Below are 144179 nucleotides of genomic sequence, written 5' to 3'. Positions count from 1 at the left end.
TTTTTTTTTTTTTTTGAGACGGAGTCTTGCTCTGTTGCCCAGGCTGGAGTGCAGTGGCTGGATCTCAGCTCACTGCAAGCTCCGCCTCCCGGGTTTAGGCCATTCTCTCGCCTCAGCCTCCCGAGGAGCTGGGACTACAGGCGCCCGCCATCTCGCCCGGCTAATTTTTTGTATTTTTTTTTTTAGTAGAGACGGGGTTTCACCGTGTTAGCCAGGATGGTCTCGATATCCTGACCTCGTGATCCGCCCGTCTCGGCCTCCCAAAGTGCTGGGATTACAGGCTTGAGCCACCGCGCCCGGCCAACAGTCGTTTTAAAACAATTAATTCTCTCACTTGTTCTTAGTACTGAAGAGAAAGATGTTATGGTATTTTTCTTCCTTTAATGTGAGAACCTTTTCATAAAATTAAGAAATATTGTTGGTTCTAGTAATTGAACTTTTCAAAAGAACACATATAAATATATTTAATGTAGAAATAGAAAAGTATAACCATCATTAGATATGCAGCTAAGCTATATATACATATATAAAGCACATGTATATAATGTAAGCATTTATAATAATGTTCAAAATCATGTATCATAAATTTGCTTTATTATTTAAAGTCCTATGAAGTACATGGCTCAATATACCCTCACAACTCAGTTATTTATGTGAAGACACCGCAACTAAATGACTTACCCAAGGTCACACAGCTAAGTTATTTACTAAACCGGGCTATATTAAGACAATGTTTAGACCATGTTGTAGGTCATTTTTATATATGCAGATTTACTCCTTATGCACAATCTTTTGTTTTGTGATTAAATTTCCAAAGGGCATTTTTGACTTTTATGTTGGCTTAGTTCAAGTGGAAATTCATTTCCTCTTGACAAGTATTACGAGTTTTAAAATATTCCCTGTATACACATTTGCCATAAAGATTATTTGGATTACATATGTTCATGGCAGAGATATCTAAGCTATTTTTTTTTTTAAATTGAGATGGAGTCTCGCTCTGTTGCCAGGCTGGAATGCTCACTGCAACCTCTGACTCCATGGTTCAAGGGATTCTTCTGCCTCAGCCTCCCGAGTAGCTGGGATTACAAACACGTGCCACCACACCCAGCTAATTTGTATTTTTAGTAGAGATGGGGTTTCACCATGTTGGCCAGGATGGTCTCCATCTCTTGACCTTGTGATCTGCCCACCTAAGCCTTCCAGCATGCTGGGATTACAGGTGTGAGCCACCGTGCCCGACCCTAAGCTTTGATCATGCATGCATATCTTTATATAACTAGCACCATTTGAACTTAATGAGATCAGTATTCTATCATGACTTTTGGAAACGAGTTTACAACTTTGTGGTTTTGCTATGTTTTACGTCTTACTTAAATATTATTTTGGTCTTATATTTTTAATCCTATGCATTTGATAACTGTGTGAGACAATTTTATATAAATAGCCATATCAAAAAAAATCTCAAAACACAACCAAATGGTACTAATTCGTGCAACTAAAAGTAGCTATTTTAATCTTTGTTATCGTGATCAGTATTTTAAAACCCAAGCCCAAGTGTGTGATGGACAGAGCTCCCCTGGACATGTCGCATGTGAGGCCACAGCTGTCGAAAGCCGTCAGAACGTGGCAATAGCACTTCTGGGGAGTAAGTTTCTTCATTCCTCAACTGTGGAGCAGACCAAAATGCTGAAGCGTCTGGCAGGATATGTGGCAGCTGGAAAATCCTCTAACCACACATTATAAAGCCCTTAAGAAGCTTGTGGTTTAACACACATATATCATTATTCTAACATCTACTAAAATAAAATTCAATTATACGTTACTGAATATTGACTTCATTCCATATCGGGATGATTTTGTTTGTCAAAATGTCCTCAAATAATGTCCTAGAACTTCTTGGTAGGCTCAGCAGAAAACCTGGAGAATAATTTACCTTGTTTTCTAGTTCAGTAAAGATTTAAATAAACTCAAAAACTTAAAAAGGGAAAATTCCCCAAAACTGATGATTCTTCTCATTTTAGCCTGAATTCTTCTTTTGTTAAAAACAATTTACTATTCAAAGAGTGCTTTATCTTTGCTTATAAAATGTAGTCTTCCTTTCCAGGGCAGCTTTGCTTTTAGAAAGAGAAAAGATTTCAACGAAATAAGTTAAATATGCAAATATATGTACATGTGTGAGCATACGCATTCAGTATTTTGTTGCTCATTTTTTTGATGAGGAAGAGAAAGTAGATGAGTGTGTTTTAATCTTTTCGGCAGCTCCACAGAAACACTTGTTTTTCACCTAAGAAATCATATCCATCCTTCACCCACCCAGATAAGGATATTTCCATTAAAAAAAATAGAGGAAGACTTGGCATGTCCAGCGTCATGCCTTGCTTCACACGAGTGTTAAAGAAATCTGCACGGATGTGTGCAGCTGTTTTCCTTCAGTGCGTGTGGTTCTCAGCAGGGGCCTCCTGCAGTCTCCTTGCTGTTGACTTCAGAGGCCATAAATCACTCAGAGAGATGACAGTGCCGTGAGGGAGCACTGCACACTGGGATGTCATTGCAAAGCTGAGGTGGCCGAGACGACGGCTTTGGAGATGAACTCTTAAGACTCAAGGCAGCCCTAACGAATCTGACCCTTACATCTTGTTACTCAGCTTTGGTGGCATGTTTATGCTGGTTGAGTCATCTAACTTTGTTTTACATTGAGTGCTTTTAGTATAACATGAAACTGTAGTTAAGCACTGTTAATTCTACGAAATAGTTCCTTATTCCATTTCCCTTCTAGTGGTTATATAATGGTTGTTATAGTCTGCTTCTAAGATGCCTTGCTTTCTTCTTCATTTCTATTGGAATAACTAGGAAGATAAACCCAGATTTTTTCAATGAAAGAAATTCTTAAAACTTTAGGTAGCTTTATAAAGTTCAAAATAAGTAACTAAATAAAGGATAGCATAAGAAAATGGAAAAGTAAAGAGATAGTCATTGATAGAAAAATGTGTGCATACATACACACACACATAAATATACAGCCACAGTGTTACTAAAAGTCACCTTCTAGCTTAGGGTAGCTTTCCAAAAGAAAATAGAAACATATGCTACTAATTCTATATATATAACAGTTTTCCTTTTTTTAATACTAAAATTGTAGAGTTTTCTCAAAAGAATTACTGAAAACCAGTATCAAGACACCTTCCTTTATAAGCACAACTGAAATCTTCATACTTGAATTGTCTGTAGCCAAATCATTCTACTTTCTATTTGCGTATTGTATCAATACAACAGTTAACCCAGTGCTATTTTATCTCACATGAAGCATGGGAAAGAGAGGTTTTCTTTCCCTTAGACAAAATTAGTCTGGTTGAGAGTAAGAAGACTTTGTTTTAGTTTCATTATTAAGCAATTGAGAGAATTCCCTGTTATCTCTGTATCTCAGGAATAAAACAGATCTTCTCAGAAGACGACTATTCCCCAAAAGCGATACCTGGCTACACAGTTGTTCTAAAGCGCAGGAACCATATTTTTGTTCTTTGTAACTCCTAGATGCCCAGTTCAGCTTCTAATAGATAAAAAGAGTGCAATTCAAAGTATTCCGATGATACTACACTTGCTGAACTTTCCATGCTAGTTCAATAACAACTGAGCTCTTTATGTCCTCGGGAAGCTCTGTTAAGAAGTCTTTTGGCCGGGTGCGGTGGCTCAAGCCTGTAATCCCAGCACTTTGGGAGGCCGAGACGGGCGGATCACGAGGTCAGGAGATCGAGACCATCCTGGCTAATACGATGAAACCCCGTCTCTACTAAAAAATACAAAAAACTAGCTGGGCGACGAGGCGGGCGCCTGTAGTCCCAGCTACTCGGGAGGCTGAGACAGGAGAATGGCGTAAACCCGGGGGAGGCAGAGCTTGCAGTGAGCTGAGATCCGGCCACTGCACTCCAGCCTGGGCGACAGAGCGAGACTCCGTCTCAAAAAAAAAAAAAAGAAGTCTTTTGCCATTACAGATGGACCTTCCAAGGTGGAGCTCCCCAGCCACCCTGGAAAATAATCATGACCACCCTTCTGTTACTGTCAATGACTATCCCATTTGTCTCTCTTCTGCAACATCATTTCGTTCATTTTGTTTACGGATTATCTAACATTTCACAACCGATTCTCAGCTCTGAAAATAACAAAGATGAAAGAGATACATTCTCTGAGTTTAAGGCATTGCTGGACCAAGGGACAATCAGACCAAAACACATGACCAAAATCCAGTGTTGTAAGTAAGGTGGCAAGCGTCAATCAAAAGACGTGAGGCAAACAAAGACACAGAATACAAACCAAGATCTGAACTAGTGAGATGACTAGTTCTGTGTTAAAGGATGAAGAGCGATTATCCAATTAAGGCAGGAGAATGAGATAAGACATTCGAAATTAAGGAGAGAGCATTAGAATAAACGACACAAACAGGACCCTGTGAATCTGAAGTACAGGCACAGTACTGACTATAGAAAATCACAAATGTAACTGGCATCTCGAAGCAGCCACCCTTGGGGTGAAAGTGTCACACAGCCTCTTCACTGCTCATGAGTCCTTACATTGACCTGGTGGGCCTAGCTCTTCCTCTGCTAACTGAAACTCAAATGGACCTCCTGATTTTCCCAGTCAGTTCTTTCAGTTAGTTATTCAAATGACATAACGTAATCAAAATTTCCTGCTTGTTGATTGACAGTTAAAACTTCTTCCTGTCCCCACCTTTGCTTGCAGATAAAGAGAGGGGGGTGCCAGCTTCTTCTCACACGTGGTAAGGGAGATTGGAGTTACTTTTGAAGAAAATGTAGAGCCGTTGAAAAAAACACTTCAGAGTCATATCATGAGTTTGAATTGATACACACGACTTGTTTGGAAAATGGATTTGGAGAAAATAAGACTAGAGGCAGAAAGAGAACTGAGGAAACTTTCCCCCCTATTATCCATGCTAGATTTAGTGAGGGCCTGTCTCAGCAAGGCAGCAGTCATGATGGAAAGAAAGAAAAGTTAAGAAAAACGAAGGAAGTAAAATCTATGGATGCTGGGTGAGTGTTTGGATGAGGGGAAACAAGTATAATTTGAGATCGAAGGTAAATCTCAGGTTCCCAGTTTGGATGAACGGGTGGAATCTGTTGCCATCCACTTCTGGGGAAGCATAGTCAGAGGCAGCGCGAGCTCAATTTTAAACATGTTGAATTTGAGGACACGTGGATCAGAAGTAATGAAAGCCACTGGACACTTGTATGTACTCGAATAAACCACATGGTGGAAAATGCAGGCTGAGGGTACTCTTATCAGTAAAACTGTAGATACAGACATATGTTTAAGGAGTAGCAAGAGATCGAATGGTCCAAAAAAAAAAAGAAAAATGAGAATAATTAGAGGTTATGTTATCATACAAACCACACAATTATCTCCAACTTAGAAATTTATTGATTTTTAAAAAATCTTTAGCATCACAATTCTATCAAGATTATTTATTCATTTTCATTTCACTGTAAATATCCTACATGTGTGATAAAACATTTTTTGTGAACAGATTCATCATTCCATAACTTTAAAAAATATATTGCAGTGTAAATAACGCAAGGAAAAATAACCTTGCTTTTTAAGAAACTTCCATGACTGCCTGATAAATATAAACTACCACCTTTTTTGGAGGGTGAGGGGAGTGTTAGTGACTGTTTTGTGATCAGCACCTTTCCATCCTCTACTCTTTACCAGACGTGAATTAAGCCATTTGAGAAGCTGGGTTTTTTGTTTTTGCTTTCGTTCGCTTTCAGTTATAGGAAATCTGATTTTCTTTCCGGTGTTCTCTTGCACATCCTCATTCCATGGTTATATGTGAAGACTTTGGATTTATTTCCTTTTCTGGAACTCTATGTCGTTAGGAACATAGGCTGCCTTGAAATCCTCACTGTAAAGTATTATATTGGTGGTGCTTGTTTGTTTTGTTTTGTTTTTTGAGACAGAGTCTTGCTCTGTCACCCAGGCTGGAGTCAGTGGCACAATTTCAGCTCACTGCAACCTCCGACTCCTGGGTTCAAGCGATTCTCCTGCCTCAGTCTCCCAAGTAGCTGGGACTATGGGTGCGTGCCCGGCTAATTTTTGTATTTTTAGTAGAGATGGGGTTCCATCATACTGGCCAGGCTGGTCTCGAACTCCTGACCTAGTGAGCCGCCCAACTCATCCTCCCAAAGGGCTAGGATTACAGGCATGAGCACTGCGCCCGGCCACTTGTTTGTTTTAAATAGTCTTTAGTGTTTTCTTTTATAAAAGAAAATTGAAAGCCTCTTTATCTGAGTAATTAAATGAGGTACAAGTTGCTGGTTATGAGAAGAGACATTTAAACTCTACAATTAAAAGCCTTTCTGGGATGAGTCAATTATTTTTCGGGTTGAATAAGTGTTGTAGGCTTTATTGCTATTAATGAGAATGTTACCAGCTTAGCACTTGAATTTTGATTCTAACTGTGTTTGTAAAAGAAATTCTTATCTTTTTCTTTATAATTTATTTGAATGAATTAATCATTGTGAATAGAAACCGAAGCATTTATTTTATAATAGAACCTAAAAGGTTTATTTATCCAATGAGCTATAATAATGAGCCTCTACTATTTACATAAAACCTACTATTATTTTGTTCAGAGTATTCAAGGAATAACATACCAAATTTAACCATACATCCAGAAATGTTGAAGTACATTTATATGTATATTATGATATATTATGGTAATTTCTATCTATATTATGGTATGGTATTATGGTACATAGTATATGGTATCTACATTATGGTATGGAATGCCTGGAGTGGATGAATGGATAGATAGACCAATAGACAGATAGATACAGATTAACCAGTATCAATCATCAGGTGGGAGGACAAGTCCGCTTCTGAAGCTGGTGAATAACCTGTCCAGAGTTTCACATGGTCATAGCTGCCTGACTACTGGTTTTATAAACAGAGTAAACCTTTATCACTGTCCTTAGGGATATTTCACCCAATAGAGAGACAAAGCTAACACATAAAATGAAAAACAATTTCTAAGAAGAAAAAAACATCACTCTTCTCTTTTCCAACAGTAACATCATTCTCTTAACCCAAAACTAGTGGACCAGGAAAGCCTCTCATGATTACAGAACTATCTGGCTTTACCAACTTGGACATTTTTACGAAAGTAGGTCAAGATATAGATCCGAAGTACGTAATCCTGCTCTGCGGTTTCAGAGTCAGATTTCTAATACATTTTTAACCAAGTGTGAATATCTCTCATTTTTCCTTGCAGAAAACAAAATTGTGATCCCCATAAAATCAGACTACTTTATGCACCTTATACCGCTCATACAATCTCATATTGTTCCAAGACAGTAGAAGGCATGGTATTTATTAAATATGTCGGGAGTAAGAGTGTCATTACTGTCTAACGAAATCATTCTGCTGACCACATTATTATGAATTAAGGGACTTCAAACCAAGCAGGAATTGGAGACAATCATGAAATACTACTGGAGAGAAACATAGGCCTATTTCTAAACTTGGGATTATCTTGGTCTCCCAAACATAGATATGTAATATATTGTTTTTCATCTTCTTATTTTCAAATTGTCGTCTTCACCAACATAATGAAAATATACAGATCCTGGTAGTTTAACAAACATTACGAAGTGTAAATAACTTTCAGAGCAAAGTAGATCTGAAGACATCTCAGATCATACCACATGGCGAGCTCCTGAAAATACTGATAGTCAACCTCAGCGAACACTCAAGATTCACGTTATTTTAGATTCAACACTGACTATATGTATGTTAATAGCAAATAAAGGAGACCAGTGTTTACACACCTCTAATACAGGTCTCTCCAAACCAGATTTTAATGCTGATTACTATAATCCTCACACTTCAGATGTTATAAAATCCTTTTCTGGAACTTGTTAGAAATGTTAGAAAAAAGTTCATTTACTTAATATGTATGTTTGAACATTAACTATGAGATAAGCCTTAATCTGAATGCTGGAGATACCACAGAAAACAAGGCAGACCAAATCCATTATTTCCTTAAGGCTTGTATTTCTGTGTAATATCCACATGTGTCATATGTTCCCTGCGAGACAAACGAATGTTCATTTTTATTGAGTTATATTATAAATATTCATCATTGTCTCTTTAAGAAAACATTTACCAAATAAACTATAATGAAAGAAAATGACTTGTCACCGTAAATATTTGGCCAATTAATTAATAAATCAATTATTTTCCCAAATACAGATATTATTAAAAATAGTTCTCCTTACATTTTAGGATTTGGGTGTGAGCGAAAATTATTTTTTATGCTGGATTTTACTGAAACCAAATAATAGCATAATTTTTTGTATGTACAATGTCATTTAAATATTCATAACTTTGACCACAAGTCTTATTACATTTCTTACATCAAATATGTCCTTGTGCTGGCGTTAAATTCTGCTATAAGAGCCAAAACCATTCATAATATATGGTCAGAAAGCATCATATGCTCTATATTATATAATTACCATTGAAAATGTAGGGGAGAAGATTTTAGGCAGCCTTACCTAATATCATGTTTATATATCTGTGGCAGCTAATGCAAACATGAAATGGTAACTTTCTACTAAAGGGTATTTTCTAAAATATTATGGCAAATTAAGTGACAGTGAAGTATGACCTGTTTTGTCAGCTAATAATCGGATTTCAGTTGGACTACTAACTTTACCCAAAATTGGGTGTCAACTTACTTGTCTTATCAGCTATATTCTAGTTTTTCTCTCCATAATTGTGGCTAAGCTTATTGTAATATAATTTTATTCATCTTTTATTTTCTTCTCACTTTAAACTTTTCCTTCTTTTCAGTAGTTTTCTTGTATCTTGGCAGTCAAGTGAGTGATTGTATAAATAACAACAGTTTTTCTCAGCTGCAATCCAAAAGACTTACAGTAAGACTGATAGCTGAATTCTTCACAGAAATGGAAGAAATGGCAATGACTTCTTTAAACAACATAATTACCCATAGAAAATTCTGTGTTCAGTGAAATCTTTTCAAAGGTTAAATAAATATACTCCTTAAAAAATTAAAATAAAGAGTACTCGCCACCACTAGATCTGCATTAAAATAAATACTAAACAAGGGAGTTCTTTAAGTAGAAGTAAAATAATCCTAGAAATAAACATAGAAAAGAGTTAAAGTGCTAAAAATTAAAGATGAGAAAAATTTTGTTTAAGCCCTATCCAAAAGAATTTTTGTGTGTTTATGACAAGACTGAACAAGACAGACTTTAAAGCAAGAAGCATCATCTGAAATAGAAAGAGGCATTTCCTACTGAAAGAGTCAATTCACCAGAAAGAAAAATTCTAAGCTTGTATAGACCCGACAACAAAACTTTCAAATATAGTGGTGTTTTGCTTAACAGTGGGAATATATTCTGTGAGATGCATCATCAGGCATATTTATTGTTGTGCAAACATCACAGAGTGTACTAGCATTTTTTTACACACACAAAAATATGCAAAAATCACAAGAGTGCATTTATGATGGCATAACCTACTACACACCTGGGTTATATGGTACAGCCTATTGTTCCCAGGTAACAAACCTAGAAAGCATGCTGCTCTGTTGAGTACCTAGGCCAAGTTTGTCCAACCCATTACCCACCCTCAGATGACTTTGAATGCGGCCCAACACAAATTCATAAACTTTCTTATAACATTATTAGAATTTTTTGCAATTGTTTTTTCGTTCATCAACTGTTGTTAGTGCCGGTGTATCTTATGTGTGGCCCAAGACAATTCTTCTTCCAATGTGGCCCAGGGAAGCCAAAAGAGTGTACACCCCTGCTTAGGCAATTGTAACGCGACAGTAAGTATTTGTGTATCTAATCATAGCTAAATATGGAAAAGGTAAAACACACTGCACTGTGACATTGTGAAGGCTCAGACATCACTAGGCTACAGGAGTTGTTCAGCTCCACTGGAACCTTAGGAGGCCACTGCTGTGTATGCAGTCTGTTGTTGAAAGAAATGTTACTTGGAGCATGGCTGTATACACAAAAGAGAGTGACAAAAGTAAAAGGAGACACGAATATATGATAGTAATAGATTTTAAAACACATTTTTCATAATTAATAGACCAAATAGAAAAAATTCGGTAATCATATAGATCAGTAAGCATACAGCAGATCTGTTAGGTTGAGGAGAAACCTGGCCTGAAGGATGCATGGGAAGCTCTGTAGTACAGCACAGAAGCACACTCAGATTCTACCGAAATGTACACAGAGTATTTTCCAAAATGTATTTTAAACTTAGCTATAAAGCAAGTCTCGAGAGGTTAGAAATACTACAATAATTTGGAATCTGTTATCTATGGTGTAGTGACACTGCAAAGCAATAATGAAAAGTGATTGGAATATGTCAATATGTTTGAAAATTAAGCAATGTATTTTAAAATAACCCACTAGTAAAGAAAGAAAATTCAATGGAAAATCAGAAAATATTTTGAACTGGATTTAATAAAAATACATCTCAGAATTTTGGAGAAGCAGATAAAACTGCTTAGAGAAATATATATCTACATATCAGCAAAGAATAAAAGCTAAAGAACCCCCTAAAGTAGTTGGAAAAAGAGGAACAAACTAATCCTAATAAAAGTGGGAAGAAGGAAATGTAGGTTAATCCAAAAAATTAAATTTAAATTTGATGAAGTAATAAACATGTAATAGAAAAATTAAACAGCAAAAATTTATTTCTCTAAAAAGACTAATAACTTTTATAAACTCCCTATAACAATTGCTAGGATAAGGACAGAAAAGAGAAATGAATAATATATGGAATTTTTTAAAAGGTACATCACAACAGACATTACAGATACTAGAAAGACAAAGACATACAATTTTTTGACATGTATATCAATAGATTTCAAAATTTAGAAGAAAGTGTCAAATTCATAGAAAAACATAGCTTACCAAAACTAATTGAAAAAAATCTATTTGGAAAAACAGATTGTATCTATTAAAGGGTTTAAATCTGTCATTAGGAAATTTGCCACAAAGAAAACTCTAAGTCCATATGGCTTCACCAAGGTGTGAATTTTTCAAATGATTCCTAAAAAGAATGGTAAAGTAAGAACTATAACTGTCAATATTCACAGACAATATAAACCGTCAAGGAGGGAACTACAGAGCGACTGAACCGAGTAGGAAGTTGAAAACCAACTCAATACTCAGTCACTTGGGTCACGGCATAGGTATCACCTGAGAGTGGCTGGAAAGAGCAGTCTTTGCATGAAGTGGTGCTGGATCAATTATACATTTATATGTAAAAAGAGAAAAATAAACTTTGACCTTCACATCACACACACAAAGTTCTAGCTGGAATATAGATCTAAATTTGAAAGATAAAATAATGTAAAATTCAGGCCCGGCGCGGTGGCTCAAGCCTGTAATCCCAGCACTTTGGGAGGCCGAGACGGGCGGATCACGAGGTCAGGAGATCGAGACCATCCTGGCTAACACGGTGAAACCCCGTCTCTACTAAAAAATACAAAAAACTAGCCGGGCGAGGTGGCGGCGCCTGTAGTCCCAGCTACTCGGGAGGCTGAGGCAGGAGAATGGCGTGAACCCGGGAGGCGGAGCTTGCAGTGAGCTGAGATCCGGCCACTGCACTCCAGCCTGGGCGACAGAGCGAGACTCCGTCTCAAAAAAAAAAAAAAAAGTAAAATTCAGAAGTAAAACATAGGAAAATATCTTCATGGTAACAGGCTTGAAATTATACTCTGTGTGATTCATATCAATGAATAAACATTTTCTTTAAATAAAATTTTATTCAAGTTAAAAGCCATCAGGGCTCAGCTACAGAATTTTTTTAAAAAGAAGAAAAGAAATAAAAAAAGAAAAAAAAGAAAATATTTTGCCTGGGGGCAGTGGCTCACGCCTGTAATCCCAGCACTTTGGGAGGCCGAGGCAGATGGATCACGAGATCAGGTGTTCCAGACCAGGCTGGCCAACATAGTGAAACCCTGTCTCTACTAAAAATACAAAAAGTTAGCTGGGCGTGATGGTGGGCGCCTGAATCCCAGTTACTCAAGAGGCTGAGGCAGGAGAATAGCTTCAACCTGGGAGGTGGAGCTTGCAGTGAGCCAAGATTGAGCCATTGCACTCCAGCCTGAGCAACAGTGTGAGACTCGGCAAAAAAAAAAAAAAAAAATTCAAATTAAGGTCTACTTCAAGAAAACCACAAAGGGGAGAGATTTATTCAGAATTCAGAAGTCCAAGATTGGGAAGGAAGCAGTGATAGCATTTAAGAAAAAGTAAATGCACAAGAAATTGATTTCCAACATTTTCCATTTTTTAATATACTCACAGATAGGCAGAATACTTCCCTGCAGATGGAAGAGCTCTCCATGCCTATCAAAGAAAAATAATGAGCCAGAAAAGATGAATAGAAATAGGGGTATCTTTTGGGAGGAAAAAAACCCTTTCTTGAATAATAATATAGAGTATAAATCCAGCAATGCAGTCATCTCTACTGCTGTCTATGAACTTACTTGATTTTGGAGAATAGAGGAAGAAGCAGGCTGCCAGTGGCTAAGCATGAGTATTTGCTGAGGCTCAGCCCTCAAGAGGGTATATTTTAAACCATAAAACACCAATATACAGATACCAATATGGTTGTAGGCACGGGTTTCAGAAGGCATGCGTGTGTCAGTATGGATAGAGATACAGTCGTGCATGGACTGCATATACACTGCTGGTCCCATAAGATTGTGATGGAATGCGCTTATGCAGTTCTTCCATTTTTAATCTTTTATATCCAATTTGTACTGTACCTTTTCTATGTTTAAATACACAAATACTTACTATTGTATTATAATTCCCTGAGGTATTCAGTGCAGTAACCTTTTGTATATGTTTGCAACCTAGAAGCAATAGTCTATACCATATTGCCAAGGTGACTGTGACTAGTGGGCTACACCACCTAGATTTGGGTAAGTACACTCTATGATGTTCATTAACAAAATTGCCTAATAATGCATTTCACAGAACATATCCCCATCATTAACAAAGGCATGACTGTATGGATATGTAATGTGCTATCTCTGATAGCCTAGAGTGGTGAGGTTGGATGAGGTTCCTGAAAGGGGCTGAATAATAGAATGAAGATGTTTCTCTCCTTTCACATTACTTATAATTTAAAAATCTTACATTATAAAAGTTCAATATTATTTTTAAGTCAAAACATTCCCTATGCAAAATAATCTATATCAAAACCGGGTTCCTAGAAAAATACAAAGGTCCTAAGGTAGTCACAACAACTTTGCAAAAGAACAAAGTTGAAGATCTTGCACCTGTAGCAATCAATAATCATTATAAAGCTACAATAATCAAGACAATGTGATATTTGCCTCAAGACCAACAAATACATCAATAAAATCGAAGAGAAAGTTTAGAACCAGACCTACACATACATGATCAATTCATCTTTTATAAATGTACAAAGACAGCTTAATAAAACAATAATATTTTGAACTGGTACTAGAACAACTGGATACCAATGTACAAAAGCCACAGGTGCTTCGTGGCGTGTGGCAGCATCATTTCACCCCCTGCCTCCTTGTCGCGTGGCCTTCTTCCCTCAGTGTGCGAATGTCCTTCTTATGATGACACCCCTCATTTAGGGTTAAGGGGATTAAGGACCCACTCCACTCCACTACAACCTCATCTTGGCTAATGACATCTGCAGTGACCCTAATTCCAAATAAAGGCTCTATTCGCAAATGAGAAACAGGGTTTAACATATCTGGTGAGGGACGTAATTCAACCCATTATACGTGCATTTATTGAAGCTCATCAAACTGTGGACTTTACCGTGTGTGGTTTACTGTAGGTCAGCTTGACCTAAATAAGTGTGATAGGAATTTTTGAAAAAACACAAAGTTTTTATAAGCAAAATATGTAATAGTAGGACAAACTCTAAATCAGATTTTTTAAAAGCCCTACCCTGCAGTGTAAGAGCATCACGTACATCACACAGAAGAAACTGAAAAAACAAAAAAACATACAGGGCACAAAAAAAGAGTGACGCTATTAGAGATTTCCCCAGGAAAGAAAGGAAATCTGTCAGGAAGACAGAGTCTCATGATTTTGTCCATGGGTGTCCCAGTACGTGTCTGATATAGGACAGGCTTGCTGCTTGAAAAATATTCAGCTAAAACACAACACAAAGTTTTGAAAGCACATAACAATACTCTATGTGTTCAAATTTCAAAGGGTCCTCTCAGGGCATAGGAATGGATTTCAAACTTCTACATAAAGGAAAGAAATAGGCGTACTTAAGTATCTTTAAACATTAGCACCAGTAAAATAAGAAAGTAAATGTATATAGATAACTTGGGCCCACAGTGACCATTAAAATAGTTGTATATAACTTTCTGAATACATTTTAGAATTTGGAAGAATAAACTTTAAAATAATTGAGAGTATTTATTTGATCCAAAAATTTTAAATTTTTTCAGATACAGTATATTTAGAGAATGACTCATACCACTGAATGTGCCTTAATCAGACACCACCTAGAAGGATTAAGATTATGTTACACCAAACAATACAGAAATCACAAGAAAAATTAAATATAGGTAGTTTAAAGCATATTCCAAGCATTATCTAGATTCTATTTCTAAGAAATATTTCACATCGTAAATGATCGCTCACTTCCAAACTGGATTTGTTTTTCCTTCTTGATCATTATTAGCGATATCTTTCCAGGTATAATTCCCAAGCCTTTTTTCTCCCCAAGACCAACTCTGTTCTAGTTTTATGACATGTCTGCATGTCTGCTGACTTAGTTCCTGACTGGTAGTTAATTTCTTATCTTCCTACAGTCAGTCTGGCTTGGCTCAGTCATTACCGAGTCTGCAACTGTACTCTGAGTCGGAAGGAAAGCCTGGTTATCTCGGTGTCCTTACATTCAGCGCAGAGTGAGGCCTGGAGACACACTTTCTTCTGCATGAGGTGGCGCCGGGCTGAGGAGCGTTGACTCTCACCTGATTGCAGGCCTAGGGTAGAGCCAGTCAGGCTGGTCTAGGGTAGCCTGTGTGAGGAGCCAGTGGAGTGGGACTTCAGCACTAATCTCTGATTTATCTTTATGAAACATCATTCCATGTTCCACGTGCCACTTTCACTGGGCAAAAATCTTGTAAGTGTTGTCTAAGAGTAAATGAAAAAAATATATATATGTTATCTTCATCAGTCTTAGGAGACTACTTTTTAATTTATCATTCTTTTTTCTGTTCCTACTTCTCCCAACGAAGCTTCAGTGATCATGAAAGCCAATTTGTTCCAATTCTTATGTGTTTACCAATGGCAAATAGTCCTGGAGGCTCTTTTAAGATTACGTTAACTGTAATTATCTGGTTTCAAGTGAGTAAGACCTTAATTACTTTTGAAATAAGGTTCCTGCATCCATACAGCCAACAGACACATGAAAAAATGCTCATCATCACTCGCCATCAGAGAAATGCAAATCAAAACCACAATGAGATACCATCTCACACCAGTTAGAATGGCAATCATTAAGAAGTCAGGAAACAACAGGTGTTGGAGAGGATGTGGAGAAATAGGAACACTTTTACACTGTTGGTGGGATTGTAAACTAGTTCAACCATTATGGAAAACAGTATGGCGATTCCTCAAGGATCTAGAACTAGATGTACCATATGACCCAGCCATCCCACTACTGGTATATACCCAAAGGATTATAAATTACTCTACTACAAAGACACATGCACACGTATGTTTATTGCGGCACTATTCACAATAGCAAAGACTTGGAATCAACCCAAATGTCCATCTGTGACAGACTGGATGAAGAAAATGTGGCACATATACACCATGGAATACTATGCAGCCATCAAAAAGGTTGAGTTTGTGTCCTTTGTAGGGACATGGATGCAGCTGGAAACCATCATTCTTAGCAAACTATCACAAGAAGAGAAAACCAAACACCGCATGTTCTCACTCATAGGTGGGAACTGAACAATGAGATCACTTGGACTCGGGAAGGGGAACATCACACACTGGGGCCTATCATGGGGAGGGGGAGGAGGGAGGGATTGCATTGGGGAGTTATACATGATATAAACGTCATGCACATGTACCCTAGAACTTAAAGTATAATAAAAAAAAAAAAAAGAAAGAAATAAGGTTCCTGAATTGTACACATTGAACATACATCCAATTTATTTTACACACAAAACAACTAAGGAAAACATTCAGTGACAGAAACACAATGTATAGTCGCATTTGGTATGCAATGAATATTTTCAGCCAAGCTGATCCAGTCTCCCAGAGAAGATTCATCTTCTTTTGTCACCAGCACAATAGGTCAATGACCATATTTACATTTCTCCTAAGGCCCCTGCTATGCTCTCCAAGAATAAAATCACCAGTAGATATTAAATACTTATGCATAATGAGGTTTAAAAATATAATATTCTATTTATCTATTTCTTAACTCAAGCTCGTAAGCTATTTCTGTGTTTTTTCACTAATTAAAAAAAAAAAAGGTACAGAGAGCTTAGGAATTTATCTAAGCACAACATAAATTACAGCCGGTATTAAAACTAAGAGTTGTGGTAAGTCCTTGTATGAAGCCTGCAGTTTAATGTAGAACTAGAATTACACCTGAGCTTGCTATAGGATACATGGGAAAGCAATGTTGTCTTTTTTTTTTTTTTCTTGCCATCTTCATTGGGTTTCTAGTCCTTGTCTGATAAAAAGTTTGAAATTGAAAGATTAAATTTTATATTTTTCTGTTCTATGTTTGCCTGCTTCTTTTGTTTTTGTTTTCTCTTTCTGACTGCCTGATTTAGTCTGGTAGCTGGCTATCATACATGTGTATGTCTGTGTGACAGCAAGTGAGTGACTTTTCCTTCTTCAGGGTAGCAAGCGTTTTCCCATTTGTTTTGTAGAAATGGGTCTCATGATGGTGCCCAGATTGGTCTCCATCACCTGTCCTTAAGCGATCCTCCTGACTCAGTCCCCCGCAGTGCTGGGATTACAGGCATGAGCCACTGCGCCCGGCCAGTATTAACCTTCACGGGTTTCATTTTAGATTTCCTTTCTCCCTTGGGCCACGTTTTCTGTACATGCTCTGACTCAGTCACTTTGAAGTCTGCAAATTGTCTTACAGAACTGCATGTGGCTCCTTTCAGACTGAATCTTTCTTCCCCACATCTCCCAGGGATAATTTCAAAACATTGATCAGAAGTCATAAGCTGGTGGCCCATGAGCCAACCCCATTCATCAGATGTATTTCTATTACATGGTCACTGTAAATTGTATAGTTTTTTTTTCATGGTATGTTTGGTTGAATAATTTCACATTTAAAAATTAGGAAATTTCCCGTAGTAACCTGGCTTTTTCTGGAAATTTGTGAGATTCAGCAATACAGATTTTACTTCCCATAAGGCAGGAATCTTCTGCGGGTGAGTAGTGACTGACTCACAGCAAGTACGCATCACCTTATCACATTTATCACATACTCCAACAATTGCTATTTTTCTGACCTTGGCCCACTTCATTCACACATGACGTGCCTGTTCAAGCAGCCAGTGGAAAGTGCACCGTGTCATTAATATGCATCAGAGAGCAGGTGTGTGGCAAACTCGAAAAGTTCTCTCTCCTCACTCTGAGTTTCACACTGGGAACTTATTTCCTAGTAAACGTGCCTGTACTCAGCCTCTCTTCTTTCTACTGAGATGGGTTATTGTTAAGCTCGGGGCTGGTTTCTGGCAAAATTCTGAACCTGTTTAAGTTTACTTTATATTATCCCCCTTCCAATTCTATACTCATTTGCAAACTATTTTAGTGTATGTGTATATATATATTACATAGACGTATGTATTTCATGTGTATACAAACTCACATTTTTTGTTTCTGTGTCCTAATATTTGAACTATAAAATAATGTTGGACCAGGAAAATACTTAATGAAAAGAGATAAATCACTAATAAACCTGAAGAAATATGGCAAGAGACAAAATGGTGGAGGGAGGACAACAGGTCTTCTGGAGTCCGTAAATGGTACATAAGACATGAGTGCAGTTGACTACCTTGCTCTGAGTTTAAATCTATTATTGAAACATGTGGTTAAATCGGGTTAAATTAACCCAAAGGAAGCATCATAGCAACGTTGATGACCCATGTGTTGACATAAATGGTGCCCAAGTTGTGTCCTGAGGTCAAGGTCCCTGATACCCATTCGAAAATTGTGTTTAATGAAATGGAGTCTGGGGCCCTCTGAGGCCTTGAGTTTGCCATCGTTCCCCAGAAATGCCAACATGGGAGGAGCTTTAGAATGAAATGATCTTCGATTTGATTCTGAGAGTCATCCTCCTGCCCTGGTGCAGTCTGGAAATTCAGAAATGTCACAGAAATGATTGAAAGGTTCTGAAGTCGATGGAGGTTGAGATGTGCCGGGGTGGGACTCAGGCTCAACCATGCTCTGGAGAGTCCAGATAGTAAAGAACTCTGCCTCGGATGACTGTCCACTGCTGTCCACAGCAAAAGAGCTCAGAAATCACAAAGAGGACTGGGCGCTGAGTGTGCAGGTCCCCTGGGTTGGGTTTAGAGGATGGGGATGGGGTCATGAGGCCATGCACGGTAAGTCACAGGGAACAAGGAGGACAATCAGTAGTGAGTAGAGGAAATGCCTCCTACGTCACGGGATCATGGGATGGGGTTTGTGTAGATGAGCCACTTAACCAGAAGCTTAAGGGACTTAAAGTCGTATGCAAATTTCCTCCTCTTCCTAATCCTTCTCCTATTCCCTGTTCCTATTCCTCCTAATTCTTCTCCTCCTAATTCTCCTCTTCCTCCTAATCCTTCTTCTCCTCCTCCTATTCCTTTTCCTCCCCACCCCTTCTTTCTTCCTTTCCTGTTTCTTCTTCCATATTGAGAGCTCAGCGTTTATACAAATACTACACGAAAAGCCTAGGTTCCTTAATGAATTAGAATCCCAAACCTGAAGAGTAATGGGATTTGGATAAAGGAACTACAGGGTGTCTGTGGCATCCTAGCACCCAGAAGAGCAGGTACTGGACTAATTCTGCGAGATCGAGGAACTGTATATCCTAGAGGGAATTGCATTAATGTTAAATTTAAGTCTTTAGATGAATCCTAGGAAACACTGGAGGACTGTGCTTGGACTCATAGATACAATTTCGCTTGGTTTCCACTAAATGATGTACCTGCCTGATGAACAACGAAAATCGGCTCTCTGAGAAAACCTCCTTTGAATTAAAATGTGAAGGCTTTTATCTGGGTAAAACTAGCAGTTTATTAACTAGAAAGGTAAATACGGATTAAACATATCTACATTTAGATTACAAGACAAAATGACATCAAAGTAAGATAGGGGAAAGGAAAGTTCATAAAGCTCAGTTTGATTTTCCTTACATGACTGAAATTTGTTTTTCTTACAGAATGATGAGGCCTCTTTTACTTTCCCATACACCGTGGCTGTGACTAGCAGAAGCCAGAGTCAGCCCTCTCCTATCTGCAGTTCTGCTCTTGGCTGTGAGTCACACCGCATCATGGCAGGGTGCAGCAGCACCAGTTTCACCTGCCAACCTCAGAGCCAGAGACCAAACCATTCCAGAATCTGGAGGCACTGAGTGTGTCTCTCCTTTTCCCAAGTCTGCCTTACATCTGCCTGCCAGGGTGAAGGCTGACCTGCTGACGGTGGCCTGCCATCCCGGCCGGCCGGCCTCCTGCTGGCTCCCTCAGGCTGGCTTCTTTTAGCTTTTCCCAATGCTCACTTCTCTTTACTCTGAATGTTCAGGTGCACACCTAACCTCTCCCAACTTCACATCTCCCTTGGCCCTGCATTCTAAGTAGCAAAGCGTCAGCACTCAGCTGCTCTCAAGAGAGTTTTTAATGGGATCCTCTTTGATGCTTTTGATGAGATTTAAACAGTGTATAACAGTTTTTTAATTTTCTATTCAATTTGCGTACAGCATTTATCTCCTCTTCTTTCCCTTGCCCTAAGGAACATGCAGTCCCGGCTGCAGTCTACACTGGCTCTAAATCTACCTTCTTGTTTCCCAAGGCGCTTCCTCCTGTCTACAATGGCTCTTATTACTACTTCTTTGGGATTTGACTGTAGATGATTTTGTAGAGCACTCGTGTAAGCAACTTGAGAAGAAACGAATGGAAGGAGACGATGTCTGAGGTGCAGGAAAAGGAGACGGCACAGAAGTTAGTCACAAGTGATGGCTATTGAAACTTTCTTTAATTAACTGTTGAAAAAAAGCACCATCAGCTAAGAAAAGCAAAGAAGAGGAGAATATTGATTATAATCCTTTATTAAAATTATAAAATACTAGGTACAAATAAAATTTTATTTTCATCAGGACAAAGTATATATAGAAATCACACAGAATCTCTGACATCTTGCAGGCTAGGGAAGCAAAATGTACCTGCGTTCAAAGCATTTCCCGTCTATGTGTCTTTTTTCATGCATTTCATCTAGAATGCACATGTCCGGAAATAGAGATTTCAGGAAGTGACCAAGAAGAATGATGAATTAGCTCAGATTATTAAGGGGTGGACTTCAGGCAACTTGGTTAATATTTTTGGAAGATTACTTTTATTTAAATGTAGATTTACAATAGCAACGTGAACTGGAAGAAGAGGAGAACTTAATTTAGCATATTTTAAAAATCTAACATACCTATTCTTTACATGAATGACTTTTTCCAGTATTGCAAATTAAATTTTTATTTGTGGGGTACAGTGAAACAGACTAGAGCACAGAAGTTAAGACTTCAGAGGCTTTGCCAAGTCAAATTCCCTGGATTTTATTTTCTTCTTTTTATAGTTTTTATTTTAGGTTTGGGGGTCCATGTAAAGGTTTGTTACACAGATACACATGTGAATGGGGCTTTGCTGTATATATGATGACATCACCCAGGTATTAAGCCCAGTACCCAGCAGCTACCTTTCCTGCTGCTCTCCCTCCTCCCACTCCTGCTGCTCTCCCTCCTCCCACCCTCCCCACCAAGTGGACCCGTGCTTATTGTTTCCTTCTTTGTGCTCTTAAGTTCTCATCACATAGCTCCCGCTTATAAGTGAGAACATGTGGTATTTCATTTTCTTTTCTTTTCTTTTTTTTTTTTTTTTTTTGAGACAGAGTCTCACTGTATCGCCCAGGCTGGAGTGCAGGGGTGCAGTCTCAGCCCACTGCAATCTCTGCCTCCTGGGTTCAAGCGATTCTCCTGCCTCAGCCTCCCGAGTAGCCGGGACCACAGGCGTGCACCACCACACGTGGCTAATTTTTTTTTGTATTTTAGCAGAGATGGGGTTTCACCGTGTTCATCAGGCTGGTCTTGAACTCCTGACCTCAGGTGTTCCTTGGGCTCCTAAAGTGCTGGCATTACAGGTGTGAGCCACTGCACCCAGCCTACTTTTATGTTTTTTTGTTTGTTCGTTTCTTGCAAGCTACCATTTCTCTTAATTATCTCCCTATTTTCTAGTTGATATATATATACGTATATATACACATACATACGTGAGCCACTGTGTCCAGCCTCTAGTTGATATTTTTACTGATTTCCAATAGCTTACTTACTTAATCTCAACGGTCAGATCTAACTGAAAGTCAAATAGAGCCCGTGAACTTGCTTGGCAGCAAGCAGGGGCTACTAGCCACACCTTTGGAGAAAGGTCAGAGGCCTTGTGCTTACAGAAGCATGTGACCAGGAAGCAAGAAAAGATGCTTCATATCATGGCTAAGAAGATCCTGCTTAGTAGGCCGGGCGTGGTGGCTCATGCCTGTAATCCCAGCACTGTTTGGGAGGCGGTGGCCGGCGGATCACGAGGTCAGGAATTCGAGACCAGCCTGGCCAACATGGTGAAATCCCGTCTCTACTGAAAATACAAACATTACCTAGACATGGTGGTACACGCTGGTAATTCCAGCTACGAGGGAGTCTGAGGCAGGAGAATCACCTGAACCTGGGAGGCAGAGGTTGCAGTGAGCCGAGATTGCACCACGGCACTCCAGCCTGGGTGCCCAGAGTGAAACTTCATCTCAAAAAAAGAAAAAAAAGGGAAAAGGAAAATCCTACCTAGTAAAGTTCCTTGGTATTAGTAGCTAACCATCTTGACATGGATCTGAGACAGAGAACTTTAAATCAGTGTTTCTCTACAGCATATGAGGTTAGAGAGAAGCTGCCCTGTGCCCGCTTCTCCTGCTCTCTCCACCTCACATTGAAAGCCCTAGGGAAGAATTCTCATTAATAAGCCATGCCATTGGCAGTTACTCTTCAGTACTCTATATTTTTCTAAATTTTTAAATTTTACCCCTTTTGTTGTTTTAAGTCTTACCTCTATTCATAATACATAAAAATAGAAACAGAAATAAACATTATCTTGAATATCCATTTATATATCTCTGATATTTGGAACTTGCTTCTCTGAAAGCAATTAATGACATAAAAGGGCATTTGAAATCTTACTTGGTTTTTCCTATATTGCTCCATGTGGACTAAATGTTCTAGTTTCCCTTTTATTTTCCACATCATTTCAAGGGCATCAAGTGAAATTGAAATATTGATTAAAAGTACATCATTTAAGTCCATTATAGAGACTAGCTACCTTTGTGGGTAGAATCACTCATTTTAAATAGCTGAAGACAATCAGTACAGGAGACCATTTAGATGACTAAATTAAAATTTTAAAAATCTGAATCCTATATTCACATACAAATCTTACTCCTTTTATAAGTCAAGACGTACTTATATGCTTCAACTTGCCCTAAAGGTCTACATTTAGTTCATAGATTTTAAATAATTATTTCATTTTACCAATATCTCCCAAGAGGTCTAGCGCTGCAAGAATATTTGGGGGTCTGTCCTATAAAAGTCCTCCAAACTTTACTGCATATTCTTTTTCTGATCTAACAGCACAGATAGAGTTTTCTTTCTTTGAAACGGAGTAGAGTTCTTTCTTTCCCGTAGCCAGGCTGGAGTACAGTGGCGCGATCTCAGCTCACTGCAATGTCTGCCTCCCAGGTTCAAGTGATTCTCCTGCTTCAGCCTCCCAGCGAGCTGGGACTACCGGTGCCCGCCACCACGCCTGGCTAATTCTTGTATTTTTAGTAGAAGTGGTATTTCACCATGTTGGCCAGCATAGTCTCGATCTCTGGACCTTATGATCCACCCACTTCGGCCTCCCAAAGTGCTGGAATTACAGGTGTGAGCCACCACACCCGGCATATAGAGTTCTTTCAGAGAGAAATGTGAGTATAGGTTTTTTATTTTAAAAGGGGAAAACCTACTGTCACAGAATAACCAAGTCATGAGTCTATAGAATATTCCCTCAAAATATCACTATTGGTTAACTCTCATAATAATGTTTAAATTAAATCTCTATATTAATGATATCTTATAAAGGAACACACAGATCTCTGTGCAGATAAATCACTTACATAGATTTTTCATGTCACCAGGAAAATAAGAAAAATCCTTCCTAACATATATAATTTAATTATGAGGCTTTGAGTCCACGAATAGAAATCAACTACCAAAAAACTATAGTATCCCAGTAAAGTTACAATACCACAAAACTTTTACACAGTCAGCTTCATAATATGGCAGCCAGAATAAGCATATGTAAAATATTTTAACAAATTAAATTCCAATTCTCAATCACATTCAAAAGAATGTACCTACATTTTTTATGTCTTAATTTTAGTTGAATGCTTTAGGATAACTACTGGGGAACTGGGATGCATGCCACCTTCTACTGAAAATGAGAACAAAGTATCCTTCATGCCGGAGATGGCTTTATCACTTAAAACCAGAAAAAGCCTTAGACACAATAGACCTTTTATCTAACACCTGTGCATTGAATATCAACCACAAAAAAGCTGAATTTTTACAAAATTTAAATAGGAAATACTAAGTTTTCCAATAGGACACTTTATTTACCTGCATGATAATATGTTTTGTTTGTTATCGTATCACTAACTGACTTAAGAAGACAAAACCCAACTGATAATGAAATGCTTCAGAAAAGCCGTATCGGCCAGTGAAAGAAAGCTATTGGCAAACTTTTCAGAAACAGTTATCAGACAAAATTTTTTTCTTTCGTATTCTGGTAATCAAACTAAATATTTGTTTAAGAAAATTCAGTTAATCTTTGAGAAAGTACCCGAAGGCAGGTCTATAGCCCACTCTGCAGAAATCAAATTACTCTGACTGAGAATCTGTCACAGTTTTCACATTTTTAATCATCCACAAACATTACTGACTCTTTGAACTTTATCAGTATTTCATATTTGACAGGTGCATTTTTTTTTAATTTTGGAAAGAGTCTAAAGACATATAATCTTCTTTCCAGTAAGAGACACAGCTCCATGATGCTGCATTGTGGCCTGACGACATTTTACTGATGCCTCTTCTGTGTTACTTGCTCAACTTATATCAAGAAGAAACATCTGAAAAATCCATTTGAAGATACTTTTGTTTGTTCGTTTTTTGTTTGTTCATCTTTTGTTTTTTTTTTTTTTTTTGAGACGGAGTCTCACTCTGTCGCCCAGGCTGGAGTGCAGTGGCTGGATCTCAGCTCACTGCAAGCTCCGCCTCCCCGGTTCCCACCATTCTCCTGCCTCAGCCTCCTGAGTAGCTGGGACTGCAGGTGCCGCCACCACGCCCGGCTAGTTTTTTATATTTTTAGTAGAGACGGGGTTTCACCATGTTAGTCAGGATGGTCTCGATCCCCTGACCTCGTGATCCGCCCTCCTCGGCCTCCCAAAGTGCTGGGATTACAGGTGTGAGCCACCACTCCCGGCCTGAAGATATTTCTAAACATTTAATTTTGGGGAAAAGCTAACTTATTTATGCTATTCATCACCATTTGTATAGGCCCAGCATCCTACTTAGAATGAACTACTAGGAAATGAACTTTCTTTATCACAATAAATGTCAATATGTTTCGTCTTTACATTCATTATTAGAAAACTTGGAGCGAAATAAGGTGTTAACTACAATAAAAGAATCTCAAATAATGAACTTGTTTATTTGCTTTTTGAAAAAGAATTATCTTGTTTCTACTCAAAAGGCATATGTAGCTTCAAATATACTTTAACTTTTTAATCTATCTTAACAGTTTTTGTGATGTGCACAGGAACAGTGTAATTTATTTTGGTATGTATTGATCCCCAATTCTTACATAGTACATACATCATAAATAAGTGCAAACATGCATACGTAAATAAACAGGACTATATTTCTGTAATGGGTATCTTTAGAGAACAGTTCAAAATATTAGGCTGACAGTAACTAGAAAGAACAATAGAGCTACATACAAATAGGAATTATGACGTAGTTTTGATAAACAGTAAAATATTGCTAATGTGCAGAAATTTATTATACAATAAAAGTGGCATTTCAAATCAGTGGAGGAAATGGTTTATTTTATAAGATAGATTGTAATAAATGAATTACCATCTGGAAAAGAAATAAAGTGAGATACATACCTCACACTTTACCCTAAAATAAATTACAGATGTTAAATACAAGTATAAAGCTAAAAGAAATTGCGAAAAAAGAATTTTAAAGTTTGGAATTGGAGAAGGATTTTGTAATATGACAAAATGCTCCAATATATAAAATAAACGTTTAATTGCATAAAAATTAAAATCTATATAAAGATAACTCCATAAACAATAGGAAAAAATAAAACTTGGAAAAAATTACAACAATTTTAACAGCTAAGGGGTTCATATTCTTAACATGTCCAGCTTTCATGAATCATTTGGGAAAAGACTAGTAGTCTGGTGAACAAATAGAAAGACCACATGGGAAACCTCAATCTCACTTATAAAGGAAAAGTTGCAAATTAAAACTCAATTATATAACATATTTTATCTATCAGGTTATTACAGTTCACAAATACTGATGATATAGTGTGTTGGTGGCAGTTTGAGGAAAGCATGCACTTACACATTACTAGTGGAAATATAGATTTATATACTACCCACTGAGGCAATTTAGGAATATTTCTTAAAATTAAAAATGCATGATTTCTTTTGCCTAATAATTTTGCTTCTAGGAATTTATCCTATGGAATTTATCCTACACACATTCTAAATGATGTCTGCACAAGAAGATTCACTTGCAAATACTTTAAATGTTCAACTGGTCAAATCACTTATGATATATTTTTATAGCCATTTAAAAGTCTATGGTAACTCTTTCTGTGCTGCTGTGGAATAAAGAGAGAGAAGAAAAAAGTGTGTGTGCATGCACATGTGCTTGTCTTTGTGTAAATAGATAAGTGATAAAAGAAAGGCTGAAACTAACGAGTAGGATGAAATCATTTGTGTAAAAAAAGAAAGGAAAACAGAAAGAAATCATGCTCAATATCTTCTCTAGTGTGTACTTGTTTGGCTGGACTGTTCACCTGGCTACCAGACACAGGGGGAAAACATACTTTTTTTTTGTTTTTGACGGAATCTCACTCTGTTGCCCAGGCTGGAGTGAGTGGCGTGATCTCGGCTCACTGCAACCTCTGCCTCCCGTGTTCACGCCATTCTCCTGCCTCAGCCTCCCGAGTAGCTGGGACTACAGGCGCCCACTACTGTGCCTGGCTAATTTTTTTGTATTTTTAGTAGAGATGGGGTTTCACTGTGTTAGCCAGGATGGTCTCCGTTTCCTGACCTCATGATCCACCTGCCTCAGCCTCCCAAAGTGCTGGGATTACAGGCGTGAGCCACCATGGTTGGCCCTGGAAAACATACTTTTCAATTATGTGTTTTTATATCTTTGAAAATGTGTGCCATATGTGAGTGTAGGCATGTGGGTATTAACTTTAGTAGTATTTCTGATCCTTACTTTTAGATATTTACTAAATGTTGTTTATTGGAGTTTGAATTACATTATTCTTACTTGACTACATTTGTTTTGTTGTATACTGAAAGAAAATTTGACGCATATCCATACTAATAAGTCTTATGTATCAAAGGGTATCAAAATATTTTTATAGTAGAACAGATTTTTTTTGTTTTACATGATACCTACATAACTCAGGAAAACATAGCATAGGATACATGACCCAGTTATTGTTTATTATGTATGTTAACTACGGCAGGTCGCTGAAGCTCCATTTCCTTATTGTTAAATAGTTAAAACTTGCTCTAACACTTAATATTGTAGAGTTCAATGATAAAATGTCTGTAAAATATCTTCATCATCTAAAAAGAAATATAAATGAAAACTATTGTTATGAAAAATGTAAATTTTGTAGAAGGAAAATGTAATAAAGTGTATTAGCTTGTTTTCACACTGCTGATAAAGACATACCCAAAACTGGGAAGAAAAAGAGGTTTAATGGACTCAGCGCCACATGGCTAGGGAGGCCTCACAAGCATGGCAGAAGACAAGAAGGAGCAAGTCACATCTTATGTGGACAGTAGCCGGCAAAGAGAGAGCTTGTGCAGGGAAACTCCCCCTTTTGAAACCATCAGCTCTCAAGAGCCTCATTCACTATTGTGAGACGGCACAGGTAAGACCTGCCCCCATGATCCCATCACCTCCCAACAGGTCCCTCCCACGACACACGGGAATTCAAAATGAGATTTAGGTGGAGACACAGCCACACCATGTCATTCTGCCTCTGGGCCCTCCCAAATCTCATACCCTCACATTTCAAAACCAATCATGCCTTCCCAACAGTCCCCCAAAGTTGTAACTCATTTCAGCATTAAATCAAAAGTCCACAGTCCAAAGGCTCATCCAAGACAAGGCAAGTCCCTTCCACCCATGAGCCTGTAAAATCAAAAGCAAGTTAGTTACTTCCTAGATACAAGGAGGTATAGGCATTGGGTAAATACAGTCATTCCAAATGGGAGAAATTGGCCAAAATAAAGGGGCTACAAGCCCCATGCAAGTCTAAAATCCAGCAGGGCACTCAGATCTTTAAGCTCCAAAATGACCTCCTTTGGCTCTGTGTCTCACATCCAGGTCACGCTGATGTAAGAGGTAGGTTCTCATGGCCTTGGGCAGCTCCACCCCTGTGACTCTGCAGGATACAGCCTCCCTCCTGGCTCCTTTCATGGGCTGGTGTTGAGTGTCTGTGGCTTTTCCAGGCACACAGTGCAAGCTGTCAGTGTATCTACCATTCTGAGGCTTGGAGGACAGTGGCCCTCTTTTTACAGCTCCACTAGGCAGTGCCCCAGTAGGGACTCTGTGTGGGGGCTGTGACCCCACATTGCCCTTTCACATTGCCCTAGCAAAGGTTCTTTGTGAGAGCCCCACCCCTGCTGCAAACTTCTGCCTGGACAACCAGGCATTTCCATACATGCTTTGAAATCTAGGTGGAGGTTCCCAAACCTCAATTCTTGACTTCTGTGCACCCACAGGCTCAACACCACATGGAAGATGCCAAGGCTTGGGGCTTGCACCATCTGAAGCCATGGCTCAAGCTGTACCTTGACCCCTTTTACTCATAGCTGGAGCATCTGGGAAGCAGGGCACCAAGTCTCTACACTGCACACAACACAGGGATCCTGGGTCTGGCCCAGAAAACCACTTTTTCCTCCTAGGCCTCCTGGCCAGTGATGAGAGGGGTTGCCGTGAAGACCTCTGATATGCCCTGGAGACAGTTTCCCCATTGTCTTAGGGATTAACATTTGGCTCCTCATTACTTATGCAAATTTCTGCAGCCAGCTTGACTTTCTCCTCAGAAAATGTGGTGGTTTTTTTTTTTTTTTTTTTTTGAGACAGAATCTCACACTGTTGCCTGGGCTGGAGTGCAGTGGCATGATCTTGACTCACTGCAACTTCTGCTTTCCAGGTTCAAGCAATTCTCCTGCCTCAGCCTCCTGAGTAGCTGGGATTGCAGACACCTGCCACCAGACCTGGCTTTTGTATTTTTAGTAGAGACAGGGTTTCATTATGTTGGCCAGGCTGGTCTCGAATGCCTGACCTCGTGATCCACCCACCTTGGCCTCCCAAAGTGCTGGGACTACAGGCGTTAGCCACCGCACCTGGCCAGGGCCTTCTTTTCTGTTGTTTTGTCAGACTGCAAATTTTCTAAACTTTTATGCTCTGTTTCACTTTTAAAACTGAATGCCTCAACAGTACCTAAGTCACCTCTTGAATGCTTTGCTGCTTAGAAATTTCTTCTGCCAGATAACCTAAATCACCTCTCTCAAGTTCAAAGTTCAACAAATCTCTAGGGCAGGGGCAAAATGCCACCAGTGTCTTTACTAAAACATAACAAGAGTAATCTTTGCTCCAGTTCCCAACAAGTTCCTCATTTCCTTCTGGGACCACTTTGACCTGGACTTCATTGTCTATATCACTATCAGCAATTGGAGCAAAGCCATTAAACAAATCTCTAGGGAGTTCCAAGCTTTCCCACACTTTCCTGTCTTCTTCTGAGCCCACCAAATTTTTCCAGCCTCAGACTGTTACCCAGTTCCAAAGTCACTTCCACATTTTTGGGTATCTTTTGAGCAGTGCCCTACTCTACTGGTACCAATTTACTGTACTGGACCATTTTCACACTGCTGGTAAATACATACCCAAAACTGGGAAGAAAAATAGGTTTAATGCACTCACAGTTCCACATGGTTGGGGAGGCCTCACAATCATGGCGAAGGCAAGGAGGAGCAAGTCACATCTTACATGGATGGCAGCAGGCAAAGAGAGAGCTTGTGCAGGGAAACTCCCCCTTTTTAAACCATCAGATCTCGTGAGACTTACTATCATGAGAACAGCACGGGAAAAACCTGCCCCCATGATTCAATGGGGGCCACTGGACTCCAGCCTGTGCAACAGAGCAAGACTCCATCAAAAAAAGAAGAGAGGAGAGGAGAGGAGAGGAAGGGAGGGGAGGGGAGGGGAGGCGAGGGGAAGGGAAGGGAGAGGAAAGGAGAAGAGAGGAGAGGAGAGGAGAAGAGAGGAGAAGAGAAAATGTGCAGTATATTAGCAAGCTCTTAGAATAGTACCAGTCCGTGAGTGCAAGCAGGATTACCATTGAATGGCTGCAATAGAGCTTCCTTTTGGTAGACAGAACACATCGTAGAGCTGAGAACAGAATAAATGTGATTACATTGATCAGGTACATTCAAATTAAGTTTTAAAGTTTTAAATGTTTACTTTTCAGGATTGGCAGCATTTATCTGATGTGTGGAAGTTTTGTTTTAGGCAGAAGGGTCCTTGGAAAGAAACTGGTGATGATGTCCAAATGCAGGACGACAGGGATGCACTCTGGGCAGTCCAGACTCCCTTGCAGAAACGCTGAGGTTAGCGCTCCACCCGCTTCATATGCTGTTACGATATATGTTGTGTCCCAATGACAGTCTCCTTTTCCCTCATTCTTATATGCACAACCCAACTGCTTTTTACAACACCAGGCCAGAAAGGTCAGAAGAGCAATATTTAACGTGATCTAATGGTAGCAATTTAGATATTTAGCTAGTTTTCTTTGAAGGGAATGGGAATTGGGGGTCAAGGACATTTAGCCTCTTTTTTTCCACTTATATGATGCTACACGAGAGGTAAAACCCTGCCCCAGAGGATATAGACTCATTCCTGTGATAGTTACTGATCTCTGTAATTTAGATTATTGATTTCTGAATCACGTCAGACTTGTTTACGAAGACTACTGTGCTTATATTTGTTATTTTCATCGTATCTAGTACCTCAGGTCAGTTTCTAAACAATCTCTGGCATTCCATTTTCTAGGCGATCCTTAGAACCACCAGCCAGCCCAGCATTGTTACTTATTTAATGTTCCTCTCTCAACCAGGTGGGCAGATGAACATCTGAGTTGGTGTTAAACAGAAACAGAAAATAGAGAGTTAAGTTGGTGCTATCTGTATTTACTGTTGTATGGTAAGCGTTTGCTCTTCATGAAAGGTGTTTCTTGAATTTGTACATACCATTGTTTTAGAGCCCTCCAATGAGTCCCTAAGAGTTTAACATGATTCACCAAGGTAATGGCTCCCACCTACAGACCAGCCCACGGGTCACATCTACTCGGGGCATTCACATACATTATCACAAGAAACTTATTTTTAAAAAAACCCTGAGGCAAATAGTTTTAATACTATCCCAATTTACTTTGCAACATAGATCTCGGTGCTGCCTGTGAGAAGTAGAAAAGGAATTTTACGTCCTAAAATCAAAGAATGTGTAACAGACTCAATATTCATTTTTTATTTTCAGAGTAAAGCAGTTATTTAGCTTCTCCTAGTGATGAACACTTTGAGAATCTGATGAACTAAAGTTATCAGATGGTCTGATGCTCAGAGCCCATTACCTCTAAATTATAGAGATCAATAAATATCCCCAAAGCTTAGCAGTTGACATTTGTATAACATTTTCTACTCTTGAAGGGCCCTAGGTCTTTGTTCTTCCACTAAATATCAGTGTGACCTCCAGCAAATCACTGAACTTCTATTTGTCTCCTTCTTCTTATCAAGAAAAGTATGTGTTAAATCCTTTTGGCTCTAACATTCTATAGTGTTATCTGCACTATCTTATTTGATCCAACATCCTTCCACTCCTCACCACTGTTGAGATTCCTACAGATCCTGCTGACAATAACTCTTCCCTCTCTACCTCTGGTTCACTCTGTGTAATTGAGAAATGACAGGCCAGAAGCAAGTACGCGCACCCACACAGTCTCACACCGTGTTCCCTGGCCCTCATTTAATAAATACTTTTTTCATTACTTGGCCTTATTAATAAACACATTTTTTTACCTTTTCTCAGCAACCCTAAAAGTTTTGCAGAATATTTCTCATTGAAATCTCGAATCCTGCTAGACTTCTGTGAGATAGTCACCTAGCTAGCAAGTAAGCCTGGCTATCAGCTCAGTATTCATTCCTTCACTAGCTAATGTCTGTATATTCAGTATATGAATAGTAAAAAGAGAATTTTTTTTAAAAAAGGAAAATTTTTTCATTAGGAAAAATAATAATCAGTTGATAAAGCTTAATACTTAAAAAATTTTAATGAACTACCATGTGAAAAATAACTTTTTTTTTTTTTTTGAGACAGGGTCTCTCTCTGTCTCAGGGCCTATAGTGCAGAGTGTCTTGATCTCGGCTCACTGTAACCTTCACCTCTAGGACTCAAGCAATTCTCCTGCCTCAGCCTCCTGAGTAACTGGAATTACAGGTGCACGCCACCACATCTGGCTACTTTTTGTGTTTTTAGTAGAGATGGGGTTTCACCATGTTGGCCAGGCTGGTCTCAAACTTCTGACCTCAAGTGACCCACCCACCTTGGCCTCCCAAAGTGCTGGGATTACGGGCGTGAACCACCGTGGCTGGCAAAAGTAACCTTTTTTTTTTTTTTTTTTTTCTTGAGATAGAGTTTCACTCTTGTTGCCCAGGCTGGATGCAATGGTGCAATCTCGGCTCACTGCAACCTCCGCCTCCTGGGTTCAAGCAATTCTCTTGCCTCAGCCTCCCGAGTAGCTGGGATTACAGGCACACGCCACCATGCTTGGCTAATTTTTTGTATTTTTAGTAGAGATGTGGTTTCACCATGTTGGTCAGGCTGGTCTCGAACTCCTGACCTCCAGTGATCCGCCCACCTCAGCCTCCCAAAGTGCTAGGATTGCAGGCATAAGCCACCGCCCCGAGCCAAAATAACCTTTTTTATTCACCATTTCTAATCCTTGTCCACCTGAGACAAGTAACAGCATGTCATGAATCCTCTAGAACAGTTTTAGGGACAATGAGAAATACATAATATTGTTTTGTGTGAAATGTATATAAAAAATGTTTTGCACACATGGCATCAAGCCATCAGATTTTGCACCTTGATTTTTATAATTGTTATGACTTCGTTTCAGTACATATAGACCCTTCCATCTTTCTAAATACTGCAAAGTCTTCCATAACATGCTTAACTAAAATGTATTCACCATCCTCCCACACACGGTCATGCACAGCCCTGTGCACCTGCCCACTGGAAGACGTGCTGCACTATTCTCTGACAGTCATGTTGACAGATGGGACCGAGTCATAGAGTGTATACATATTTCATTCTTCTAAATCTAATCCATTTTCTTTAAGAGGTTTTATCAATTCTCTTTTTATCCGCAGTTTAGGAGTGCACATTTTTCCCTGCCCACTTGCCCTTGACATGATCAAACAATGATTTGGTCATCAAAGAAATTCCATTGCTATTTTAACATGTAGTCCTCGGATTATTAGTGAGATTGAGCATATTTTTATAATTTTAAAAATAATTTTGTGTCTCATTGCACAGATCTTTCAGAATTTGCTCTTGGTCTATTTACTCATTTTCCCATATGTAGTGTCCTGTCATTTCCTTAGTAACTTACCATGCTATACTCAGAACAAACAGTATTTTCTCCAATCTGTTATTTGTCTTTAGTTTTGTTTATGGCATCTTTTGCCACATAGGAGACTGTAAAGAATGTTGAAAAGGCAGTTAATGTGTAGTTGGAGGATATGTAGGGAAAACAATTCTTTACTGCGTTGCAAGATAAACCCAAGAGCTTATCAAAACATTTGGTTATCTGCAATACTGGTGATGTTCAAAGGTTTCAGAAGGTAACTCCCATAAATACAATACATAAGTACATATATTCTTCTTTCTAAAGTTGTAATATTGACAACCATCCTCTTAATGTGAATATCATCTCCAGGTGAAGGAAAAAGTAAATGGGGCCCAAAGATTGTTGAGTCACTGATTCCTTCATATTTTTCACTAAATCATCATTGCCATAGTAACTTTCTGTTATTTTCAACTTTGAAAATCCAGAGTGTGATTGAACAGGTCTTTATGAAAACACGTATTTCAAGGGTCAACATGAGGAAAGAATTTCAGTCTGGGGACAGACCAAGAGGGTGAGTGAAAGTTTACGGCTGCAGGTTGGTGACCATAAGGAAAGTCCACGGCCATGCCACAAATGGCCTTGGTGTGCCCTCAGTGGCATCTGAGGCATGAGAAAAGACAACATTTTCCACATGAAAGTTTGTGTTAGAGGATGGAGACAGATGGTATGGAAGTTGGCAAGAGGGCCAGGTAAGAGGTGTTGATGACTTGAACTCGGATTAAAGGAGTAGATATAACGAGGAGAGAATCGTTTCAGGACACATTTATGTGACAAGAGTCTCCCTCCTGCTTCCCCAGAGAGGAACTGGAGAGAGATGAGCCTCGAGTAAGATAAAAGGAAAAAGCAGGCGAGGTGGGGGAAATTCCAACCAGAGTTCTTTGCAGCTAGAGTACTGTGGCCTTTGGTGCTGTGCTTATGCCTTAGCAGTGGATTATTTTCCTATTCTCAATTTGTGTTTGCATTTGGACCAGAGTGAGTAGGTCACGGGGGACACATGACTGAAAGCAGCTGGATGAAGGAGAAGGAACGCTCTTCTACCAGTACTAACTCAGGGGTTGAAAACAACTAGCAAAGTAGAGACCAGTCAGGCAAATGGTCCCCTTCCTTTTCATGTGCTTCGGCAAACGTTCACAAACTCCTTACCCATTGACTAAATCCTCCCCACAGAAAGTTTTGTTGGATCTGCACAATAGTTAACCTTTTGAGTCAACATACAAGAAATTCCAATGAGGATTGCAGGCTTCTGTTTAAGAAGTGGAAGTTCTGGAAACCCTGGCCCTCCTTCCCACATAGCAGCAAGCAGGGAAGCTGAAGGGGCTACTCTCAGGCCTCCCGGAGTTCTACACAGTTCCTCACACCCGGCCACACAGCTTCCTGCTTACACTTCACTACCTCAGTGAGTCTCTGTTTGCTTGTTTGCTGTCGTTGAATTTTTTTGTTGTTGTTGTTTTATCTGCCTGACTTCAGTAAGCATTTGAGTCTAGAGAATCCGTAAGACCAGGATCAATGTTCGTCTTTGGGATGTGTGTGTACGTATAAAATAGATATTTAATAGTTACTCATAAATGCAAGAGAAAGAGAAAGGTCTTCTGCTTATCATCATTCTCAAAGAGCAACAGGCTTTAAGTGGCTCTGGCTAACCTACATGCTTCTGTGAAGCCGTCCCCCCTACATCCGAAGTGACCCACAGGACCAGAACGAACCACAGGTGGCCTGTAGAAGCTCTCCCCACCACTACCACCAGGGGCGCCTTCTAGAATAAATAACTCGGCCCTGGGAACTCCTGCAGAGGAAGTGAGGAGTCTGTGTCGGAGGCAAGTCTAGTCTTGATAGTAGGGAGCAGAGTGTCCTGATAGCAGCTGGCGAGTGTGAGGGGGAAGGCAGTAACAGGCCTTTCGGAGGGCCGGGGATCAAGGATAGGAACCGAGTGTGCTCACTCAAAGACTCTGGAATGTATCAACTCTTGAGATGTGTTTACCCTTGAATACTACAAAAATCATATGTTCTGTACAGTTTTGTGTGTTTAGCGTTTTTGCGTACTTGCTTGGTGTGTGTGTGTGTGTGTGTGTGTGTGTGTTTTTCAGAGATGGAATCTTGCTCTGTTGCCCAGGCTGGAGTGTGCAATGGTGCCATCTCAGCTCACCATAACCTCTGCCTTCCAGGTTCAAGAGATTCTCCTGCCTCAGCCTCCTAAGTAGCTAGAACTATAGGCACGCCCAGCTAGTTTTTGTATTTTTAGTAGAGATAGGATTTCAACATGTTGGCCAAGATCTTCTCTATCTCCTGTCCCTGTGATCCGCCCACCTCGGCCTCCCAAAGTGCTGGGATTGCAGGCGTGAGCCACCGTGCCCGGACTTGTTTTTCACAGGCACTGGGATTACAGGTGTGAGCCACCGTGCCTGGCCTTGTTTTTTTACGGGCATGGCAGCATTGTGCATATCTACATTTTGGTTACCTGCAAATATATCTTGGCCTGCTTTCTATATCCTTACACAGAAGGGGCCTTAACAATGTTTTTGCCCCCTTTTGTATTCCAAGTAGGAAATGAATATGCTGTAATTTATGCAACCAGATTTTTTCTTAACAATGTGGGTACAGAAGCGGGCAGAAGGCCTCTTTGGTGCTATGATGCTCCCAGATAGTCAGTACATTGGTAGGAGACACTAGATATCCCCTGCTAGACTGCAAGCTGGTATCATGAAAGACAAAGCACCAAACTATAAAATGACATGTGGTCCACTCTGACAGCTTCCTCTCTTCTTGTAACATATTTGTACCCCTTCCTGGTGCAAAGTGTGTGCTGTCATGTTGTCATCCTGAATGTCAATATGAATGTCATTCATGTTGTCATGAATGACATGTCATCCTGGGTGAAATCTCTGGCTGTGAGAAAGAGGGAGGAGTTGTAGCAAGTGCAGAGAGACACGACCGGGCTCTAGGAAGCCTCCCAACTTCTTTAAATTGACCCAAACTGAGGATATGTTTCTGGTCCTGCTGGCTCCCACCAGACTCTGCTGGTCAGTGCCGACCCAGTAGCAAGGAGAGAACGCCAATACTGATGTTACCCATTGTACACTCACCCGATTCATATGCTTTCAAGAACACATTTTCTAGTTTCTCTGCTGTGCTGACACTTTGTTTATCATCCCCAGTTCTCACTAAGTTCTTATTATTTCACTCTGAATTAACATCGTGGCAACAGGTTGCTTCTGACACCAGCTCAGGGAAACATTCAGTAGCAGGAGGGTATGGGAACAAAAACATTACTTTTGAGTATTTGCATATTTAAACTATACAAGTTATCTGAGTTCCCCATTTGGACAAGCAATCTGGAATTATCGACATTTGACTCTTTGAACACTAAATCTAATCTTTTCTGGCCGAAATGGTCTCAAGATGTGAATGAAGTGTCGTAGCAGTGGTATAATAAATTTAGATGATTTCTATATTCAAAAAGGCTAGAATTACTATGTGAGAATTACAATGTAATTGCAAGAATGTCGTATCAATGTGTGAGGCTAAATTTTATTGACAGACCTGGAAAACAGTTACAATAACCATGTGAATGTATATAATGAACACATGGACCTTGTTTGTAAAACAGGGAACATGTGTGACACATATGTGTACCAGGAGTGTGCAAAATACGAAGAAAGTTGTTCTGACTACAAGCGTTTAGAATGCATAACTGTACAGATTCATGTATTCTACAGCAGCTTCAGGGGTTCAGGTATTGTACTCATATATAATTAGATATTGTTGTATTCTTAAAAGGCTAACATTCAGTAAAGTGTTTTCTTTTTCATTTAGTTGGAATAAATTTTGTTTCCTTCGCCCCTTCCTGACTCCTAAAAAAAAGTCATTCCTTACAGTGAATCCTTCCCTTGCATATTTTTTTTCAAAGCTATTTTCAATACTATTATCTCATTTTAGACATTTACATGTGATATACATAGTAGGGTGTGTGTTTTCATTTTACAGATATAGAAATTGATGCCCAAAAAGTTACGTGTCTTGCCTGAGGCACTAAAATCAGTATTAGAACCTTATTTTCTCTTTTTCTGACTGAATAAATTTTCCACTGGGTTATACTGTATTTTGGAATAGCATTTCATTATATATAGAGAGAGAGAATTCGAATACTATATGTATAGAGACCTTACATGTCTATCAAATATTATCGTTAAAATCTACTATTTGAGCTATTGCAATAAATAGTGTAGATTTTATTATTCACTTCTCTATCTCTCTTCTTGTATTTCTCATGTATGCTCCTTATACCTATATTTCTCTTAAACAATCCATTTTTCAGATAACATCTGTGTTTCACTGTATACACTTTTATTTTCTTGGTCTCTTTCCCTCTCCTTCTGCTTTATCATTTTTTTAAAGAAAAATCAAATATCCCAGCCTGTGTCTTATCTTTCAGCACAAAAAAAAAATCTAAACATTTGCACAACTATGGAATATTATGTGACTTTGATTGGGGATAGTATTTAGTCACATTTTAGAAGACAAAGATAAATGTTTTATCAGATCAAACAACCCAGGACGTTGAGATAATATGCAGAGAAATGTGCTTGAGATAAACACAATACACATTGTTACTAATGGTACAACTAGATCCATAAGGAAATGCCTCCTCAGAATCACAAGATATTTTTAAAATTACACCTGTCATCTCCATTAGAAACAGACACCCATGATAGGACAAGCTGAGCTTTCAATGAATTTTATGTATTTTTTCTCTTCAGTCACCTCCAACATCTAGGATAATATCATTTTTTACCTGAACTGGTTTCCCTAATTTCATTATTACTTGCCTCTAAAATATTTTTTATACTGGCCCTAGGATGACCTTTTTAAATTGAAAGGTGATCCTGTCACTCTTCTTCAGTTATACATCTCAGCATCAGGCCTAACTCCATATTCAGCTTTCCATCAGAATGACTAAACGTGTGTTGCAGTCATCCTGAACCAATGGCTCCCGTTGACTGGAACATCCTCTCTCTTCCAGGACCTTACGCTATCACCTGCTACGTGGACATCAGGTAATCTACAACCCTGTCTCTTCCAGGACCTTACGCTATCACCTCCTACGTGGACATCAGGTAATCTACAACCCTCTCTCTTCCAGGACCTTACGCTATCACCTGCTACGTGGACATCAGGTAATCTACAACACCTTTCTCTGAGAAATACAGCGTGGGTAGAGTGTGCTGGTAACACACAGAGTGATTCCCTGTCTTGTACTTTATCTCACTAATTGGGATTATTTGCTTGTCTTTGTACCCACTTGGCTATAAGCTCCTCATGAATATGTAATGACTTGCTCATCCATATATCATGGGATCTAACAAATACACATTCAACAAATATTAGATTAATGAATGAATGTCTATAGCTACATTGTATTTCACTGTTAGGAACTGGGAAAACCTTAGCAATTACACTTGCTCTCAGCATCATGGACATTGTGTGTACAGAATGTAGGTCACTTCTGGGCAGTTAAATTTGTGCATATTTATGAGACAGAGAGAGAGATAGGGAGAGGAAATGAGGAGGGTAAAATTAAAATAATACATGTATAGATACCTTGTTTCATATGTATACCAAATATTATAGTTCAACTCTACTATTTGAGCTATAGAAATACATAAAATAGTTGTAAGTTTATTCTAACTCTCAACTTTAGATGTACGTTATATACATTACATTTCCCAAATAATTTGTTTTTTTTTTTTTTTTTTTGAGACGGAGTTTCGCTCTTGTTGCCCAGGCTGGAGTGCAATCGCATGATCTCATCTTACTGCAACCTCCGCCTCCCGGGTTGGAGCCATTCTCCTGCCTCAGCCTCCAGAGTAGCTAGGATTACAGGCATGAGCCACCATGCCTGGCTAATTTTGTATTTTTAGTAGAGATGGGGTTTCTCCATGTTGGTCAGGCTGGTCTCAAACGCCCGACCTCAGGTGATCCACCTGCCTCAGCCTCCCAAAGTGCTGGGATTACAGGCGTGAGCCACCGCGCCCGGCCTATTTCAATTTCAATTATAACACAGAAGACACTAAAACCAAAGGTAATATTACATGAATAATATAATACAATGAAATAGCATAAGACAATTATTTTCAAACAGGTATTTATGCCTTAATAATAGTATTCCCTATCAGGTTTCTGTCAGGGCTAAACTGAAATTAGTAAAATAATGTCTACTTTACGGTAGAGCACTGATAAAACATTTCATGACTGATGATAAATTTGAGCTAGCTTCCTAAAAAACAAATTATTCAGCTACACAGTGATGTTCCCAAGACCACGTCTGCGTGATCCTCGAGTTCACTACTAGACAGACGCTAAATAATAATCAGGTCCTAAAGCCAGAGAAAGGCATTTTAGGTTTCCATATATTAATAATTTGAGAACTTTAAGAATTACAGTAGAGGCTGAGCTTTAGTCATCCTTCTTGGGTAGGAATAGAAAGGATAATTAGAAAGGCTTCAAACAGTCTGTCTCTGTAAAAGTTTAGTGTCCTAAATGGGGGAGAGCAAGAACATCGAAAGTTGTTTAATGGCTTTGGTGAACAGATCTAATCAAGCAAGTTTCACCCTCTGACACAAATCGGGTTTTGCTGATGAAAATTGAAGCTCCTTTGGCAAAGAGCATTTTGATTCTTGCATACTTTTCGCCTGTTTGAACAAATCGTATTGCTAAGTAGTGATGCACCTGCTTTAAATCACTTGGCCTTTCAAATTCGTTATTCAGTTAGAAGCAAACTGGAAATCTTTTCAAAGTGAGCCGAAAGATAATATTTCAAATGTTTATATTAATTTTATAACTTTTCCATAAGTTATATACAGAAATAATAATAATCTAATATATATTATATATATATTCAAGGCATAATCTTGATTATATTTGAAAAACTAAGTCATTCAATTGTCAGAGGAGCCTTGAACCTTGAAACTGAATTTCTGAAATCTTGAATCTGAATTTCTCAAATGTATCACTATAGCTTCCACTGAATTACGTATATCTTTAATATATTTTCAACTAAACATGTTTACAGAATTTTCATTTTATTCGAGCAAATAAAACCCCTTATCTGAAGTTTTGCTTTTTGAGGTTTCAGTTACTGGAAGTCAGCATGGGCCACAAATAGGTGAGGACAGTACAACAGTATACTTTGAGAGAGGGAGACCACCTTCATATAATTTTATTACAGTTTTTTTATAATCATCCAATTTATTAGATACTGTTAGTCTCCTCCTGTGCCCAATTTGTAAATTAAACTGTATCATAGACATGTATGTATGAGAAAAAAGATAGTACATGTAGGGGTTCAATACTGTCCGGGATTTCAGACAATTACTGAGGGCCTTGGGATGTATTCCCATGGATCAGAGGGGCTACTGTATTCTACGCCAAAATAATACTCACCAGCATTAGGAAGAACAAAATCAATTTGAGTTAATGAGTTAATGTAAGGAAATCACTCACCTTCAAAATTTGGTTATCTGCTTTTTTACACTATTGGCAACTTTAGAAGTATGTTCCTGGTTTGTGAGCAAGACAGCAATAAAATCAATTCCAACTAGTACTTGACATAACTCAGACCCAACCTGGAAATCTTAGAAGAGCATCCAGTCACCTCGAGCAAGGCCAGCTGCTAAGGGACCTTATCTGAGCACGAGTTACCCTCACGTCTACGAGTCCCGGGTTCTGAAAGGTGTCTGCTACCTTGCGTGATCCACTCAGCACACTCAGGAGCTCAGACCCATGAAGAACGAAGCATCTTAAAAAGTCTTAAAAGGACTATTCATTCAAACTAATCAATGCTGGCGATTTGACTACTACACTTTAAGCTCTCTAATAAGTTTGGATGGTGTACAGAATGTTCAGATTTACTACACTTATTTAAAAGTTGTAGAAGGGCTTTCCACAGGTCCTCAAAAATAGGACAAGGCTATTTTGCAGAACCACTTCAGTAATTTTCACCACGGCACTTCCTGAAAATATTCAGGTTGAGAATTGTTCCTGTGCTTTTCTAATAAAGAGTAGTCCCTAGTACATAAGTGTATCCTTCTTTTCTTCTTCTGAAAAATATAGGTAGGAAGATAAAAACTTGACTCTTAACAAACTCTGTGTGTGTGTGTGTGTGTGCGTGTGTGCATACACTGTAGAAACACCTATTGGTTTTAGTTTCCAGGAGTAAACTAACACTGTGGAAATCAGTAAGTGATACAGTGGCATTCCCGTCTGACATGGGATGTCAGTTGAAAGCTTATTGGATTAAGCAACGATTCAAGGAAACACAAACACACGTGCAAAACACACTAAGGAAAAGAAGAAAAGAAGTAAGAGCAGAAATTGCTTTCTGTCATATTTCCCATATAAATTAATGGGTTATTGTAAAGTTCCTAATGGATCTTTGGTTAGTAGGTCTTATAATCCCAACAAAATATTTATTTCACTACAAGATTTGTTATTATTTTCCAAATTTACCAAGATTTTGCAGTGGTGCTTTCTCTTGCTGCTTCTTGAATGTGACTTATGGCCTCTCTATTAAATTTCATATATTTCGAATACATCGATAATTAACATTCAACTGATACCTGACCAAAATCTCTAAGTGTGATTGTCTATAGGAATAAGAATAGCATTTTTTCTAGATCAATTATTTTTCACAGGATGTGATCTATTAAATGTTTGTTATTGCATTTCTTCCAAAATTATGAACAAAATGCCTGGAGATTTCCTGTTAGTCCAATTTTAACAGTTGTCAATGTTTTATAAGCTACTTATTCTCTGCCTTTCTAATGCTACTAAATAGCTTCAGAGCACACTCAAGAACATTATCCTTCTCTTACTTCTGACTTAGGATTGCTTGAACAAAGAGCTACACAGAGAAGTTTCAGAAGTACTAAAATCTTCCTTTTTTTTTTTTTTGACAGAGTCTCACTCTGTCAACCAGGCTGGAGTACAGTGGCACAATCTCAGATCACTGCAACCTCCGCCTCCTGGGTTCAAGTGATTCTCCTGCCTCAGCCTCCTGAGTAGCTGGGACTACAGGCGCATGCCACCACACTTGGCTAATTTTTGTATTTTTGGTAGAGACAGGGTTTCAGTATGTTGGCCAGGCTGGTGTCGAACTCCTGACCACATGATCCACCCGCCTCAGCCACCCAAAGTGCTGGGATTACAGGCATGAGCGACCATCCCCGGCCTAAAATGTTCCTTGAGGCTAAAAATACTTTGCCCTGCCCCGTGTTGTTTTGAAGCTAAAATAAACTTCCTTAGCAGATCTGAAATGTCAGCAGTGGCATGAGTCTTTCGAGAAAACAGGACATAGTGTCTCTAGAATGTTATCTAAGTAGAATAGATAGTGTATACGGGGATATCTGTATAACCTCCTCACCCAGATAGCCCACTCTAGCTGGGGGCGAGTCTAGGAATTAGAAAGCTTTTTGATGTTTTGAATATAAATCCTCACATTTTCTTTTACATTCTCTATATGTCTTTCTGTCTTTCTTCCCCCTTTTTTTCCTTTTGTCTCCTAGTTCAGCACTGTCCAATCCTTCATTCCACCACCATGTGGCAAAACTCTGTCTCTACTAAAAAAAAAAAAAAAAGTTAGCTGGGCGTGGTGGCAGGTGCCTGTAATCCCAGTTACTCAGGAGGCTGAGACAGGAGAACTTCTTGAACTCGGGAAGCTGAGGTTGCAGTGAGCCAAGTTTGCGCTATTGCAGTCCAACTTGGGAGACAGAGTAAAACTCTGTCAAGAAAGAAAGAAAGAAAGAAAGAGAGAGAGAGAGAGAGAGAGAGAGAGAAGGAAGGAAGGAAGGAAGGAAGGAAGGAAGGAAGGAAGGAAGGAGGGAGAAATGATAAGGGCAATGTATGGATTAAACTGAATGCTTAGGGATCCAGTTCCAGGAAGAAATGCAGGGAACAGAGGCTGGAGGGCTCTGAAAACTGGGCGGTAGTTGATGCATTAAGGAAGAAGACAAGATTTTGAAGTACTACCAAAGTGGAGAAGAGCATCCTGTTTGCCTCCAGAATTCTCCGGCTTGGATTGAAGGCAACTTGGAGACAGGAGCTGCCCTTCTAGCTCTAGCCCCAAAAGCTCAGACCTGGGAGGGCCATCCACCATCCCCAGTTCGCCCCTCTCCTCTCTCAAGCCACACTCGACAGCATGGGGACAGTGAACGCAGCAGGTGGAGGGAGCCTGAGCTCCAGGCCTGGGGACCTCTCTTTCTGCTAAGGTGGTGAGGAAAAGCCTGGCTTCCTCTTCTCTGTATCTCCTTCTCAGAGCAGCGCAGTTGCAGGATGTACAGCAGAGCTGAGTAACTAGAAGCCCAGCTTTCTGGCTAGAGGATCAAAATGAGGAAAGGAGAAGCTCTGGCTGGGGAGATCCTAGAAAGGGAGGAGCTTGGGAAGACAGCCTCACAGTGTGGCTTGGGCAGAGGAACGGATCAATAGCACAGGATAAGGGAACTGGAAATAGACCTGCACAGGTGCAGTCAGTTGAATTTTTTAAAACGAAAATGCAAAGCAATCCCATAGAGGAAGATTAGTATTTGCAACGAAAGATGCTGGGAAAATTAAACACTGTAGGCCAAAAAAGAAAACACACAAACAAAAAACTAGACCTACACTTCACACTTTCTATAAAAATTAACTCAAAATAGATCATAGATCTAAATGTAAAATGTGAAATACAACATTCCTAGAAGAAAATACAGCAAAAAAAATCTTCCTGTGCAAGAGTTAGACAAAAAGTTTTTAGACTTGACACCAAATGCACTGAAAGAAAAAAATTGGTAATATGGACTTCATCAAACTTTCAAACTTCAGTTCTAAGTAGGGCTTTGTTAGGAGGATAAAAAGTTAGCTATTGCCTGGAAGAAATATTTACAAATCACATATCTAAGAAAGAACTTTTATCCAGACCATATAAAGAATTCTGCAACCTCAACAGCAAGAAAACAGGCAAAACATTTGTTGACACCTTGTCAAGGAAGGTATAGAGATAGCAAACAAGCACACAAAAAGATATTCAGCCATCAGGGAAATGCAAATTAAAGCTACAATGGGACATCAATGCACACCTAAGAAGTGGCTAAAATAAAAATACTGACAGTACCGTGTGCTGACAAGCATGCAGAGCAGCAGGCTTTCTCACGCACTGCTGATGGAAATGGAAAACAGCAGAACCATTTTGGAAAGTGGTATGGCTGTTTCCTACAAAGTTAAAAACATACTTACAGTGCAGTCTAGGCCTCCTGGGTATTTATGCTACAGAAGTGAAACACACAATCACACAGGAATGTGAAAACAGATGTTCATTGCTGCTTCACGTGTAGCAGCCCACAACTTGAAACCATTCAAATATCCTTCAACCTGTGAATAAACAGACAAATTGTGATACAAAACAAAAAAAACTATCAGTGCAGGCAACAACTTAGGTGGATGTGTAGGGCTTTATGCTGAATGAAAAAAAGTAATCTCAGAATGGTGCTGCCTATATTATTCTACTTATGTACCTTTTTTTTTTTTTTTTTTTTTTTGAGACAGAGTCTCTCTCTCTCTCCCCCAGGCTGGAGTGCAGTGGTATGATCTCAGCCACTGCAAGCTCTGCCTCCTGGGTTCACACCATTCTCCTGCTTCAGTCTCCTGAGTAGCTGGGACTACAAGTGCCCGCCACCACACCCGGTTAATTTTTTGTATTTTTAGTAGAGACGGGGTTTCACTGTGTTAGCCAGGATGGTCTCGATCCCCCAACCTTGTGATCTGCCCGCCTCGGCCTCCCAAAGTGCTGGGATTCCAGGCGTGAGCCACTGTGCCTGGCCCTTACATACCATTCTTAAAGTGTAAAATTAGAGTGTGAAGACCTAGCAGCTGGTGCCAAAGGTCAGAGTCAGGGAAGAGGTGTGACTGAAAGGACAGAGGATCATCTTTGTGCTGCTCCTTTCAGTCACACCTTCTCCTGAGACTGATAAAGCAGTTCTGTGGCCTGATTCTAACTGGGACCAGGTGGTGGTGGCTGAACCAATCTACAGAAATCTGTGGAAACATCTTTATCCAGAAAGATTTTCAACGGAAGACAGAAAAAGAACTATTCACACAAAACAAAAACAGAAAGAAAAACCTGAACTTAAATGCTGTTGAAATCTGTATGTACATGTGTTAATAGTATTGTACCTATTAACAGCTTCCTCATTTGGACCATGCACTGAGGTCCTGGAAGATATTTTCATTAGGGGACATTGGCTTTAGAATACGCCGGAATTAAGTCTGGACACAGTGGCTCATGCTTGTAATCCCGGCACTTTGGGAGACCGAAGCAGGAGGATCATTTGAGGCCAGGAGTTCTAGATCAGCCTGGGCAACAGAGCGGACCTCATCTCTACAAAAAAATTGAATATTAGCTGGGCGTGGTGATGAGTGATTGTAGTTCTAGCTACTCAGGAGGCAGAGGCTAGAGGATCACTTGTTCCTGGGAGGTTGAGGCAACAGTGAGCCATGATCGCACCACTGCACTCCAGCCTGGGAGACAGAACAAGTCAGTTTCTTCAAAAATAAAAGCATACACCAGAACTCACTATACCATTTTGCAATGTCTGGGAGGCAACATATATTTCAGAAGAAAAGCTATAATTTAAAAAAAAAGAAAGGGAAAATGAATACTTAGGGACAAGCGAGAGTCTACCACATTCCATAAAAATGACTTTAGTGAACAACAAGATCACATTTTCAATTTTCATATTCCCCTAACACTTAGTACAGCAGCTTAAACAAAATTGCATTTAATAATATGTGAATATCAGAGAAAACCAGGTAATTTAAAATTAAATTGCCAACTAAATATCTTAGTAGGATACCAAATAGTAATTATCCTATTATCACCTTTTTATTACTTGAGTTTAGTTTTTTAAGTTTTACTACTTAAAATTATTAGCTTAATTATTAGGTTCCTTAAAGTCAGTATGTTACTACATGCTTTTCCATTTCTGAAAGAATTCTTCTTAAGAAAAAAAATTAGTTGAAAATTTAATATGTCTGCATTAATTAATCAGATAAGATATCAAATTTTGTGAGGAATAGTTTACTCCTAAGATTCTAATGCATCATGTTAAGCTTTATCCACAAAGATTTTCAAAGGAAGACAGAAAAAAATCTATTTCATGTTCAACATTCTGTCAATGACTCCATATAAACTTCTCTGAAATGAAACATTTTCATTTTCAGACCATGTGAATAACTGGTTGAATTTGGACACTAAACCCTGAGCTCTGGTGCTTAGGTATACTTCACGTGTTTCAGATGTGATTGATTGCCTGTTGAGTTCAATTATTCCTCCAACGCCTGTGGGATTCTTAAGAACCCTAACATTTGCAGGAAGTGACCTTACTCCCACTCCATCATGCAACAGCTGTCAGCGAGGTTTCTGTGGTCCACTCTGTCAGATGAGAAGAGGATTTATCAGGTAAAACCTCTGTTGTTGGACAGTGAAATTGTAGGGCTTCATTCTTTTGAGACTCTTATTTTGGCATTAAAGAAGATTCCAGGCGACAATAACAAAGATAAGTGTTAGTGGTTACAATGTGAGATTTATAGATGGTGTCTATGTCCTGCAGTAGTGGAGATAGTTGGAAGATATATAAATCCTACAAATCCCACATTTTTGCTGTATTTATAAATATTTGAATGGAAACTAGGAAACATTTTCATTGTCAATTACTTAACATTAGACTGAAAATTCCTCATGGACAAAACCTCTTATGAATCCAATTGCCCCAGCCTTGTGCACACAAAACGGCACTAGCTTGGGGGCCTGAATGGGGTTACAGTGGTGATCAAACTAATGAGAGGAAACCTGAGGGAAAGGGGGTTATCAGTTGCTTTTTCTCCTCAGCACATGAAATGTATGTTTAGATCATACTGTTCAGTTTCAACTCAGGTAGAAGAGTAGCCTCGGTGAATATGTACCATTTCCATTAAAAAGTAATCTTAATGCTTCTCTTTCCTACCCCTGGTTTTCCTCAAGCATTTGGTGTTCTCTGTCTACCTGTCACATTGATAACTAAGCGATTGAAACGTATGGCATATGTAACTGGCACAGGTTTCCTTGACAGTGTAGGTCTCTTTCCTCATAGTCCATTCCCAGAATGAAGGTTCAGGCAGCAGCTCTCTGAAAATGAGAGTGGGGAGTGCAGGAGGTGTCGCCTGTAGGGTGACTGACTGAAGAGCGGCAGCCTGCAGGCTGGGAGTCCACCGAGTTTCCAGTTTCAGGAGCACTTTTCTCTGTGGCCCAAGGGCTTGAGTGCATTTCCTCTTCAAAGAGAGTTGCTCTTCACATGTTGTATTTTTGCCTTCTTGCCTTTTGAGGAAGTTCTGTATTACCTGACGCCGTGCTCAGCCTTCTCTCAGAGTCCAACATCCGCACCAGGAGCTTTCTACACATAGAGCACCTGCTTTACTTAGAGGACAATTCTCCAGGCTTAATTCTGGGGACACAGGCCAGTGGTAGCCAGGCACCATTTTGAATCAGTACCAGTCTTTGTCCTGTAATTTATTTCTACAAATTTGAGTTACACTGCTTTACAAATTATGTCTATATCTGCATGCCATTGACTTTATTTTCTGAAAGGCATTTCTAATAGATGCTTGGTATTCTATTTACTGTCAGTACCAAAGTTTATTTAGTCATGCTCCTGTTAGTGAGCACTTAGGACTATCCCCAATTGTATCATATTCAACATTGTAATGAAAAGCTTTATGTAGAAATAGTTGCCCATCTATAACTATTTCCTAGAAATGGAACTGTTGTTACAAAGTGAATGAACAATTTGCTTGTAACACAGATTGACAAATTGTATTCTGAGAGTTTATACAAAGTTACCCTCCCACTAGCGGTCTAAGAGGCTTCCTTGTTCCCCATTTTCTTCTGTTCACTTCAGTTTGGTTTTTCTCCCCATCAATTGTATCAGTAGAAAATAATATCACTTTATTTAGGCTTTTTTATTTAGACTTTTTTATTACTTATGCAATTAACGTTTTTGCATTTATAGGCCACTTACATACAATTTGTGAATTGGCAATGCTATCTCCTTTTTTTATGGAGAAATTATAGTTCTTTATACTGGTTTGTAAGAGCTCCTTATGGAAAAGAATGTTGACACTCTCAGTCTTGTGTATAATAATGTTTGTTTAGTCAAGTCTGTTTTTTTTTTTTTTTTTTGCTTTTCTGTTTTAAAAATACGTATTTCACCAACATCCAGGCTGAGAGTGAAATCAAGAGCATAACCCCAGTTACAATAGCCACAAAGAAAATAAAATACCTATAGGCATACAACTAACCGAGGAGATGAACGATCTCTACGAGAAATACAAAGCACTGCTGAAAGAAAGAAGGGATGAGACGACACAAATAAATGGAAAAATATCCCATGCTCAAAGATTGGAAAAACTAACACTGACCCAATTGTCCTACAGGCAGTGTTTTTTTGCTGCTGTTGTTTTGTTTTTTTTGAGATGGAGTCTCACTCTGTTGCCCAGGCTGGAGTGCACTGGTATGATCTCAGCTCACTGCAACCTCTGCTTTCCGGGTTCAAGCGATTCTCCTGCCTCAGCCTTCCCAGTAGCTGGGACTACAGGTGTGCGCCACCACGCCTGGCTAATTTTTGTATTTTTAGTAGAGACGGGGTTTCACCATGTTGGCCAGGATGGTCTTGATCTCTTGACCTCGTGATCTGCCCACCTCAGCCTCCCAAAGTGCTGGGATTACAGGCGTGAGCCACCATGCCTGGCCTAACAGTTTTTTGTTTTCTTTTTTAATAAGCATAGTAATTGACCCTTCTGGGCTTAAAGCTTGAAACTCATATTTGTTTTATCTGCGTTCCTTCCTGAGGAAATGACTGTCAGGCCTCTCACAAAAAGTATCAAAGAACTGAAACTCACTAAATCATCACATCCAGACAATGAGATGCTGGACCCCTCATTCATCACAATTGCTTCCTGACACCTCCCTAGTTCCTGTTTTCTTACACAATATTACATTCCTTCCCTGCTATATAAACCCCTGGTTTTAGTAGGTCAGAGAGGGATTTGAGACTGAGTTCTTCTCTCCTCTGCTGCAGCACGGGATTAAAGCTTCTTCTCTGGCAATATTCGTTGTCTCAGTCATTGGCTTTCTGTGCAGAGAGCAGCAGGACCTAGACTGAGCACCTGGTGTTTTGGTACCAAAACCATTACTGTCAAAATGGCCATATTTCCTAAAGCACTTTACAGATTCAATGCTATACCTATCAAACTACCAACGTCATTCTTCACAGAATTAGAACATTTACTTAGAACATTTACTAAAATTAGAGAACTATTCTAAAATTTGTGTTGAACCAAAAAGAGCCTGAACAGCCAAAGCAAGCCTAAGCAAAATGAACAATGCCAGAGGCATTACTCTTTCCAACCTCATACTACACTATAAAGCCACAGTAACCAAAACAGCATGGTGCTGTTGTGGAAACAGACACATAGACCAATGCAACAGAATAGAAAACAAGCAAATAAAGCTACATACCTACAACCATCTGATCTTTGACAAGACCAACAAAAACAAGCCACGGGAAAGAACTCCCTATTCAATAAACACAGCTGGGATAACTGGCTAGCCATATGTAGAAGAATGAAGCTGGACCCCTGCCTTTCACCTCATACAAAAATTAACTCAAAATACATTAAAGATTTAAATATAAGACCTCAAACTGTAAAAATTCTGGAAGGCAACCCAGGAAACATTCTTCTGGACATCAGCCTTGGCAAATAAATTTTAGCTAAGTCCTCAAAAGCACTTGCAACAAAAACAAAAAAATGGACAAGTGGGACCTAATTAAACTCAAGAACTTTTACAAAGCAAAATAAACAGAGAGTAAAACTCAGCAGAGTAAATGGACAGTCTAGGGAATGAGAGGAGATATTCGCAAAGTATGCACCTGACAAAGGCCTAATATCCAGAATCTATAAGGAACTTAAACAGTTGAACAAACAAAACCCAATTAACCCCATTAAAATACAGGCAGACATGAACAGACACATCTCAAAGAAGACATACATCAAATGCGTGAAAAAATGCTCAGCATCGCTAATCAGCAGAGAAATCCAAATCAAAACCACAATGAGACACCATCTCATACCAGTCAGAATGTCTATTACAAAAAGTCAAAAAAACAGATGCAGGTGAGATTGCAGAGAAAAGGGAACGCTATACACTGTTAGTGGGAAGGTAAATTAGTCCAATTCACTGTGAAAAGTAGTCTGGAGATTTCTCAAAACTTAAAACAAAGCCACCATTTGATTCAGCAATCCCATTACTGGGTATACACTCAAACGAAAATAAATCATTCTGCCAAAAACACATGTACACTCCCATGTCCATGGCATCAGTATTCACAATGGAATCCACACAGGTGCCCATCAGTAGGAAACTGGACAAAGAACATGTGGTACATACACACCCTGAAATACCATACACCATAAAGACGAATAAAATCATATTCTTCGCAGCAACATAGATGGAGCTGGAGGCCATCTAAGCGAATAAATGCAGAAACAGAAAACCAAATACCACATGTTCTCACTTATAAATGGAAGCTAAGCATTGAGCACATATGGACATAAATATGAAAAGCAGTAGACACTGGGGACTACTAGATGGTGGAGGAAGGAAGAGAGGAAGCGAGATTAGGTTAAAAAAGACCAGCTACTGGGTACTATGCTCACCACCAGGGTGACGGGATCCACACTTCGAACCTCAGCATCATGCAGTAGTCCATTGCAACAAATCTGCCCATGTACCTCCTATATCTAAATTGCAAGTTTAAATTTTTTCAAAAAAGAAAAAACCCTATACAATAAAAAAGACATATTTGGTTTGAGATAAGTCAAATATTTTCTGGTATGTTAGTTCATTTAGAAAAATGTTTCACTGATTAAATCTTTCAAATATTATTTTAGTTTTGCATGCAATATAAAAAAGGGACTCTGATGTGTGTATCTTAAATATTTATCCAATTTCCTCTCACAGTTTATTAAATTTGTCATCATTTCCCACATGTCTAAAATGCCACCTGCACACTATACATATGGCATACATATTAGTATTTTTCTAAAATGTATCTTAGGTTCCATTGACCTATCTATTCTCCAACTAATGTCACTTTTAATATTGCAGGTTTTAAAGTATATTTTGCTAAGTGCTTTTTGTTTTTGTTTTTGTTTTTGGAGATGGAGTTTCGTTCTGTCACCCAGGCTGGAGTGCAGTGGTACAATCTCAGCTCACTGCAACCTCCACCTCCTGACTTCAGGTGATTCTCCTGTCTCAGCCTCCTGTACTGAGTGCACACCACCCTGCCTGGCTAATTTTTGTATTTTTAGTAGAGACCAGGTTTCACTATATTGGTCAGGCTGTTCTTAACTTCTGATTTCAAGTGATCCACCCTCCTCGATCTCCCAAAGTGTGGGATTACAGGTGTGAGCCACCATGCCCAGCCTACTAACTGGTTTATAATTCTTCTTTTATTATTCATCTTTTCCACATTTTTTCTCAGTTATCCTCTATTTATTTTTTTCCACTTAATTTTGAGATTACTTTGTCATCTTAAAGATCTAGTGTAGATATGAATTAGAATTTCATAAATATTAATTAATTTGGAAATAATTTACATCTTTAAAATATTGTCACATAATTTAATGGTGTGTCTCTCAATTTGTTTTACTAGTTGCATTTTTGTTTTTAAAATCAGCTATTTTTTATATAAGTCTCAACATATTTCTTGTAAGATTTGTATGTATTTTATAATTTTACTACTATTGCAAACAGTTTCTATTCTCCCTTTATATTTTCTATTTCCTAAAATTTCCCACAAATTATAGTCATCTGCTTAAAGTCTTGTCATATGATATGGTTTGACTGTGTTCCCCAAATCTCATCTTGAATTTTTACGTGTTGTGGGAGGGACCCGGTGGGAGGTAATTGAATTATGGGGGCAGGTTTTTCTCATGCTGTTCTCATGATAGTGAATAAATCTCACGAGGTCTGATGGTTTTAAAAAGGGGAGTTTCCCTGCACAAGTTCTCTTCTCTTGTCCACCGCCATGTGAGATGTGCCTTTCACCTTCTGCCATTATTGTGAGGCCTACCCAGCCATGTGGAACTGTCAGTCCAATAAACCTCTTTCTTTTGTAAATTGCCCCGTCTCAGGTATGTTTATCAGCAGTTTGAAGATGGACTAATATATCATGGTTTTCCACTGCAGTTAGGAAATGATCCAAACTTCTTCCCAAAGAATGGCCCCTGCCCACCTCTTCATTCTCAGACAACACTGATCTTCTTCTCACTTACTGCTTCCAAACACAGTAACCCACTGTGGGGCTGTGGAACTCTTTTCCTGCAGGGTCTGTGCACTCCCCACACCTTAAGCCTGGTTGATCTTTCCCTAGTTCCTGTGGGTGTAACTCTCTCTCACCCAATGTCTCAACTTACAAGTGTCTCACTATCAAAGTCTTTCCTGGCCACCTGCCTATATTAAACTTATTCCCCCGGTAATTCTTCATTATATCACTCTGTTTTTCTTCACAGTAACTTTCCAGAACCTGTAACTATAGGTTTACTTGCATATTTTCTTTCTCCTCCTACAGTTCACGATAAATGAAGCTAGCATTGAAAATAGGATTTGTGGAAAAGAACAAGACAGAGCAGGGGATATGGGGGGACAATAAAGCAAGACAGCCAGAATCTACAAAGATTAAAAGAAGAAAAAGTCAAATTATAGCAACACTAGTGCTACGCTATTAACTGTTCTTGTGTTTTGCATGGTTTTATTGATGTTAGCATTGTTGGTCTGTATTTGGATTTGCTTCCTTAGTTTGGGTGTCTAGTTTTCCTTTTTTTTCTTTTTGAGATGGAGTCTCGCTCTGTTGCCAGGCTAGAGTGCAGTGGCGTGATCTCGGCTCACTACAACCTCTGCCTCCCGGGTTCAAGTGATTCTCCTGCCTCAGCCTCCTCAGTAGCTGGGACTACAGGCGACTGCCACCACGCCTGGCTAATTTTTGTATTTTTAGTAGAGACGGTGTTTCACCATGTTGACCAGGACGGTCTCGATTTCTTGACCTTGTGATCCACCTGCCTCGGCCTCCGAGAGTGCTAGGATTGCAGGCGTGAGCCACTGCACGCAGCCTTGGGTGTCTAGTTTTTCTCAGATGTTCTCAAGGGTCTTGTGGTTGGCAAAGCATCCACAGTGGCACACTCCCGTACCTGCATGGCACACTCCCGTACCTGCACGCACACTCCCGTACCTGCACGCACACTCCCGCACCTGCACGCACACTCCCGCACCTGCACGCACACTCCCGCACCTGCACGCACACTCCCGCACCTGCACGCACACTCCCGTACCTGCACGCACACTCCGCACCTGCACACACTCCCGCACCTGCACACACTCCCGCACCTGCACGGCACACTCCCGCACCTGCACGGCACACTCCCGTACCTGCACGGCACACTCCCGTACCTGCACGCACACTCCCGTACCTGCATGGCACACTCCCGTACCTGCACGGCACACTCCCGTACCTGCACGCACACTCCCGCACCTGCACGCACACTCCCGCACCTGCACGGCACACTCCCGCACCTGCACGGCACACTCCCGCACCTGCACGGCACACTCCCGTACCTGCACGCACACTCCCGCACCTGCACGGCACACTCCCGTACCTGCACGCACACTCCCGCACCTGCACGCACACTCCCGCACCTGCACGCACACTCCCGCACCTGCACGGCACACTCCCGTACCTGCACGGCACACTCCCGTACCTGCACGCACACTCCCGCACCTGCACACACACTCACTCGGAGCAAGAGAAAGGAGGGATGTAAACGACCAACAAAACAGAAGAAAGTACTATAATTAGGAAAGGAAGAAGGAAGGAAGGAAGCAAAGGTGAGGCCAGCATGGATGAAATAAACGGGTGGAGAACATTATGTGGGGGGTTCATGATTCCAGTTCATCGTCAAAGGCCCGGAACAAGTATGTGAATTCTGACTTCTGTCACTGAAGTCTATACTCTTAATAGATATGCTATTCTAGTTGTACGTGTATTGATTTATTTATTTAGCAATATTTACACATGGCATCCTGTCAAACTGTATGAAAAAGGACACTAATAAAGACCCACCCTGCCTTCCAAAAACTCCACTTGCCAGGACTGAACTTTACAGAAGAAATGTTTAGGATGTTCGGTTATCATTTTACAGACATGTTTTGAGAACCTTGTGTTCTAGGCACTATGCAGGGCAGTAGAAATACAAAATGATAGATGACAGATGATAGATACATAGATAGATTGATAGATAGATTATACATACATACATACATAGATCATAGATCAATACATAGATAGATGCATAGAGAGATGATAGATAGATGACAGATGATAGATAGATAGATAGATAGATAGATAGATAGATAGATAGATAGAATACAGATGATAAGATATAATTCCTGTCCTCAAATGGCATACGGAGTGGCAAGAGCATAGATCAGGTTACACAGGAGAGATGAGAGCTCATGGGAGGAGCTGGGTGTGTGCTGGGTGGTATCCTCAATGGCTTTCTTTAGAATAAGGGCTTTTCTGACTCAGCAGTGTGACTTTCGAGGTCAGCAGGGTGGTAACAGCATTGCAGAAGGAGGGGGAAGAGATGGCAAAAAATATACAGAAAAGATTGTACACCCGGGACACAGAGAGGTTTTTATTATTGCTAGAGACCGTTCCATGCATGATTTTAGGACAAACCAATACACTAGAAATGAAGGCAGTGTCAGATGATGGCCCCTCGTGCTGGACACACACAGAAATTCTGCCCTAACATTGAAGGCTTTAAAAAGTCTACTGCTATGATCAGTGTTGTGTGAAACTTACCTCAAATCTTTCTCTGATAGCAGTGGGACGGTATGTATCAAAAGGCTAAGACCAGGTAGGAAAGCAGGAAGCAAAGTTGTAAACATCATCAGACATTCAGGAGCTGGTCAGAGGATGTGCGTGTCTGAACTCAGTGTCCACCCTCCTTTGCAGGCTGCAACAGTCTTAAAACGGTGCCAGTGCGTTCTCCAGAGCTACAGGTAAATGTGGTTTTGCCCTACACTCAAAACCCACTTGATATGTCTCCCTTTTTCTGTTATCTCATGTGTCATTTCTGTATCTCTGCTCAGACCTTTGAATAGCTGTTTGGCTGCACTGGGTTCTCCATCTTGCCTTTGCTCCGTAGATATCCCTTTGAATAATCTGTAGTTCTATGTGACCTCCAGCTAGTACCCTCTTACCCAATATCCCATTTCAGGAGGGAAACCTTATAGGTAATAGCATATAAACATTTTTTAAAAAGAGAAGATCATTTCTTAAAAAGATACTAATGATTGGGGTATGAGGAGGTTGGTGAATGAGAAATGGTAATTTTTATAGGGAGAGTAGAGAAAGCAGTTATCTCCTGCAATTCTGCCCAGGACAACAGGATAAGAGATGGTATCACTCACTGATTTAGAAAATGCGTAAGAAAGAATTGGCCTTATACTTAAGGATCAGAAGTTCAGTTTTGTGTATGTTAAGACTGAATTGCCTTTTGGTGATTCCCTAAAAGGCAGTTAAATACGTGAAGCTCTAGAAAGAGAATTGGGAGTAAAGAACATGTTAGCGGTAGTTGAACCCATAGCAATGGATGAAATCACTTAGATAAATCTCATGGAATAGGAAGAGGGGAAAGCCATATATAGAAATCAAACTCTGCAAGTGTGGGCAAAGGAAAAGGAGCATAACTAAGTATCTGACAAGCACTGGTCGGAAACTCAGGAGTAGGAAAGCGATTACCATCATAAAAGCCAAACAAGAAGAGAGTCCTCAGAAGGAGGGAGTGACAAACAGCATCAAATGCAAACAGCATGTAAACTGCCACGTGTTCCTCAGAATAGGCCACTAGAAAGTTCCATCGGTGACATGGGAGAAAGGGCTTTCTGCCAAATCACTCAGCGAGGAAGCTGGATTAAACGAGAAATGATGAAAGGAGGCATTGCAGGCTATTCTTTAGATTAGATTGCCCGCATTCGTAGGTTAAAAGGTTGAGGGGGAAAATATTTATCGTTAAAAAATAAAAAAAAGATGTTGTTTCTATATTGAGTAGCATAATCTATCTATGAAGCAGAGACTGAAGATTTGGAAGAAAGTGAGTACCAGGAGAGAGGCTATTCTCCAGGAAGTCCAGGTGAGATATGCGGAGAACAGGGTTGGAAGTGACCCAAAGGCGAAGTGAAGGATGGCAGCTCCTCTCAGGTACGAGGAGTGATTTGGCGCTGATGAATGGAACGATGGTAGCATTTTAAAGAAGAAGGATTTGATTTTCAGCAATATGGGGTAAGAGAAAAAATGTTTTATCAGTCTTAAATCAAAAATAAGTTACAGTGATGAGAAGCATGTCATTAACAGACTTATTCATTTATTCAAGTCACATTGATTATCTACCACATACTAGACACTACTATTTAGACATAACAGTTAACATCTCACTTATAAAATTAATGAGAATAATGAAAAATAACATTTTCAAATAATAAGTCTTTCATGTGATGAGTGTTAACAAAAAAGTAATATGAGAAATCATGTTTGATGACATATTTTTTATAATTTTTTTATTGAAAAATAAAAGTTGTATATATTTATCATGTACCACATGATGTTTTAAAATATACACACATTTTATAATGGCTGTATTGAACTAAAATAATTCCGATACTCTCTCTTTCTTTCATCTTGTTACCACAAGGAGGAGAGTTGGAGCTGAATGCTTGCTATTTGCACGGAACTCTGTGCGTCCGGTCCTCAAGTACAACATACAGTCATAGGCAGAGTGAGACATCTGAAATTGTAGAAATGTCTGAAATAGTTGCTGGCCCAAAACTACTCTGATGAGAGAACAGATGGGTGACAGCCTGGAGTTTCTATAAGCAGTTAGGAAAAACAGTCAATGTTAGCAAACAACATCCATAGTAACAAGCCTGAAATCGCCAAGAGAATATTTTTCGTTACTGATGTGTAAACATTTGCCAAAGTTACGATGGGCAGAACCTGCTTCTCCTAACCCTGTGGTGCCCGCTCTGCTGAGTGTCTTTCCGAAAGCATTTCACTGAGCTCATGGTACCTGTAACACATCTCGTCCGGGAGCCTTACTTTACCAAAGAGTGTGCAACACTCTATCTAATGGGCTGTGCTTCCAGGAAAGGTGTCCCCAATAGTACACGCTACTTCCTTTCAGGTTCCTGAGGGAGACAACAGAAGAAAACAAAATATTAGTGGATTCATAAGAATTATCACAAAAGCCCCGAAAAACAAAAATTCATTTTGTTTACAAGGTAGGATTTGAGAACAGAAGAATAGTAAGTAATTATTCCTGTTTGTAATGATATTATGTGAATTCCCCTTTTACCGGTTTTCTACTGAAACTGGAACAAAGTACTACAGACCTCGTGACACAAACCACTGGAAATGTGTTATCTTCCAGCACTGTAAGTCGGAAGCCCAGCAAGGATCTCCTGGGCTAACATAAATGAATTAGTTGGACTGTGTTCCCTTCGAGGGACTTTAGGGAGAGTCCATTTTCTTGCATTTTCAGTTTCTGAAGGCCAACAACGATCCTTGGCTCAAGGCCCCTTTCCTCCCTCTTCAAAGACAGGACCGTTGTATCTCTCTGACCATTCTCACATCAGCACGTTTCCTTCTGACTCTGTACTCTGATTCCTTCTCAGACCTTGAAGGACCCTTCTGATTCCACTGGCAGGACCATCTCCCTATCTCAATGTCATTAAGTTTAATTACATCTGAAAGTCCCTTCTGTCATGTAGGGTAACATAGTCACACATTCTAGGGAATACCCTGCCTACCATGGCCCCATTGCTTAGTTAAAAAGTTGGTAACAGGTGAAATGGAAAAAATACAAAAATAATTTAGTCAGTGTCAATTATTTTAACACGTATGTTAAACGTAGATTTTTATCACTAGGATCCAACCAAGCTGTATATTCTACATGGCCTTTCAATACTCTTCTACTCAAATAACAACTACAGACGGTAAAAAGCATACAAAAAGATGGTGTAGGAAGTGGTCAGTGCACAAGACCAGAAATTACACACCTGTGTAGTGTTATTGGCTTTCTTATGTGCTGTGAAATCTAGGAAAAGCCATAATTTTAAAGGTCTTTTAAATATGGAAAGTGGGGGATATTATGCATCATTATCAGCATATACAAAGATACTTTATAAATACAATTTCTCACTCTGCCCACTCAAAACATTATAAAAATCACATGAGAAATCTGCACGTGAAAGTTCGTTGTAAATTGTAAAACACCATATAATTATGAGGGATTTGTAAAAATCCCTTGTAAAAGTTTTTGAAAGCTTTTCACATGTATTAATTATCATTGATTCAAAGAGAGTTATGATGTATGTAGGACAATTGTTATTATTCTCTTTTCAATTATACAGCAATTGAGACTGACAGGATGTTGTCCCAAGCCAAAATGGTAACAGATTTGAGATTCCAGTGCTCCCTCAGCGGGATTCTTTACCTTACCTCCTGGGTATGTGTTCCTACATCCGCTTGTAAATTAAGGGATTAAACACTCAGGAAAAAAGTACACAATATAATTTCAGTCCCTGATTGAAAGCTTGGCCTCTAACAAAATGAAGATTTAAAGAATCATGAGAAAGAAAGGGACTGCCAATGTGAGCAGAGGAAACTCATCAAGAACGATTTGACAGGAAAGAAAAAATTTTAGATGTAATTAATTTCAAAGATTTATAATCAGCCTATGGGTGGGCAGAGGAGTGGACCAGTTAGAGTTAGTGTTTGCTTTTGTGTAGTGTTAGAAAAAATTGTGTAAAGTGTAGAATTATGCCAGTAGACTATCTGTTATACAATGAAGAAAAATTCCCACATGTTGTCACAAAAGTATAAGATGCTCAATAATAATGAGTGACTAATTATCAGAGGAATGCAAATCAAAACCACAATGGTATATCACCTTACTCCCATTCAGATGAATACTACCAAAATAAATAAGTAAAATCACAAGTATTGACAAAAATGTGGACAAATCGGGACTCTTGTGCACTGTGGGGGTTGTAAAACGGTGCAATAGCTACGGCAAGTGAAGTATTGAGGATTTACCTAAAAAGATTCAGTGATTTCTTTCTTTTTTTTTTTTTTAAGACGGAGTCTCCTCTGTCCCCCAGGCTGGAGTGCAGTGGCCAGATCTCAGCTCACTGCAAGCTCCGCCTCCCGGGTTCACACCATCCTCCTGCCTCAGCCTCCTGAGTAGCTGGGACTACAGGCGCCGCCACCTCGCCCGGCTAGTTTTTTGTATTTTTTAGTAGAGACGGGGTTTCACCGTGTTAGCCAGGATGGTCTCGATCTCCAGACCTCGTGATCCGCCCCTCTCGGCCTCCCAAAGTGCTGGGATTACAGGCGTGAGCCACCACTCCCGGCCAAGACTCAGTTATTTCAATGTAATCATTTAAAATCGAATGGAGGGTGTATTTTAAGTAGACTCTGTATTTAAACTGAAGGGAGATAGTTGAAACTGGAAGAAACTGTAATATTGTTCATTGAACATTCTAAATTATTCAGCTATCTGTTGAAACATTGGCTCAAAAGCTACAGTGGTTTTTGAAAAATTGAATATGAACTAGCAATCTCACTTCTGAATATACGCCCAAAACAATTAAAAACAGGGTCTTGAGGTATTTCACCCCTATGTTCATAGCTGTACTATTCACAGCAGCCAAAAGGTAGAAGCAACCTGAACGTTCATCAGCCGATGAGTGGGTAAACAAAATGTGATAAAGGCACACAGTGTGATATTATTCAACATTAAAAGTGAAGGAAATTATTTCACACGCTATAACATAAATGAACCTCGAAGACTCTGTGCTAAATGAAATAAGTCACTTACAAAAAGGCCAATACTATATGATTCCACTTATATAAGGTATTTAAAGTAGTAAAATTTATTGAAACTCAACTTAGAATAGTGGTTACCAGGGTTTGGGGAAAGTTGAAAAGTGGGAATTGTTGTTCAATGACTATAAAGTTTTACTTTGGCAAGATTATTCACGTGAATATACTTAACATTACTGAGCTACACACTTTAAAAAGAACTCAAATAGCCAAGGCAATCCTAAGCAAAAATGACAAAGCTGGAGGCATCACATTACCAGACTTCAAACTATACTACAAGGCTACAGTAACTAAAACAGCACGATACTGGTACAAAAACAGACACATAGACCAATAGAACCAAATAGATAATCCAGAAATAAGACCAGACACCTAAATCATCTGACCTTTGACAAATATGACAGAAACAAGCAATGGGGGAAAGAACTCTTATTCAATAAATGGTGCTGGGATGACTGGCTAGCCATATGCAGAAGACTGAAGCTGGATTCCTTCTGTACAGCATACACAAAAATCAACTCAAAATGTATTAAAGTCTTAAATATAAAACCCAAAACTATAAAAACCCTGGGAAATAACCTAGGAAACATCATTCTGAACATAGGAAGTGGCAAAGATTTCATGACAAAGACACCAAAAGCAATTGCAACAAAGCACAAAGTAACAAATGTGATCTAATTAAACTAAAGAGCTTCTTCACGGTGTAAGAAACTATCAGCTGGGTGCGGTGGGCTCACGCCTGTAATCCTAGCACCTTGGGAGGCCGAGGCAGGCAGATCACGAGGTCAGGAGATCGAGAAGAACCTGGCCAACATAGTGAAACCCCATCTCTACTAAAAATACAAAAATTAGCTGGGTGTGGTGGCACATGTGTGTAGTCCCAGTTACTCGGGAGGCTGAGGCAGGAGAGTGTCCCAAGTGACACTCCAGGCTGCTGTGTGGATGCAACGACTCACTCTCCTCCTATTACAGACATAGAAAGGGTCCTCCTCATAGACACAGCCACCAACCTGGAGAAGTAAAGGAGAGTGAGGCTGGGCACGGTGGCTCACACCTGTAATTTCAGCACTTTGGGAGGCCAAGGCGGGCCACGTCTCTATTAAAAATACCAAAAAATATTAGCCAGGTGTGGTGGCACATGCCTGTAACCCCAGCTACTCCAGAGGTTGAGGCACGAGAATCACTTAAACCCAAGAAGCAGAGGTTGCTGTGAGCCAAGGTCACACCATTGCACTCCAACTCCAGCCTAGGTGACAGAGTGAGACTCTGTCTCAAAAAAAAAAAAGAGAGAGAGAGAGAGAAATGAGAGAAAAGTAGAATATTGAAGATTTATCTGAAAAGACTCAGTTGTTCCAAAACAATCCTTTAATATCTAATAGGGAGTTGTATTTATTTTAAATACACTCAGTATTTAAACTGAAAGGAGACAGTTGAAACTGAAATATTATTAACTGGAAATTCTAAATTATGCAGCTATCTGCTGAAACATTGGCAAGAGTAGGCCCATGATAGAGAATAACAAAACTGTATCTTCTGTGGATACCTAAGTGGAGTGCATGTTAAATGAGTATTCTCTGTCTCAGTTTTGACTGAGGCCCCAGGATAGGAACCATCAATGCTACTCATATTGCAGAACCATCTGTGAATCCATCAAAGCAGACCTTGCCAAGGAGGTGCCTGGGAATAATTTGGGGACCCGTAAAAGACCACTTGCTTCCATTCTTTTAGAAATATTGGAGAGGAAATTAGAAAGGTTTTGTGGGGAAGATATTGGTTTGCTGCTGTTCCACTACTGGGCCTCCAGGACTTTTCTGAGGGACAAAGGTGCCTGCTAGGGACTCACTTTACATTTGTGTCAGGAGATGATGGGTCTGTGTTAGTCTGTTTTATGTTGCTGTAACAGAGTACCACAGACTGGGTAAATTATGATGAACAGAAGTTTATGTGGTTCATGGTTCTGGAGGCTGGAAGTCTCAGTGCATGATGCTGGCATCTGACAAGAGCCTTCATGCTGCATTATCTCATGATGGAAGGTAGGAAGGCAAGAGAGGGCAAGAGCAAGAGCAAGAGGAGGCTGAGCTTGCTTTTATAACAAACCTACTTTCTTGATGAACCTGTCTCCACGATAATGACATTAGTCCATTTATGAGGGCTCTGCCCTCTTGAAGTTCCCATGTCTCAAAACTGTTGCACTGGCAAGTAAGTTTCCAACACATTCCGACCAAAGAAGAGTCCTCAGATCCACCCAGAGTCCAGAGGTGCCCACTGTGGAGTAGGCAGATTGGTCTCATTTAACCCTTTGTTGTGACTTGCTGGCATCTGTTCCTAGAGCCCATGACCCTGACCATTTGACATGCATTTGAAGTCCTTACCAGTGGCATCCTCTTTATTGTGATTCTAGATGTGGCAGAGAGAAAGAGATAGAAAGTGTGACAGTCTGGGGTTCATTTTAGATGCTACCCAGGAAGACTACCCAGAAGGACTTGTCAAGAAAAGGGTGAGTCAGCAGCTTCCTAGGAGCAGAGGGAGGAGAAGACAGAAATGGTTGAGGTAAAGAGATACAACCCTGCATTTCTAGCACCATGACCAGAATGGAAGCAATACTTGATTTCCTGACTGTTCAAGGGCATATGCTCTATGTGACATGAGGGGTAAAGAGAAAGGTTCAATTGTTAAAATTCAGCAGTCATTGGAGTTGAGCATCACGGCTTACTCGGTTCCTGGGGAGGACAGGTGTGCTCGCCTGCCAGGCTTGCATTGAAACAACTAGCATTTTCTGGTCTCTCTGCCCACTAAGAAAGAGCTAGAAGAAGAAAGGAAAACTGCAGCATTCAGAAAGTGGAAACATTTACGGAAGCAGAGATTTTACTATGTCCCCCAAAGAAAAAATTAGTAGACTGAAAATAGCTGCCCATGTCCACCATGTGAATTAGCATGAACCACCCCAATTAAATAGAGAAATATTTCAATGGTGATTCCAAACATACATATTACATTGAATGTGTTCATATGAATTTTAAGTAGTCTGGTCTCCAGAAAGCACTAAGGGCTGCTTTGTACAGCACAAGAAATGGCCCTGAATGCCAAAAAGTTCTTTCAAAAACCACAAAACTACTTGATATACAGTTTATCTGAAAAAGATTCCCACAATGTATAAACTGAATTCCTTAAACATGCTACCAATAGATGAAGCAAAATGGTGGTTTAATAAATGCATTATTTTCTATAAAAGTATATCCAAAAGAAAAAAGTTGGAAATTAAAGATGTTATATTAAAATATGCCATTGTAAGTTGAAACATTTTTGCATTAAATTTAAAAAATTCTCATATTCAGAGAAAGAAGTATGTGAGATATTGTCCGTAAAGTGGCTGATATGGCATTCTGAATTTTAAAATTGGGTATAAAGAAAACAAGTTATTTTAACTTCAAAATGACTATTCTTAAAATTAAGCCCACCTTATACACAGAAGACTTGGAAATTTAGGGCCCATCAACAAAAAGGGAAAAGTAGATTTATTCAGTCAGTCCATTGGTTGCATTTGATTATTTTACAAAAATTTAAAAATCATTAAGAATTGAGGTTGTCTTTTAAAAAATCATTCCTGCAAATGTGTGTAGAACTGTGATGCTATCATGCTACCTAACTTCAAACTACACTACAAGGCTACAGTAACCAAAACAGCATGGTACTGGTACCAAAACAAATACATAGAGCAATGGAACAGAACAGAGGCCTCAGAAATAACACCACACATCTACAACCATCTGATCTTTGACAAACCTGACAAAAACAAGAAATGGGGAAAGGATTCCCTATTTAATAAATGGTGCTGGGAAAACTGCATAACATACGTAGAAAGCTGAAACTGGATCCCTTCCTTACACCTTATACAAAAATTAATTCAAGATGGATTAAAGACTTAAATGTAAGACCTAAAACTATAAAATCCCTAGAAGAAAACCTAGATAATACCATTCAGGACATAGGCATGGGCAAAGACTGAAACACCAAAAGCAATGGCAACAAAAGCCAAAATAGACAAACAGGATCAATTAAACTAAAGGGCTTCTGCACAGCAAAAGAAACTACCATCAGAGTGAATAGGCAACCTACAGAATGGGAGAAAATTTTTGCAATCTACCCATCTGACAAAGGAGTAATATCCAGAATCTACAAAGAACTTAAACAAATTTACAAGAAAAAAACAAACAACTCCATCAAAAAGTGGGCAAAGGATATGAACAGACAATTCTCAAAAGAAGAATTTATGCAGCCAACAGACACATGAAAAAATGCTCATCATCACTGGTCATTAGAGAAATGCAAATCAAAACCACAATGAGATACCATCTCACTCCAGTTAGAATGACAATCATTAAAAAGTCAGGAAACAACAGATGCTGGAGAGGATGTGGAAAAATAGGAACGCTTTTATACTGTTAGTGGGAGTGTAAATTAGTTCAACCATTGTAGAAGACAGTGTGGCGATTCTTCAAGGATCTAGAACTAGAAATACCATTTGACCCAGCCATCCCATTACTGGGTATATATCCAAAGGATTATAAATCATGCTACTATAAAAACACATGCAAATGTATTTTATTCTGGCACTATTCACAATAGCAAAGATTTGGAACCAACCCAAATGTCCATCAAAGATAGACTGGATTAAGAAAATGTAGCACATATACACCATGGAATACTATGCAGCCATAAAAAAGGATGAGTTGATGTCTTTTGCAGGGACATGGATGAAGCTGGAAACCATCATTCTGAGCAAACTATCACAAGGACAAAAACCAAACACCACATGTTCTCACTAATAGGTGGGAATTGAACAATGAGATCACTTGGACACAGGGCAAGGAACATCACACATGGGGGCCTATCATGGGGTGGGGAGCTGAAGGAGAGATAGCATTAGGAGAAATACCTAATGTAAATGACGAGTTGATGGGTGCAGCACACCAACATGGCACATGTATACCTATGTAACAAACCTGCATGTTGTGCACATGTACCCTAGAAATTAAAGTATAATAAAATAACATGAAATAACTAAAATAAAAAGGAATTGTGATGCTAAAAGAACTTCCAGATACAGTTCTGGACTTACTCTTCCATGCATGCCAGCACCGCATAACAAGAGTTTCCATCTAGCGCAGATTTGTTTACAACAATGCTTTCTCAGGGACTGCATATGCGTTTGTCTTTTATGGACTTCCGGAATGCCAGTGTGGACAGGCTCCTTCCAGGACCGTGAATGTGCAGGAGTCCACTGCCATGGAGATATCGTTCAGATAACTCTCCTGAGACTTACGCGAATCATACCAGAGTCTCAGCAAATACTTAGCAGACACTCACTGTATCTACTGCCTTGATCATTTTGATGTCCCAAGGGTAACCTGACTGATTTTTCTGAAATACAATTCAACACTCACATCCTCTTCTGTCTCCAAAAATAAGGATAAAACTTTTGGCATGCAAAAGACACAAATATTTAGAGGCCCTAAAGCAAGTCTGTAGCGAGCCTGAGTTCTGAAAAGTTAATACACAAAGCCCAAGACCAGTAGGGCACCGTGGTACAGACCAGCTGAGAGACTCCAGAGAGATTTCACAGCAGACCTTCAACACACAGAGAACACACCGATGACCAAAGTCTCCTCTATGAAGAGTCTGATCATTTATTACCTAGAAAGCAAGCTATGCATTTCCATAATAACATCGTCCTCTCAGACTGGGATCACTGTGGAAGCATGTTGGATGAGATTCAAGTTCTCTGAACTGGGTGTGCATTGAAGCTGTGGGACACTTCATTTAAAATTTAAAAAGTATAAAAGTATAATTTTATACTTTTAAGAACCATGGATTGGAAGAGTTACTTTCCTTCCACAGTAAGTTATCTTGGCTAAAGGAAACCTTCAGTTGGCAGGACCCATGGTATCACAGATCCATGCCCTTTGGCATAAATATCTAAAATGTTTCGACTACCCTTGGAAACCAAAAAAGCTGTGAAGGCAGGATGGAGTGGAGAAGAGGAACGAACTGAGGAGATTCTGCTATTATGTGGAGAAGAGGAAAGAACTGAGGAGATTCTGCTATTATTAGTTTTTAAATCTTGGCTGATTGCTTTCTTTGATTTTGTTTTGTTTTAAAGTAACTTCACAATAAGTAATAGAAGAAAAAGTATATAACTTAGGACAAAAGAAATAAAAATGATATTTAAAATAAAATTTTGATCAGAAGCAGATTTCCCCTCCTAGTACCGACCTATATTGTATATTTTCATATTTTAAACATGGAAAATAACTATATCTAATAAGTATACTTACCAATAACTGCCTTGTGTCAAACAGAAAAAGATGTAAGTAAACTGCATTGTTCAGTGTTACTGTGAATAGCTAGGGAAAAATACTTTTAATAGAACAATGATTCCTAGTTTCATAATTAAAAAAATATTGACAGTAGTCTTGAGCACTAAATAAACTTAAGTTTAAAGTATGACATTAAGTTCTAAGGTAAGTGAGATACCCCAATCTGCCTTTGTGAATAGAATCTTTAAAGCATGTTTTTATTATTTTTCTTAATGTGACTGATAATATTTTGGAGAAAAACATAAGTAACTTCACTAAAAATTAAAAATTCATACAAAAGTTATCTCATTCACATAATTTTTCACTCAAAAAACCTGATGAGTAAAAAAACATAACTTTGCTTTTGAACTGCAATTTTTCCAAATATTTAACCAACAACAATCAAGACTTTCATTTTATAAACTTGGAAACAAAATCAGCACACCCCAAACTGGTGATGAGAATACAACTTCTGTTATTTATTGCATAAGATTATACTCAGATATTGAGACACATGTAAAGTTTCACCTTAATGAACATAATGGATTAAGAGACACAGGATTCTTATGGCATAATGCACCAAATTTCATAATGTAAACCCAAATTATATTTCAGATTCTGTCTCTAATAAGTCACATGGGATAAGCACTTCACCACTCTTACTTACTTTAAAGAATTTATTATCTCTTCTTCAGCAACCCAATCCCAGAGTCACACTTTGGGTAATTTCATCACCTACTTTGTCTTGCCTCTTCTCAGTCTCCTTCTACCTTCCGTATTTCCATTTGTTCTCCATGAAGCCACTAAGTCCTCCAACCTCTTGCCTCCCTCCATTTTCTCCTAAGCTGTCAAGCCCTACTGCGTTCCCTTGTTTCTGCACTCAGCCAGGACCAACACACTACGTATTATTTTACCCAAGCACACCCGAGAACCCTCAATAACCTTCGTCCTCCCCTACACTACTCCTGAAAATGTCCAGTCCTGGAGCCAGTAAAGTGTATTACAAATAAAGAGTTTTTTGATTCACTTAGGCCAGGTTTATATTTGCCTCACCATTCAGCAGAGTACTTTTCTGCCACGATTCTCATTGATTCCCCATAGAGTGGTGACAATAATGTATCGATTGCAAGGGGACAGAAATGAACCATGTGAGCTTGTGCCCACATTCTCCAGTGTCCGATATGACAGCTGCTTCATCAAGAATAGCACTTTTCTACTTCTTTTTAAAATTCTCAGTCTGGGTGCGGAGACTGACACCTGTAATTCCAGCACTTCGGGAGGCAGAGGCGGTGGATCACGGGATCAGGAGATCAAGACCATCCTGGCCAAGATGGTGAAACCCCATCTCTACTAAAAATACAAAAAAATTAGCCAGGCGTGGTGGTGGGCGCCTGGAGTCCCAGCTCCTCAGGAGGCTGAGGCGGAGAATTGCTTGAATCCGGAGGTGGAGGTTGCAGTGAGCCAAGATTGCGCCACTGTACTCCAGCCTGGGCGACAGAGCAAAACTCTGTCTCAAGCAGACAAACAAAATTTCTCCAAACCCAAAGCACAAGAGGAGCAAGGCACACACCCTATGGCTAACAGCACTATGACAAAGGCATTGTTTCCAGAGCTGCATTCTTGACACTGCGCACGGAAGAGAATGTTTATTTGATTAGTTACCATCTTTTCTGAATATCTTCAGCTATCTTCTCAAAGCTTTTCCTTCTCTAGTCTCTCACCCTCCGTCAGTGTTCTGTAAGTCTCACTCAGCAGATGTGTTTGACATATATTTTATAAAGATGACCAGGACAACCTTCAAAGCATCATAATATCTTCCTGTAACCAGCCCCAACCATCAATGAATCCTACAACCTTCCACTGCTGGTGTCTTCTGAAGCTCCAGGAAAGGGTCCATGTTAAGGAATCTGTGTTTATTGAGAAATATATTTTCTTTCTCTTATAATGATTGTCATTCTCCCTATTCTTTATATCAAAATAGTTGAATGTATGTAATATTAGGAGTTAGGAATTTTCCGTCTGAAGTTTAGATGTTGTTTGGATAGCTCTACAGTATTTGCAGGGTCCATGGTAGGAATGAATACAGCCCAGCAGGGAGGCCCACATTTACATGCATGAGGTTTATTTTTGTGCACTGAAAACACAGAACACTGTGTACATTTCTGGTCTGTAAAATACCATTTTCAAAGACATAAGTACATTGAAACTCAAGGTATAATTTTGATGATAGCCAAAACATTTGAGTGTTTGGTTCTCTTACGTGCGTGCATCCTTACATACCAAATGAGCACATTATGCAGAGCGGGGACTGCAAATACAGCCTGGGGGCTGCCCACGGTCTTCTGACATGCTACCTTCTGTTATTCTACTCATTTCACAACTCTAGACTCTAATGACTCTCTGAATGCCCTTTTGAGGGATGATTGATCAAAATGAAAACGGCAGCCCCCATTCCCGGCTGCATGGGATGATATAAGCATGTACGGCCAGAGTAACAGGGCTAGGAGGAAGAGTTCTGTGCTGCCTTCTGGAATTTGACCCTATTTGAAATTTACTCATGCTTTACATACCATGGGCTTCTCTATCATTGAAAAGGAAGAAAAGAATGCTGAGTAATGACTTCATGTGGAAAAACAGAAAAGCAGACACTTCTTGGGTCTGCATTGCTGCCGGCACCTGATTTCTTCTCTGATCATTGAGAAGCTCAGCATGTAACAGTCCACAAGCAGCAGATAAGCTGTAATAATACATGAAGCGAGTGGAGCCAATTAACCAGCACATACTCTGTGTTTCTGCTACTGTGGCCACATGCTGGGTTATCATCTGATCACAGAAGGATCAAGGCCACCACCATTAAGTAAGTACATCTCTCAGGTCATTTTGGAAGCCAATTCAAATATCTATTTATGGAGATAACCTGTCATAAATGGTGTGATTATATTTCTGCTTGGAGTCTGTACAAATTGTAATAATCTAAATATATTTATAGCTTCCTGAAAGAATAAAATACTGTTATATATATCCTGTCTCTGATACCTCCTGTGTAGACAAAAAGTAAAGACAGGTGAGAGAACTGACTTTAAAATAACATAGGAATCACTGTGAAAAATATCTGACAAATACAAGGACATCTGGGCCAAGCTGAAGAAGTACAAAGAGCAAAAACCTTACCTTTTAGACACTGAACATGGCAGGAACGTCCCTGAGTCCTCCAGGGACCTGAGAGCCCAGAGAAGAAATCCTAATTAGAAGAGAGATTTAGGGGTGTGATAATGCCGTGGGAGAAGTGGAGAACATTGCTCTGGAGTACTCCATTCTGAGAGAGAAAGAGAAAGAAGAGGTATCAGATTTAAGGGAGACTCCGCAGGTTATTATAATTCTTTACCTCAACACAAATCCCAGATCAGAGGTCAAGCACAGAGAAGAAAAATTGCAAAATTGAAAAGAGAACAAAAACTGCAGTCAGCTTTGCATTGACCAGAAACAACTGAGCTGGAAAAAAAAAAAAAAAAAAAAGGCTGTGGATTGAAGAGCTTCAGTGAGAGACATGCTGACATTTTGTCTGAGGGCGATCTGCACAACCCGAAGGAGGCTGCAGCAATCTGCAGAGAGACCTGTCCCTGGAAAACAGACCCAAGTCGCTGTGTCCATCACTGACAGACTGGATGAAGAAAATGTGGCACATGTACACCACGGAATACTATGCAGCCATCAAAAAGGATGAGTTCATGTCCTTTGAAGGGACATGGATGAAGCTGGAAACGATCATTCTCAGCAAACTAACACAAGAACAGACAACCACACATCGCATGTTCTCACTCGTAAGTGGGAGCTGGACAAAGAGAACACATGGACACAGGGAGTGGAGCATCACACACTGGGGCCTGTCAGAAGGTGGGGGTAGGGGAGGGATAGCATTAGGAGAAATACCTAATGTAGATGATGGGTTGATGGGTGCAGCAAACCACCGTGGTACGTGTATACCTATTTTGTAACAAACCTGCACGTTTTGCACATGTATCCCAGAACTTAAAGTATAATAAAAGAAAGAAAAAATAGACCCAAATCATTCCTACGTTCCACTAAAGTATCTATATATTAAAAAATAAAACTTTTTTTTTTTTTTCGGGACAGGATCTCGCTGTGTCACCCAGGCTGGAGTGCAGTGGTGCGGTCTCGGCTCACTGCAACCTCCACTTCCCGGGTTCAAACGATTCCTCTGCCTCAGCCTCCTGAGTAGCTGGGATTACACGTATGCACCATTATGCCTGGCTAATTTTTGTTTTTTGTAGAGATGGGGTTTCGCCATGTTGGCCAGGCTGGTCTTGAACTGCTGACCTCAGGTGCTCCCAAACTGCTGGGATTACAGGCGTGAGCCACCACATCTGGTCAAGAAACAAAACATTTTAAAAGAGAGATTAAATATGTACAACATACATTAACAACAGAACTAATTTCCTGATAAATTAAAATTTCCTGAAAGTAAGAAAAAGAAAGGTTATTTAATTATAAATCTGGTCAGAAGGAAAAATCAGGCAAGACATATAAAGGTAGTATAAGGGGCCAGACGCGGTGGCTCACATCTGCAATCCCAGCACTTTGGGAAGCTGAGGCGGGCAGATCATTTGAAGTCAGGTGTTGAAAACTATCCTGGCCAACATGGTGAGACCCCGTCTCTACTATAAAAAAATACAAAAATTAGCCAGGCATGGTGATGCACGCCCATAATCCAGGTTACTTGGGAGGCTGAGGCAGGAGAATCGCTTGAGCCCCGGAGATGGAGGTTGCAGTGAGCCGAGATTGCGCCACTGCACTCTAGCCTGGGTAACAGAGTGAGACTCCATCTCAAAAAAGGAAAAAAAAAAAAAATGTATTGTAAGGATGGGCACAGTGGCTCATGCCTGATTCCCAGCACTTTGGGAAGCTGAGGCAGGATGATCACTTGAGCCCAAGAGTTCGAGATCAATCTGGTGTTCTCTAAAACAAACAAACGAACACACGATTAGCTGGTAGCTGGATGTGGCGGCTCACACCTGTAGTCCCAGCTACTCAGGAGGCTGAGGTGGAAGAGTAGCTTGAGCCCAGGAGTTCCAGACTGGCTGCAGTGAGCTATGATCATGCCATTGCACTCTAACCCCGGCAACAGAGTGAGACCCTGTTTCAAAAAACAAAAAAGGTGGTAGTATATGAGAAGATGATCCCCATTCAGAAAGTGTGATACTTTCAGTAGTCGTGTATGAGAGGATGGCAATCCTCATTCATAAATTGAGATCCATTCATTTAAACATTCACGAAGCTTATCGAAGTGGGCCATTTGGCAAAGTCAGAATCCCGCTGTGTGACCATGTTAAACAGATTGTGGGACAATGGGCACTTTGTTATTGTACTGATATTACCATGTGGGGATGGAAACTGAAACAGTTTTGGAGAATCGACTTTGGAGACAAGTTGGTTATCTTTTATCCAGGATTTCACTCCTAATAGAAGCTGCAGCTACCCTTGCAAATAGATTTGTTATTAAAAATTATGGTACATTTTTACATTTGTATAATACAATATATTGTCACCAAAAACTAATTAGGCAAGTATATATGTAATATATATGTAATACTTGTTAAAGTATAGATATGTGAGATATTTGAGATATTGTTTAATGTAAAAAGTAACTGTCAGAGTGTGTATAGAGTAGTTCATTTATGATAAATTTTATATTGCTATATATAATATACTTTCTATGTACAGAAAATAACTAGAAGTCCGGGCAAGAAACTGTTTCCTCTGAGAACTGGAATAAGAGTAAAAAGGGACATTTGTTTTTCACTTAATCCTTCTCTATTCTGTTCCAAAAATATTTCTTACCAGCATACAAAACCCTCAGAAGAAAAACATATTTTTGGAAATATTTGATGCACTTAAGATAATTTTAGGAAGACATCCTTAAATATTACTATCTTTCAGTTTTAGAATTTTTGTCTGAAGTCAAACTTTGAGAAAATAAAACACATTAATGTTGAAGTTGGTTGTCTCTACTTAGACATATAGATGCATATGAACTAGTTAACTTATGTAAGTGATGAAAGTAATAAATTTGATAATATTTAGATAAAAACTTTTTTCTCTTAAAGAAAAATATATTTTGCTATGACAAAATATTTAACAATAAACTTTTATTTCTAATAATCATCTGTGAATCTGCAGCCATTTCAAGCCTGTTTTTGTTTTTATGGTAATAATATCCAAACAAACAAACCAAAAAATATAGAGCAGGACCAGGATTTGAAACTTAGCACACTAATGATGAAAGTCTACTAAACTATAAAATCCCAGTAGAAAAATGATACTATATTAAAACATGGTACTGTATAAAAATTTGTATTTATTTTACTTTAAAAGGGAAAACATGATAAACCAATTGATTTGACATGGGTGCCGGACTCTTGCTTTCTTCTGTTCCAGATAGGTTATTTTAGAAACCCCTTTTCCAAGTGACATTATTTCTTCATTACTTTAGAAATCATGGCAAGAAGAGTTTTTGTTTTGTTTTTCTTTCATTCCTTCTACTTTTTGTAAACCACCTTCATTGTGACTAGGTGTGACATGAATCAAAGAGGAGTCGTGCTGAATAAAACTCCTGGCATGGGCCTCTGAATTTAAAAAAAAACCATAATAAATAATAGTCCTACTTCTCTCTGGTAGCACTTGCCATATGATGAAATATACTACATTATTCAAAACAGCAGAAAGTCTACGTTTCTGCATTTGCTGAATAATGAAATTGACAAAAGTTACATTTATTAAGAAATACAAAGAAGCGATGACATTGAAAACATATTTTTATTTAGTTCACATATATCTATTATTACCCTCACCAGTTTTGTGTGTTTGTTTGTTTGCTTGTTTTTGTTTTTGAGACGGAGTCTCGCTCTGTCGCCCAGGCTGGAGTGAGTGGTGCGATCTCGGCTCACTGCAAGCTCCGCCTCCCGGGTTCACGCCATTCTCCTGTCTCAGCCTCCCGAGTAGCTGGGACTACGGGTGCCGCCACCTCGCCCGGCTAATATTTTGTATTTTTAGTAGAGAGGGGGTTTCACCATGTTAGCCAGGATGGTCTCGATCTCCTGACCTCATAATTCGTCCGCCTCAGCCTCCCAAAGTGCTGGGATTACAGGCGTGAGCCACCGCGCCTGGTCCTCACCAGTCTTAATAATAATTATTATTATTCCCTGAAATGAGTAAATTGAGATTTTGAGCATGTCTGATGTTACACAACTAACAAATAGCAGGACTGGGTCTGTCTGACCCCAAGCCATCTTAATCACAGGGCCACATTCATGGAGGTGAAGCCTTGGTCTACAAACCAGTAAAATTCTACCTTAGTTAATAGGAAAACAAGAACTCAAAAATGCTCGCATATATTCTGATTATATGCCAATTAAATTTACTTTTTTTTTCTTAAAGAGCTTTTCTCTTTATCTATTGGGTGATCAATTTTTATCTCCCATGTCCCATATTGGTATGTTATTTACTATGCCTTATACTTTTTCCAGAATAAATGATGCTTAAATGTCCAAATTTTGGTATGTTTTGCAAATAATGCAAATTTAAGTATGAATTAGAGAAAAATGCTTTAATCATATTTATAACTAAACCAAACTTTTAATTAATTACATTTAAATTTCCAGGATTTTTTTTAACTTAAAAAGTCCATATAATTCTGGACTAATTATGCTAGCTGATTACCAAAATCCACACTGCTATTAACATGCCTATGTTAATTTTTTTTAAAAGTTCATTCACATGGACTATCACATAACATTCTTCTTGAAATACTCCATTGTTGCTTCTTCCTTTAAAGAAACTGGATAAATTCATTGCAACAAAACATTTCTATATAATCTGAGTAATAGTTGACACCAAATCGTGTCAAATATGTACAGAAGTGAAAGAGGTATTTCAGTGTGATTTTCCTAAAAAGTAGATATCTACGTCTGTACAAATAAAACGAATATTTCAAAGACTTACTTATTTGCTTCCAGGCATCAGAATTAATTACCACAGTCCATTTTATGAAGAGTAAGAGTTAACACCTTTCCTGATGTATAAAAGCAATTCAGTGTGAATAAAGTGCCCAGTGTATACAGAACATTGACACTTGAGCTAGATAGAAGTGACCAGCATGATTTCCACATGATCATGTTTATTAGATAACTGAAGTATGAGTAAAGAGAGTGTTCCAGTCTTTGAAGTGCAAGTGTCTGCCAAACCAGAAGCCCTGCCCCTTTAATCTGCATTTAATTATATCTTCTTAATGGTCCCTTGGTCTGCTCTTTCTCATCATTAAATAATTTTATTAGTTGTAATGGATCATGAATCTAAGCGTAATTCTGGATGTGAAAGTATCACTAAGAGGTATCTCAGCCTCATTCTTTTCCAGGTCGACTCAACATAATTTTAGCAGTTGGGTTTTTTTCAAAATACATCCCAAATACATTTTTATAACTTCTGGAATTGCATATTTGTCTTTATTTTCTATCCCTACTTTACTAAGCACACCTTTAGATAAAAAAAATCATGGCAATTTTTTCTGCAGCATCCTCACAGTCACCCCATATTCCATAACAGTGGGCCTCTCTATTGCTGTCTAATGAGTATAACTTATCACACTCTCTATTTGGTTTTGATTTTGGAAATTTCTGCACGGTGAAAGTTCTTGTATTTGGGTTTGCTTATTTGAAATCACCAAATATTCACTTAAAATAATAAACGTCAAAGTATGTTTTATGAGTATTCAGAATGATGGAATATACTTGATAATTTGGACTAATCTTACGGAGTAAATTTGTCTTTGGCATAATGATCTCAAGATTTTCCTTTACACTTACTGCTATCTTAAAAAATAACACTCTATAACAAAACAAGATTAATCAAAATTAATATAAATTGGCCTAAACTTATTAAACTGAATACTTTACTGTTAAGTAAATTATACCTCAGTGTTAAATTCATCCATTCTTCCACCCATCCATCCACCCATCCCAAGTCTTCTTCACTGGAGACCAGTCTTTGGTCACAAGCCATCTGGGAATTCCACTCAAACCTGCCACTGCGTGTTGGGCACAGTGTACACTATTGGTGGCAAGTTACTAGCATCTGGGGAGTCTGCTGTTGGCTATGTAAGCTTTATTCTACTCAAGGGAAACCCCTCTTTCCTCTTGGCCACACACGTCCCCAAGTAAAGGCAGCCTCTGCATCTGGAGTCAGGTTGGGTGTAGTTCAAGGGAGGGGAGGATCTTCTATTGGCTGCATTTTCATAGACGTTTTTCTCTTCTTCAAGGGCCTCTATGAAAATTCATATGTGAGAACTGCATGCACCTTAAAACCTGGGACTCAGTCACAACACCGTATAAACCAGTTGGCCTCATTGGTATGTTTCTTGTTTTCTGTCTTTCCTAGTCAAAATTGTTCTTTTGTATAGAAACAATATACCATCTTAATTTCTAGCTTCATGCTAGATTTCTCTATTTATCTGTCTTATTGAGCATGGGGTATATAAGAGCACTTAATGATCAAAAATATAAGTTAAATAAAAGATAATGCAGGTTTTCAGATGAGAAAACTAAGAGTCAAGTACTTGAAGTGCATATACATAACTAGAGTAGTATTTAGAGAGAAAAAATACTAATTGACCTGGTATTATAAATGTATTTTTACACTTTTCAGTGTGCACACACCACACTTACGCACATAAAATTTAACTGACATTTGCATATGTGCCAAATGTAACATGCTTCATAAATATTAACTCATTTAATCCTCATGATAAACTAGAACACAGATACTATTATTAGGCAGCTTTACAGATGGAAGTGTGAAGATATTTGCCTATGGTTATGAAAACAGTACGTGATTTGAACTACTATGTCATACTGAGTATCATGATCTAGAAAAAGGAAGCTCACAATATGGGCCATGTAAATATTATCATCTCCATTGGGGAAATGTAGAAATCCAGGTAGGGAGCATTTAAACATTTGGCTCAAGGGTACTTGAATAGATCGGAGCTAATCCAGGAACCCATAATGAAGGTTAGTTCTGATTTCTGTCCAATTTCTTTTCCCAGTATGTTATATTGCCAAAGTTTCTGCAGTTTTGATAATCACACCAAGCAAATATGAGTTTGTTAAATTATTTCTCCAAGATATAATTTATTGATATTAAATTTTAGCATTAGAATAAATGTTTATGAAAACACAATCAGGATTCAAAATTAAAAAACTTAATTTAGTACATAAATGATATGAACAAAATGCATGAAGTACTAAGCTTCAAATGCAATATTTCAGATCAATAGTTTATACCATTTTAATTCAACAAATGTCTGTTGAATGCTTAATATGCTCATGGGCTATAGAATAAAACTAAAAAACAGAGGAAATATAATCCCTGACTTAAAGTTATGAATCATCAGACAAGCACATAGGATTCTATCATTTTTTTTTAATCTTGGGAAGGAAAATAAAATGATTTTGAAGACACTCAGCAGCATGCATGGTTTAATATAGGGCTTGGATTATTTTTTCCTTTCCTAGTTGTACCATATAAATAACAATGAAATTGAAGTAAGAAAATATGGTGTTGAATCACAACAATATATGATCTTAATCAAATCCTGCAATCTCTTTTATATTCAGATTATCCATTGTTAAAATATGATTCATAATGCTTACCTCAAGAGTTAAGAAAATAAAATACTATATAAAGGATTGTGTAAACCACAGCATGCTGTGAAAACTAAATTTGATCATCTAAGTGAAATTAATATTTATATTTAAAGCATAGAGACCTATTTGTAGTAATTACACCTTGCTATTACCTGAGGAAAATGCAAGGGAAGATTAATTGCAGTGTACCTGTGGAAAATCACAGGCCGTGCCAGAGACTGTAAATACACAACCTCAATTACTCTTCATCATACCTCTACAAACGGTCATCGCATAATATGAGGAAGCTGAGTGTCAACGTGACTCTATGACATCTCTGAGGCCATAGCATTAAAACATAGCCTCATCAAAACATACGTCTCATTTCAAACTTAGGTCTTTCTAGCTTGAAAAGTTCTTTTCCATACCTCCATGTCATCTCAGTAATTTATGTTGGCTGAATTTCTTAAGATGTGTTAATACTTTAAGTGTGATAAAATATACCTATACAAAAGTTATATAAGTTATCTGAGGTCAGGAGTTTGAGAACAGCCTGGGCAAAATGATGAAACCTCATCTCTACTAAAAATATAAAAATTAGCTGGACATGGTGACAGGTGCCTGTAGTCCCAGCTACTCAGGAGGCTGAGGCAGTAGAATCGCTTGCACCCAGGATGCAGAGGTTGTAGTGAGCTAAGATCGCACCACCGCACTACAGTCTAGGCGACAGAGCGAGACTCTGTTTCAAACAAACAAACAAAAAAAGTTATAAGCTGGGCGCAGTGCCTCACACCTGTAATCCCAGCACTTTGGAGGCTGAGGTGGGCAGATCACGAGGTCAGGAGTTCAAGATCAGCCTGGCCAACATGGTGAAACCCCGTCTTGAGCTAAAAATACAAAAATTCGCCGGGCATGGTGGCATATGCCACTCGGGAAGCTGAGGCAGGAGAATCTCTTGACCCAGGAGGTGGGGGTTGTAGTGAGCCAAGATGACACCACTTCACTCCAGCCTGGGTGACAGAGACTCCATCTCAAATAATAATAATAATAATAATAAAGTTATATAAGTTATCATCCTAACCATTTTTAAAAGTACAGTTCAGTGAACGTTACATTGTTGTGCAACCATCATCATTATCCATCTCCAGAACCCTTTCAATCTTGTAAAACTGAAACTCTAACCATTAAAGAAGAACCCACCATTGCCTCTCCACCAGCTGCTGACAACCCCCATTCTATTTTCTGTCTCTATGAATGTGACTACTCTAAGCACACTGTGTAAGCGGGATGATTAGCGCAACACCAGGAGTTCAGTCTAGGTTCTTCTACTGGCTGCACAGAAAGCCAAGAACTGAGACGACAAGTATTGCTAAGGACGAAGGCTTTAATCAGGTGCTGCAGCCAAGGAGATGAGAGCTCAGTTTCAAATCCCTCTCTGACCAACTAAAACTAGGAGTTTATATAGCAGGGAAGGAATGTAACAATGTGTAAGCAACAATGTGTAAGGAAACAGGAACTAGTGAGGGGCAAGGAAGCAATCATGATGAATGAGGGGTCTGGCATCTCATTGTCTGGATGTGGTAACTGGGTGAGTTTCAGTTTTTTTTTTTTTATTTTTTGAGACGGAGTCTCGCCCTGTGGCCCAGGCTGGAGTGAGTGGCGCCATCTGGGCTCACTGCAAGCTCCGCCTCCCGGATTCACGCCATTCTCCTGCCTCAGCCTCCCGAGTAGCTGGGACTACAGGCGCCGCCACCACGCCCGGGTAGTTTTTTTTTGTATTTTTTAGTAGAGACGGGGGGTTCACCGAGTTAACCAGGATGGTCTCGATCTCCTGACCTTGTGATCCACCAGTCTCAGCCTCCCAAAGTGCTGGGATTACAGGCTTGAGCCACCACACCCGGCTGAGTTTCAGTTCTTTAATACTTTAATACTTTTTTTTGAGAGGCCTGAAGTTCATTTCTTGAAGAGGGAACTCAGAAAAAACAAATACAAGTTTCAAACTTTAATACAACAGGGGTCAATGTCTATGTTCATCGAAAAATTTTAAAAAATATATTTTTTAAATTATATGTTTCAGAATCATACAGTATTTATCCTTTTATGACTGGTTATTTCACTTACCATAATGACCTACAGTTGTAACGTGTCAGAATTTCCTTCCATTTTAAGGCTGAAAAATATTTTATTGCAAGTAAATGTCATATTTTGTTTATTCCTCCAGCAACGAACACTTGGCTTACTTCCACCTTTTGACTGTTGTTAGTAATGCTGCTTATCAGCATAGGTGCAAAAATATCTGCATGAATGCTTCTTTTTAATTATTTTTGATATATACCCAGGAGTGAAATCACTGAATCATATGGTAATTCTATTTTTAATCTTTTGAGTAATCACCATACTGTTTTCCATAGTGACTGCACCATTTTATCTCCTACCAAAAATGCAAAAGTTTTCCAGTTTATGCACATCCTTGCCAATGCTTGTTATTTTCTGATTTTTTTTTTTAATAGTAGCAATTAAACCTAATGGGTATAAAGTGGTATCTCAGTGTTTGCAAGTCATGGGTTTGACTTGCATTTCTCTAACAAATAGTGATATCGAGCATCTCTTCATGTGCTTATGTGTGTATCTTCTTTGTAAAGATGTCTATTCAAGGTTTTTGTCGATTAATTGGGTTGTGTGTGTGTGTGAGTTTTAAGAGTTCTTTATATATTCTTAATATTAACTCTAATCAGTTATATTATGTGCAAATGTTTCCCATTTTGTGGGTTGCCTTTTCTTTCCGTTGATTATAGCCTGTTCTGCACAGAAGTTTTTAACTTTGGTGTAGTCCAATTTATTTTTCTTTGTTATCTATGCTTTTATTGTCATACCCAAAAAAATCATTGCCAAATCCAGTGTCACGAAGCTTTCCCCTTATATTTTCGTTTAAGAGTTTTATAGTGTTATCTCTTATGGGTTAGGCCTTTGATCCATTTTTAGTTAATTTTTTGTATATGGTCTATGGTAATGGTCCAACTTAACTCTTGCATGTGATTACCTCATTTACTCAGGACCAGTGGTTGAAAAGACTGCCCTTTCCCTATTGAAAGTTCTTGGCACCCTTGTTGAAATCATTTGACCATGTATGTGAAAGTTTAATTCTAGGCTCTCTATTCCATTTCATTGGTCTATATTCCTGTCTTTATGAGAATAGCCACTGTTTTGATTACTGTAGCTTTGCAGTGAGTTTTTACATCAAGAAGTATGAGACCTCAAAACTTTGTTTTTCTATTTCAAGATTATTTTGGCTATCATAGATTCCTTTAACTTCCATTTGAATTTAACAATGAATTTTTCCATGTCTGCAGAACAGGTTGAGATTTTGATAGGGATTGCACTGAAGCTGTAGATCGCTTTAGGGAAGACCAACATCTTCACACGTAACTGTTCTAAGTCACGAGTATTGATGTCTTTCCACTTGTATATCTTTCTTTTATAGTTTTCAGTGTACAAGTCTTTTGCCTCAGTGGTTAAGTTTGTTCTTAAGTATTTTATTCTTTTTAATGCTATTGTAAATTGAATTGTTCTTAATTTCCTTTGAGTTACTCATCATTAATACATATAAATGCAATTGATTTTTGTGTGTTGATTTTGAATTCTGCAACTTTGCTGAATTCATTTTTATGTAACAGTTATGGTTTTCTACACATAAGATTATGTGATCTGTGAACAGAGATAAATTTACTTCTTCCTTTCTCCTGTGGATGACTTTTATTTCTTTTTCTTACCTAATTACTCCAGGTAGGACTTGTAGTCCTAATACTAATTAGAACAGAAATGGTGAAAGAGGGCATCCTTGTCTTGCTCTTCTTAATCTTAGAGGGAGACCATTCAGTCTTTAACCATTGAGTAGGAGGTCAGTTGTGGAGTGTTTATATTTGGCCTTTACTATGTTGACAAAGTTGCCTTCCATTACTAGTTCGTTGAGTGTTTTGTAATAAGAGCATCTTGTCAAATTTTTTTTTCTGCATCAGTTGAGATTATCACATGGTTTTTGTTCTTCATTCTGTGAAAGTAGGGTGTTACTTTGATTTTCATATACTGAAGCATTCTTGCATTCCAGGACTAAAGCCCACTTTGTAATAATGTAAAATCTTTTTAATGTCTTGTGAATTCAGATTACTAATATTTTATTGAGGATTTCTGTATCAGTATTAATCAGGGATATTGGTCTGTACTTTCTTTTCTTGTAGTGTATTTGTTTGATTTTGGTATCAGGGTAAATCTGGTCTCATAGATTGAGTTTGGCAGTACTCCCTCCACTTTGCTTTTTATTAAGAGTTTGAGAAGGATTTGTTTTAATTGTTCTTTAAATGTTTGCTAGAATCATCCAGTGAAGCCATCTAACCCTTAGCTTTTCTTTGCTGGAGGTTATTACACAGTTAATCTCCTTACTGTAAATCTGTTCAGATATTCTGTTTCTTCGTGATTCAATCTTGGCCATTTGTGTGTTTCTAGGAATTTGTCCGTCTCACCGAAGATGTTCAGTTTGTTTGTATAAAATTGTTCATAGTCCTCTTTTATAATCCTTTTTATTTCTGTAAAATTGATAGTAATGTCTCCTCTTTCACTTCTGATTTTCAGTTTTTTTGAGTCTTTTCTCTTCCTTAATCATTCTAGCAAAAAATTTCTCAATTTTGTTAACCTTTTTGAAGAACCAATTCTTTGTGTAAAAAGTTTTTTTTTAACTTTACTATTTTGTTTTTATTCAAATTTATTATCTTGAAAATACATTTGTATATTAAAATATACAGCCAGATGCAGTGGCCTATGCCTGTAATCCCAGCACTCTGGGAGGCTGAGGCAGGCAGATCGTCTGAGGTGAGTTCAAGACCAGCCTGGCCAATGTGGCCAAATCCTGTCTCTACTAAAAATAAAAAAAAAAAAAAAAAAGCTGGATATGTAGTCCCAGTTACTCAGGAGGCTAAGGCAGGAGAATTGCTTGAACCCAGGAGGCAGAGGCTCTAGTGAGCCAAGATTGCACCATGGCACTCCAGCCTGGATGACAGAGTGAGATTCTGTCTCAGAAAATGTGTGTGTGTGTGTGTGTGTATATATAAATAGAACTAATCATACATTTAGTAAATGGCACATCCATGGTAAAATACAAGCTTTCCTAACTTAAATACCATGATCTGTTCACCCGATATGTGTCTGGAATTTATTTCTTCCCATGGGTTCCTGGTCTTGCTGACTTCAAGAATGCAGCTGTGGACCCTCACAGCGAGTCTTACAGCCCTCAAAGCTGGCAGCTCCAGAGTCGTCTGTTCCTCCTGGTGGGTTCGTGATCTCACTGACTTCCGGAATGAAGCTGCAGACCCTGGCGGTGACTGTTACAGCTCATAAAGGTAGTACAGACCCAAAGCGTAAGCAGCAGCAATATTTATTGTGAAGAGTGAAACAACAAAGCTTCCACACCATGAAAGTGAACCCCAGAGGGTTGCGCGCAGGACTAGTGGTCAGCTTTTATTTCCTTAATTGGCCCCACCCATGTCATGCTGATTGGTCTATTTTACAGAGCACTGATTGGTCCATTTTACAGAGTGCTGATTGGTCTGTTTTTACAGAGTGCTGATTGGTGCATTTACAAATCTTTAGCTAGACACAGAGTGCTGATGGGTGTGTTTATAATCCTCAAAGTCCCCACATGACTCAGAAGCCCAGCTGGCTTCTCCTCAGTATGTAGTTAGTTCTAACTCCACTTTTAAAACCTTAAATATCATATTTAATATAACTGATGATACAGTAAAAGATGAGGTTGTTTAAAAAGTAAAATCATTACTCAGTGAGCATGCTCCCTTTTAACACATAACTGGGACAACAAAGAATTATGAAACTACCCTGATATGTAGATCCCAGGGAAGAGGAGGGACCAACAAGTTAGAAGGCAGGTCAGCAAAAATGTTCCTAAAGACAGACTAAGTGTATACTAATATGTACATAGGGGGATGGGAGAGGTTGATAGGACTGTGTTTGCCTCTGCCATTTTGGGGCTCCATCCCCAGTACCACTTTTCTTAGCAACAGTGGGTTCATTACCGTGAAATGTCAGTTTTTTCGGCAGAGCAATTTCTCTCCAAAACTTTATAGACATCATTTTCCAGGATAAAATGAATAGTTACAGAATAAGTATTATAAGGCCAAATCTGTTAAACGCCTCTTAAAAATCAGGCAAGCCTCCGTCTATATGTGTATGTGCCAGACCTGTCATTTCTATTCGTATTTGTCAAAGGATTTCCAGACTATTAGCATACTTGGCATTCGTTTAATTAACACTGGAGCTTGTAAATCAAAGTGAAGACTTAAATGTATCCTGTGAGACTCATGTTTCTCACTGCTGAGAATAACCACACTTTCTAAAGAACTGAAAATTGGCAACTAAGAGTACAAATTTGGATAATTTGACAATAGTCGTTATGCCTATTAATTATCTTTTAAAAAATACATAAAATATTTTATTATCTACAATTAGGTGACACAGATTTTATAGAATTGAGAATATTGATCTTTTTATCTTAAATTTTACGTATTTGGTTTATATTCATATTACCCAGCAATTATATTTAAAAGCAGAACTTAATCCTCACTCACAGAATCATACAATCATTTAGTAAGGAGGAAGACGAGTGGTTTTCTTGTTCTGCTTTGGAGAGATCTACCCACTGTTTTAATAGAATCTTATTTAAAAAGCTCTTCAGTAATCAAAACTTTGCTGCTTTTTTTTTTTTTTCCAGTGTTAAGTCATTTTAAGGTCAGTTTTGTACCTTTTATCAGATGGGCATTCTTTGTTTCTATTAATAACATGTTCTCTAGTTTTTTGTTTTGTTTTTTTCCCACAGTCTCGCTCTGTCACCCAGGATGGAGTACAGTGGCGCGATCTCTGGTCACTGCAAACTCCGCCTCCCAGCTTGAAGCGATTCTCCTGCCTCAGCCTCCCTAGTAACCAGGACTACAGGCACCCACCACCCTATCTAGCTAATTTTTTGTATTTTTAGTAGAGATGGAGTTTCACTATGTTGACCAGTCTGGTCTCAATCTTCTGACCTCATGATCCACCCACCTCCGCTTTCCAAAGTGCTGGGATTACAGGCGTGAGCCACCAGGCTGGGTCCATGTTGTCTCGTTTTTTGAGATTTCATGTATGTATCAGCGTATCCCGTTTCGAAGTCTTTGTGCTGCTCTGTGCCAGCAGGGGGCGCCAGTGAACCCGATCCAGGGGTATCGTTCAGTCCCAGAGCCTGGCGTGAAACCCAGCCTGGAACGTGTGAGGGAAAGGAGCTTGCTCAAAGATCACTATCCCTTAGATCTGTTCTTTCTTAGGGTTCAGTGGGCAAATCACGGGACCACCATTCTCCCAATCATCCAGCTTGGGCTTAGCGTCCTCTTTTCTCCTTTGGACTCACATGTCATGGGCTCTAATTTACTGGATATTGCCTTCCTCCTAGCTGTTCACATGCCATTGTTGTCACCAGCCCCTGCTTGGCACATAGCAGTAAACACTGCACACATCTCCTTTCTTCAGCTCTATACTAATAGAGTTCTATTTGTATTTGTCTCTAATCAAGTCTTCATGCTTCTTAGTGTGGATTCTTTCTTATTCTCAATTTTTGCCTTTACTGGTTGGTTGGTCTTACTGTTCTTTGCAAAACACAATATGTTTACATTTGAAAATTAATTACCAACTTGAAAATCAAGAGTTTTGCATGAAATTCTAGATTTTTAGGTTCTTAAAATGTAACCAAGTACCCCCATTTTTTTGTTTCTTTTTTTCTTTTCTTTTTTTTTGGAGACAGTTTTGCTCTTGTTGCCCAGGCTGGAGTGCAGTGGCACAATCTCAGCTCACTGCAACCTCCACCTCCTGGGGTCAAGCGATTCTCCTGCCTCAGCCTCCTGAGTAGTTGGGATTACGGGCACCTCCCACCACACCCAGCTAATTTTTGTATTTTTAGTAGAGACAGGGTTTCACCATGTTAACCAGGCTGCTCTCTAACTCCTGACCTCATAATCCGCCCACCTTGGCCTCCCAAAGTGCTGGGATTACAGGCATGAGCCACTGCACCCGGCCCCAAGTACCCCTATTTTTATACGAGTGTTTTAATTATATTTTTCCCTCTCAGCTTTCTACTTAGCTCTACTGAAATGCAAATATAATCTCTCACCTCTCCCTCACTGGACATTGCCTGCACGGCAAGTTCCTCTAACTTTGTGCTCCAAGACAGATCTCTCCTCCAGAGTTGAAGGTGGATTTTCAGACCAAAGCATGTCCTCATGGAACTCTCACCTCCAGGGGCATGCGTCGGAACTGCCATCCTCCAGTGGTGAGCTAGGAACTCACACCCACCAGGACAGCATGTCGAAAGCATGCCCACTTGGCTAGTTTTACAATTTAACTCTGCACAGGAAGGTGCCAGCTCAACTTCCTGGTAGTGATAGGTGACAAAGTGCTAGCTGCCCTCACTCTCAGGGCCTCCGGCCTCGGCTTCCACTCTGGCGGCGCTTGAGGAGCCCTTCAGCCCGCCACGGCACCGTGGGAGCCCCTCTCTGAGCTGGCTGAGGCCCTCCTCCCTCCGGGCTGCGCTCACAGGCCGGTGTGAGTTCCGGCGGGCATGGGCGCAAGCTCAGCAGGCCCTGCACACTGAGCGGCCTTCAGGCACCGCCTGCCCAGGGCAGTAAGGGGCTTAGCACTGAGGTCAGCAGCTGGGGAGGTTGGGCAGGGTCCCCCAGCAGTGCTGGCCGCCTGCGCTGCACTCAAGTTCTCGCAGGGTTTAGCTGCCTCCCTGTGGGGCAGGGCTCTGGACCTGCAGCCTGCCCAGTGTCTGAGCTCCCTCCCCTGCGGTGGGCTCCCACGCAACCTGAGCTCCACGCGACCTGCTCCGTGGCGCCCAGTCCCATCCACAGCCCAAGGGCTGAGGAGTGCAGGCACGGCTGGGACTGGCAGGCAGCTCCGCCCGCAGCCAACGTGCAGGATCCACTGGGTGAAGCCAGCTGGATTCCTGAACTGGATGGGGACTTGGAGAACTTTTATATCTAGCTGGAGGATTGTAAATGCACCAATCAGCACTCTGTGTCCAGCTCAGGGTTTGTAAATACACCAATCAGCACTCTGTGTCTAGCTCAAGGTTTGTGAATACACCAATCTGTACGCTGTATCTAGCTAACCTAGTGGGGACTTGAAGGACCAGCACTCTGTGACTTTGTGTCTAGCTCAAGGATTGTAAATGCACCAATCAGCACTCTGTGTCTAGCTCAAGGTTTGTAAATACACCAATCAGCACTCTGTGTCTAGCTAACCTAGTGGGGACTTGAAGGACTAGCACTCTGTGACTTTGTGTCTAGCTCAAGGATTGTAAATGCACCAATTTGTACGCTGTATCTAGCTAACCTAGTGGGGACTTGAAGGACCAGCACTCTGTGACTTTGTGTCTAGCTCAAGGATTGTAAATGCACCAATCAGCACTCTGTGTCTAGCTCAAGGTTTGTAAATACACCAATCAGCACTCTGTGTCTAGCTCAAGGTTTGTAAACACACCAATTGGTACTCTGTATCTAGCTAACTCTGTATCTAGCTAACTAGTACTCAGTAACTCTGTGTCTAGCTCAAGGATTGTAAATGTACCAGTCAGCACTCTGTCAAATCGGACCAATCAGCTCTCTGTAAAGTGGACCAATCAGCAGGATGTGGGTGGGGCCAGATAAGGGAATAAAAGCAGGCTGCCAGAGCCAGCCAAGGGCAATCTGCTCTGGTTTCCTTCCACAATGTGGAAACTGTGTTCTTTTGCTCTCTGCAATAAATGTTGCTGCTGCTCAATCTTTGGGTCCATGCTGCTATGAGCTGTAGAGCTGTAACCCTCACCGTGAAGGTCTGCAGCTTCATTCCTGAAGCCAGGGAGACCACTAACCCACCTAGAAGAACAAACAACTCCAGACGCGCTGCCTTTAAGAGCTGAGACACTCATCACGAAGCTCTGCAGCTTCACTTCTGACAGCGAGACCATGAACCCACCAGAAGGAAGAAGCTCCAGACACATTTGAACGTCTGAAGGAACAAACTCCAGACACACCATCTTTACGAACTGTAACACTCGTGAGGGTCCGTGGTTTCATTCTTGAAGTCAGTGAGACCAAGAACCCACCAATTCAGGACCCAGTAGGTAACTGACCAGCGCAGGGGGAACCCGCCCTTGCTGGTTTCCTCCCTTACCACTTTTTGTAACAGAGGAGAAGCTGCATACTCAAAGGCAGGATGCTTTGCTCCTTCCCCCAAGCTAGCTTCGGAATAAATGCACTTATTTTGGATCAGATATCCCTCTTGTTAACTGCACTGTACGTGCAGTGAGCAAGCAACGTGCGTTTCAGTTACAGATTATAGAAGACCTGGCCGCTCAGAGGAGATGGCCTCATCTAGTTTCATATCAGAGAGAGCAATGAAAGTTTCTGCTTTTTAAAGAAACAAACGGCTTGTCTTGAGACTAGGACAATTAGGCGTTCTACCCCTTTTTGGCATGACTTAAAGACTTATCTCATTCTTGGACACAAACAAGCTCTTAAGAGCAAAGGCTGCCTGAGCAGCTTATTGCACAGAGGAAGCAGGAGAAGAGAAAAGATGATGTGAATATAATGCAGGTTGCGATGAAGAATAAAAACAGGAAAGTATCAATCGAAGATGTGATTTTCCCTATGTAATCAATAATTTAGTCATTCTTACTCCATGAGGCAGGGTAAGTACGGAAGAAGGTAACAGTGGCCAGAAGATTCCCTTTAGTAGACATCTCCTCAGGGATCTGTGAAGACAGGAATCTCAGCTCGTGTTACCAATCAAAGGCCATTGATGACCATGGTGTCTGAAGTTGCCAGCAGCCCACCCCTTTAATTCTCATATCATCACTTCAGTTGTTGTGCTCATTGTATGTAGTTACTGCTTGTCTCCTCCCACAGAATGTAAGACCCATGACAGAAGAGACCATAAACATCTTTTCAGAAAAGTCCTTGACCTCATAATACTCATTCAAAAATGGTTATGGAATTGATGAATCCTACAACCTGAAAAAAAGTTAATACCCTGTCTTCTGAAAAACAAAAACAATACAAAACAAGTGCATTATCTTTGATGGCCTGCAGTATAATCAATGGCCTGCAGTGTAATATTAACAATTCTAGCGTTATTTTCAAGGTCTTGAGGACCTGAATGATCTGTTCCAAATCTAGTATCCTATGTTTCCTTCCCAATCCTTCTGTCTAGACATCCTGTGCTCCAGCCACAGAGAGCACTTTCATTCCCTTGGCTTTTGCTTTTTCTTTTTTTTGAGAGGGAGTCTCTCTGTTGCCCAGGTTGGAGTGCTGTGATGTGATCTTGGCTCACTGCAACCTCTGCCTCCCAAGTAGCTGGGACTACAGGTTCAAACAATTCTCCTGCCTCAGCCTCCTGAGTAGCTGGGACTACAGGCACGCGCCACCACGCCCGGCTAATTTTTTGTATTTTTAGTACAGACAGGGTTTCACCATGTTGGCCAGGATGGTCTCAATTTGACTTCGTGATCTGCCCACCTCGACCTCCCAAAGTGCTGGGATTACAGGCATGAGCCACCGTGCCCGGCCCAGGTTATTCTTATAAATTGTTCAGACCATCTCACATTGCATCTTTTGCTCATGCACTCTTTCGCTCAACCGTTACCTTTTCTCTTCCACATCATCTTGCAAGAACCACCCAGATGGCACGTTTTCACTGACGTTTCCACCATTCCCCTTAGAATGACCTTCTCTCCTCTGATTTCCTGTGGTATATCACAACATGCATTTTAATCTTTCCCACACTTACTGCGTCGTATTACTCTCTCCTCCATCTAACTGGAAACTCATTGCAAAGAGAGAGATTTGGATATCCACCTTCCTATTTACTTGCCCAGATGTCTATCATGGTGCCTTCCTTATCCCAGGAGGACAATGAACATTGGCAGGCATGCCCAGCTGAAAGCTGATGCAGCGAGAACACTGGCAGGGATGCCTGGCTGAAAGCTGATGCACCGAGGCCTGCTCCATGCTAAGGCTGTAATTCTTCTCCCCAAGAATCTTCATTCTGGTCTTCAAGTATTCAAGGTAAACAGTCAGTTGTAGGCAATAATGTCATGTGACTTGTTCTATAATTCCTCCTCCTTTTGTATCTACTTTTGCCTGGGTGGGGGAGGGAGAAAGGTGTGTGAGAAACTCAGGCCCTGATGTCATGGTTTACTCTTCCTTTTCAACACCACTCATAGACCCCAGGTCCCAGTGCCCAAAGAGTCTCTTTCTTTTATCTACTAATTATTAACTGGGGATGCAAAGCAGAATCTCCAGCTTGGGGCACCCAGACAGGTGTCTCCTGTCAGAGCGACATTTCAATGGTACATGTTATGGTTTGAATGTGTCCCCAGAAGTTTATGTGTTGAACACAGGAGTAAATTCATTATGGGGTGAGTGGGTTTGTTACAAAAGTGAGTTCAGCTCTCTCTTACAGTCTCTTATGTGCTTTCCTGCACTGCCGCCTGGCACCGTGGAAGGATGCAGCGAGAAGCCCCTCACCAGATGCTGGCCCCTAAATCCTAAACTTCTCAACCTTCAGAACTGTGAGAAAGCAAATTTCTGTTTATTATAAATGACCCAGTCTGTGGTATTCTGATATAGCAGCATCAAGCACAGACAGCATTCCTCTGTCTGAGCGTCCACATTCTCCTCCCTGAATCCTGATGAGCATATTGTCTGTCCTCCCTCAGGCACAAGTAAAGCAGGCTACACTGTGACACAATGGCTCCTGGAGGGAAACATGGAGCAGGGAGCCCCTGCGTGTGCTGCTTCACAATCCCCAGGTGCTGGGAAGCGCTGGCAAGTAAGATCAGAGGGACAAATGAGAACATGGGGACAAGTCGTCAGATAAGGGACCTGTCGCTCTGGAATTGTATTTCTGGGAAACTGCAAGCAAGCTGTGTGTGTGTGTGTGTGTGTGCGCGCGCGTGTGTGTCTGTGTGCATGTATCTGAAAGAAAATAATAATAGAGAAATTCAGTCATACTGGTATCTCCAGCTGCTTCAGAGTCTGTAACTAGACCAATGATAATAAATGATAAAGAACTACCATGCATTTATTTATTCAAGAAACATTTACTGAATACCTGCCCTCATTCAAGTAAAAGGCTTAGTGGTAGGAAAGTCATATATTAAATAAATTCAACTTTTGTTAACAAAGAAATACAAGACTGCCATTAGAGAATACACAGGGGACCTGATGTGTCTGCTCTGTGAGGGAAGATTCTCCCTAAATGTAATGTTTACGATGAAACCCGATGGATAAGTAGCTGTTATGAGAGGGAGGATTAGAGGAACATTACAGTGTAGAGGAAATCTTTGTATCAAGAGACATTTTGAGGCCGGGCAAGGTGGCGCATGCGTGTAATCCCAGCACTTTGCGAGGCTGAGGCGGGTGGATCACCTAAGGTCAGGAGTTCACAAACAGCCTGACTAACATGGTGAAACCCCATTTCCACTAAATACAAAAAAATTAGCTGGGCGTGGTGGTGCATGCCTATAATCCGAGCTACTTGGGAGGCTGAGAGTACCTGGGAGGTGGAGGTTGCAGTGAGCTGAGATGGTGCCATTGCACTCCAGCCTGGGCAACAAGAGCACAACTCCCTCAAGGAAAGGGGAAAGGAAAAGAAAATACATTTTGATCAATCAATAGAATTTTATTGCGGTTGGAGCAGAAAAGAAGATGATGATAGGACTAATGCGGGGGGTAGGACTGAAGCATGGAAGCTGATCTGGAATGGACTTGGTCTGTATCCTCAAGGAGCTGGGGCCAATAGAGGATGCTTAGCAGGGAAATGAGAGGCGCAGGCTTGCATTTTTAAAGCTAAATCACTGTAGCAAGGCAAGAGAGGCAAGCGGACAAAACTAAAATTATGTTTCAGAAGTTGAATAACAACATAATGGCAGAGTCTGTGTGAACTGCAATGCCATTCAAGCCTATTTGTTTTATCATATTGTAAGTTATGTGTGTCCTTTTATATATATATAATATATATGTTATATATGTTATATATATGTTATATATGTATATATGTTATATATATGTTATATATGTATATATGTTATATATGTTATATATGTTATATATGTTATGTATGTTATATATAATATATATGTTATATATGTTATATATATAATATATATGTTATATATGTTATATATGTTATATAATATATATGTTATATATGTTATATATGTTGTATATATAATATATATGTTATATAATATATATGTTATATATATGAGACTAACAGTACGCTTGCTTGCTTGGCTGCAGTACGAACCTCTGAAAACGTGTACTCAGTCTGCACACGTCATATGGTAATGGCAAGGTATTAACAGAACTAGGTGTGGGTGAAATGTTTTCTGAATTTTCCTCTTGCTTCCTCTCAAGATTATGATCCAGTTTCCCTCATCTAATTTACCTGCTCCACTCATTCATATGGATGAGAAATCTATTTATTTTTTGAGCCTATACATTACTGATTATTTGTAGGCTTAAGGAACCTGTCCCAGAAACTCTTCTGCTCAGTGTAAGGGTCAGATAACAGCTATGAAAACATTACTGACTGCAAAAAAAGTACATGTTTCCTGCCCAAGAGAAAGAGCGCAGTGGCCCCAATTCAATCTCCTAATATAGCTATTAGAAAAAGAAGAATGAGTTTTCTGCTCAGAAAGTATTCTTTCTTCTCAATAGCTCACTCCATGGCTAACTGTCCACTTTGTACAGCAAAAGTTAGTTCTGTCCAAGTATTTCAATTTGGCAGAACAGACTTTAAGGCCAAAATAATTTAGTAAAAAACTTCCCTAATCTTCCATTTAATGGCAGGGAATATTGAAGATCAATTGATAAGAAGAAACATTATAAACATTATAAATATCAGGTAACAACTATCAGGAATTGAACTGTGCGATTTGTTAAAGGAATTCACATATGTCTTATTTCTTCTTATAAACTGAAATTCAGCCACATCTCAGACTTGTAAAAAATAGAATTTTAAAGATTATAAGATTTGTAATAAATAGAAATTTCAGAATAGGAAATATAGAATCTTGAGACTGAAGCAAATGACCACTAGTCCAACACCACCTGATATTTCAGTCTTCTTACAGGCATTCTAATCAATCGGTAGTTTTTCCTGTGTTTAAGGATTTGAAGTGTCAGAGGTCTCAGTAACTTCAGAAAAGGACTTCTGGAGAGAGCTGCTATCTCTCCAGTTACCCCCGAGATCAAGCGAATCGAGTCTGCTTCCTCTGGACCCAACAGTCTCGTGGCAGACACACCCCACTCTCCACCTGGGCCACTCTGGACACGGTAGTTACTTCTCGTTTCATCCTGGCTCTGATCCTGCACATGGAAACTTCATCTCTTCCCTTCAGCTTCCCTGATTTCGCCAGGCCTGACTTTTAATGCTTACTGTAAAAGCAATTAACAGGATTTCAAAGGTCAATGGGAAGCAGATCTTCAAGAGCATTCTCTAAATACCAGCACCCCGTGACGCGGTTTGAAAATGCGCAGGGTTGCCCTAGAGACACTGTGACCCCAGTCAATTATTAGGGGGATTACAAGAGTCCAAACAGCATTTATCAAACTGACAGAAAAAAACAAAACCCTGAACTAGTACATACCTTTTATAACAAGTTATTTTAGTAGAAGAAATTTTGCTTTTGAAAATGTGGAATGAAACTACAGGTGCATTTCTCTGCGTAGTCAGAATATGGGATAATAATGAAGGGCCACTTTTTACAGAAGCTTTCCAATAGCCTCACTTCCTGCTGCTCCTCCTTTTCACCCTGACTCCTAAACCAACTCCAAAGACAATTCCCAGCCCTGGGCAAATCGTCTCCCAGAGGGTAGCACCGTTACAAGAAGCTAGAACATATCATAGGTGCTTCCTCATAGCGTGGCCCTTGGGGACACCTGATATGTGCCTTTAGTGTCAATTAAAAATTCCCCTTCCATCCTACAGCACCCTTAGCCTTGGGTTATTGCAAATTAGACCTGCTATTTTCCCAGTTGAAAATGGAGTACCGTCTATAGACACTTTTTTGTCTTGTTAGCATGGTATAATGATTTAATGAGAATCGCTGGGTTACAAATGCATAGATTCCTTTTATTCTTTTTTTCTATTTGACAAAATTATCTCAAGAGAACGTCACTAACACTTCTATTTCCTTTGGGGGAAATAGTTTATCTTTCTACTGATCAGAATAGCTAATTTCAACTTTACTTTGTCATCGTCCTAGTGTCTCTTTAAGCTACTACAATCCAGTACGTCCCTGATACCCTCAGTTTACTCAGTAATTGTGATAAGTTGAATAGAAACAGTGCCTTCATCTCAAAAACTGTTTAACATTTTACTGTTCAATATACTACTCATGGGAGTACCAAGAAATAAGATTTTAGAAATCATTATCAGAAGAAAGATACTCATCAAATATATAATCGTTCTTAAGGAGAAATGGTGGATTGATTTTTTTCTCATTTGAAGCATTGACTCCAGACTCATTTATAACAAAATGATTTATGTATCATTGCTGAGCAGAGGAAATTGCTTTTTAAAAAATCAGCACTCCTTTACTTTCTAAAATAATCACGGTAGCACACAAGACACTAACACTTTGCACTGTCCCCTGAATTCTCGTCTCCAGCCTCCAAACCTGCCATTTCCCTGGGAGCTTTAAGATCAGCTTGAACTGACTTTCCCAAGAGTTGTTTCTCTGTCTTTTCCCTAATTTCCTGAGGTTTCTGTATGTATGCCTAAGAGCCAATAATTGTCTTGAACAGACCTACGTAAAAATAAATGAGATGTCTAAAATTCATTTTTATCTCATAAATGTTACACCTTGTCAATTAAAACAAATATTCCTTTTCTGTGCCAAGAAAACATTTTCTGTTACATTCACAATCTGCTTCAACTGCCATCGGGTACAAGAAAAACCTCTAACAGATGGGAATTGGTAAATGGCAATTGCAACTAGAGCTGACTATATGAATAACAAATGGAAGATGTATTCTGTGGGTTACCTTGGAAGGCAAATATGGTTATGAGGGGCTTTGCACCATGTTGTGACATCGGTTCTGAGAATAAGATTGAGGCCTGCAAATCGAATCAAAGGAAATGTTATATAGATGTAAATAGATGTAATATATATACACACGCACACACACACACACATCGTGTGTGTACATATGTATATGTATGTATATGTGCATATATGTGTGTGTATATGTGATGTGTATATATATCGCCCTTTAGCTCACATTCCATAGTCATCAAGGTTGTCAAGACCTTTCTGTTGTTTTTAGAAATATTTTGAATGAGTAAAAAAGGTATGATAATGTTCAAAGCAGGAAGGATTATACAGTCATCCTAAATTTATGGGCTGCAATGTTTTTACATTAATCTTTAACCTCACTTTTCATGAGAAAGGGACAGAAATATTTAGTTGGGTAAATGCAGTGATTGTTCTCTTCCGAGGAGCACAAACTGCTGTAAAATTGGGGCTTAGAGAAAGGCTTAGATCACAGCCATTCTCTTGGCTTTGATTCCGGATGTTTGAACAGACTTAGGAAAGTGAAGTCTCTGTGGTCTTTCAGGGCAAAACCGTAAGATTGTCCATCTCTGCTTCTCATTCCTCCCCAGACCTGCTGCCTGGTGCTCCTCGGACACTTTTCTTTCGAGTCTTCCCAGTACTTGCCTAAGAATGCCAGTGGCAAGAGGCGTGCATCCCATGAAGAACAGTCCTGGGTGAAAGCTGGACTGGTCGGGGAAGAAAGCGCAGGATGTATCTCCTCCATGGCTTTTGCTTTTCCCCATTCACCTGTGCTTCTGTAATCACAGCCTGGAGTTTTTAGGAATAAAGCAAGTAGTTATCACTGCTGGTTATACGGGCTGGTCCCAACCTGAATTGTTTCCTACCCTTTCAATGAGAGACGTATGTCCGGGAGAAGGGACTTGACAGGAGACACAGGTTTACTTTTCTCCTAGGACCTTTCGTTTGTTTTCAGAAATTAAAAAAAAAAAAAAAAGCTATTATTTTCATTGACCTTTAAAACGGATTCAGTACACTCCTATGAAGCAATGGAACACAATTTGGGATGACAGTTTCTCCAAGTGAGATTCAAATTATCACTATGGCTGTCAAGGATTTAGAAATTAGGTTTTTACTGATTGCTGTTCAATCGTTCAATCAACAAAAAGGTATGCTGGGAACATAATGAGTTTTCTTAACCTCAAACTGATGATGAACATCAGTTTGTTTTTATATTTTTGGTTTCGCACAACATCATAATTGAAGAGATTATCACAATCAAGGTATTTTTGCATTCAAAATCATCGTCATCAACATCATCATCATCAACACTTAGGAATACTTTTTCAAACTTTATCTTGCTTTTCTATCCATGCAGTACCCATGTATGCTGAGTCACACAGATAACTCAACAGAGCAAGCCCCTGATTTTCCCTATCATCTCCCTATGCTGAGTCACACAGATTAACTCAACAGAGCCCCCAATTTTGCCTGTCATCTCCCTATGCTGAGTCACACAGATAACTAAGCAGAGCCCCTGATTTTCCCTGTCATCTCCTTATGCTGAGTCACACAGATTAACTCAACAGAGCCCCTGATTTTCCCTCTCATCTTCCTTGTGTTTTGTTTTTCAGTTTCTTCCCTTCAACAAGTCTCCTTCAATTCGCAGGGGCCCCTGTCCTCATGCTGTTTCCTACCTCCCCAGATGCCCTCTGTGTGCCTCGTCCCATCTCTCTGTGCCCCTCACAGGGTACTGCCCAATGGCTCAGCACATAATGCTAAACCAACCTGTGTTTTGTAGAGCTTCATAAATGTGCAACCTTGCTCAATTGTATGGTCCCAAGTGAACATTTTTAGGAACCTCCTTACATTCTATGCTGTATGTTTCCACCAATGCATCTGGAAATGATCTGCTAGACAGTGTACGCAATATTCTTTATCCAGCATCCTCCCCCATGTACAGCAGATGTGCACCTGCTCACACACCTCACAAGCACACTTAACTGTAGGCCATAGGAAAAACTTTAATTCGTAGAAATGTGGACATTTGTTATAAAGATTCCATGTGTTGATTACATGCAGACGATAACATGCCCATAAATCACGTTTCCATCTTGAAGTGACCTAGCAGCACTGCTCCGCCTCGAGTGGCAGAGTCTGCCTTGTCCTCAGCACCTTATCCTCAGGCCTCTGCTCTGTGCCGTGACTGCGTATCCTACTCTTCACAACTTCTGAAAAGGTTTTGCTGATGGTCCCCTGGAGCTCGTGCTCAGTTGTCCTTTGTCTGTGAATGGCCTCACTTTCCTCAAGTTAGCCAGGAGCAAAAAGCACTTAATCTTAGGCCAGAAAAGAATGAAATGCCTCAGACCTCATTTTTCTTCCCATTGCATCCCCAAAACAGACAAAAACCCAGCCTACGGATTATGTCTTCTTTTCCTTCTTTGTTTCTTTTCTTTCAAGTTTGTTGTTCAACACCCAATGTCGCTGCTCCCACTTGCAATCTGCCCAGCACTGTTTTACCAGAAAATTCCTTACGTGTAGATTGATTAAGACATTGTGGCCGGGCACAGTGGCTCATACCTGTAATCTCAGCACTTTGCGGGTACCAAGGTAGGTAGATCACCTGAGGTTTGGAGTTCGAGACCAGCCTGACCAACATGGAGAAACCCCGTCTCTACTAAAAACACAAAATTAGCCGGACGTGGTGACACATGCCTGTAATCCCAGCTACTCAGGAGGCTGAGGCAGGAGAATCACTTGAACCCGGGAAGCGGAGGTTGCAGTGAGCCAAGATCATGCCATTGCACCCCAGCCTGGGCGACAGGGCGAAACTCTGTCTCAAAGAGAGAAAAAAAAAGAAGACATTGTGCCATTACTATTCTCCCTAATAAATTCCTGTTATTTTAACAAGGACTTTCTTGAAATACATAACTTGAAACACAGAGGTGTGTCACTAATGGTGGGTGTTAGTTATCACTTCCAGATAATGGTGGGAAGTTAGATATCCACTTCTGGATAATGATGGGAAATTAGATACCCACTTCCAGATAATGGGGAGATGTTAGCTATCACTTCCGGATAATGGGGGATGTTAGATGTCACTTCCGGATAATGGGGGATGTTAGAGCTCCCTTCCGGATAATGGGGAGATGTTAGATATCTCTTCCAGATAATGGGGGGATGTTAGATAGCACTTCCGGATAATGGGGGGATGTTAGATAGCACTTCCGGATAATGGGGCGATGTTAGAAAGCACTTCCGGATAATGGGGGATGTTAGATAGCACTTCCGGATAATGGGGAGATGTTAGATATCACTTCCGGATAATGGGGGATGTTAGATAGCACTTCCGGATAATGGGGAGATGTTAGATATCACTTCCGGATAATGGGGGAATGTTAGATATCACTTCCGGATAATGGGGGAATGTTAGATATCACTTCCGGATAATGGGGGAATGTTAGATATCACTTCCAGATAATGGGGGGATGTTAGATATCACTTCCAGAACACGACCCCTCCAGTGAGGATGTGTCTAACCCTCCCCTGCCCAGCGTGTCGCCATGGCTCCCTCTGAACCTTCACCTACAGAATTCTCCTGAATGGGAAATTTCTTGACACATATTATACAGATTCCATGTGTTGATTCAGCAGCATTCTCTCTCTCTCTCTCATGTCCGTAATATTTATTAAAGATAGCAACCATATTCCTCTGTGTCATCACATCATCATTTTGGTTGCTGTTGTGGTTTAAAACCAACTTTTATAACAATCCTTTAAACTAATATATAAATATTACCAATATACAAATATATAATATAAAGAATATGATATAACAATATCAAAGATAGATGTCCCTCTGTATCCATGTGCAATTTGTTCCAGGACCTCCTGCTAATATCAAAATCCATGGATACTCAAGACCCTGATATAAAATGGCACAGTATTTGCATATAACCTATGCACATCCCCTTGTATATTTTAAATCATCCTTAGATTACTTATAATACCTAATACAATGTGAATGCTATGTAAATAGTTCTTATACTGTGTTTAGGGAATGTTGACCAAAAAGGTCTATAGACACTCAGTAAAAATGAATTCTTTTTTTACAAACTAACACTGTTAGCAAAGAAAATAAACTTTTTACACCAAAAAAGAGTATTTTTCGCCACACAAATAAAAAATGGTATATATATGGTGTGTATATGTATATATACATGCACACATCATATGTATTCCAAATACATATGCACTATAAACATATCAAATACATATACACACACACCATATATATGCACATATATGCATCATATATAAATATAAATAAATATATATGGTGCATCTCTATAAATAAATATATATGGTGCATATATGTGCATGAATATATATGGTGATAAATATATATATAAAATATATATATTGAGGATATACAAATCCTTCCGTATGAGGCCAGTAAGAAAATCTCAACAATTAAAAAGCTCATTTTCAGTGGCCAATTAATCACAGAACAATTTTAAAACTATATAAAATTAAACCTATACACATATTAGAAATACAGTCCAATTCACTTTTATACCCAACACACTTTAAAGTGGATACAGAAAAATTTTATTTACAGGCTTAAAAAAATACATATTAAACTGATGTACTGTTGTTTAAAGAGTACCCACAAAATTCTCACCTCAATGTTTCTTTGCAAAAGAAGTGGAAATCTATAATCCAAAGACCCTTTTCAAAAATGAGCGACTGATAAACCCGATAGATTTATAGCTTCTGTAACATTTCATTCATGTTGTGAATTTTCTTGAGCATTGTATTTTAATTAATTTGCAAATGCAATTTTAAAAAAATATTTTCATCCTTGGTTGGTTGAATCCATGGATGCAGAACCATATGGAGGGCCGACTGTGTTTTTTTTCCACTAAAGAATATGCACCTGTTAAATTTAATCGCTATTTGAGGCAGATAGATACCTTCACACCTTCAAATCCCACTGTGTAGGTGGCCTCCTGACTTACCTACATGCTCAAGCACTACATAGAAAGTGCTTGTACTGAGAAGGCAACATAATGAATTATAATATGAAAATGCACAGCCACTTAATTAGAATAGTCATAGTTATATTCACCATATACCCTAAGAAAACTGACACAATAGAAATATAAACTGACATATTCCAGCCCCCCACCCCCCACACACACACTGGTCTTTCTATATTCAGTTTCATGGAAACAGCAGGAATGGATGAATAATGTAAAACTTGGTCATATTTTTTAACAGCATGACGTAGAAGTATCTCGTAGTGCTTGTGTCTCTTGTGCCCAGTTAGGAAAACAAAACCAATTCTAAGCATTTCAAACACACTGGATTTGAACATTGATTTTAAATATTACACAAAAGCAGCCAGGCAGGAACAAGAAGGGGATGAGGCTCCCCAGAGACTGGTACCCGAGGAACTCCTGTTAGTAACCGCAGGATGCCACAACCACTCCTTGAGCCAAAAACAACCTCAAAGAGCAATGGTGTAACCCTAAGTCCACGCGGCTGTGGGCGGAGGATGCTGGAGTTCCTTCTCCAGCCGCTGCCACTTCGCAGGAAGCCGGGAGCTCGCACTCCTGACACAGCAAGAGCCAGGGCCCAGGAGGGCTGGTGCTTATGAAGCTGTCAGAGCGGCCGCTGCTGCTGCTGCCCTGGGAACGGTGCCGCCTTAGAGGGAACCCGGGCTTGCATCCACTTATCACCGTGGTTACTGCTGCCAAAGGCACTACCAGGAAAAAAAAATGACTAAACATACGGATTTGCCCTTTCTCCCACCTCCCCATTTCTTGCCAGTGCCTCCCATTATCAAAACCTTATGAAATATCAGTCAGAAGGGAGTCTGGAAAACGTAGCTTGCGGATATCCAGTCCCCCGTGGTAAAGAAAAGAGCACAGAAGGCGGGGTGCGCGCCGACAGGCCCATCACTGCCCTGCCGCTGTGGGTGCAGAGCTCGGCAAGAAGCCTGCCTGGGCGCGGGTCCCTGTCCCTGATTCCAACTCACGGCACTGCTAGCTGCTCTTTTCTATTTCTGTGCTCCTTACTTTTCTCTCTCTCTCCTCTCTTTGTTACCATGCTCTATCCCTGAATCCACCTAGATTTCCACTCTTTTTTTTTCTTTTTTTTTTTTTTTTTTTTTTTTTTTTTATTATACTTCAAGTTCTAGGGTACATGTGCATGACGTTATATCATGTATAACTCCCCAATGCAATCCCTCCCTCCTCCCCCCTCCGCATGATAGGCCCCAGTGTGTGATGTTCCCCTTCCCGAGTCCAAGTGATCTCATTGTTCAGTTCCCACCTATGAGTGAGAACATGCGGTGTTTGGTTTCTCTTCTTGTGATAGTTTGCTAAGAATGATGGTTTCCAGCTGCATCCATGTCCCTACAAAGGACGCAAACTCATCCTTTTTGATGGCTGCATAGTATTCCATGGTGTATATGTGCCACATTTTCTTAATCCAGTCTGTCACAGATGGACATTTGGGTTGATTCCAAGTCTTTGCTATTGTGAATAGTGCCGCAATAAACAAACGTGTGCATGTGTCTTTGTAGTAGAGTAATTTATAATCCTTTGGGTATATACCAGTAGTGGGATGCTGGGTCATATGGTACATCTAGTTCTAGATCCTTGAGGAATCGCCATACTGTTTTCCATAATGGTTGAACTAGTTTACAAACCCACCAACAGTGTAAAAGTGTTCCTATTTCTCCACATCCTCTCCACACCTGTTGTTTCCTGACTTCTTAATGATTGCCATTCTAACTGGTGTGAGATGGTATCATTGTGGTTTTGATTTGCATTTCTCGGATGGCCAGTGATGATGAGCATTTTTCATGTGTCTGTTGGCTGTATGGATGTCTTCTTTTGAGAAATGTCTGTTCATATCCTTTCCCCACTTTTTGATGGGGTTGTTTGCTTTTTTCTTGTATATTTGTTTGAGTTCTTGGTAGATTCTGGATATTAGCCCTTTGTCAGATGAGTAGGTTGCAAAAATTTTTTCCCATTCTGTAGGTTGCCTGTTCACTCTGATGGTATTTCTTTGGCTGTGCAAAAGCTCTTTAGTTTAATTAGATCCCATGTGTCAATTTTTGCTTTTGCTGCCGTTGCTTTTGGTGTTTTAGACATGAAGTCCTTGCCCATGCCTATGTCCTGAATGGTACTACCTAGATTTTCTTCTAGGGTTTTTATGGTATAGGTCTAACATTTAAGTCTCTAATCCATCTTGAATTAATTTTCGTATAAGGGGTAAGGAAAGGATCCAGTTTCAGCTTTCTACTTATGGCTAGCCAATTTTCCCAGCACCATTATTAAATAGGGAATCCTTTCCCCATTTCTTGTTTCTCTCAGGTTTGTCAAAGATCAGATGGCTGTAGATGTGTGGTATTATTTCTGAGGACTCTGTTCTGTTCCATTGGTCTATATCTCTGTTGTGGTACCAGTACCATGCTGTTTTGGTTACTGTAGCCTTGTAGTATAGTTTGAAGTCAGGTAGCGTGACGCCTCCAGCTTTGTCCTTTTGACTTAGGATTGTCTTGGCAATGCGGGCTTTTTTTGGTTCCATATGAACTTTAAAGCCGTTTTTTCCAATTCTGTGAAGAAAGTCATTGGTAGCTTGATGGGGATGGCATTGAATCTATAAATCACCTTGGGCAGTATGGCCATTTTCACGATATTGATTCTTCCTATCCATGAGCATGGTATGTTCTTCCATTTGTTTGTGTCCTCTTTGATTTCACTGAGCAGTGGTTTGTAGTTCTCCTTGAAGAGGTCCTTTACATCCCTTGTAAGCTGGATTCCTAGGTATTTGATTCTCTTTGAAGCAATTGTGAATGGAAGTTGATTCCTGATTTGCTCTCTGCTTGTCTGTTACTGGTGTATAAGAATGCTTGTGATTTTTGCACATTAATTTTGTATCCTGAGACTTTGCTGAAGTTGCTTATCAGCTTAAGCAGATTTTGGGCTGAGACAATGGGGTTTTCTAAATATACAATCATGTCATCTGCAAACAGGGACAATTTGACTTCTTCTTTTCCTAACTGGATACCCTTGATTTCTTTCTCTTGCCTGATTGCCCTAGCCAGAACTTCCAACACTATGTTGAATAGGAGTGGTGAGAGAGGGCATCCCTGTCTTGTGCCAGTTTTCAAAGGGAATTTTTCCAGTTTTTGCCCATTCAGTATGATATTAGCTGTGGGTTGTCATAAATAGCTCTTATTATTTTGAGGTACGTTCCATCAATACCAAATTTATTGAGCGTTTTTAGCATAAAGGGCTGTTGAATTTTGTCAAAAGCCTTTTCTGCATCTATTGAGATAATCATGTGGTTCTTGTCTTGGTTCTGTTTATATGCTGGATTACGTTTATTGATTTGCGAATGTTGAACCAGCCTTGCATCCCAGGGATGAAGCCCACTTGATCATGGTGGATAAGCTTTTTGATGTGCTGCTGAATCCGGTTTGCCAGTATTTTATTGAGGATTTTTGCATCGATGTTCATCAGGGATATTGGTCTAAAATTCTCTCTTTTTGTTGTGTCTCTGCCAGGCTTGGTATCAGGATGATGTTGGCCTCATAAAAAGAGTTAGGGAGGATTCCCTCTTTTTCTATTGATTGAAATAGTTTCAGAAGGAATGGTACCAGCTCCACCTTGTACCTCTGGTAGAATTCAGCTGTGAATCCATCTGGTCCTGGACTTTTTTTGGTGGGTAGGCTATTAATTGTTGCCTCAATTTCAGAGCCTGCTATTGGTCTATTCAGGGATTCAACTTCTTCCTGGTTTAGTCTTGGGAGAGTGTAAGTGTCCAGGAAATTATCCATTTCTTCTAGATTTTCTAGTTGATTTGCGTAGAGTGTTTATAGTATTCTCTGATGGTAGTTTGTATTTCTGTGGGGTCGGTGGTGATATCCCCTTTATCATTTTTTATTGCGTCTATTGATTCCTCTCTCTTTCTTCTTTATTAGTCTAGCTAGCGGCCTGTCAATTTTGTTGATCTTTTCAAAAAACCAACTCCTGGATTCATTGATTTTTTGGAGGGTTTTTTGTGTCTCTATCTCCTTCAGTTCTGCTCTGATCTTAGTTATTTCTTGCCTTCTGCTAGCTTTTGAATGTGTTTGCTCTTGCCTCTCTAGTTCTTTTAATTGTGATGTTAGAGTGTCCATTTTAGATCCCTCCTGCTTTCTCTTGTGGGCATTTAGTGCTATAAATTTCCCTCTACACACTGCTTTAAATGTGTCCCAGAGATTCTGGTATGTTGTATCTTTGTTCTCATTGGTTTCAAAGAACATCTTTATTTCTGCTTTCATTCGTTATGTACCCAGTAGTCATTCAGGAGCAGTTATTCAGTTCCATGTAGTTGAGCGGTTTGGATTGAGTTTCTTAGTCCTGAGTTCTAGTTTGATTGCACTGTGGTCTGAGAGACAGTTTGTTATAATTTCTGTTCTTGTACATTTGCTGAGGAGTGCTTTACTTCCAATTATGTGGTCAATTTTGGAATAAGTGCGATGTGGTGCTGAGAAGAATGTATATTCTGTTGATTTGGGGTGGAGAGTTCTATAGATGTCTATTAGGTCCGCTTGGTGCAGAGATGAGTTCAATTCCTGGTATCCTTGTTAACTTTCTGTCTCGTTGATCTGTCTAATGTTGACAGTGGAGTGTTGAAGTCTCCCATTATTATTGTATGGGAGTCTAAGTCTCTTTGTAGGTCTCTAAGGACTTGCTTTATGAATCTGGGTGCTCCTGTATTGGGTGCATATATATTTAGGAGAGTTAGCTCTTCCTGTTGAATTGATCCCTTTACCATGATGTAATGGCCTTCTTTGTCTCTTTTGATCTTTGATGGTTTAAAGTCTGTTTTATCAGAGACTAGGATTGCAACCCCTGCTTTTTTTTGTTCTCCATTTGCTTGGTAGATCTTCCTCCATCCCTTTATTTTGAGCCTATGTATGTCTCTGCATGTGAGATGGGTCTCCTGAATACAGCAGACTGATGGGTCTTGACTCTTGATCCAGTTTGCCAGTCTGTGTCTTTTAATTGGAGCATTTAGTCCATTGACATTTAGGTTAATATTGTTATGTGTGAACTTGATCCTGTCATTATGATATTAACTGGTTATTTTGCTCGTTAGTTGATGCAGTTTCTTCCTAGCCTCGATGGTCTTTACATTTTGGCATGTTTTTGCAATGGCTGGTACCGCTTGTTCCTTTCCATGTTTAGGGCTTCCTTCAGGGTCTCTTGTAAGGCAGGCCTGGTGGTGACAAAATCTCTAAGCATTTGCTTATCTGTAAAGGATTTTATTTCTCCTTCACTGATGAAGCTTAGTTGGCTGGATATGAAATTCTGGGTTGAAAATTCTTTTCTTTAAGAACGTTGAATATTGGCCCCCACTCTCTTCTGGCTTGTAGAGTTTCTGCCGAGAGGTCTGCTGTTATTCTGATGGGCTTCCCTTTGTGGGTAACCCTACCTTTCTCTCTGGCTGCCCTTAAGATTTTTTCCTTCATTTCAACTTTGGTGAATCTGGCAATTATGTGTCTTGGAGTTGCTCTTCTGGAGGAGTCTTTGTGGCGTTCTCTGTATTTCCTGAATTTGAATGTTGGCCTGCCCTACTAGGTTGGGGAAGTTCTCCTGGATGATATCCTGAAGAGTGTTTTCCAACTTGGTTCCATTTTCCCCCTCACTTTCAGGCACCCCAATCAGACGTAGATTTGGTCTTTTTACATAATCCCATACTTCTTGCAGGCTTTGTTCATTTCTTTTTCTTCTTTTTTCTTTTGGTTTCTCTTCTCGCTTCATTTCATCATTTGATCCTCAATCGCTGATACTCTTTCTTCCAGTTGATCGAGTCGGTTACTGAAGCTTGTGCATTTGTCACGTATTTCTCGTGTCATGGTTTTCATCTCTGTCATTTCGTTTATGATCTTCTCTGCATTAATTAATCTAGCTGTCAATTCTTCCACTTTTTTTTCAAGATTTTTAGTTTCTTTGCGCTGGGTACGTAATTCCTCCTTTAGCTCTGAGAGGTTTGATGGAGTGAAGCCTTCTTCTCTCATCTCGTCAAAGTCATTCTCTGACCAGCTTTGATCCGTTGCTGGCGATGGGCTGCGCTCCTTTGCAGGGGGAGATGCGCTCTTATTTTTTGAATTTCCAGCTTTTTTGCCCTGCTTCTTCCCCATCTTTGTGGTTTTATCTGTCTCTGGACTTTGATGATGGTGACGTACGGATGGGGTTTTGGTATAGGTGTCCTTCCTGTTTGATAGTTTTCCGTCTGACAGTCAGAAGGACTGTCTGTTGGTCTGTTGGAGATTGCTTGAGGTCCACTCCAGACCCTGTTTGCTGGGTATCAGCAGCAGAGGTTGCCAAAGATAGAATATTGCTGAACAGCGAGTGTACCTGTCTGATTCTTTCTTTGGAAGTTTCTCTCAGGGGTGACGCCACCCTGTGAGGTGTGGGGTGTCAGACTGCCCCTAGTGGGGGATGTCTCCCAGTTAGGCTACTCAGGGGTCAGGGACCCACCTGAGCAGGCAGTCTGTCCGTTTTCGGATCTCAACCTCCGCGTTAGGAGATCCGCGGCACTCCCCAAAGCTGTCAGACAGAGTCGTTCGCGTCTGCACCGCCCCTGCTCTTTCCCCTAATGGGCTGCAGCTGTGCGCTGTCCGCAGAGTCTACAGAGACAGGCAGGCTTCCTTGAGCTGCTGTGAGCTCCACCCAGTTCGAGCTTCCCAGCGGCTTTGTTTACCTACTTAAGCCTCAGCAATGGCGGGCGCCCCTCCCCCAGCCTCGCTGCTGCCTTGCGGATAGATCGCCGCAGACGGCTGTGTTAGCAGTGAGGGAGGCTCCGTGGGCGTGGGACCCTCCCGGCCAGGTGTGGGATATATTCTCCTGGTGTGCCTGTTTCCTTAAAGCGCAGTATTGGGGTGGGAGTTACCCGATTTTCCAGGTGTTGTGTGTCTCAGTTCCCCTGGCTAGGAAAAAGGGATCCCTTTCCCCCTTGCGCTTCCAGGTGAGGCGATGCCTCGACCTGCTTCAGCTCACGCTGGTCAGGCTGCAGCAGCTGACCAGCACCGATTGTCCGGCACTCCCTAGCGAGATGACCCCAGTACCTCAGTTGAAAACGCAGAAATCACCGGTCTTCTGTGTCGCTGGCGCTGGGAGTTGGAGACTGGAGCTGCTCCTATTCGGCCATTTTGCTCCGCCCTTTTTTTTTTTTCTTTTGAGACAGTCACTCTGTCGCCCAGGCTGGAGTGCAGTGGCCGATCTCAGCTCCCTGCAAGCTCCGCCTCCCGGGTTCCCGCCATTCTCCTGCCTCAGCCTCCCGAGTAGCTGGGACTACAGGCGCCGCCACCGCGCCCGGCTAATTTTTGTATTTTTAGTAGAGACGGGGTTTCACCATGTTAGCCAGGATGGTCTCGATCTCCCGACCTCGTGATCTGCCCGCCTTGGCCTCCCAAAGTGCTGGGATTCCAGGCGGGAGCCACTGCCCCAGGCTGGATTTCCACCCTTGTTCAGGAACTATGTCAACCACTCTAAGAGCCCTGGAGGGCCCACTGGCCACTTGCCACATTTTCTCTTACTCTGTTGTCAAGAAAGTAGTTGGATCCTCATAGTAACTGTAGTTTTTGTGGATCCTCATGGAAACTGTAGTTTTTTTTTTACTTTATCTGGTTGGTTCCCTCACAAGAAATCCACCTTATTTTAGTAAGAAAACTGGAATTGGAGATCAAAGACTGGCTCTGGTATCATATCCACTGATCATGTGTAATATTAACTTGGGAACATCTTTTCACATTTTGAGCATCAGTTTATTTATGTGTAAGATCAAGGAGGTGACAGTGATATCTAAATTTTTTTCCCACTAAATGTTATGAGGTTTTATAAAATTCAGTTTTTTAAAATACCTGATTACTGTCTCATTAATTTTAAAACCTTTTCACAACTAGGTCTATAATGAGGTATTCCTCCTCACACTTGAGGGCATTAGCTGCGGGGGTCGGCCCGCAGACCCTGACCCAAACGATGGATGAATTAAACGTTCACTGACACACTGATACTCTGCTTTGCCAGTCCTGCTTGTCCGACCGTCTGCACACCAAGAGAGGTTTGTTACTGTGGCCCTGAGCAGCTCACACTCCAGGCATTTATTTGGTATACAATTAACAACAGAAGCTTTGAGTCAACACACTTGCGGATAATTAACATGGTTAAGAAAGTAGTTCTTAGGAATGACTAAAGCTCAGGTACCAAGGTCTAAGGTAAATACCATTACAGGGCAGTATCCCTAGTTGACCTCCCCGCAAGAGGGCCATCTGGCTCAAAGGTGAGTTAATGGAGGTAGGGCAAATAGACTTAACTGGGGAAGCCTCTATTGTCCCTAGTACTTACCCTATGACCTAATGCTCTATGGTAAGTATCGGCTGCCTCAGTCTGTTCAATTATTACAAGTTATGTAACATTTCGGCCTTCCAAAAGGTTTGTGACTATTCCCTATAACTTTCCCTAATATTTCCCTTTAATACTTCTGCCACCATCTGAGTGAATCCCAACACTATAACATATAAGAAGAAGAAAAAAATAAAAAACAGAGACCCAGACCAAGAATAAAAACTATAAACCCATCGTATGATGGAATACATGCATGAGGTCCAAACCATGGTGCAAAATATCCTTTACTGAGTTTCCTCATGTTCTCTATCATTTCCCCGAAAGTCTACTGTTATTACTTTACTGAGTTTCCTCAGGTTCTCTATCACTCCACTGGAAGTCTACTGTTATTACTTTACTGAGTTTCCTCATGTTCTCTATCATTCCCCCGAAAGTCTACTGTTATTACTTTACTGAGTTCCTCAGGTTCTCTATCACTCCACTGGAAGTCTACTGTTATTACTTTACTGAGTTTCCTCATGTTCTCTATCATTCCCCCGAAAGTCTACTGTTATACTTTACTGAGTTTCCTCAGGTTCTCTATCACTCCACTGAAAGCCTACTGCCATGACCACAGAGGGCCTGTCTCTCTGCGCTCCCGCATTCTTTCCTCTCTACCTCACAGTTCCTAAGTATCTTTGGCCTTTTACCCTTACTGTAAGATTTCACATTTTTCTTTTTCTGTCCATCTCAGAAGGCCTGTCCTTCAGTTTCGCCTGGGCTTCCCCTTGGAAGGCCTAGTGAATGGTCTCAGGTGATTGTGTCTGGAGGATAAGGGGAGTATGACAGCCACCTGCCCTTTCTTTTAGGGCTTATAGGAGCACATCTACCAAGCAAAGGAGTTCTTGCCAATGTGGAACACACCTTATAGCACAACCTCAGGGCATTATTATTTCTCTGGCTCTTTCCTCATCTTTTCAGAAACCTTATGTATTAGCTTACATTTGTATGACTCATGATGCAAAAGAACAGGTCATGTTAGAAGGGGAAAAGGGTGAGAAGAAATTCTGACCTACCTCAGTACACAATGTGAATAGGGTTAACTACATCATAAATTGTAAAAGTAAGAACAACAGACTTCGAAAGTTTTCTTTTTAAGTGCATGGCACGAGTAAAGGAGTGGGAGAACACGTTTAGTTTCCGTAACTCTTTGGCCTGTAAGCCATACATTTCAGCACACGTGGTTATGTTATTTCTGCTCTTAATGGTAAATGAATGCTTCCAAAAAATGTATCACTCAAGGGAGTTGAGAAAAGGAAATTAAGACTGTTAGGAAAGGACATTAATATTTACTGGTAACACTGAAATCAGAATTATATATTAAAATGAAGTTTCTAAACTAATTTCCATATTTGATTAGAACAAAAACAGCTTCTCTGCAAGATAATACCACACATTTCCAGAGCTCGTCCAGGATTCATAACAGCTGCATGTTTTGTTGTTTAGAATCAGTATTTTGGTAACTGCGTAATTCAATACTTTAAAAAATTGTTTCTATTAAGCAACATAATAAAACAAATGCTCATTTTTTTTTACATATCCAAAGGCCTTGAAGAATTTTAAGCAAAAATGGAAGGAAAATTATAATAAACAATGGCAATATGTTCATTCCCCATATTTTGAGGTCCACCTGTTTAAATGTTTCCAAAGCCATTAAACACATCTGTTATTTTTTCCTCTAGATAAACAAATTATATGAAAAAGTAAATATACGGTTTCTAAAGCCAGTTCAGATGGGATTTTCACACTGGGCACTTTACCTCCCTGTGTGCTTCATTTTCATCCTCTACAAAAATAGGTTTCTCTTATTTACCTCTCTGAGTCCTGTGAAGTGTTCTTGGTCCATGTAATGCAAAGACAAGACCCACAGCCATCCCTCAGTTAATAATGGGCATGATCAATAGAGTGGGAGCAGCAGCAAGGGGTGGTTCTCCACGCAGGCATTCATGCATATGTCCTCTTTTCATATCTTTAATCTTGTGGAGTCTCAACAGGCTGCAGCTTCTCTCACTAGAATATTCAAAAGAGCATTTAAAATTAGGAGGTGGTCTCCAACGTGCCTTGTAGCTCTAATATTCTGGGAATCTGTGAGGCTGTATCCAAAAATTGTTATTTTTGTTTTATTTCTATATAACTATTACCTGCCTTCTACCTGTAAAGATATTCCACAATCAGGAACATATCATTTTTTTAGGTATAAAGCAAGACTCCTGAATGGCATGCTTGCATCATCATTTAATAAGCGTCACCTTGATACTAATTGCATTAAACTTCTGTGGGGAACGTTCTATTTGATATCACTGTATCATCTACATGGGACCCTGTTCTATTTTGCAGAACAGTTATTATTTCACTGTGTCCCTCCCTTCAAGAAAGAAGACCTGGCCCGGCGCAGTGGCTCATGCCTATAATCCTAGCATTTTGGGAGGCCGAGGTGGGTGGATTACTTGAGGCTAGGAGTTCAAAACCAGCCTGGCCAACATGAGGAAACCCCGCTCTACTAAAAATACAAAAATAAAAATAAAAATAAAATAAGCCAGGCAGGGTGGCGGGCACCTGTAATCCCAGCTACTTAGGAGGCCGAGGCAGGAGAATTGCTTGAACCCAGGAGGCAGAAGTTGCAGTGAGCCGAGATGGCGCCACTGCACTCCAGCCTGGGTGACACAGTGAGACTATGTTCCCCCGCAAGAAAAGAAAAAAAAGAAAACCTACTCCAAACAGCATTAGTGAGAAATGGGTATTTTACTGAATATATCTTAAAGAAACATGAGTGACAGAAGGGTACAATACTAACAACACAGCAATTCACCTCCCTTCAAAAATAAAAATACCCATTAGGTATTATATTGGTCTGGACTCTGAGAAGCTGATATCAGCACAGAGTTAAACATGCAAGGATTTTATTAAGAAAACTACTGTGAAAGAAAATGGTGAGGGAGCCAGAGGAGTCTGCGAGAAAACATCTTAGGCGCTTTCCAGTCTATGGAAGGTTCAGCAAAGCTACTGGAGGTCCATGAGTCAACCTCAGCCATCCCAGGAGCTCATGGCTCCCAGAACAGGCATCCCTGCTTCCACCTGTCACCGACTGGAGAGCAGCTCATGGGAATGTGGTTACAGCACAAATGCACGGTGGATTTCAGCTCAATGGCCAGGCTCTTGGTCACTAACTCCTCTGTAAGTGGAGATCTGCAGGGTGTAGTCTCGTGGCCAAATCTCTCTTCCCAAACTCTGCTCTGGTATCCACTGCAAATCCCACCCAGTGTCCCAGTGAACTGCCCATTGTTCTAGTCCTTCAAATATCACACACTCAACAATTCTCCCTTCAGAGCTTTTCTTTTCTTTTAGACAAAGTCTCGCTCTGTCACCCAGGCTGGAGTGCGGTGGCGCCATCTCAGTTCACAGCAACCTTTGCCTCCCAGGTTCAGGCAATTCTCCTGCCTCAACCTCCCGAGTAGCTGGGATTACAGGTGCGTGCCACCATGCCCGGCTAATTTTTGTATTTTTAGTAGAGATGGGGTTTCACCATGTTGGTCAGGCTGGTCTCAAACTCCTGACCTCACTATCCACCCACCTCGACCTCCCAAAGTGCTAGGATTACACACATGAGCCACCGTGCCCGGCCCCCTTCAGAGCTTTTCTACACCTGTTCCTTTCTCTTGTCTCTTCTACAGGCTTATCCAAAGTTGCATCATCCCTCATTATTCTCAGGCATATTAAAGCCATGACTTTGCTTGCCCTCAGGAAATTAAACATCCATCAGTCACCAGGAGTCACAATCCACAGAAGACAGCAAGTAGGAGGATGCCACAGAATGCATGGTGTTTCCTGCCGTGTTAAAGCAGGGCTGTGCTGTCATCAACCCGCGGTGTGCCACTGATTACATAGCACCGCATCATCTGGCTTCTGTCTCCACCAATATACTGAAACTGCTTCATAAAGTCATCAGTGTGTTTTTAATTGCCAAGTTGATTGGACATTTCACAGCCATTATTCCTGACTTTTATAAGCATTTGACATGACTGATCATTCATTTCCTGAAATTGTATTTTTCCCAGACAGCCATGATAAATACTCTGAACATTGTTCTCGTGCTTTCACGGCTATCCCATTTCTCTTTTTTCTTATGTCTTTTGTTCCTCCCCATTCCTTAAATATGGGTGTTCCCCAGACCTCTTGCTTTAGTCGTGTGGTCTAAATACATACTTTCCCTAGGAACTGTGTTCTCTAGTATAGAAGAATAATTTTCCTTTACTTATGTATGTTTTATTTATCAAGTTTTAATATGACAACACACACTATATTAAGTTCTGAGGATAATATTATGGGGAAAAATCTCTGGCTTGAAGGAATATGTTGTCCAATGGGAGAAACATAAAAGCAAACAAGCAATTACAAGGCAAGGAACTACTGTGATGATGGGGATGTACAGGGCTCAGGGCGCACACAGGAGGATATCTAACTTACAACCTGGGAAATTAGAGAAGATTCTCCTAGGAAGGAAATCACCAACGTGTCATCATCATCATAACAGGAGCAGCAGGGCATTCCAAACGAAGAGAGCACCGCGTTTGAGGAGCTGTAATGCAGTTACATAGTTCAGTAGATCAGCTACTGAATCGAGGACAATGGGAGAGGCTGGGTCACAAAGATGCTGAACAGTCAGGCTACTGAGATGAAGGACATGGTGTGCACTACTGCAGCCTTTGGTTCTCACGCTGGCAGCTGTGAGGATTCTCAGACAGACTTCAAAGAAGAGCATGACTTAATGTTTCAGAAGGTTTTTGGAGCTTCCACAATGTCCTTCATCTCAGTAGCTTGATTGTTCAGCATCTTTGTGACCCAACCTCTCCTATTTTCCTTGATTCAACAGCTGATTTACTGAACTATGGATATACAGTTAGCGATCAGCACCCATGGGCTCTGCATCCATGGGTTCAACCGTGTGCAGATTGAACAGGCAGTTAGGCCTGTAATCATTGCATCTCTACTGAAAAATTTACAGACTTGATGTTATTCCCCAGACAATACAGTAAAACAACTGTTCCCGTAGCATTTACATCGTGTTAGGTATTACAGGGAGCCTAGACATGATTTCAGTACACGGAGTATGTGTGTCAGTGACACGCAAACACAACACCGTTTTGTATAAGGGACTTGAGCATCTGTGGATTTTGGTAAAAAAGCAAGGGGTTCCTGGAAGCAATCCCTAGCAGATACCCAGGGATGACTGAATTTGAGGTAAGAACAATATCTAAGAACTCTCCAGCTCAGTTTGATAAAATATTACTTAAGCCTACTAAGTACCAAGCTCTTTAAAGTGTTGAGTGTTAAAGGCTTGCTTAAGAGTAATGTGTACAGTACAATCCCATTAAATCAAAGCCAAACATCAAAGAAAAACAAAAAAGAACTCTAATGTTCTTTTAAGTGTGTATGTAACCTATGTTTATACATGTAGTATTATTCTGGAGTAAACTACCGTAACCGGGCCGGACGCAGTGGCTCACACCTGTAATCCCAGCACTGTGGGAGGCCGAGGTGGGCGGATCACGAGGACAAGAGATCGAGACCATCCTGGCCAACATGGTGAAACCTGGGCTCTACTAACAACACAAAAATTAGCTGTGTGTGGTGGTGCACACCTGTAGTCCCAACTACTCGGCGGGGTGAGGCAGGAGAATCACTTGAACCCGGGAGGTGGAGGTTGCAGTGAGCTGAGATCGTGCCATTGCACTCCAGCCTGAGTGACAGAGTGAGACTCAGTCTCAAAAAAAAAAAAACTACTGTAACTGTTACCCAAACCAAAAGTGTTTCACTCTTTATTTTCCTCTTTCTCATATCTAGTTATCCCATCTGTTCCAATTGTAAAGGAGCTCTTGTAAACGCTTTTTTTTCCATCTGCATTGCCACCATCCCAATCTACACCACCACCATCTCTTGCCTAACCTCTGCCAGTAGTTTCTTAACTTGCTCTCGGGTTTCTACTCTTCTTCCCCGATGATCTCTTCTCCGCATGGTAGACAGAAGAATCTGTATGTGAGTGAGTCCGACTGTATCATTCCACATCTGAAATTATCCAATGACTTCTCATGGGATTTAAAATGAAGCGAAACTCTTGTCCCACACCCTATAAGGCTTCATGTAATCTGACCCCGCAGGCTTCTTTACTGTCTTCTTAGGCTGTTCTGCTCCACCCACTTCCCCAACTATATTCACTCAGGGATTCGCAGTCTTTAGACTAGGCTGTGATTTTCTCACATATTTCTATCTACACTTTTCACTGCCTCCACCGTTACCACCCTGATCCATAACACCACCATCTCAGGACTGGCTACTCAATCTCTTATCTGGGCTTCCTGCTTCTATTTTTCCACACAGCAGCCAAAGTGACTCTTTCAAAATGTAAACCAATTTATGTTGCTCTCCTGCTAAAATCCTTCAATAGCTCCTCATCACATTTAAAATAAGATTCAGTACCCTGACCCTAATTAACCAAACCTCACATACCTCACTGGCTCCTCCCGGCCTCCGCTTCCTCCTGTGGCCTGTTCCACCACCCCGCAGCCACCTGGACTCCCCACGATTCTTCCACATAGCAAGGCACCTAAGAGCTCCACTGCTCCCATGCCAGGAGCCCTCTGTCCCAAGACATCTTCAGGGCTCTTGCCTTCATGTCAGTTTTCTATTCAAATAGCATCTCCTTAAAAAGACCTTCCCTGGCCACTCCAAAATCCTTACGCTTCCCCCAATCACTTCATCTTTTTTTTTTTTAAAGACCTTTATCGAGGCTGGGCATGGTGGCTCTCACCTGTAATCCCAGCACTTTGGGAGGCTGTGGCAGGCAGATTACTTGAGGACAGGAGATCAAGACCAGCTTGGCCAACATGGTAAAATCCCATCTCTACTAAAAATACAAAATCAGCCAAGGGTGGTGGTGCACATCTGTAGTCTCAGCTACTTGGGAGGCTAAGGCAGGAGAATCGCTTGAACCCAGGAGGCAGAGGTTGCAGTGAGCTGATATCGTGCCACTGCACTTCAGTCTGAGCAACAGAGCAAGACACTGTCTCAAAAAGACAAAAATAAAATAAAAAGACCTTTATTGAGATATAATTTACATATTATAAAATTCATCTAATTTTAATGTATGATTCAATGATTTTAGTAAACTTGCTAAGTCTGCAACCATCACCAGAATCCAGTTTTAGAACATTTCCATCTTTGCAGTAAGTTCCCTCAGGCCAGTCAGCAGTGAATCCCCATTCCCTCTCTCAGCCCTGGGTAAATGAAACTGACCCAGGGGTCTCATAGATATTTTTTGATAAATATAGGAATTGACCCTTCTAATCTTAAAGCTTGAAACTTATATTTGTTTAATCTGAGTTCCTCCCTCAGAAAATGATCATCAGGTCTCTCAAAAAAAAGTATCAAACAACTGAAACTCACCAGATCATCGCATCCAACGAGATGCCAGACCCCGCATTCACCATGATGGCTTCCTTGCATCTCCCTAGTTCCTGTTTCCTTACACACAGTTGCATTTTTTCCCTGCTATATAAACTCCTGGTTTTAGTGGGCCAGGGAGATGGATTTGAAACTGAGTTTCCATCTCCTCAGCTGCAGCACCGGATGAAAGGTTCTTCCTTGGCAATACTCATGGTCTCAATCACTGGCTTTCTGTGCAGCAAGTAGCAGGACCTTGACCGAACCCCTGGTGTTTCGGTAACATCAACACTCATCTGCCTTCTTTTTCCATAGATTTGCCTTTTCTAAACATCCCATATAAATAGAATGGTTAAAATATGTGGTCTTTAGAACCTGACTTCTTGGTATATTATACTTAAATAACATGTTCAACTAATTCTATTGAACATCCACTTTATGCCATATATATACAATAAAAATATATATAATATTACATATATATAATCCCATGCTCTACTGAGGAGAATAGAGTGAGCAAATAATCATACAAACAGTGTCAAATTTCATGGGAGTTTCATGACGCTCTGGGAGCACGGCTGGGAGTGGGGAAGGCTTGCCTGTGGAGCTGTATTTGACGATGACTGAAGAATAGCACTTAGGCAAAGGGCAAAGTGTTTCAGAGAGAGGATCGGGACATGCCTCGTAAGAGAAGGGAGTGTATTTAACACGACTCTGGAGAAAATACTTGGCTGGAGCACTGACAGGAAACGAAGGACGGTGGAGACAAGGCTTTCTCATCACTTCTATCCCTGTTTGTTTGTTATCTCACTATTCTTTCCAAAGTTATCACTAGCTGACACTGCAGTGTGTACATACGGTTTACATCCTTCATTACGACACAAGCTCCTTGAGGGTGTAAACTCTGATTTGTTTTATCACTAGTATTCCAATATTTAGAAGAGGGTTTGCCATCATAAGCATTCAGTAAATACTTGTTGAATGAAATATTCGAATAAGGGATTGGGGAGCCCTAATAATTAACACATTAAGAATGCAGACATTTGTTAATTAGAATAAATTAAACAGCTACCAGAGCCATCTTATGCAACATCTTAATACATCTAAGCTATGTTCAGATGAGAGGAATTCAGTGAAATAATGAATTTGGGGGAAAAAGACTAGCAGATTTACTTTTTAACTAACAATAGACTGGAAATATTTAAAGTATAATGAACTACTTAACATTGGTACATGTTAATAACTTATTTAAATTTATCAATGATTTTTGTTAGTGATAGCTTTTGAATACTACAGTTATTTCATCCCTTTCTAACCTCATAGATTAATTTCATAAATGCAATCAGCTGAATGTAACTTCATAAAGACGTGGCTTCCAACACTTATATGTTGTCAGGAAGAAAAAAATGACTTTCTCAGTTATTTTTATAAAACAAGATGACTTTCTGTGGAGTAATTCTCATAAAAGACTAAGTACTGCGTGAATAAAATATGCTAGAAATACGTATCTATTTCAAACATATATTTAAATAGGCTTTTTAAAATAATAGGCCACATTTCAGGTCCATGGATTTCAATAGATTTTTTTTTTTTTTTTTTTTTTGAGGCGGAGTCTCGCTCTGTCGCCCAGGCTGGAGTGAGTGGCCCGATCTCAGCTCACTGCAAGCTCCGCCTCCCGGGTTCACGCCATTCTCCTGCCTCAGCCTCCCGAGTAGCTGGGACTACAGGTGCCCGCCACCTCGCCCGGCTAGTTTTTGTATTTTTTAGTAGAGACGGGGTTTCACCGTGTTAGCCAGGATGGTCTCGATCTCCTGACCTCGTGATCCGCCCGTCTCGGCCTCCCAAAGTGCTGGGATTACAGGCTTGAGCCACCGTGCCCGGCCGATTTTTTTTTTTTTTAAATCAAATTTTTATGACTTCATTTATTTTTAATAAAAATACTTTATTTAATAAAATCATATTGTATAAGGTCATTCACACTATATTGATGATTGCTCCAATGATGAAACCTAGCCAAATTTAGACAGGTTTCAAATAAATCAGTGCTTTTAAAAAAGTAAGCCTCAGTTGTACATTGTGTTATAAACTGAAGGTCTTATATTATGGAAACAAAGATGTTACTTCTCAAAAACAATGTAATTATTGCTTCAAGGTGGCAAGTAAATCTAGAAATCAGGTTCCATTGAGATGCTGTAAAAGTTCTGCTTATCACAAAATAAGTCAATAGATTCAAAATAGTCTGTAAACAACAGATCAATAAAAAGGCCTAAAAATGCCATTTAATTTATTCCAAAGTATTTCCTGAGGACTTTCTTTTTGGGAAAAGCTGCTTGCTTTAGGATTCCAAACAAGCGAAGCCCAGAAGCTGCCAGGAAAGCTCTGAAGGTACTCCTGGAAGAATGTGCTCTCCGCAGCTGGGTAAACAACGATGTTGATGCAGAATTGGAAATGCTAATTTTTGAAAGGGACTTGCAACCAGCCATTTGATACCAGCACATTCCCTGATATTCCCACTAAATATCTAGTTAGGAAATTCTAGTAAGAAAAATATCTTCCTCCAAAGGACAAGTTAGACCTTTGTATAGTGTCAATAGTTAAAAGTTTTTCTGTATAACCGCAAATCATATCGTCTCCAACTATCCAATCTATTTTTACCCCTTAGGGTCATTCAGGAAGAAAAATAAATTCAGCCTGGGGATGGACTAGTCATTGGAGATGAAGGAGAGAACGGAATCTAGGGTGGCTCTTAGATTTACAGCTTGTATTTATATGAGACTGTGCATGGCAAACAGGGTTTTTTTAAGTGGCATGTGTTATAGTTGCCAAATTTGTGTAAACATACAGATTGATGCATAATTCTTCTGCCTTTAAACAAAGTGCTTAATACCACATTTAAATTGCAAATGTTGACTTCAATCGAATCTCCTGATGTTAATAAAATATTAGGAACTCTATCAAATATAATTCTGATTATGATAATATAGTTTTTCAGAAGCCAAATTTTCTTCAGGTCCAAGAATCCTACAGCATGTGTATGAGGAATATTTCTATCTTAATAGATACCTTTGTATCCAGCAGTAGAAAAGCATCCACATGCCACTTTGCAGTAAGTATCAAATAAAAATATAAAGATGCAAACACTTCACACAATGCAATGTCCTTCCTTGATTTTTTGTGAAGAAAACTATACATGTGTTTGTGGACTAGCTGTGTATATAATCAGGTTCTAAAATTAACAGAAAACAAAAGAACTGAGGTGCAAACAGGGAAAAGGGAAAACAGACAATGCAAGAAAAAGCTGAGGATGACAGCAGGGAAGGCTGTCCAAAGTGACACAAAAGTGATGGCATGCCTTGGTAAGAATGCTGAGAACCGTAGACTTTAAAAACAGAGAAAGCCTCTTCTGAAAGTATATAACTTGAGTATCTCTAAGAGTGTGCATGTGAATGTGTTTGTGTGTCATGCCAGTGAGAGTTCACACACAAAAATTTGAAATTAATTGTCCCTATAGTATATATTAGCCTGCTAATATATACTACATATAAATTAACACAATACCTATTTATTATCTCATAGGTGCCAAGACTGGGAAGTCTGAGTACAGCATGGCTTGACTGGGTTCTCCACATAGGGGCACACAAGGTGCAAGTCAAGCTGTCAGCTGGCCTGGACTCTTCTTTGGAGCCCCTGAGGGACAACCTGCTTCCAGGCTCATTGAGATTGTTGGCAGAATTCAGCTCCGCGGTGCTAAAGGAGTAAGTGTCCTCACGATTTGCCAGCCATTGGCTCAGCTTTTGAAGTTACCCACTTTCTGTGACTTTTGGCCCCTGTATCTGAAACGCCAGTAACAACATCTCCAACCTTTTCACTTATAATCTCCGATTTTCTCTTCTACCCTCCTCTTCTGATGTTTAACGAGCTCATGAGATTAGATCCAGCTCACCTGGATAATCTAGGTTAATCTCCCTATCTTAAAGTCAACTGAGGAGTAACATTAATTACATCTGCAAAGCCTCTTGGCCATGTAACATAACAGGATGTAACACTAGGTGGCTGAGATCATGAGGACCAAAGTTCTGCCCACCACAAGGCAGCAATACAATATGTTAAAGATAAATCAGCATGTTCATCAAAGGATGCAAAATGTCATCCAGACAGTAGGGACAGGTCTAAGAGATCTGTTGTACCCCATGGTGATATACTTGAAAACTGCTGAAAGAGTAGGCTTTAAGTGGTCTCACCACAAACAAAAAAATAAGTATGTGTTTAGCTAGATGTATCCATTTCACAATATACATGTATTTCAAAACATCATGTTAGGCCAGATGCAGTGGTTCACATCTGTAATCCCAGGGCTTTTGGGAGGCCAAGGCAGGAGGATTGCTTAACCCAGGCGTTTGAGACCAGACTGGGAAATATAGGGAGACTTCTATAAAAGGGCTCTACAATAAATAAATAAATAAATACATAAATAAATAAATTATCCAGATACAGTGGTGCATGCCTGGATGGCCCCAGCTACTTGGAAGGTTAAGACAGGAGAATCGCTTGAGCCCAGCAGGCAGAGGCTGCCGTGAGCTGAGATCATGCCACTGTACTCCAGCCTCAGTGACAGAGCAAGACTCTGTCTCAAAATAAAAAAAAAAGAAAAGAAAAAAGAAAAAAACACACACTGTGTTGAATGCCATAAATAGACCCAATTATTATTTGTCAATTGCAGTAAATAAAGCACATGTATATTAAAAAAAGACAAATCAACAGTGCAACAGAAGGGACTGAGAAGGGGCACAAACACAGAGGCCCAGTAGGACAGTGAATAAGAAAAGCAAAAAGCAAGACTGGCCTGGACTCAAGTGCTGCCTGGGCCACTTATTATCCATGGGACTCTGAGCAAGTTACGCAACTTCTGTGAGACAGTTTTCTCATGTATAAATGAAGCGTAATGAGAACTATCTCACAGGACTATTGAACACCAAGCAATAAAAGCTGAAGAAATAATAAAATACTGCATCTCTAGGTGTGCCTCATGGTTGCCTGGCTGCTCTTCACTGGGGGCACAAAGCTGTCTTTTAGTTTCGCTTACAATATCTAGAGAACGGAAGCATGCTTTTATTTGACATGGATTATTTGGATAAAGTATCTTAGATAGCTATTTGGTTTGAAATGTATAGAAGAATCATTTTCTTACTTGTGGTTTTACTGTTTCCTAGTCTCCTAAGATCATGGTGTGGTAAAAGATCAACTATAGATGGGCAGCATGAAGCAGCAAATAAAAATTGACTTGGATAGATTTAGATTTCAGTCCTAGCATACAATTATTTTCCTAGTATGTTTGAATAACTGACTCATTTTCTGAGCCTCACATTTCATATCTTTAAGACTGAAATAACCAAGCACCAGTGAGCGTAAAATCTGTTAATATATGTAAAAGCAATTATAGTCTTAAAAGTGCTATAAAACACTGTTGTGATGATGTTGATAATGGTGGTGGCGGTGGTACACTTTATCCATGTATCAATAGTTGGGACTAAATAATACAATTTTTTTTTTGCAGGGGGATGGAATTTCACTCTTGTTGCCCAGGCTGGAGTGCAATGGCTTGAGCTTGGCTCACTGCAACCTCCGCCTCCTGGGTTTGAGCAATTCTCCTGCCTCAGCCTCCCGAGTAGCTGGGATTACAGGCATGTGCCACCACTCATTTTGTATTTTTAGTAGAGACGGGGTTTCTCCATGTTGGTCAGGCTGGTCTCTAACTCCTGACCTCAGGTGATCCACTCTCCTCGGCCTCCCAAAGTACTGGGATTACAGGCATGAGTCACTGCACCCGGCCCAGAATACAATATTTAAATTGAAAAATTCACTGGATTTAAGTGCATACTCAAAACTGTGAAAGGAAAGATCGACGTACTTGAAAATATTGCAACAGACAGTATCCAAACTGAAGCAAAGTGAGAAAAAAAAGACTAAAAACAAAATATAAACTCAGTGAACGGTGGAAAAACAGCCAGCAATCTAACATACATGCAAGTAGAGTCTGAGAGAAAGCAAGAGTAGGATGGGGAGGAAGGAGGTAGGAAGATACATAAGAGAAAATAGCTAACCATTTTACTGGTTTAATGAAAGCTGTACACTCACCAATCCAACAAATCCAGCTGACTGAAATCGGGATTAACCACAAAGAGAAGCACCACAAGCCGTATCAGAATGAAACGACTGTAACCTAGTCATGAAGAAGAAGCTTGAAAACAACTGGAGGAAAAAAACGTACTACACACAGTGGAACAAAAATGAGAATGACTGAAATTTATCAGAAATGAAGCAAAAACAAAGGATTAGAATTTTACTTTAAAAATTTAAAAACCGTCAACCTAGAACTGTAAATTCAGCAAACAGCAACACCATCATTCAAAAATAAGGATAAAATAAACTTTTTAGAAAAATAAAGCTGGGATAATTTGTCAGCAGCAGACTTAACACTACAATAAATGCAGAAATAAATTATTTATAATAAAAGAAAATAACATCAAATAGATACTTGGATTTATAATATACAAAAAAGATAGAACACAAGAATGCTACCTTGGGGGTAAATGTAATCTTTTTATCATTTAAAAAAAATTATTTAAAATAAAATTAACAGTTAAAGCAAGACGAAAATGTAATGTGAAATTTATAACATATGCAGAAATAAAATGCATAGTAATTCTCAAAAAAAGATAAGAGAAAAATGGAAACATACTCTTATAAGTTTCTTAATTATTTTCAAAATGGGTAATATTATTTGAAGGTACACTGTGATAAATTAAAAATGGGCAGGAGACAGAAAGTACACTGTTTAATGGTCTTATATGCAAAGTGGTAAAATATTATTTGAAAGTATATTGTGATGAGTTAAAGATTGTAAACCCAAAAACAACATTTATAAAATAAAATAAAGAGCTGTAGCTAATAAGGCCATAGTGTACAAACATTAAATAACATTCAGTTAACATGAAAAAAGGTGGACACCCAAAAGAAATAAGAAAAATATGGAACAAATAGAAAATGAATAGCAAGATGATAGATTTAAACCCTACTATGCCCATAATTACATTAAAGGTGAATATTCTAAATACTAAATTTGAAAACATAGATTTTTTTTCATAGACACAACATTCCATCTAAAAGAAATTCACTTTAAAAGTAAGAGGAAGAACAAAAATGTACTACATAAGTTCTAATAATGAGAAATCTAATTAAATCAGGAAAAGGAGGGATGCCAGAGTACAGAAAGCCATTTTATAATGTAAAAGTGTTAATGCATTAAGAGGACACAAGAATCCTAAATGCAAGCATCACATAACAGCTTCAAAATATATAAAACAACATTTGACAGAAATGAAAATAAAAATAGACAAATCCGAAATTATAGCAACAGAGGGCAAAGAAGGCAGAAAAAAACAGTTAAGAAGAATTAATGTATTTCTTTTATGCTTTCCAACTTCCTTCTGGCATAAGTTTTCAAGATTTTGTAGTTCCATTGATGTACATAGTGTCTCTTCCCAGAGCAGATCTTCAAGCCAAGAACAAATTAGGCAGAGGTGATTCTGGCTACAAAGAGCTTTCAGGAGATTGGTGGGCTAGATTTCTTAACTTTATCTCGGTTTGTAATACTAAATCTTAGGGTCCCTTTCCTTTATAATCAGTTGCTCAGCCATTGCCAAACTAAATCAATGGAATTATGCATTTAACAGGTACTGAAATTACACAATCAATGCAATTAGTTTTGATGTTTTCTCCTTTATGTAGCTGACTTTCAGATAAACAAGATATCTTTTAAGATCACCACAGTGGCTTTCTAATTTTCCACCTGCCTCTTGAGTGGAGATTTTAAATCCTAAAGCTTATCTTTTGGTTTTCCTTTCTGTACGTCTTCCAGCATAGCCAAAAGCAAGCCTTCTACCACATCATGCAGTAGAAAGTAAAGAGAAATTAGACGATGTCTTCTCTGCTGCATTGCTCCTTTGCCATTGTTTCTCTGTGGACAGCTGCATTCCTCTGCTAATTCAGGCGCTCCTGGATAGACCCTCACAATTCTGGCCTCACAGAACTTCAGTAATTCTATTTCCCCATGCTGTCACTGCAGCTCTGAGTAGCTCAACATCCCCTGTGTTCTTCCTCAACCCTGCTTCACTTCTGTAAGTAGTCCCTTTATTACATTCTCTTTATTAAACTATTTGAGTGAATCCAGTCTCCTGTTGTAGCCATGACTGACAATCAGTTGGCATCAGGAGTTGGTATTCTCCAGATGGAATTCGCATCTGAGTCACTCATATATTAAATAAGTATATAAATAACTTCCTTGTTGAGGAAGTCAGCACTGACAATTTGTGGCATGCAGTGACATCTTTACTAGTCAAATTATTGGCGGAAACACGGAATGGGATGCGGATAGAGGGCAAGTGTTTGATGATGAATTTGATAACTGGCCAGGCCAACAAAGGTGATTTAACAGCAGAATCTAGATAGGATGCTTTTGGAAAGATCCTCCTTATGGTGTAGAGCAGAGTAGAGAATTACAAGATAGAAAATGTGAAAGGCCCGGACACGGTGGCTCACACCTGTAATCCCAGCACTATGGGAGGCTGAGGCAGGCGGATCACGAGGTCAGGAGATCGAGACCATCCTGGCCATCATGGTGTAACCTCATCTCTACTAAAAATACAAAAATTAGCTGGGCATGGCGGCATGTGCCTGTAGTCCCAGCTACTTGGGAGGCTGACACAAGAGAATCTCTTGAACCTGGGAGGTGAAGGTTGCAGTGAGCTGAGATTGGGCCACTGCACTCCAGCCTGGGCAACAGAGCGAGACTGTCTCAAAAACAAAACAAAAAAAAATGTGAAAGGCTTTAATATTTTTGCCATGTTGTTAATTGAAACAATTCAATAGACTTTTTTACAGCATCAGCAAAAACTAATATATGTATATAGTCAACGGCCCTTTGATATTTAGCTACACATTAGACAAAAAGGGTAAGAATATATTTACAAGAACTTGTGAAAACAATACATTTTTTCTCACAGTCTATGTGACCTTTTATCTTTATCACATTTTCCACATGAAAATAGTCTTTAATCCAAATTTTACTGGTGGAAAATCATATTTATACAATTTTGCATTGTCGTTTTGCCTCATAGATGTAAAAGGAATGAATAAAAAATCATTTTAGGTATCTTTTAATACCAAATAATTATGAACTATAATTTTTTCACCATAGAATTGGTATGGTAACTCCCAAGTTAGAAGTTAGAGATATTGTTTCTAGGACTAACCAATCTTGCTTATTTGTTAAGACATTTTCCTCAAACTGGATAAATTCAAATGGATGAAAAAATGTGTGGGGGGTTTCGATTTCCACAAACATGACTGACTAGGTATCTTGCATCTCTTCTGATTTTTATTCATGTAACAAATCAAAATGCTAAGTTGGGACACACAAATGGACTAGTATAACATGTAAAGCATGGATGAGCCTGCATGAAGGTGAAGGAAGTCCATGTGGGCAGGACCTAGGCAGGGGCACAGCATGAGGAGGAAAGCTAGCATTGAAGCCACCAGACTCCCTGGGACCACACCTAGTGTCCTGTGGCCTAGAGTTCAGACCTGAGACCATCTGCATAAAGCCAGACCCCTGAGAATGGAAAAACAATCTACCTAACTCCTGTCTCAATTTTCATAAAGACGGAGAAAAAGTAAAAACTTCACCCCTGCTCATGTGGTACCCACTGGGCTGCCATGGTTGGGAACCTCAGTCCATACTGTTTATGTGGACCTCAATACACAAGTCAAATTTGTAGTATAAAGAGGACCTGCATCTACAGTGCCCAAAGGGACCCAGAAGAAACAAGCACAAATCCTATGAAGGAACATTCCGACTGACAGCTAGCTGAACTACAAAAATAACGAGCAAAGCAACAACACAGTGGAACGCCCTCAATGTTTTCAGAGAAAATAATGGGCAATGAAGAATAGTTTATACGGCTAAAGTATCTTTCAAGAATGAGGACCAAAAAAAGACAAATGAGCAGATTTCGAAAGCGTTTACTTCTAAATAACCTTCAATAAAACTTTCTAAAGGTTGGGCTTCAAAAACAAAGAATAGGGTCCCATAAGGAAGGTCTAGAAATGTATCAAGGAAGGGAGATAAGGAACACAGAGGAGATCTGACTGTTGCTTTTGTTCAATATTAAACAATGTCTAATTTGTGGGTTATAAAAGCAAGGCAGAAATTTTAAAAATACAACAATTGCAAATGTGATTTGAAAGGAATGATAAGAAAGAAATCATTCTAAGGTCCTTGAATCGGAGGGTGAAGAAAGTAAAAGACACTGATCAACTTTAGGACTTACGTTTTATACACACATTCAAATTTTAAGAGTGACTATTAAAATAGTATAACAAAGGACATAGCTTCCAAACAGGAATGGAGATGTAAATTAAATACCCTCTTCCAAAGGAGCCATGAGGAAGGGGAACGAGGGGACAAGAAATACAGTAAAAGCAAGATGTACAGAAGGTTCAGTAATCTCATAACCAAGACTCATACATATAGTGCTCTGAATATACAGTGCTCTGAATTTTTCAGACAATGTTTGAGACACGTTAAATAAACCAATTCATTTAATGCTCACAATGAACTTGTGAGGTGGGTACTATGTCCAGTTTTCTAGAGAATTTGTCTTACTGGATTGGAAAATAAAAACCTGTCCACTTAGAAGAGACTTACCTAAAAGAACATGAGATCTATGTTGTTGATTCCTTTGCCCATGTCTGTGATTTGATGGACATTTGGCTTGTCTCTCATCTGGGGCTATGATGAATCAAGCTGCTGTGACCATTTCTAGGCAAGTATTTTTGTGAACCCGTGTTTCAATTCTTTGGGACAAATATCTAAGCCTGAGAAACTGCCAAACAATTCTCCTAAGTGGTTGCACCGTTTTATAAACCTGGTCAGCAGTATATGAGAAATTTTGCTGTCCCATATTTTTGCCAAATCTTATTACCATTGGGTTTTAAATTGTAATTATTTTAGTGTGTGAACGGATAAATTGCTGTGATTTTAATTTTCATTTTCCTGATAACTGATGATGTTTAATCTGCTTGTGGGTCATATATCTTCTATTGTCAAATGTATCTCAATCCTTTCCATATTTGTAATTTTTCTTTATATTGTTATTATTTAATTGCAAAAGTTATTTACACTTTTTGGATACAAGTTCTTTGTCAGACATATGCTTTACAAATAATATTTCCCATTGGTGGTCTGAAATTTCTTATGAATGTGAACTTTAAATATTTATATAAGAACATCAAGAATATGTCATATTTAGGCCACAGGTGGTGGCTGACACCTGTAATCCCAGCACTTTGGGAGGCCAAGGCAGGCAGATCACAAGGTCAGGAGATCGAGACCATCCTGGCCAAAATGCTGAAACCCCATCTCTACTAAAAGTACAAAAATTAGCCGGGTGTGGTGGCGGCGCCTGTGGTCCCAGCTACTCGGGAGGCTGAGGCAGGAGAACAGTGGGAACCCGGGAAGCGGAGCTTGCAGTGAGCCTTTGATCGCACCACCGCACTCTAGCCTGGGCAACAGAGCAAGACTCTGCCTCAAAAAAAAAAAAAAAGAATATGTCATATTTAGAGATAAATTTAAGAAAATAGGTGGAAAATGTCCATACTGAAAACTACAAACATTGCTGAGAAAATTAAATTTCTACATAAATGGTGAGGTATACCTTTGTGATTGGGTTGGAAAATTCAGTATTTTTAAATACTTTCACCAAATTAATGTAATAGATTCAATGCAATTCCAGTCAAAATATCAGCAGGACTTTTGTGTGGAATTTGGCAAGGTGATTCTAATATTTAAATGGAAACACAAACAATGATAGAATAGCTAGAATCTTATTTTTTTAAGTAACAGATTTCCATCTTTATTAATTTTACTTATAAAAATTCAATTCAGTGTATTAACTATATTCTTTGATTAAATTAATTAAAAACTATTTTACGGAAGCTCTATGGAGGTATACGTTAACAGATAGAACAAAAGGGCATAAAAGTTCAAGCAGCCGATAACTGGAAATTGAGTAACTTATGGATGCTTTTGCTGAAGCTAATGTACAGCAAATTACATCTTTGTGTAAATGTAAAATTATTTTTATGAATATAATATTATACTATTTTTTTTTTTTTTTTTTTTATGAGATGGAGTTTTGCTTTTGTTGACCAGGCTGAAGTGCAATGTTGCAGTCTAGGCTCACTGCAACCTCAACCTCCCGGGTTCAAGCGATTCTCCTGCCTCAGCCTCCCAAGTAGCCAGGATTACAGGTGCCTGCCACCACTTTTGTATTTTTTAGTAGAGATGGGGGTCTCACCATGTTAGTCAGGCTGGTCTCAAACTCCTGATCTCAAGTGATCTCAAGTGATCCACCCACCTCAGCCTGCCAAAGTGCTGGGATTACAGGTGTGAGCCAACACACCTGGCCTATTTTTTCATTTTTAACTTTAGCTTTTATTTAATATTTTTATTGAAACAATGTGATTTAATTATCAAATATTTATATAGCTATATGAAACCAAATCAGATGTGGCCCCACAGCTCCTCTTCATGCTGCTGCTGGTCGCCATGTACAATTCAGGGAGGAGGGAAAAGATATTAGAGACAATGAGTGTTTCTCCTTTTGCTCAATATCATTGATGAAATAATTTGTCTGCGCCCATATAACAGGCCTGAGAAAATGGTGTAGTTTTATTAGAGGTAACTTTCCAGAATCAATAACTTTGCTAATGAATATAAAAGCCTGGGTGCCTTGCAGCCCAAATTCATGCAATCGGATGGCTTGTTGTAATCAAGCACTGGCATTAGCGTTCTGTTGGGATGAAATAAGTGCTCCGTAATTTAGTCCTCAAGTGCTTCTGGCATTTCAACTCTTTGTTGGCATATAAAGCATACATTTCTCCTGTAGTAGTAAAAAGTAATTTATTGACTTAAAAAAAAAACTTTATCACCTGTGATGAACAGACTATTGGCCTCATAAGCCTTTCTATTCAAACATTACTGGGCAGAAGTTGGCTTACTCAAATCTTAGCAAATTGAAATTCAATCAAGATCAATAAGGTTTTTTTTTTTTTAATTCAATTTGGTTCTGGAATGGAAATAATCATCACATTTTATAATAAGTATGTCTAATTTCAATTTTCATACTCTGCATCTATTCTGTATAATCAAGCATAACTGCTGCCCTTGTTCCTTTGAGCTGACAAATTCATAGGATAGATGTGTGCCTAGCAGGTAACTGTTTGTTTGGGAGGTAGTAGGGAAAGACGGCTTAGATAAAATAATGAAAATTTGATAAACGTCAACCTAGAACTTACATGTGTTCCTAGGAATTTAAAACAATTCTCTTTTCTCATCGTCTACATAGGTAACAAAAATGTATGCATAATGGTACATTATTTTACTTAAATAGCAACTAGTTTGTCTCTATGAAATGCTTCCAACAGAGAAAAATATAAAGGACTATAAATTAGATGAAGTAGTTCTTACCTAAAATATTCTATGATGGGCTGTCAGAATTGAAGTAGTTAGATACATTGTGTCAGTTAGCTTTTGCTGTGTAACAAACCACTTTACCTTACTGGTTTAACATTGCGACCATTAGCTCATTCTATGAAAGCAATTTCAGCTGCACTCTGCTTGAATGTTCTGGTCTGGGCTAGACTCACGTGAGCATCTGTGATAACCTTGGTCAGCTCGTGGATCATCAAAGACCACCTAGCCACTCAGATCACTGGTGGTTAAACCATGGTTGGCTCAGGGTTGGGCACAGTGGCTCACACTTGTAATCCCAGCATCTTGGAAGGCCAAGGACGGTGGATCACCTGAGGTCAGGAGTTCGAGACCAGCCTGACCAACACGGTGAAACCTTGTCTCTACTAAAAATACAAAAATTAGCCAGGCATGGTAGCGGGTGCCTGTAATCCCAGCTACTCAGGAGACTGAGACATAAGAACTGCTTGAACCCTGGAGGCAGAGGTTGCAGTGAGCCGAGATCTCACCACTGCACTCCAGTCTAGGCAAAAAACCCAGACTTCATCTGAAAACAAAAACAAAAACAAAACAAAACAAAACTATGCTTGGCTCAGTTGTTGGGGGCAGTCATCTCATCCTCCAGAGGGCTGGTCGGAGCGTATTTGTGTAGTGGTCTCGGGTCTCTAAGTGTATCAATAAACAGTCTCAGTGCATGGTGCTTCTCAGGTTGCTGCATGTCTCATATTTGCTAATGCCTCATTTGTCAAAGCAATCTGGTTTCCAATCCCAGCATCTGTAAGAGGATACTACCAAAGTGAATGGAGACAGAGAGTGAGAGCAAACTGGAGTCACTGCTGCCATCAACCTGCCTCTGCCTGCACTGTCGCATGAGCTGTTCTTTCAGCACTCCCTCCTGGATATCCGTAGATGCACCACTTCATTTCTAGAGTTGGGTCGTATTTGTGAATATTTCAGCAACCTTTGCCTAATTCCTGATAACAAAATAAAGGTACCTTTATGAAAATATTTTAATTATCTTGCTATAATTTAAAAGTTCCAAAATTTTTCTAATATATTAATTTTGAATTTTCCATTTATTCTCTAGCTATTTTTCTAATTCTGGGTTTATGTGACCGTAACAAAATTTCTTACTTATTTTAGATATATTTGCAACATTCTAAAATTATTTCAAGTTTTGACTTTAAAATTGCAATCCCAAACGATGTAGCTCCTCTCCTCCTTACCTTTTACTATTTTCTTCTCATGACACTCATCCTCCTTTAAATTCTCTGTGAACTATTGTGTTTATTGTCTGGTTTCCTCACATTGGGATGTATGTTATTTATACAGCCCAAAGCCTGAAATGCAGCCATTATTTGGTATGTGCTCACTGGATGCTTTTAGAGATGAATTAAATTGAGCTCTGACAGAACACCATATACAAACCAGATGTACTCAAAATTCATTCTTAAATGTAACTTAGATTGGATAGAGTCAGGCGTTGTAACTCAGAAGCTTATGAAGACAGTTGACTTTCTCTAGAGAAGTCTTGCTAACTATTCTTTCCCCAAATAAACACACAAATTGTAAGAGTGATAAGGAAAGAGAAATCCAGGGTAAGGAACATGTATATATTCATACATACATGGACATGATGTTTAGCTTTATGTGTCCACTTGACTGGGCTAAAGGATGCCTAGATAACTGGCAAATCATAATTTTTGTGTGTGTGTGTGAGTGTGTTCCCAGAAAAGATGAGCTTTTGACTTGGTAGACCACGTAGAGAAAATCACCATCACTAAGCAGCTGGGCGCATCCCATCCAATCCACTGAGGGCCCAAATAGAGCAAAAAGACAAAGAAAGGGAGAATTTTCTCTCTGTTTGAGCTACGACATCCATCTTCTTCTGCCCTAGAGCACTGGTGCTCCTGATTTTCTTTTTTCTGTTTTAGAGCTAGGGTCTATGTTGCTCAGGCTGGTCTCAAACTCCTGGCTCAAGTGATCCTCCCACTTCAGTCCCCCAAATAGGTGGCATTACAGACACCAACACCACCACACCCAGCTAGTGTGGTTGTCCTAATTTGTGGGCCTTTGGACTCAGACCGAATTATATCACCGGCTTTCCTAGTTCTTCTGCAGATCATGGGACCTCTCAGTCTTTAGAATTATGGGAGCCAAGTCCCATAATAATCCTATAATAAATCTCTCTCCCCCTGTCATTCTTCTGTGTGCTCTCTCTCTCTCTGTATATATACATGGAGTCATGTGTCACTTAAGGGGGGATACATTCTGAGAAATGCGTCGTTAGGCAATTTTGCCTTTGGGTGAACCTTCTAGAGTGCACTTACACACATCCAGCTGGCACAGCCTCCTACACACCTGGACTATACAGTACAGCCTGTTGTTCTAGGCTGCAAACTTGTATAGCAGGTTGCTGTGCTGAATACTGCATGCAACGGGAACACAATAGTATTTGTGTACCCAAACATAGAAAAGGGATGGTAAACTTGTGGTATAAAATATAAAAACTGGTACACCTGTGTAGTTCACTTCACATGAATAGAGCGTGCAGGACTGGAAGCTACTCTGGGTGAGTCAGTGAGTGAGTAGTGAGCACCGAGGAAGGCCTGGGTAACAACTGCAAACTTCACGAAAACTATGTAGAGGCTACACTACGTCATCAAAAAAGAAAGGCAAATCTTCAGTAATAAAGTTGGCTGATGTAACATTTTCACTTGATAAACTTCTAATTTTAACCTTTTGACTGCTTTATAATAACACTTAGCTTGAAACACAGGCATATTATACAGCTGCACAAAAATATTCTTTCTTTATGTCTCTAAGTTTTCCTCTATGTTTATTAATTTTTAGTTTTTAAAACTAATACACAAACACACGTTAGCCTAGACCTGCACAGGGTCAGCATCATGAATGTCACTGTCTTCCATCTCCCTCTTGTCCCACTGGAAGGGCTTCAGGGGCCAAATATGCATGAAGCTGTCATCTCCTGTGACAGCAATGCCTTCTGGAGGAGCTCCTGAAGGAGGTACCTGAGGCTGTTTCACAGTTCATACTGTTTTTATAAGTAGAAATACACTCTACCATAATGATAAACATATGATGCAGTAAACACGTAAACAGGTAACAGCCACTTATTATTGTCAAATATGTACTGTACATAATTACATGTGTTACATACATTTTTTTAGATGGGGTCTTGCTCTGTTGCCCAGGCTGGAGTGCAATGGTGTGATCTCAGCTCACTGCAAGCTCCACCTCCCAGGTTCAAGCCATTCTCCTGCCGCAGCCTCCAGAGTAGCTGGGATTACAGGCGCCCGCCCCCACGCCTGGCTAATTTTTGTATTTTTAGTAGAGGCGGGTTTCCACTATGTTGGCCAGGCTAGTCTCAAACTCCTGAACTCAGGTGATCCACTAACCTTGGCTTCCCAAAGTGCTGGGATTACAGTAGTGAGAAACCACGCCCAGCCTGTGCTATGCTTTTATATGACTGGCAGCACAATTTGTTTACACGAGCATCACCACAAACACGTGAGTAATGTGCCACCCTATGACTTTATTCTGGCCACAGCATCACCAGGCAATAGGAATTTTCCAGCTCCACTAGAATCTCATGTCATGGTACCACCATTGTCTATGTGGTCTCCTGTTAACTGACACATTATTACAAGGTGCTTGACAGGGTGTATGTGTGTATGTATGCGTGTGTGGATGTGTGGATGTGGGTGTGTGTGTATATCGGAGGATGTGTGTATATGTGTGTATGTGTGTATGTATGCGTGTGTGGATGTGTGGATGCGGATGTGTGTGTATATCGGAGGATGTGTGTATATGTGTGTGATGTGTGTGTATGTGTGTGTGTATGTATGTTCTCTCTGGAGAACTCTCCCTAATACATTGCATATAACATACACATTTATGGGTATATCTATGTAAAGATGTGCATATATACAGATGCGTGTATATATAATATACACGACATTTATATCTGCAGAAGATGTATTTTGGACGAAATTTAATTTTTCCATTTTTATTTCATAATTAACTTCATCATTCCAAAAAGGCCTCACCCAGGAAACAACATTTGTAAAAAGTAATGATATAGATTTAATCTGGTTGAAATTGGGATTAGATCCAATAGTTTAAAGAGCCATTGTTACCAATTCTTAGTGTTTTGGAATAACAGCTCTGTGTCTGGCCACATGCATCGTGGTTAAATGCACAGATTCTAGAACTGAATGGCCAAGGGCACATCCCTTGCTCTTTTACTCCCTAGTGTGACCTGGAGCGAGTCATTTACCACCTCCATACATTCATCCCTCCGTATCTACAGGGGAGTGGCTCTAGGACCCCCAAAGACATCAAAAACTACAGATGCTCAAGTCCCTGATATAAATGGGCACACTATTTGTATACAAGCTACACACATCCTCGCTTTTTCTTTAGTCATCTCTAGATTACTTAGAATACACAATACAATGTAAATGCTACGTGAATAGTTGTTACACGATTTCCTTTAAGGAATAATGACAATAAAAAAGTCTGTACCTGCTCAGTACAGATGCGATTATTTTTAATTTTTGAATATTTTCAATCTACAGTTGGTTGAATCCAAGGATATGGATCCAGAGAGCCAACTGTACTCAATATGAATTTTTACAGATTCTTCCATATTTCAAGCACTGTGCAAGGCTCTACAATAGAACAACAGACAAGACCTACAACAAGCCTCCTGGGGCTGGGCGCAGTGGCTCACGCCTGTAATCCCAGCACTTTGGGAAGCTGAGACAGGCGGATCACAAGGTCAGGAGTTTGAGACCAGTCTGGCCAACACAGTGAAACCCCATCTCTACTAAAAATACAAAAAATTAGCCGGCGTGGTGGCGTGCACCTGTAATCTCAGCTACTTGGGAGGTTGAGGTAGGAGAATCACGTGAACCCAGGAGGCGGAGGTTGCAGTGAGCCGAGGTCACGCTATTGCACTCCAGCCTGGGCGACACTATAAGACTCCATCTCAAACAAACAAACAACAAAAAAAGAAGCCTCTGAGATTTAGTCCCGTGGTAAAGAGACAATGACAAGGCAACGACACAAGTGTCATAACACAGTTCCGAGAGCTATGGGATACTGTAGACACACACGCAAGGGTTTCTTCACTTGAACTTAAGAATTTATGGAAGACTTTTCCCAAGTCTATTACTCAAAATGAAGAAAAAAATGAGGAATAGAAGTTAATTATATAAAGCATTGGCTGTAGGTAGGAAGAAAGAATGTTGTAGACAAAAATGCTTGATGCTTGAGATCACATGGTGTGGTTTAGGAACTGAAAACAGGGCACCTGGATTGGAACCAGACTGAGGGTGGACAGAAAGAGTGGAAGGAGTCAAGACTGAATAGTACAGAAACAGTGTGTAACATAGAAAAGCTCATTTGAGTTTTATACATTCTGACTTGCCCTTCAGAATCAATTACTTTAAAAATAGCTAATTTGAGCTGGGCGCACTGGCTGACGCCTGTTATCCCAGTACTTGGAGAGGCCAAGGTGGGAGGATTGCTTGAGTCCAGGAGTTTGAGACACAGCCCGGGCAACATAGTAGGACCCCATCTCTACAGAAAAAAAAAAAAATAGAAAAAATTAGGTGAGTGTGGTGACATGCACCCATAGTCCCAGGTACTCAGGAGGCTGAGATGAGAGGATCGCTTGAGTGGAGGAGATGAACGCTGGAGTGAGCCATCATCACACCACACCCTGTCTCAAAAAAAAAAAAAAAAAGACAAGTTTAATTTATGTACATATTTGCCTATGTACACGCCTGTGCACACACGTGCACACACAAACACACATAGTTACCTCAGCTACACAGGCTGGTTTTGGAAGGCTACAATCTTTTAAAAGAAAAAAGGTGGGACACGGTGGCTCACGCCTGTAACCCCAGCACTTTGGGAGGCTGAGGCAGCAGGATCACCAGGTCAGGAGATAGAGACCATCCTTGGCAACAGAGCAAGAGGAGACTCTGAATATTTGTGAGTTTTCACTACTTGATGGAAAAATCCACAAAATAAAAATGACATCCAGCTATGTAAGAAATAAATTGGCCATCTTTCACTCATGAAATTTGTGTGGGAATTTTTATCTGCTCTACCCACAAAGCCTCTGCTTATGCATTTGCTTGCGCGCTCTCTGTCTCTCTCCCCCTCTGTCTCATAATCAAGACCCCGCTCCACCAAAGCAGAAGGGAAATGCAGACAGTAGGATGAGATACACAGAAGATCACCTTGTCAAAAGCAATTTTGAGGGATGGAAAAAGGAGTATACTTATGATCATTATTGCAGGTATGTTTTTGTATCATATCCAAAGCGTATGTTGGCTACAATAATTAATGTAACATCATTAGGAAAAGAAAACCTCAACATGCCTCCTCTTCCTTTCTTTACTCACAGAATAACGGAATAAAAATGTCTGTGAATAAACTCATTGTTTTGCCAATGATAAGAAAGCATTTTTTGTTAAGAAAATTTAGAATCCTCCATTTTCCATTCCTGCTAATTATTCGAATGTAACTCTTGGATCTGCTTTCTAAACTTAAGTCTACTAGGATGTACTGAAGACAAATATAAGGATTTAACAAAAAATATCATTAATCTAATTACGAAGAGCAGAACTTTGTTGGAGAAATTAACAGTAAAAGAAAAATCCTATCAAAGGTATTTTTAATTTCAAAATGCTGAAGTCAAAAAACTGATTATGTCCTAAAGGGAAATAAAGACTCATCAGTAGGTTTAACTGCTTTTTCTTAAGTTTCATTCGCGTTTGAAGAACTTTTCTACATACATTATTGTACCCAGAATTGGTGGGTTCTTGATCTTGCTGACTTCAAGAATGGAGCCGCAGCGCCTCATGGTGAGTGTTAAGTTCTTAAACATGCTGTGTCCACAGTTTACTCCTTGAGACTTTCAGATGTGTCTGGAGCTTCTTCCTTCTGGTGGGTTTGTGGTCTCACTGACAGCGAAGCTGCAGACCTTCCTGGTGAATGCTACAGCTCTTAAAGGCAGCACATCTGCAGTTCTTCATTCTTCCTGGTGGGTTCCTGGTCTTTCGGGCTTCAAGAGTGAAGCTACAAACCTTCTCAGTGAGTGTTACAGCTCATAAAGGCAGCATGAACTCAAAGAATGAGCAGCAACCAGAGTTACTGCAAAGAGCAAACTGACAAACCTTCCACAGTGCTGAAGGGGACCTGATCGAATTGCAGCTGGCTGGCTCCGGCAGACTGCTTTTATTTCCTTCTCTGGCCCCACCCACATCTTGCTGATTGGTCCATTTTACAGAGAGCTGATTGGTCCACTTTACAGAGAGCTGATTGGACTGTTTTGACAGGGTACTGATTGGTGCATTTACAATCCTATAGCTAGACGTAAAGTTCTCCAAGTCTCCACGAGGTTAGCTAGATACAGAGTACCAATTGATGTATTTACAAACCTTGAGCTAGACAGAGAGTACTGATTGGTGTATTTACAAGCCCTGAGCTAGATACAGTGTGCTGATTGGTGCCTTTATGGTCCCTTAGACATAAAAGTTATCCAAGTCCCCACCAGACTCAGAATCCCAGTTGGCTTCACCCAGTGGATCCCTCACCTGGGCTGCAGGTGGAGCTGCCCGCCAGTCCCGAGTGGCGGGCCTGTACTCCTCAGCCCTTGGGCACTGGATAGGACCGGGCATCCCAGAGCAGGGGGCGGTGCCTGTCAGGGAGGCTTGGGCCACAGGGGAGCCCACGGCATGGACGGGGTGAGTGGAGGGGGCTTCGGGGTGACGGGGGAGGGGGCTTGGGGATGGCAGGCCGCAGGTCCTGAGCCCTGCCCCGCGGGCAGGCAGCTGAGGCCAGGCAAGAATTTGAGCCCAGCACCAGCAGTGCTGGGAGACCCGGCTCAACCTCCACAGCTGCTGGCCCAGGTGCTAAGCCCCTCACTGCCCTGGGCCTGTGGCACCAGCTGGCCGCTCCCAGTGTGGGGACTGCCCGGCCCGGCCCACGCCTGCCAGAACTCACACTGGCCCACAAGTGCCATGCGCAGTCCAGGTTCCCGCCTGCACCTCTCCCTCCACACCTCCCTGCAAGCAGGGGGAGGCAGCTCTGGCCTCAGCCAGCCCAGAGAGGGGCTCCCACAGTGCGGTGACGGGTTGAAGGGCTCCTCAAGCGGTGCCAGAGTGGTCTCCAAGACCGAGGAGGCGCGGAGAGTGAGGGCTGCTGGCACATTGCCACCTCTCTATCAGAATTTGAGAGAAAATACTGACGTATTATCTTGACCCACTCAAGCTAAAAATATATTACTGAAACTATTTTAATGAAATGTTTGCAAGTCATACATTGCTTGAATTTTCAAGTGACATTTGCTTTAATAAATATTGATTTTTAACAAAAGCTTATGGCTTGAAAGTTGACAGATACTTTTAGTTTCTTTTCTTAAAGACAATTAAATACAACAACAAGCTTTGTGGAAAGAAAACATTGGCAAAATTCAAATAACTATAAATACAGCCAACCTCCTGAAAGGAATATTACGAAGACTAACAAAGTCAGAAACAAGCAAATGCACAGTGGTTATTATTCCAGTCCAAATTATGATTAGAATTGTGTACAATTTCCTAGTCAAAACAAATTTCTTATTTGTTCCCAATTCCGGATAGAAACCATAAAGTAAATCACAAGTATGAGCTAAGTTCACTTTGCCAGTAGTATTTGGCAAACAATCGCCTTGTGATCACTGTGGCTGATCAATTTAATTAGATGTCAGAATCAATGAGCCACAGGTGAGTGAGGTGAATTGCAACCATGAAGTCTAGCCCTTTTTCCAAGGCAAAGATACACTGAATTTGAGGTGTTTATTGTTTTAGCTTTCCATGACTTAAGACTATCATCAGAAGGCATAGCCTTCTCTCTTTCGAATCTACAGTTCTGCAGTGCCTACAAATTGTAAATGACATATGAAGCTTTCACAGATTTGCTCTGAATTATTGGGTATATAATCCAAGCCCATGTGGAACTTTCCCTTATAGAACTTGCCAGCATGATTGAACTGGGGTTGTACAGAGAAGTGAGGGCCTAGAAATATAATGGATGGACTTTAGCCACAACCTATCTGATATGAGCACACAATTCCAGAGTCAGTAAGTCAGGCTGATTAATGGAACTGAGCAGCTCAGAATAAGTGGCAGTTCGAAGACAATAAATCTCACAGTGTAGCCAAGCTCTAGCCCACTATTTTTTTTTCTTATGGAGTCTCTCGCTCTGTTACCCAGGCTGCAGTGCAGTGGCGTGATCTCAGCTCACTGCAACCTCCGCCTCCCGGGTTCCAGTGATTCTCCTGCCTTAGCCTTCCAAGTACCTGGGACTATAGGTGAGCACCACCACGCCTGGCTAATTTTTTGTAGTTTTAGTAGAGACAGAGTTTCGCTATGTTGGGCAGGATGGTCTCCATCTCCTGACCTCGTGATCCACCCACCTCGGTCTCCCCAAGTGTCAGCATTACAGGCGTGAGCCACCGCTCCTGGCCTTAGCCCAATCTTTTGAAGATGACGGGGAGGCAATATGTGGCACAGTGATGACTGTGAGAAATAGAACTGTCTCAGACAAGTGTGCGCACTCGAAATACAAGTACAGAAAACATCCAAGACTACTAACAGAAATCATGAAAAATATCAAATCAGAACATGGAACACTGCAACTTCTCATTTTAGAAAAAGACAATGTAGTTATTTGAAGTAAAATCATTTTCAAATTTTCAATGTATTGCTTTAAAACATGAATGCACTGAAGACAAATATAAGCATTTAACAGAAATTCTCAATCTGATTCCAAAGAGCTGAACTTTTCTGGAGAAATTAACAATCGAAGGAATATTGTATCAAAGATATGTCTAATTGTAAAATGCTGAAGCCCAAAGACAGATTATGTCCTAAAATGAAAAGAGCTATACTTCTTTTCAGCTTGAGGGAGGAAACATTTTTTAGAGATGAGAATCTTTTCTGAAAAATTACTATGCCGTATATTCAAATACACACACATGCACACCTGGTAACTCTTTTTTTGTTGATCTTGGCTTCTTCAAATGCTATCATGATTGTAATAATCCATCTGGGGAAACAGGATCTTCAGTTTCATTCCATTCTGAACACGGATTGATAGATTTCACTTGGTTTCCTCATCGCTGATATTGGGAGATGCAAACTTTTAGTGAAAGTGATCTGGTTGACAGGGCAGAATGCAATACTCAGCACTAGAGGAAACGTGTTAACTGTGTGCAAGGCCAAAAGCCCAGAGATATTGGGAAGCAGGAAGACTGGAAGTTCTGACTTTGCCAAGCCTGTGAACCTCTCCCTCTCTTCCTAGATAATGATGTATCCTATGATTATTGGGAGTCATAGATGGGAGGTTGGTAGGGTCTTCCCTCAGACACAGAGAATAAAGAGCAAGAAAAAAAGAGTTAATTCTCTTTTAAAAATCTATTTTTTTTAAGAGCCAGAACAGCTGGAAAATATTTAAGCAGGGCTCAGTCATCCCTGAAAAATCTTTTCTCAGTGTCCTAGGGTAGTTTTATCAGAGCAAATGTATGAAAGCAGCACGGGATTGCAGAGTATATAATCCTAGAATATCCTGACAAACTTTAATATCTACACAGATGATAAAAATGGCCACTACTTGTGGAGTGCTTCTTATCTACCAGGAACTTTAAGTACACTGTATCATTTAATCCTTTCAACAACCCTTGGGGATAGGATCCCTGTCCCAGAGATAAAGAAGTAAAGTGAGTTTCCTACTTTCCCAAGATTATACAGCTGGTGAGAGGTGAGGCCTACCTTTAGGATCAGAGCAGCTGATTTCAAAGAATGTGTGAAGGGATGCTTATGTGGGGGGAGCCATGCTCGGGTCAGAAACATCTCCAACCTAAAGCACTTGAAACCAACATTTTAAAATCAAGCCAGAGAAAAATTAGTTCTGTCCTTATTTTTTACATTGTAATTTTAATTTTGTGTTATTATTATTTCTGTACTACTACTTTCCTTCACCTTTAAAACAATCAGATGACAGAGAAACAGGCAAACAAAGAAGAGAAAAAAGCGAATCTGTTGCTGGTCTGACTGAAGTCCAGATCCAAGGGCTGCAGGCAGTGTTCTAACATGGCAGAAGCAGGTGCCATCAGACTCAATGATGCCAACGTACCCTCCAGGACGGAGTGATCATTGCAAAAGGCAGATTGCAGGCTATTCAGTGAGCAAGCAGTTGGGGTTTGTGACCAAAACAATTTACATTTGAATTACCTACACTAAACAATATGAGTACCAATGGAGGGAAAAGGGAACATGATATAAGGTTAATAACCTCAACTTGAGATGTCCCCAAAGATAGGTGGAACGGACAGAATGAAGGTGACGGTAGGGAGGACAGTGCTGGTGGCTAACACCTCAGGAACTCTTGGTTTTATAATCAGATTTCATTAACTGAAAGCAATAAAATGGGGCAGTAAAACAAATGCTTCAGGAAGAAAGAAACCAGTATTGGATAAAGCTCAAAATCCTAGTGATGCCAATATACTGAGTTAATTAGGTTAGGAAAAAAGTATTCATGAATAAGGTAATTAAACTCTACAACTTTGTAGCCTTTTTTTCCCTTTGAGTGTATCTGATCTACAGTGTATCACTTGCAAAATCTCGTAATAAGGTAATTAAACTCTACAATTTTGTAGCCTTTTTTTTCTTTGAGTGTATCTGATCTACAGTGTATCACTTGCAAAATCTGGTATCTACCAGTGGAAAGGAAACAGTGGAGTTCCCTGACCCCCCTCACAGGACATGCGACAGGGGTGTGGCTAGTAAGTTCTGCCACTGCACACTCAAACCCCTATGGGAGGGGGGCACACACGCAGGCGCAGGAGCCAGGCTGAATGTGTTTTGGGCTCCGGCCCTATGGTAGCATCTAAGGGTGGATACTTACAACTCCCAAAGCCCAAGTGGGTGTGTGTTACAGTGCACTCTTTTAGCTTTGCTGTCTGCAGACGGCTTAAGTGTTAACCAGCTCAGTGCCCTGTCAGTACCCAGGTCCTTGTCCAGAATCCAGGAAGAATCAGGTTGAAGGATGAATGTGGGGGTTTTATTGAGTGGTGGAGGTGGCTCTCAGTGGGATGGATGGGGAGCTGGAAGGGGGATGGAGTGGGAAGATGATCTTTCCCCAGAGTCTGGCTGTCCAGCAGCTGATCTTGTCTCCAATCATCCCAAGCTGAACAACTCTCAATGTTCAGATGTTCCTCTCTTCTCTCTGCCACACTGTTCTGCTGTTCTTCTACTCTTCTGTTGGTCACTTCCTCGCCTGCTTCTGGAGCCTGGGAATTGGGGTTTACATGGGTACAGGAATAGTGGAGCATGGCAGGTGAAAAGGCAACTTTTGGGCAGGAAAACAAGAATGCCTGTTCCCACTTAGGGCCGTGGGCTTCCAGGCTTGAAGGCAGGGCCTTTGCCAGGGCACCATCATCTTCTACCCAGTATTTCCCTGTCTCCTGTCTGTATCAGAAATACAAATTTTTGTTCTGTACGAATTCAATGGGGGAGAAGGCATTAGCTAAATCTTCCAACCTTACAGTTGAATGTTAACATTTAATTTCACAGACCACGTCTGGTAATTTGGGAGCAAACTGCTTTGACCAGGAACATGGGGAGATGATCACAGACAAGAGGTGTTGGAGGCCGGGCACGGTGGCTCCCGCCTGTAATCCCAGCACTTCGGGAGGCCCAGGCGGGCGGATCACGAGGTCAGGAGATCGAGACCATCCTGGCTAACACGGTGAAACCCCGTCTCTACTAAAATTACAAAAAACTACCCGGGCGTGGTGGCGGCGCCTGTAGTCCCAGCTACTCCGGAGGCTGAGGCAGGAGAATGGTGGGAACCTGGGGGATGGAGCTTGCAGGGAGCGGAGATCGCGCCACTCACTGCAGCCTGGGGGAGGGAGCGAGACTCTGTCTCAAAAAAGAAAAAGGTGTTAGAATTCCTTTTATAAATTGATAAGTATTACCACAAAATGACAAAGATGGAAGGTGGTTTTGAATGTCGGCAAAACTGCCCGAGAACTTTAATTAGGAAAACGTCGCCCCAACGACTGCCTTCAAAACCGTAACTTTCAGAAGGCTCAGGGCACTCAGAATGCTCTGGGCACCACATGTGCCGCATGAGGCTTGTTAATGCAATTTCCATTGTTAACAAATAGCCTCAAAAAAAATAAGTAAAGCTGCACATGCATCAAATTTGCTTTTTAAATTATAGAGGATTTAAAAGAATTTTATGGCCAGATATATTGACCAGAGCAAAAACTTTTAAACAGAATACAGAGAATAAACAAACTATTTATTTATACATTATTCACAAATATTCCAAGTTCTTGTTTATATCATTTGTCTTTCATAAAAAGGTTAAATAATAACACAGTGTTAACAGAAAAACTTTAGCTGAATTAAATTTTGGGGTTTTTTGAGATGGAGTTTCGCTTTTGTTGCCCACGTTGGGGTGCAGTGGCACAATCTTGCCTCACTGCGACCTCCATCTCCCAGGTTCAAGCGATTCTCCTGCCTCAGCCTCCCAAGTAGCTGGGATTACAGGCATGCACTGCCACACCCAGCTAATTTTGTATTTTTAGTAGAGACGGGGTTTCACCATGTTGGTCAGGCTGGTCTCGAACTCCTGACCTCAGGTGATCCGCCCTCCTCAGACTCCCAAAGTGCTGAGATTACAGGCGTGAGCCACCGCACCCAGCCAACTGAATTAAATTTAAAGGAGTTTAATTGAGCAATTAATGATTTGTGAATCAGCCCCCAGAATCGGAGCAGATTCAGAGACTCCAGCATAGCCACATGGTGGAAGAAGATTTATAGACAAAAAAAAAAAAAGGAAGATGATGTACAGAAATTGGAAGTGAGTTACAGAAACAACTGGATTGGTTACAAGTTTGCCTTACTTGAACAGTTTGAACACTCAAGCAATGTATGAGTGGCTGAAGTATGGCTGCTGGCTGGATTGGCGATTGTTCCATCAGCGATTGTTCCAGGTACATACTCCTAAATTAATTTTCAACCTTGTTGACCTGTTAAGTTAGGTTATGGTTCATCTACAAGAACTCAAATGTAGAAGTATAGAGTCCTTCCCGGCCATATTTAGTTCGCTTTAACAATAGATAACTCTTTTTTACAATTTGAAGTGGATGTGTTCTTATGAACTATTCCTTACATTTCTTTATATTAGAAACTCCTAGCCTTTAAAGTGACAAATGATACCATTAATTTATTTTTATTAGTGCTTTCTGGACAACAATACTGTAATATTTATTAGAAACACATAAATTAATTTTATCTTAAAAACTATTTGATAGTTTATTTGATGTGATTTTATGTGTAACTACACATTAAAATTGTTAAGTGCTTTAACATACATAATAATAATGGTCTATATTTATAAAAACATAGTTATTAAGAAATATCCAAAAGTACATTGAAAAATGTGGGGCATTTATGTTTTCAAAGTAAGATTCACTTTCATAATAGTAAGAAAATCAAGACATGTCTATTTAGGTACTTGCTTATTATGTGAGTAAACCTTTATTGTGACAACTGCAGGATAAATAAAAAGGAGTAAGACACAAATTATCTTAAAGATTACATATATATATATATATATATATATATATTTTTTTTTTTTTTTTTTTTTTTTTTTTTTTAAGACAGTGTCTCACTCTGTCACCCAGGCTGGAGTGCAGTGGCATGGTCTTGGCTCGCTGCAACCTCCACCTCCCGGGTTCAAGCTATTCTCCTGCCTCAGCCTCCCGAGTAGTTGGGACTACAGGCACCCGCCACCACGCCTTGGCTAATTTTTGTATTTTTAGTAGAGACAGGGTTTCACCATGTTAGCCAGGATGGTCTCGATCTCCTGACCTCATTGCCCACCTTGGCCTCCCAAAGTGCTGGGATTATAGGTGTGAGCCACCAAACCCAGCCCTGTTCACAATATGTTAACAGACAGATTTTA

This window comes from Trachypithecus francoisi, unplaced genomic scaffold (assembly GCF_009764315.1).
Source record: "Trachypithecus francoisi isolate TF-2019V2 unplaced genomic scaffold, Tfra_2.0 Lachesis_group1, whole genome shotgun sequence".
Taxonomy (NCBI): Eukaryota; Metazoa; Chordata; class Mammalia; order Primates; family Cercopithecidae; genus Trachypithecus; species Trachypithecus francoisi.
The sequence above is the reverse complement of the archived record's forward strand: the minus strand, read 5'-3'. Positions refer to the sequence as shown.